This window comes from Ornithodoros turicata, chromosome 2, assembly GCF_037126465.1.
Source record: "Ornithodoros turicata isolate Travis chromosome 2, ASM3712646v1, whole genome shotgun sequence".
Classification (NCBI taxonomy): Eukaryota; Metazoa; Arthropoda; class Arachnida; order Ixodida; family Argasidae; genus Ornithodoros; species Ornithodoros turicata.
This window is the reverse complement of record NC_088202.1, coordinates 110,306,308-110,409,868: the sequence shown is the minus strand read 5'-3', so window position 1 is coordinate 110,409,868 and position 103,561 is coordinate 110,306,308. Positions and strand designations below refer to the sequence as shown.

The window sequence follows — 103,561 nt, the reverse complement described above, 5'->3', positions numbered from 1 at the left end:
CGATGGAAAGACTAGAAGGGTACCTGACCGGTAATCAAGAGGTACGGGTTGCACTTCCGCTGTCTGGCTTTTTGGACTAATGCCATATTTCGATCTTTCATGTCATTAGTTAAATGGAGACTCCGGGACAATTGAAAATTCTTATATTGACTGTGTAGTAAGTTCGGTATATTCTTCAGAAATGAGAAAACAAAGTTGGTCTGGCGATCGGGGACTCGTTAGTTGCCAAAGGAGCTGGGAATAATAAGCTTATATCGAAACCGAAACTCCTGAAGGCTCCTTCTTCAGCCTCCTGCACAATGAGTGACGTCACAGGTATAGTCTCGTGCCGTCGGCTGTTTACTTAGTTTCGGGCACGCGCTCGGTAACTTCTTCCTGCGATGTGGATGACAAGTCATCTGTTTAATCGATATCGTTGTTTTTTACTGGTCACTGGTAACACAGAACTATAGACGAACCTACAGAAAGGCGCACGCAAAGAATCCTTGTTTTGCATCTAAACTCCAACATATGGTATACATCTAAATTCCAACATTGCGAACGTACCTAGCTAGGTTGTTGCTTGTTTTCGATTTTGAGATTTCTGAACTGCAATGTTGATTCTCGGTGCATTGAAGGCGAACGAGTGTTAAACGCTGCTCATATACTTCTGGCAGGCATAACCGAGTTGTCCGAAGAGAAGACTATAGTTGTCACGTATTGCTTGCGAAGTTCCGGCGTGTTTGACCAACCACACTTCGTGGAGGTAAATTTCACGTTTACCGGTTGCGAGGCGGAAATAGCAAGCACCGATTGTCCTGCGCTGCAAGAATGTCAGAGACATGTAAGCACACGACAGCTGTGCTGCTGCTCTCTTACATCCTGCACTGTACTTACTGTAAGATGCTCTAAGTGTGTAGCGCGTGTGTAGCGTTTAGAATTTACAGGGTAATGTTGCCACACCGGTGCGTCACTGGTGCGCATGTTTTGGGGGAACCTTATCACGTCGCATTCTTTCCCAAGTGATTCGACGCGCTGATTCAAATGCATAGTTACAAAACTGACTTGGTATACATTTTCGCGCTATCCCTTGCGCTTTCTTACGCATAATGGCTGGACAAGGTTTTGCTTCCCTTCCTGACGTGAGCTGCACAGATCTTGAGTGTGCTTGAGAAAAAAAAGTTCGTGAGATATGTAGGCAGTACCGCTCCAAGAGTTCTGACACACGCGCGCACACACACACACACACAAGCATTGCTGATGTAACAGGTTTGCCGATTTTGAGTCGCTCAATCCATCTCTTCCGAAATTGCTTGGTCTTTAGCCAAATCCAGCCCAACAACGCTCTGCCCTCAAAGCTCTTTTGACCTTTTTGGACGCCATAGGACATCAGTCCTTATTGTGAAGGGGCTCATCATTTAATTCCCCACATCACCACCAGTAATGCTGTAGAGTATCGCCCCTGGCCATGAAGCTCCCCATTCATCATTTCACAATAAGGGTATCGGACGATGCGTCAAAGTAGGCGGCCTTCCATGTGTGGAAAGATAAAAACGATGGAAAGACAAACTGCTGTCACTACGGCGCGCAGACTCGCATTATGGCACAGAACAAAAGTCGTTTGGTTTAGTTTGCTAGTCGTTATCTGCACTGTTTCCTTCATCCATGATTTGAACAGCAAAATACAGGTGCAGCTCAGCGACCCATGCGAAAAGCAGCAACTTCTCCGCGGGGTCGGCCATGTGAAACTGGATCGGCTAGTTCAGTGTTACCGCTGTGTGACGTCGATTTGGCGGAAAACGCGCAAAAGCCCAGTGTTGCAGGACCGCTCTTCCATGGAGGAGCGCCGAACCACTCAGAGGAAAATATCCGTTTTCCAACTATCTGGGCCACCTGGGGATGAGAAATTGTGTGCACCGATGAAATATCATGCGATGTGGATTCATGTTGCACTGTTACTTGAACACGTGCTTGGTGCGGAGTCTCTCTTTTCAGCCTTGTGTCCTGTTCGTCAATTTGTGTGTTCCAGATTCTGAATAGGCACTCACCATCGTATTCACCACATGCCACTGTATATGAAACACAGCATGAAGCTTCCCTGTGCCTTGTGCCCTACTACCCCTACGTAAAATCACACGTCTGTGCTTTTGTGAGATAAGAAGTGTCTTCGGAATCATGGCCCCCTTTTGCAAGACTGTCTAAGACCCGACTCACATAAATGATTTTCTCGTCCATGTGATATCCGTTCTTTTAACGGCCAGCATACGGACTCGTTAAAATCTACGGGAGAATGTTCACATATCCGTTTTCTAATGCGACAGCATTATTGTGGTGCCACCCAGGATTTTCTGTGTGATGTAACCGAAAACTCACTACTAGCCATGAGCGGCGATAGATAGTGCCACGTGTACAGCCGCACTGAAGCAGCCTACGCACGGCACAGCAGACGTGCAACAGAGACACGCAAGCAGTGAGAACGATGTTTCACTTGGATGTGGATCTGTCGAGAAATAGAAGGGAATACACGTCGCGCAAGGCATGTTGCTCCACAACAGATGGGGAAAGTAACTAGAGACAATTCCGTGTCTCATGTGGGAGCGGATCTTCAGTTTGTGGTTCGTTAAAGGGACGGTCTCGTGCAGCCGGGGCGATTTCGAAACTTAGCCAAAACTAGTTTCACGAGTACTGTACACATACAACCGTCAAAGTTGCATTCGGAATAACCAAGTCGTTTTCGAGGAAGTTGTCGAAACGTGCCGTAAGAGCAGACGACGAAAGCTGCGCTTCTCTCATGCATACGTCACGTATGACGTCGGCCTGCGGGTGCGTCGTCGTTGTCATGGTAATTGTAACTAGCAGAAGCACCTTGGGTTGAGTAATCCCCTTTGCTCTCGAAATGCGGACACTCAGGCATATACAACCGCGAGCGGAGAATGTAGTCCGAGCATTGACTGTGGGGTCTCCCATAATGTGGCGCACAATCGGATACGTGGAAGCTAAGTCACGTGTTTTCTTTCCGCGCGTATTTAATGTGGTTTTTAAATAAACACGTACTCCTTCTCCATGTACGTCTTCAGCGACACTTCATTTCGAAGCATGATCAGTGTACAACGGGGAGTGCAATGGAAGCGCGCGTAATATATTTTTGGTCGGAGCTGTAATGCGACTGCGCGCGCCGATGGCCAGCGACTTCAGAAGTTCAGAGTGATTGCGGATGGGGTTGTTCTGCGACTTTTAACTTGCTGAGGATTAACATAGTTGTTCTGAACCACCATGCTTGCCACTACCTAGAATGCGCGTTTTTCACCTGAGAACTGAAAGAAAATGTACGAGAGTTGCCGCGATGCCCAGTAACTTCTGAAAGTCGTCTGCTCACGCCGATGCACTAGCGCGCGCAAAAGCAGACGATTTCTGTATCCTATCACGGACTTTCCCGCAGGGCGACGTGGCCGTTCTTATTGTTGCCAACACAGATCGCGGCATGCTCTGCAATCTTTATCAATTTAATACGGTTATTTAATAACTGTGGCGTGTTTTGTCAGGTAAATTAGCAGTTTCCATTTTCAACAAAGGGCAATCGAATGGTACACTTTATGAAAGGGGAAGGGTGTACGAGACCGTCCCTTTAATAACTGTTATGAAGGTGCGAGTTGTGCGGACGTCTGTGATCAGTTCAAGCATAATGTCTTGGCAGTTCATCGGATCAGAAGCTATATGCTATCGCAATACGGCTCGCTGCATCAGCAGAGAGATCGCAAGACATTTCTACGGACCATATGTTCGTCCCGAGAAACTCAGCGCATGGCCTGTTTCTGAGGTATAATGACATGCTGATATGCGGGCGCAAGCGGAATGTAAACGGGCGCTTGTTTGCACGAATGTGACGGTTTTCATACCCGTTTTTCATGGCCGTAAAGGGTGTCACGTTCGTGTGAGTACGGCCTAAGGTGTATGACGGAGGGTAGAAAATACAATATATAGCCCGATGAACGTTGATTGAAGCAGAAGTCTCAGGTCGAGAACTGCAGATCTCTCGACCAGAATTGCCATCAAAACCAACAAAAAGATTGTAAAAAAAAAATAAAAAAAAATAAACGCTAGGAAAATCCATTGGTGGTTCGTTTGCTTCCTCCTTTCTGTTTTGCTTCTTTTCTTTGTTCCTTCTTTTCTTTCATCCCCTTCTCTTTTTTTTTGCATATTTTTCTTTTGTTCCTTCTTTTGCTTCCTCTTTTCTCGGTGGAGACACCGCGATATACTGTAACAGAAATGAGCATCCATGTCAGACTTCATTTTGGTTTCGGTTTCTGCACTGGTGGCACACCTAGCGGTATGGGTGCAACTATGAGGCACCGCCATGCCCGATACGAAATGTACGAAAAGCAAAGTTTGTGGCGATTATTTTTATTTTCTACGCAGAGGTTGGTAACCACGATTTTTATGTTGACTTTGATCGCATAAGTGCGTCGTCGTGCGCCACCGGGGGTTCGACAGGAAGCAGACAACGCGAATTACGTGCTCAACTGTGGGTATACTTTATCTGCACACACCCTGTAGGTAAACCACTGATCCTGTCCAACACATCCCATTGCAACTCCCAGCTTCTAGTATTGCGCTATAATTTCGGAAGTACGTATTTTACCCAAACGTTTTATGCAGGCCAGGTATGAACCGGGTGATATCACGCCGAATCAGTGACCTCTCCGATTTTTTAAAACGTATATCACATATAATATGCCCAAGGGCTAGGCTGTGATATATGATTGAAAGAAAAAATCGGAAAGGTTGACCGGACCACCCTACCTGATTTACCGTGAAATTACCCAATAGTAATATTGCGACATGAACTGCAAAGCCCCTTAGAGCATAGGTCGGCATTTTGCGAAAAGTTCATTCAACATCACATCACGCCCTGCCGTGCCCACAGGCCATAACATCACATCAGCATCACAGCCCATCACATCATAACCCATCATTCAACATCACGGCTCATCACATCATAACCCATCATTTAACATCACAGCCCATCACATCATTACCCATCATTCGACATCACAGCCCATAACATCATTACCCATCATCTGACATCATAGCCCATCACATCATAGGCCAGAATTTAACTTCAGACCCGTTCTGAATCAAACTTCATTTTGAATGATGGGTTTAGGAGCTAAATTCCAGAGACCGATTTTGAGACTGAGGGCGTGGGACGCCGTTTGGTAACATTGGACGGTGCACACGCTTTTAGGAATTTCACTGAAATTCTCCCAGAAGCACAGCAGAACAATGTAATCTGGATTGCTTTGGTGTGAGTGGTGCCGCCACCGGTATATTGCAGTTTACAGGGGCGGTGCACATGCTTTTAGGAATTTTATTTAATACAAGAAGCACAGCGCACCAATGTAATTCGGATTACTGTTTACCACTTTGGTGCCAGTGGTGCAACCACTGCATGTTGCATGCTGCAGTGGAAATGGGCGGTGTACAAGCTTTTAGTAACTTTATTTAACTTCTTCCAGAGGCGCAGCGGAGCAATATAATTTGAATTGCTGTTTACCGCTTTGGTGCCAGTGCTACAACCACCGGCATAATGCAGTTTAAATGAGCGGTGCACACGTTTTTGGGAATTTGATTTTTTCCACCAGAAGCACAGGTGAGCAATGTGATTTGAATTACTATTTACACTTTAATACTAATGGTACGACCACTGCGTGTTGCATATTGCCGTCTAAATGGACGGGACGGCGCACACGCTCTTAGGAGTTTTATTTAACTTCTACCAGTGGATCAATGTAATTTGAGTTACAGTTTACCACATTGGAGCCGATGGTGCCACCACTACACGTTGCTATTGCGGTTTGAAGGGGCGTCACACCCATCATGGTAATGTGATAGGTAAGCTTATGTGGCGTCGGGTACGGGCCAGGCTGAGTTTTCAGTAGCCAGGTCGGGTCAGGCAAGACTTCATGGCTTCGGGCATGGGCCGCGTCGGGCCAGTAAATTCAGGCCCGTGCATGGTATACGGCCTCTCCCAATCCTTATCACTGGAAGGGGACTTTCCATCTTCACATGAAGCAAACAGATGTCTCCCGTTTCCCAACGCCGGAAATGCGCATCTATTTCCGCCGCCCACTCACGACGTCGCCAAGTGAGAGCTGGTCCCTATCCCCTTATTTGGGAGAGGGAGCAATGACGTCGCTACGCTTACAATAGGGGAGAGAGGGACACTGGAAAGCTGCACATAAAGCTGACCTTCTCCCCCGACATACAACTTGTCCCGCCGGCCCTGCCTCCAGAGTACAGACCATAAACGCATTCTGTGACTATGCACAAAAAGTAGTTACCTTCAAGGGAATATTGGTGTACCGTAGGGGCGGTGTGACGCCCGTATCTGCTGCTTGCGTCACGTTTTCACCCTTTCTGGCCGGTGCATTGGAGAGTATTGCAAGACCTTCTTTTTCTTTGTTTTTTGCAGGGGGCTTTAGGGGGTCCTGTGGGAGACGCGGAAAAAGACTTTTGGCCTACGTTGTGTGGAGCTGCAGCGTTCGAGGCGGCCTTTCCGGAAACTATTCAAAGCAGACAGCCAACTCAGTTCTTGTCAATGCCCACTCATTCCTACATCTAATTTTTATACAGTTTGCAGTTCTACATGTTTGCTTTGCAAATGCTGCGACATGTGAGTAGAGGTCAGTGGGTTCGAGTACCACTACTAGTGATCTTCACAAAACAAAGTTTTGCCACACTTCAAAGGTCAGTCGAAATTTTTGCACTGTGTTACGGTTGTTAGTCCACAGTTTTTGCACTTCACTATTGTGGACCTCACTATGAGGAATTTTCCGAGATAAAACGTGCATATTGCCTCTCCGCAGCCTTAGCCTCTCCTCAATCTTTGACTGACATGCTTACAAGGGCCACCATGGGCTCGCAAGTTCGCGACAAGCCTCAAGTATCATACGTATAACAATAGTCTATAATGTGATACTGTAGGCATGCGCCTCCGGCTATTATAGCAGTAGCCGTAAACATTTAATATATCTATCCAGATTTACTGATGCTCCATTTAATGGAACGGCACCCCATGCTAGCAGTATCCAAACACATATCTCCTATGTCAAGAAACCTTGGCTTCCTGGTGAGCTGACGACGACATTTAGATTTAATCCTGCAGCAAGTGGCTCTTTTCTGTTTATAGAGTTATCTCTTGAAAACCACCTTGGAAATTCAGAAGCAAAGCAGTATGATAGCCTTCGGTTCAGTCCCTCTCATATCCATGTCCAGTATCATAGCTTCCACAGCTTTTCCTTGGTCACAGGTGACAATAACTTCTGTGTCTTTCGCAAGCCCTCCTGCCTTGTGAACACCATACCCACACGACTTGTAAGAAAATACTCTATTTAATTACGGGTCAAACCCTACATGCTTAGAGACATTACGAGCAGCTGACATGTGGCTGTATTCAGAAGCTCCTGGCTCCTCTGAAACATAAATGCTGCTATGCAAGCCCTGTTGTTTTGACGTCTCTACAGATTCACTGGCCGAGAAGATGATGTGAGCAATGTGAACCACACAAATCTCAGTTTAAAAAACAAAGCAGAACAGAGACGTTGAATGTTTTGGCATTCCTGATGACTTGCTCTGTCTTCAAGGAACTTCAATCAGATGGCAGATCAAGGATGAACCAAAAACCTATAGCTCTTCCTTGGTTGACTTGTTTGCCTGGGATGCCTAGAACAAATGCAAATACTGGTTTCAAATTTCATGTCACTGATGTTTGTGGGAGGGGGAGAAGGGAAGGAGGGGGGGGGGGGGGGTGATGTTTAGTGAATGCAGTTCCACCACTCTGAATGTGTAGTCAGCCTGCTCTGTTGTTGTGGCTTGCTGCACCAAGGGAAGGGTACAGGTCCCGACAAAAGTTTACGGAACACCTGAGCGACGTATTTCTTGATCTCAACGAAACCCTAGCGGCGAACGTACCCGGTCACCTGTTTGTAAGTCTATCTGCTCCTGTTTGCAGCAACCGTGTCGCTCAAATGGCTATATACACCACTCCAGTGTTCCGTAAACTTTTGTCGGGACCTGTACAACAAGAGAAGGATGATGGAATCACTGGAGGGGGCAGGGCGTGCAATCCCTTTTGCCCCGGGATTTGGGTAGTCCCACGGGACTACCCATGACAGAAAACATGCGCGCATCCTACAGCAGACTTCATTGGGGCCTACCTGGACTGTCGTAACCCCCAGGATGATTGGCAAAATGACCCCATGTTTATGAGATCTGAGAAACCACATGTACTCATCAGAGGCCATAGCCATTGGGGCAGGCCTACAGGCAGGAGATACAGCGTGCAAAAAACGTGAGCTAAGAGCTCTGTAGGGCACTTTTTTATTCCTCGAGAGCAGGGAGGGCGAGGCTTTGCACTTATTCTGACCCCAAGCAGATATGCGCCCTGGGAAACCACTGTTCAATTTCACTACAAGCGAGCTTCAAGCAATACCTTTGTGCTGAACTTTCCGTAGTAGGGCTTGCTCTCAATTACGATCTCTTCAAGCTGTTCTTGCTCAATAAGATAATCTTTGGCATCCCATGCTTGTGACCCATCTTTGAAGGAAAATATTGCTCGATTGCTGTCAACAATGAATCTGGAAAATGTGAAAACTAGTCGGTTAGAGTTCCGCTTAATGATGCAGCAATTATGGTCATGCATACCTATCAACACCAATGTGGTTGTTTATAAGACTAGACTGCCAGATAGAGGTGACTTGTTCCAGTTCTTCCTTCGTTGGATTTCCTGCATAGTCATTATGAATGCTCCTCATTGCGTTCCGAGAAATATTACAGTTACCTTTAACTGTAACGAATGTCATCAACATCTTCCCCTTTTTTGTCATCTTCAAGATATTTTCGGGATTTGAAGTGTCAAGTTTACTCATATCAATCTTTGGCGACGGCCTCAGGTGTTCAGGAAGCTCATCGGGTTCCAAGGGCTCTTCGTCTTCCTGGAGGGAATTATGTGAACAGCTGTAGAAAAATCTACATGGGCAGTAGCATACTCACCTCCCATTGGTCATAGAGCCTTTCTAGGTCTGCATCATTGTAATCACGCACATCTTTTTTCGCCCATGCAGGTTTGTCGGCACCTTTCGACTTTTTTGCACCTACAACAGATGCAAGCGCAATGAGCGCTAGCACCACGAAGAATGTTCTCCGAGTCATTATCGCCGTTAATTGGGGGACACAAATAACGGCAGCACTTTGATGACTTGTTCTGTTCTTGAGTGAAATCACGGCATCCGCACCACGAAAGGCAAAACCAAGAAACGCAATAAAATTACGCGCAAGAAATCAAGCAATCACACGTTGACAAATGGATTTGTAATGCCGGCTGCGAACGCGGACCATTATTGGCTGCATATTGGCTCGGACTGGCCGACAGCGCAAAGGGATGTTCATGCCCTCACTCTACTGCTTTGCAAAGGTCCACAAAATTTACTCACTTTTCGTAACTGATGCCTTCTGCACTTCAAATGGCTCAACTATTCGTATTTTCAAATTGAGCAGGCGTTACTTGCGCTGTCAGCGCTGGTCAACAGCCTTGTCCGCCTCACATTACACCGGAAGTACAAACAGTGTACCTCACCAACAACGACAACAACAACTCTTACCTCGCGCGTGTGTTTGTATTTATGGCACCGTATTTTGATTCATAATGCTGGGATCACCTAAGATATGCTGTTGCAGGCACCGTTAACAACAATAACAGCGCTGTAAGCAGCGTAAGCAACTGTACTACAGTTGCATTTTGGTTCTGTTTACAATCGCCTCTGACATTGACATGCCTCTTGAGTGACTCAGTGACTCTTGGGACCACTTCTTGACACGTAACCAAACCATGTGCCTTATATATTTCTTGCTTGGTCCCTCCCAAATAATCTTGTGCCAGTGCATGGCATTGCTGATGGATACTGCAAGACTTATGAACATGTTTTTTTCTTCTTCTGGTGTCATAGGAAATCCATAGCCGCACGTTTGCCAAATGTTGGTCTTCAGCATACGCAGGAATGCTGTTGTGTCTCCTGTCTGTCCTACAGTTTTTTGCCCTTACGGGGTATGCGGTGTCAGCTGATTTCTTAGTTCCACTTCGGCTAGCTCTTGACAGGAAAATTTTGAAGTCCGTGGAAGGAAACCTCCTTTCTGCGGAAGTAGTCGAAGGCTTTTATGTTACTGTCGACTTGGGGACACCTTCACAAAGGGTAAGTCGAAGAGTAATTTTTGTGTGGATATCGTGTTATCACCATTGCTTACTGTTGCAGTTCTGTGGCGGAATAAGTATAATTTTGTGTGATACTCTGTACAGGCGTCGCCACCCTTAACCGTAACGCGGGAGCGCGTGGCCTGCTTGCATGCCAGTGTCACCTTGCGTCGACGCCGGGGGGAGCTGGGGTCGAGGCCCTGGGGCCCTCAGAGCCATTTATAGGGAGAGTTTGGCCATTCTTTGATCTTTTGCCGCCTGATGGGTGGAGCCTGTTTTGACGTCAGAGTCATCGTTGCGCCGCCCAAAAAGCCTGAATCCGAGCGGAATCCACTTATCAGCCGTCTAGTCCGCGCCATATTGATGCTGTCCTCCAGCTAGCCCACAGCTTCGTGGTCGCGCTGAATGTAATCTACAGGAATAACCGGCTTATGACCCACTCGTGCCAGTGATAAGGGGGGCTTTGTTGCCGAACTGAAAGAGTTCAAGGACGAAAGGCTTTCGAAGCAAGAAGTTCGCACGTGCCTTCTCTCCGTGGATTGTAAACAACGATCAGCATCAATATGGCGTCGGCGACCAGCCGACGACGGGATAACAATAGAGCACGACGAGGGAGGTCGTTCAGCCGTGACGTCGCATGACGTGCTTTAAGTTAGGCTTCTCCTAATGGCCAAACTCTCCCTATAAACGGCTCTGGGGGCCCTGGTACATGAGCGCCCCCTCTCGACAGGGACTCCGCAGACACTTCAGCGACAAGAAAATCCGTACACCAGTAAAAATATCGGTGTGCCTTTGAGTATTTGAATCCACACAAACATGTTGCCAAATCTTTCCTCAGCAACGTGAAACATAATAAACATTTCTGTGATAACACGTAATAGCGTAGTGAACTGAACGCTTAGAGCAAACATGGGTGAATTTACAGTGCTTGCGTATGCCTCAAAATTATTTCATAATTTTGTGCCCCTCAAGCTCGCCTTTCCGCAAACCGGCATATAGATAAGACCGTGGTAGATAACGCACACACACGCTTGGTGTGCCTGTTGGGTGAGAGCGTTAGGTGACACTACAGAGCGGGTGATCTACTGTACTACGCCGATTTCCCCAAGCTCATTCCTTCGAGAAGAGGTGCTCGTGTACCATGGCCCTAGAGTCTCCACCTCAGCATTGATGCAAGGCGGTGCTGGCATGCAAGCGGGCCACACATTACGGTTAAGCGTGGCAACACCTGTACAAAGGAGCATCATGGTCATCATCACTAAACATCCGAATATTTTTTTCAGCTGAATTTATTTGTTGACACTGGTAGTAGTGACCTAGCAGTTGCATCGTACCCCAACTCCAACCTTTCTACGTATTTTAAATGGAAAGAGTAAGCTGCCTTAAATGTCTATGCGGCGTGTGTCACTGAAATGTTGCATGATTTATATCTTGGAATTTTACAGATCTACAAGCTATAATTCTGAACAAAAAACTGTTTCCACGCATTATGTTGAGGGCTTTTACAAGGGCACCGTCGGCACTGACATACTCACATTGTCTGCAGCGAGTGTGACACTCAGGACTACAGTAATTACAATGTCATATGCGAAAGGAATTTTTCCCTTTGGAGCTCAGTGGCATGGAATTCTGGGCCTTTCGTACCCATCTCTTACAGAGGTGATGGAAGTTTGCTACGTGTTTGGGCTGATGCAACTTTTCAGAATTTTTGCTTGAGCCTCGAAAACTTGCGTCACTTCTTCTTAATATTGCAGCACACAACATTTATGCAAGCACTTGACCTCCAGAGGGACGCTGGTCATTTCACTGTGGCACCGTGTCGAACAAGTTTGATTCCTTCGAGTGAAACATGTGGAAAATTGGTAAGCATATTTGATCTAGTACATGTTCTTAATGTGTTGTGATGCAAACGCTTCTACTTCTCTGCCTGCAAATCTTCATGGACGATAACTTCTAGCATGTGTAAGAAAAGTGCAGCGAAGCTCCTTCAGATGTAACAGCATTTTGACTGGTTGCCAAAGCTGTCCAGGGACATACGACCTAGCAGTTTAGGAGATGCAAAGTGTTAAAATGTTGTTCTATGCATTGTCATCTCTGCAGGACTTTGGGGGTCCCGTGCCAACCAACGTGTTCTTCACCCCTGTGATACAAGCAAAATACTACAGCATATCTTTAGTCGGCATGGCTGTCGGGAGTGTGGTGTGGCCTGGTCCATGCGAAGAAGTAAGCATAGCACACATACACGGTAATATTGCCTCCAGTAAGACTGTTTTGTTTAACCATTATTAAATGCTGTATAGGGCATGTCAGTGCTGATGTTGGAACGTGTGGAAGCAAAAATTAAAAATAAGTAAAAAGATACTAATGACTAAAAGATGATATATTAGTGGGCTCCATTTTGTAATGTTATGCTCTTGCCCATGAAGCCTGAGGGGTCTTGTTTGTAGCCACTTCAGGTGTCGCGTTACAGTAATTTTCAGCAAGTTTTCTTATTTTCTAGCTCAATGCAGAACAAACCATAGTTGACACGGGCACCAGTGACTTGAAATTCCCACCGGCTGTATACAAGTGGCTGATAGGTGCACTAAGTGAGGTAAAATCAGTTTTTATATACAGTGAACTCTCGTTAGTATGACTCCTGTTAATCTGACATGCTCGTTTTATGACCGTTTTCCCTGGGAAATGTTTCGCCGCCACGTAAATCCACCTCGTTACTACGACAACTTGCTTATCTGATGGTGACCATGATTTGTGTCACGAGTAGGGTCAGGCACATGTAACATTGGAGCGGATCCAGATCCTTGGTTTGGTGGTGGTGGTGGTGGGGGGGTTCTTTGCCGGAGCACGTAGTGGGGGAAGGGAGAGAGTGAAATCCAATGTATAAACTGATGTATTTGGTGGGCGATCACCCGACCGTCCCTCCTCCCCTTGGATCTGCCACTGTGTACTATCCTCTTGTTATTATGACTGCGGCACTTGATGCTCAGAGTAGCCCCAAGGAAAGGCTATCATGTACCTCAGGCAGAGGGCGACAGGTTGTGTTAGGCCGACAAGGTTTGGGATAGCTCCTGATGTTGTTGACCTCGGGATTACGCTGCGGATGGAGTGCCTGGTGGTGAGCTGAGTGGGCCCCACACATCACCGCAAAGGAGGCAAGCGAAGCACTAGTGGTTTCATTGTTATTCTTTGAGAATAGAAAGGCACTTATAACATGTGCACAATTGATGGTGCTATTGTCCATTTAGAAAACTTGATTACTGATAACTACCGCAGGTAGACACTGGTAACAGACTTTTTCAGAAAATAAATCGTCATTTCTACGTAGGCTTTTGTTCTGCGTAGCGCTCGGTCCGGACGGTGTGCTTCTCGTCAGCATGACAAATCGCTTTGTGACCAAAATCCATGGGAACAGCGGTGGTCAAAGTAACGAGGGTTGAATTGTCCGAGCTCCCGCGTAATTACCAAACACGAGCCTCTCAGGCTGCTGCTGTCCGGCGCCCTCTGGGGAAGGCACCTCGGGCAGCTGCCCCTCTCACACTCTCAAATTGCTCCCTTCGGCTCAGCTGCTATCTATATGTCAAATGCATTCACAAATATTGTGTGCAACAGCTCTACACTAATGGCGGTCCTTAAACGTCCTGACCCTAGTGGGGGGTCATGATTCAAGTGGCAGTCTTTTCCTTTTGTTGCTTTCAGGTTGGATATAACCTCACCAGTGATACATCAACTGCCTACTGCCTTGAAGACGGGTTTACAACGTCTGCCTTCCCAAATCTTTACCTCCACATTCCTGGCACAAATCATCGAGTATTTATCCTTGAAATTCCTCCAGAGGTAAAATCACAGTGAAAGCGATAATGGAGAAAATCAGTTACCTTGGCACAGAGCTTCAGTGAATTGTTGGATGCCAAGTGCTTTCAAATCTGGCAATTTCTTCTTCCACTTTTGAATTACAACCTTTTTCTGTGTTTCTTTCCCATAGGTCTATTTTCAAAGTGTACTCATACATTCCGTTGATCATCGGTGTCATAGACTGGGAATCAGCCCATCAGAAACAGGTACATGTGTACAATGAAGTGTCCTATACCACGAACAGACCACATCCAAGTTCGGAGTTCCTGAGCTGTGTTTCTGGGAGTAGTTGGTTCTTCAGGTTGAAATTTTCAAATGGTTATCAAGCAAGCTTTACTCATGGATTCGTTATTCTCCAGAGAATTTTGGGGCCTCACTATGCACATGTTTATTTACCCGATTTTTACCCCCCGAATTTAGACAAAAATATTTCCGGAAAACCTCAGGCTCTATGAATAAACCTACGTGCTTAGGAAACACTCAACAGAGGAAGTATGGACATGACCTTTTAAATTTTAGTTAACTTAATTGCTTCATCACTGATGTACACACGTGCACAAGAAAATCCACCCATGGTACACTTATATTGCAAACTAAGTTTGTTATGACTCGACGGTTAGATTTTACTGAATCCTATAGGAAGTACTTACAATGCTGTTGCAGGTGCGGTCATAGGATTCACTGTTCTACGAAGTCTTGTTACAGCATTTAATACAAAAGACAATTGTGTTGGCTTTGGTGAAGTTCCTTTCAATGGAACGCCCAGAATAACCATCACTGCTGCAAACTACACACGTTCAGGCAAGAAAGAAAAAGCATGTCTAGTCTGTTTTGATACACGTATCTTCTTTTTCACGGAAAGAAAATATAATGTCCTTTCAGGTCAGAATTGCCTTCAAAGAATGCCTCCACCTGATGGTCATATTTGGAGGGTATTCCATTATGTGCTGGCCTTCATTTGTGCCATGTGTGCCATTCCAACTATTGTAGTTGCATTCCTGTGCATAAGGAGACGAATTGGGATCTACAGAGCACGGAACAAGACAGACGCTGTGAGCCTTGTGGAATTTTAGGCAACATCTATGCAGAGCTTTTATGATTATGGGTGCCATTTTTTATCATTTCGTTGCTGCTCTGTATGCTGTTTTTAGTGATCACCTTTTAAGATCATAAATACCCTGTGAAAGACTGAATAAAATATGCTTGTTTGCTCAACACAGCATGCTTTTCAAGGTATGGTTTACGCTTTCTGGTGATGACAGTGCAGAGACACTGACTCAAAAATGGAAAATGCAAAAAGCAAAAACAGAATAGATAGAAATCTAGCATGGATCTTCCACTAGGAGAAAAGTACAGCCCTATGCAGGTAGTATGACAGTGCTAACTTTCCTGCTGATCTATCCTTGGGAATGCTGAGGTTGACAGCTCTTGGTTCTCCTCTTCCAATGAAAGAATTGCTAAAAAGAAAGCGAGGTAGTTATTAGAATTCATATTACTGGTACGTAATTGTACTATATATTATGGGAGACACAATATACACTGAGCGACACTGTCAATCTGTTCCTGTGGGAACTGTGTTCAGTATATCCAGAACCGCAAGCACGGGGGTGTTGCAAAAAAAAAAAAGAAATAATAATAACACATGATCACATTCATTATTACATTGTAAGAGTAGTACACAGGAAAAAAGTTTGGGCGTGCTGCCAAACACTTGCACGGGGGGGGGGGGGGGGGGGGGGTCTGGATATGCCCTCCTGAATTACTTTGCTGGCTACGTACTGCTGACAACTGACGTTAGCCACTTCACAGGAACCAGGCGATTGGTTTATCATGTTTTCGGAAACGTTCCTCTAATGTAAACAGAAAATGAAACGACACAATTTTCTTGGGATATTTCCTAGCGTTGACTTCGAATCCGAAACTACAGTCGGCTTAGGACTAGCTATGCCACCGCGCAGGCGTCACTATGAGCATTTACTACTATTTATTATTTTTTCCCCTTTGTCGACTGGAGTAGATGTTTGTAGTGAATAGAAGATGTAATCAAAATACTGTGGGCGCGTAGACATTGAAACATAGGTAGGTATGACGTTTTTGTGCATTGATTATGGTTTCAGTAGATGTACTCGTGATTTTCGCCTGTTACAGGGAGTTCTTACTACCATTAGCTTTCGGAAACGCTGAGGTACAATACTAGCTTACCTGTATTTGAGGGCAGACTATCGATCTCGTAATAAATGTTCAGCAGCTTTAGGATTTTTGGTGTCGTTCTGTTTTGAATCGCAGCTTTCTTTAGAACACATCCTTAGATTGATGTACGCCAAGGTAAGCATTGATTTAGAGCAATTCTGACCTTCAACACTTTGATAACAAAAGACTGAACGGTATTGACAAAAATAAGCTCAAGAGCGTTGAGCTTGCGAGAGGAGCAAAAATATAGCATAATCAATTTCTTCGGAACATTTGGGAACAGGTATATCATGCTCCTTGTGGACGATAGCGTTTTGTGGACAATTTACGTTTGTGTCACCGCGTACCTATGCAAATCGCACGACAGCGTTACTTGAGATCATCGATTGTAATTATAAAAGTTCAGCAATGTATTGAAGAGCAGCTCGTCTCCGTGGTGGTATGTATTGATGACGACTACTGCACTCGGGAAGCTGTGAAGGAAACAGAAAATGTCGAGGCGAAAGTGGGACAGTTATTACAGGATGGGCAAATCTTGGTCTCCGTTGTGTAGATGCATGAAAGTGCAACATGTTCTCCGTGGATGTGTAGTTTACCTACCAGAACACTGCATGATTACATTTGATCTGATACACGAAATAATTAATTCACCATTGTAATGTTTCTCGTTGTGCTGTAAGGGCCCCTGATTGGTAATGCTCAAGCCTAGGATAAATCAGTCACATACAGGGCAACCCACTTTGAAGCTCTGTGGGAGCTCTATCCTTAACACACACTACAGTAGCACAATAATACCACTGCATCCTATATTGGGGTGATGCTGATCATGCAAGAATTATTTGCATAAGCATCGTGGGCTGCACTGTTCATACCCACAGGCTGAATGCGGCACTTGCTATACGTTTTCATTAAATCACAAAAATCGAATGCGGTATCTGACGTGTCCCAGATTCGTAATCTAGTTGTAACGCTTTATTAGAATTTCCGCTAATGCAATTGCACTGAATATGGAAGAGGCATGGGGAAACTTTTTGCAAGAGAAGGCTGTTCAGATGCACTACCAACGTCTCAGACAACTTTTTGTTGCTGCTTGTGCACAGTGATAGCATCCCATAAAGCTTCAGGGAACCTGCTGTTAAGTTGCAGTGTCGAAGGTTGGTCGCATGCTGTCTTATATTTCTGCAACACAATGGAAATGTGTAATTCATGCAGAATTCATTTTGTGCTTCTGAAAATGAACTTTCTGTGTGAGGACATGTGCTTGGTAACATGGTGCAGGTACCACCAAATGTACTGCAAACATTTTTTGTTACATGCTTCAGCAAAATTGCATATTGTAAAACAGTTTTATATTACACCCTGTACATACTCGCAACCCCTAAATCGAGCGAGTTCTGGATGCTAAAATTGGTGGATTAATTGGCATACTTTGTGAGAAGCGTGAGATTACCCTACCAGATTTGATAAAAGCAGTATTTCACCTGCCCGTGCTGCCGAGTAGTTCAAATGCTTCCTGGTAACCTGTGCGACAGAGTGTAGAAATAAAATTTAAGATATTGCTGTATAATTTTTTAATGTGTTAACTTATGCTCAAAATTTTTCATTTGCCTTTAAAATTAGGGGTAGTAGCTTTGAAAGCACAGGGAAGTGCGTGCTTGGAGTTCTGCTAGGAGTTCCGCAGGTTTCAGTTTACGACGTGCATGATGGAAGAAAGTTGGCTGAAGGTTTCTTGTATTATTGGTGGGGCAGTGTTGTCAGATGGTAGTGGGCATGGAATACAAATCTTCTGCTACTGTCCTGCTTTTGTCTCCTTAGTAGCACAGTGTGGGTGGCAAGATGTTTCTTCAAGGTCTATCGAGATCATGAGTTAGCCAGAACGCCGCTAACTATAGTATACGTGGTTTATGCTTTTTCCCTAACAGTACACTTAAGTTGTGGTCACAATACAAGGGAACAACTCTCAATTGCAGGTGTGCATCAGGCAAGAGAAGCACAAAGTATAACAGCATGGAACAGGCTAAGGTGGAAGAAGCCACGTGTGGCACCTGTGTTTCGAGTAGAGGAGAGCAAAACAGGGCAATTAATCTGCTGGACCTTCCTTCTGAAATTCTAGAAAACATCCTCAAGTACACTAGCTTCTGCAATATGTGCCAGCTGAGAAGGGTACGTAAAAATGTATTTTGATGCATGTACAAGCAATTGGTGTGCTGCAAAAAACTGAATTGTGAAACGCCGTATGCAATCACAGGGTGTGGGTTTGAATCCTGCTGCAGGTGTCTTTTCTTCAACTGCCATCAATCCTGTGAAATCAGTTCCACTTTTCAATAAAAAAGGGCTCTATGGTCTCAGTCGCTTTTGCGCCAAAAACCTCCAATTATCATCATCATCAATAAAAAAGGGTCATTCCATGCCAGGCGGCCCAGACATTGCCCTCGACCATCCACGATTTCTTTCAAATAAATTGTGGTTGATTGTTCCCAAGCAGCCAATGCTAAAATTTTTCTTCGCCGTGGCCACCTCTTGAAGATTGCGATTTGATGTGCAGAAAGAAAAAAAGGGGGGAACTGGTGTACCGAAAAGGGGAGCAAAGAAATGGGGGGGGGGGGGGCGTGACATTTTGAGCGAAGGCTTTTCTTCAGACTAGATGAACGGAATGTGATATGCTACCTACCTGGCGAAAAAAAATTCAAACGAAATAGCTTTTGCACAAATTCCAACCAAATCTCTTCTGAGTGAAGGCAAAGCATAATACTTTCATGCCAAAATGTGTTGAACATTGATTGACACTTTTTATTGAGAGTTTATGCCGCGAGAAAACTGTAAAAGTTTGGGAACTTTTGAAATTTTTTACGGAACTCTGCAATTTTTTCGTAGCTACTTAAACTGTTTAGCGCTGTTGTGGAGGAGGCACAGAACGTGTCAAAAATATTTTGAGGTGCGCAGACTTGAAAGAGTACGCAGAAAAAAAATCATGAATTTCGGAAATATTGCTTTTTACCACATATTCAGTCATCAATTGCACACTGAGGTGGTCCTGATAAAAATATGAGACAAATTTTATTTGACAGTACGCCCCTTGAACATTTATTTTACAAAGTTTCATCGAAACACTTTTTGTTTTAGCAACGAAAAAAATTTTTGAACTTGACCACCCCCGCACTCATCCGGCATTGCACCGCAAGTCCGCTTCACCCCAAAACGCATCGCCGCTGCTGCTGCCCAAACCAATCTGAGTTGCCTGCAAAAACAGGTTGTATGTACAAATTAACTTTCGAAGCTTCAGGTTCTCATGAGAACGGCCTTCCGTGGTGCCGCAGTACACAAGGAGCACTGGAGCCAGGGATGTACTTCGACGACGACGGGTCTGCATCTATTACGACTAGCTCTCTGTGATCGGAGGTGACACTGTCCTCCTGAGCATGCTTATATTCAATGACGTCACTTGGACAGTTTTAAGTGTTCCCTTCTGTTATTGCGTTCCTTGGTGGTAGTTATTCTCGAGTAGTGAAGTATTTGTTGTTTTTTTTTTTTTTATTTGGCGTTCTGTGTCTCAGTTTCTTCTTCGTCCTTTTTGTTTGTTTCCCTTTGCTTTTGGGAATAGGAAACCGTCCTCGGTAGAAATGTGGGGGAGGTAAACATTGCTTCCAGCACTGTGTGTCGGATGTTGGGATACCTGGCAATGAACGAGCTGATCATGCTGCTACGGCTGCGCTAACAAGTGACATAACCCCTTTTGAAATTCCATATCAAGGCCTCAAACTATGTCTAAAAAGATGCATCAATAACGACTGGCAGACATTTTGGGACCAGCAAACCAACAATAAATTACATAGTATCAAGCCCTATGTAGGCTCCTACTCATCAGGTATGTCCAATCGACTATATGAAGTGCTCTTCACCCGCCTTTGTTTGGGACACACATACTTGATGCATGGGTATCTTCTACGAGGAGAAAACCCACCGGAATGCAACCACTGTGCGGAACAGCTTTCGATCATTGACATCCTCATCACGTGTCCGGCGTACCAACATCTTCGTCAACATCATTTTGCTCCCTTTTATAGAACCTTTTTGCCCCTCCACCCAATGCTTCTGCTGGGTGATGACAGATTTGTTCCTTTCGAGAACGTGTATAGGTTTTTTAAAGATACTGGGTTTTTAAAAGATCTGTGATTTTAAATACTAATAACAGTTACTCAAATTTTAGTCCTGCACATGTACTTTTTAACTAACTGTAGTCTTCAATGATATTTGGCGCATTATGGCCTTTGTAGCTGATGCGCCGATAAAACTCGAATCAAATCAAATAAAAAACTGTGTGTCGGATATTTCCGGCGCCCCGAGTGGTCGAAATTATCCACAGTCTTACCCTGTGGCACATGCAACATGTCGCCGCACTGGGCAGACAAACCTTACGTGTAACGTCACGGCACCATTATTAAGCCTCCATGAAGAGTAACCTTTCCTTTTTCTTTTTTTGGTCATTATTAAGCATATCTCCCCACACCCTTTATTCCCTGGCACCGTAGGGTCGGCGTTAGCAAGCGTTGTGTGCGTCATCACTCAACCACAACAGCTTTATTTTTAAGGTGAGGAATGGGAAGTTTCATCACCAAGGGCTATGTATACTCTACCTCATTGCTGGTGGTGAATGGTGTCATCGCTCGAACAGATTATGGTTATTCAATAGTCCAGCAGTGCCGGTTGTCACCGAAGTACATCCCTAGGCCCAGTGCTCCTACTGAACTGGGTCGCCACAGTAGGCCGTTCTCGTGAGGAACTGAAGGTTGGGAGATTAATAGGTTTTTTTCCCTTCCGCTGAAGGACACAAATCTGTTTGGGCAGCTCTCGTGTGCGTTTGGTGCTAGCGATGCCCCCTGGGGTGAAGTAGCGTTGCGGGGCAATGCCGGATGAGTGCGGGGATGAGTTTTTTTCGCTGCTAAAACAAAAGTTGTTTCGATGAAACTTTGTAGCATAAATGTTGAAGGGGCGTACTATCAAATACAATTTGTGTCATATTTTTATCAGGATCACTTCAGTGTGCAATAGACGGCTGAATATGTGGTAAAAAGCAATATTTCCGAAATTCATGATTTTTTTTTCTGCGTGCTCTTCCGAGTCTGCACGCCTCAGAATATTTTAACGTGTTCTATGCCTCCTAGAAAACAGTGCTATACAGTTTAAATAGCTATGAAAAATTGCAGAGTTCTGTAAAAATTCCAAAAGTTCCAAAAATTTTACGGTTTTCACAGGGCATAAACTCTCCATAAAAATTGCTGATCAACCTTGAACGGGTCTTGGCACGAAAGTATTATGCTTTGTCTTCACTCAGAAGAGATTTGGTTAGAATTTGCACAAAAAAAATTTTTGCAACAAAAATAAGCCGGGAGGGCATGGGAACAACCAACCACAATTTATTTGAAAGAAATCGGGGATGGTCGCGAACAGTGTCTGGGACGTTTGGCATGGAATGAGCCAAAAATGAATATTGATATTTTCCAGGGCTGTGTGAATATTCTGATTTTTAAAATCTTGAAGCAAATAATGTCAAAATAAAAATAAGACCATTAAGAGCATCATTTAATATACAAAACAAGACTCTTGTGCAGTAGCTACACTTCTTCAGATTTGAAGCAATGGTCCAAACAACAAGAAATAAATATTAGACATGTCACATGGCAGAGAGAGAGAAAAATAAAAGAAATGGAAACTGGTTGGGCAGGTCGCCCGTTTCTCTTATTTCCATTTCTTTTATTTTTCTCTCTCCCTGCCATGAGACATGTCTGTAGTATATTTTCGTGTTGTTTGGGCCATTGCTTCATACGTAACACAAAAGTCTTGTTTTGTATATTAAACAGATGCTCTCAACAGTCTTATTTTTATTTTGCGTCTTTCCTCGGTAACTCTGCATTGACTTTCATACCTTCTGCCATGTAATTGTGTCTTGATTTGGATTCCAAATCAAATATGACAATCTATACTCAAATTTATAATCTCATCGGACGTCTCTTTGAAACTGAATACATTAGAATAGTTTCAAATCTGCACACATAAGGTGAAATACCACAAGGCAAGATGCCTCAAGAAGGTGCAAAAGAAGGTGCCTCAAGGATTCTATATGCAAAATTTCAGTTTAATAACACTGTGCATTTCTGTCCATTTTTGAAGATCTGCTGAGCCTATATTTTATGCAGTGTGACAGACACAAAGTCATGTACCACATGCATAGCAACAGCATCTTGAGCTCGACGGTGGATGTGAGAAGGTGGCAGGTCAGACACCAAAACCTAGGGCTTGCTCGCGATGCCTGCATATCACCCATGACGCATTCACGCTGGTCACGTCAGCTTAACTTGCCCTCATATGACAACTTGCACGACATCTCTCGAAAATGATGTCCTTGATTGCAAATTGTAATCCAGGCACCCCTACTCTCATTGAAGCTCCACCTTCCACGATTAGGGCTGCCACTTGCCCGGATTTTACCCAAACAGTTAGGAAATTCAAGGCTTGTGTTCGTTGTCTGGGTGAAGTCTGAGTAAAAATGTTACGAAGTGAGTTTTTCGTTTGTGTCATTGCTGTCAAAGACGCAATCGAAGCTACGTTGATCCACATGAAGATGCTGTATACAACCTCCCATATATTATTAGAACCCTCCACACGCAGCACTCGGCTTTCAAGCCCGAAGGATTTGACACGATCCCTCACAATCCACTTCATCCAATCCAAGACACGGCAAAAATGGAGGGAGCAGTGGTTGGGGCCAACAGTAACAGCTCCCCATAGATCCCATAGTTTGAGATAGTTCACACAGCACTGGGCACAATGCAGGTGAAATTGACCGGACCAATAAACATGCGGCGTTACGCGTTCCAGCTGGCCAATCAGTGGTCTTCCTGCTTCTCTCTCCTTTCGGCTTGACCTGGCTCCCATCGACTTCTACTGGACTTCCGCCTGATGCCCAGTTATTTGTGGCCTGAAATAACAAAAGCATCTTTCGTTCAAAACATTTTATAATCTATTTATATATTTATATTTCGTCAACTTTTGCTCGAGTTGAGGAGATTATTTTTTTATCACTAGCAGCGATAATCACCTCTGGCCCCCCCCCAGAGAAAGCCAGGAACGCTACACAGACAGTACCAGACGACACAACAGCTATTATGTACATGTTTTGCTAGTTGAGACTCGTTACTAAGAGCAAATCCGGATAACATGTATCCTGGCGAACCGGCAAGAAGCGGTTGAGAAAACGTTTGCAGATGCTCTTGCTTTCGAATGACGCTGACATCACGAGCAACGCACTGCTACAGTGTGTTCCCATTGGGAAAATGCTGCATCAGTTTAACGAAGGCTCGTGCATTCGGAAATCTAGAATATTCTAAGAGGTTCGACTTATTCGAAAGCCACAAACATAGAATCGTTTAATTGAATCGAATACAAATCCTGAAAATACTCAATTTATATTCAAAATGTCGAATATTTGCGCAGGTTTAGTATGTACAACTTGCTTCATTCTGTCTGGTTTCAAAGCGACTATTCGCACAGCTCTAGTATATGTTCAGCTCTCTAACAGCATTGCCTGTTCACTTTCCTTTTCGTCAGGTGTGTCGGTACCTAAACCAAATTGCTGCCTCACTACTCAATTCTGAGTTCGTGAAGCTTCGCATGGCAATGCAGCAGCGTTTCCAGCACATTAAAGCTCAGATGCCTCGCCGAGAGTCAGCACGGCGCAAGCACCCACTGGCCAGGGAGTGCGATATTGTTGAGACCCTTCACATGCGTCTCACTCTTCTACAGATGACATTTGGAAAGCACATTGAACGCAAACACTGTTGTTTCTTCCCTGGAGAGGTCTGTATTTGACAAACTTTTCTATCTCTTGTGTCTGTACACAGTGGAGTCACTAGGGGGGGTGAGAGGAAGTGACGTGACGGAAGGGGTGATGCAATATCGCAACTTCCACTCTTTCTCTGTGGCGCGATGACACGGAAAACAACATGAGGAACCCTCTGAGGGTGCAGATGTTTTTTTTTCTGTGTGTGTGTTATGATATTGTACGTGTATTTATTGTGTAGCACCTGGTGTGAACAGGGATCCATTATTGGGAGGGGGGGGGAGGTGGTGATGCATACCCTAGTGATGCCACATGTGTACGCCATATTTGCTCGCATAATTAACACACACACACATTCAACTTCTGCTTCCAAAACTGTACTTCTCCCCACCCTTAACGCACCACGACATTTAGCAGCATGGTTAGCCTGCATCAAATGGGGTCAGTCAGCAGGGACAGAGCTAAGGAGGCTGTATGTCATGACCCCCCCCCCCATTTCCCCTCCATTTCTGTTACATAGTTTACCTTTGGCAGTGTATGCATAGGACCTTGTCTTTCTGGGTGAAACCCAAAAATGAACTTGCAAAAGTGCAACATCAGCCACCAATAGAGGCACTGGATAACGCTGAGCACAGCACAGCCACTAGGCATCTTGCCGTTTGTCTGAGATGCGAAACGCACACTGTATTTAATTTCTACCCAATATACGTATACCCATATGGCCCGATTCGGCCCCGTTTTACAGCTCCTGAAATGAAACCTGATGTAAATAAATAAATAAAATAAATGTAATGAAATAAATGTAGCATGCTATCCCAGACCTTTTTGAGTGGAAGTGTGTAGGTAATGCAGTAATGTAGTAAATAAGGTAAACTTCGATAAATGCTTGTGGTGTGTGAGATCGCAACCAGCAATTCTCTGGATAATTGCCAGACTTGCCTTACATGTATAGTATTTTTCGTGCTTCAGATACTTGACGAGGTATATCGCATTCTGCGATACGTAGAGGTAACTCCAACATTAAGCCGGGCCTACAAGGTGACTGATGAGCTGTTTGATCTGACCACCATGGCTATGGAGTATTTTAAGGAGCATATCGAGCCCACACTTCCAGAAATCACCTACTTTGCAACAGACTTCCTCGACTACACACCCTCCTTTCCATGTGAGAGACACTCCTCTGCTTTCCCTTCTTTTTTGCACTTTTTTTGCAAGCAGGTGACAAGTATGTATCCTTGTTGACAGCATCACTTAAGAGCCAGCTGTCCCTTATGGATGCCTCCCCTTCAACAAGCGTCCAAGGCTCATCTCCTAGTGGTCCACTCTCTCCTCAGCCTCCACAGGTTAATCCAACTGTCAAGAAACGTCTTCGGAAGCTAAGGGAGAGCATGAAAAAGTAAGTCGCTACTGCACCATTATGAAGTCCCTCAGTTTTCCGCGATTCCGCGAAAATTTCGCGGAAATCTGAATTAGTCGCGGAATCCTTCGTTTGGCACAGAATTTCACGGGATCCTTTATATTTAGTGGTGTGCAGATATTTGAGTTCTCGAATTCTAATCGAGTATCAATCACTCGAAGTATTCGATTTGCGAATCGAATACCCAATATTCGGATTTCCGGATATTCGACTACAGTCAAATTCCTTTATAGCGAACACCTTTTTAACGAAAATACCACTACAGCAAATTTTTTTTGCGGTCCCGCCGGAGCCTATAGGTCCAATAATAGACATCCTTTTTAACGAAAAAACCTTTACTGCGAATTTTTTTTGCTGTCCCCTGAGTTTCGTTGTAAAGGAGTTTGACTGTATTCGACGAATAAGAATGGCACCTCCCAACAGTGAGCTTCACCTGAAGCTCCCCTGCATGACGTGAAGCTTGCTTTACGAAACTGCCCATGCTGCAGGACAAACACCACAGACTGATTGTAGTTTAGCTTAAGATAGCGTTATTCTTAGCCTGAGGAAGGGGCAGCGTCCCTCTTGTATTTAACAATTTAACGGTGGCAGTGGGGGATTTTGATTTGATACCTGGGAGGTTGCCTTCAAAAAGTCAAGACTTTTAAGTAATGCCTACAGCCCAGGAACAAAAAGGGGTGTCCTGAAGATGTAACTTCCCCTGGGCATGTATTGTAATCTCCTTCCTATAACGTTCCTATAAAGTTCGTAGAAGAGCTCCTGCTGAAAGATCTTTCAGCAGGTATAAAATTATCTCTGGCGACAGACCGCATCAGATGAGAACACAAGATATCGTGTATGTATGGCTGAGCCACAACAGTGCTTTGAATCTGTAATTTATAACATATTTTTTGTTCCGACATTATCCAAGAAAATAAAATGCTTCCCATTTCATGCAGCCGTTGACTGCTCGCCGCGGGAAATCGCGGAATTTCGAATTTGCCGCAACAGAAAACCGAGGGCCTTAGCCATTACGATTCGCACTGTGTAGCAATTAGCAACCCTGTCATTTTATGACAATGAATAATATATGCTTAGTAAGAATGTTAAAAGTTGCAATGTTGCTGTGAGGCAAAATTCAACTCTGCATATCTGTTTTACACTTTTATAATGCTATAAATTTAGTTAACTTTCCTTAGTGGGAAACTGCAGGTGATACTTTGCACTTCCTATTTTTTTTTCTGACAAAACTATTGGCGCTATAAAACGGCTCACACTGCCAATGCATTTCAGCTTCCAATACTTGGGACCACTTCTCAAAAGAACAGCTCCGGTTTTCGTATGCATTTTGGCTCGAGCATGCTTCTTTTTATGTATCCTGCTATCTCCTGAAAACTGGAGGCACCGTAGAACTCAGCCTGACCCTTCGTACTGTTTTGTTTGTGGTCGTGCCTCCACAGCACACGTACGGAAGCGCCGCATTCACATGGACGTTGGCTGAGCCCACGTTGACTGCACCCCAAATTTGGAAACCGCAGATTTGTAAGTCCCACTTCGCGGAAAAGTAAAATTGTCACCATAGAAACCTAGGGGCTTTAAATTAGAGCACTGCACGGGCTCGGAGTTACCCGAAAACCTGGGCCGGGCCGGGTAAAGCGTTTTTTTTTTTTTTTGCGGGCCTGGGCTGGGCCCTAGCTTGTGTTGCCCCTCTGTTAGTTAGCCACGGTCAAATTTGACAGCCTGATACACTGGGCTGGGCAGGGCTGGGCTAGGCAGCCTATAAATTTGTCGGGCTCGGGCCGAGAAACTGGGCTGGGCCCGGGATGCAGCCGTCGAGCCGGGCCCGGGCGGGTAAATCAGAAGAAGACCGGGCTCGGCCTAAAAATGTGGCCCGTGCAGTACTTTAAATTCATGCTCATGATGTAAAGCCACAAATTATCGTTAGTAAAAAAAAAGAAAAACAGCCCTGATCTACTGTGGAAACCAGCCTGGAAAAGCCATTCCAGGCTAGAGCTGGGCTGGGCAAGGCTGTTTCCATGCTGGGTCTAGTGCAGTTTGAATATCCATTGTAAAACCATCCAACTTTTGTTCAAAGACCAGTATAGTTCCCTGCTGGAGCCGTGCTGGAAATGGGATGGGCCAGCTGGATGTGCGAGATTCCTGGCTGTGAAGATAATCTGGGCTTATATAAAGCAAAGAGACGTGTGTAAATAATTTGTGCTCAAATATAATAAAAATAAATAAATAAAATAATTAAATACCCCAAAGTGTGCAAAGTTGTGCACACAACTCCACGTACCTGAGTAGGCTGCAAAAAATGGACTGTGCAGTACGATGGCTCCTGGCTTTACGCTGCGAGACGTAAGCTTTCCCGGTCTTTCAAACCGAAACCACAGCCATAATGCTCTTATCGTGATATGCGACTAAGCGGCATCGGCATCAACTCGGAGTCTGTTTTGAACGTGGAAGCGTCTGTTGGAGTGTTGGCGTCTAAGACGCAGCCTGGTAAATTAAAGCGTTTCCTCCTGTCTTGTGACTCCTCTGACCGTATAAAAAACGTGAACGTCTTTACATTTGTGTAGTGAGGTGCTCCGTTATGCGTTTTGTTGTGTTTTGTTGTGTTGTTCCTGAAGTTGTGCACGAGCTTTATTGTGACAAAGGGTAAGTGGTGAGTGTAGAACAGTTGATCCTGAAGTCCCAAGTTCAAACCAAGAGGCGTAGTAGTGACCCTATATTTAAGATTAATTACCTGAACTGCCTTCATGATGTATCATCATCCCGCTTGCACTGAACGGACTTACTTTATCGGATGATTAAATGAGCGACTGATAAGTGACTTTGTGATTTCGCACATGCAATGTATCAAGGCTTTGCATCAAATTGTGTGATATCACATTATTTTCTCACAGTGTTGTCACTGTTGCTGCATGTACACGGAATATTTGTAGCATATCTGTTATCGTACCTGTTATGGGGTGTTAGTGTGGCTCAGAAATTAATGGAGCAGAGGAGAGGTGCTTTCATTGTTTTAGCTACCTTCTTTATACGTCTTCCTTACTTGCTGTTAGACGAGTTTGCATAGACAGTGTCTTTCATTTGCAGCCAGACTGTCTTACATTCTTACAATAAATTGTTCAATTTATTGCTCATTGTCACTTGTTAATTTGCTGGCATATTTAAACTTTTTGTGCTTTCTCGGGCAGCAATTTATCTTGCTTCAACAAGGATCTGATGTAGCCTTCGGTCTTCCGGCAGGAGGCAACATTGGCTTCTGTAGAAGTCACCACGAAACAGCGGGACGCGAAATTCGAGATGGAAACAGGCCGCATAGCCAGCCTTTTTCCAGCCTGCGTCCATTGTGGAACCATTGCGTTTCCACCCACGGTCGAACCTGTTTCCTGGCTGGATCCACTTGAAGTCAAGACTGGATCCAGTCCAATGATCCAGCCTGCAAATTCTAACTGGATCCAGCCTGTGTTTTTTAGTAGGGACGTCTGTAGCCCTTAAAACTCCAAAACTAATTTCGAAGTGAATGCATAGGTCCTAATATGATCATGTAGTTTCTTGGCGCTATTAAGTGGAGACAACAAAAACAAATATGAACATCCATTCCCTAAAACTACTTTAGCCCTTGCCTCATCTTTGGTTCACCAAAGTGTATTATGGTTCTGCTATACATGTATAGAGCTTAATATGAACTGAGAAATGCTGTGGGTTGATCCTTCGGTGGTCGTGTGCAAAATGCCATGGATACCCCATATGGACAAGCACCACTGTTTCGAGGCACTGTGTCTCGAGGCATACACAATGCTGTAAACATATTTTTATTCATGATGTATTGATTTTTGCGAATTTCGTGACCACTAAAAATCGCGAAAAATTGTACTCGCAACACAGCTAGACGTATTTATCCTGCGAAAGGAAACAGTACTGGAATCGCGAAATTAAATATGTACTCGCGAACAACTTCACAAATGACTGAATGCGCAATTTGCGAAAATTAATACATCGCGAATAAAAATATGTTCACAGTATCTCGTACAGACGCCGAATGAGTGCTCATTGGCTTCTAAGTCATCGCAAGACCCCCATTATTTAGGCACGAAAAAAGTTAATTTTAGGCGCCTGTAATAGGCAACAAAAATCTCTATTTAGGCACTAAAAGCGATGTTAGAGGCACAATAAACTAATGCGTGTGTTGGGTGTGCATTCGGCCCTGCTTAAAGTACAGGAGAATAAAATGAGATGAACTAAATAATGTGAAAAGTCTGAGTTTGGGCACAACTAGAGAACACCAGCTGGCCTGCATCTGTGACATATTCTCACTTACAAAATGCGATAAGTTCGTAAAAGATGAGACAAAATTGAGGGTGAGTGTTATTTTCCTTGAAGTAGTGCATGAACTAGAGCAGTTATCTCTTCCGTTCTCCATGCATCTCTGTCTGCATCCGTTACCCGATATTTTGTCGAGAGGACAGAAGAATATTCCTCTCGCAACCTAGTTAGCCCAATGGACAGCAGAACTTATATTCGAATTGGGTGGGCGGAAGAATACTTCATTCAAGTCGAGTTTATTGACTTCGGGGTGACTAGAAGTGGGAGTCGGAGTTGGCTGCTGCAAACTTCGCAAGGCTACTGCTCAGCAAAGGGGCGAATCGAGCCTCATGCAAGATTATGGTAGCAATGGCACACTAGCGCTATTTAGTGCAACTGAAAGAATGGCAAGGAAGCAAGCTAGCTGGTGACTAGAATAATGTCTGTGTGTCCATTTTTCCGTCACCTCCCTAGTCTCAGGGCTTTTTAGCATGTATTTAGTGCTAGTCATCCGCTCGACCTATGTGTCAGGATGTTGTCAGCCAAGCCGGAGCCAAGCCAAGCCGGGTCAGAAGTCCCCGAATTTATGGCATTCTACTGAGGCTCCTTTCAAGTGCGTACAGTTTGAACCGAATCGTGTCTTAGATGCAAATACATTTACAGATGTAAGCGCGTGGACACATAATGCTAGAAAAATATGGCCCACAGGTAGATTCTTGTATGATGTACGAAGCACCACCTGCATTGCTAGGAAAGAGGGAAGTGGGGAAGGGGATGAGCTGATGATGTCCGATTCCCATATTATTACCAAGTACATTCCTCGAGCGCACCTTTTCCAAGCAAAACTTTTACTCAATCTGTGACACACCCAGGACGGTTGCACGTTTAAAATGGCGCTCTCTGTAAGCTTAGCCTGCTAAAATGAGGCAATATTTTAGGCATTTCCACTGAAATAGGCACTAAAGCCGAAATGGGCATTTATAGGCACAATAAAATCAATGCTGCTGCGTTCCCAACACCCAATTTGTACCCCTGTACTGAGGAGGCACTATTAGGACTACAGGAAAAAAAACGGGCATTTGCCTGGAAATCTGGGGTCCAGACATTACAGGTGTTCACATGGGACTTACCACATGGCAGGTCTTCACTTGATAAAGTCAGTCTGTTGCATAGCCTGCATCAGGTCAATTCGTAAGTTGACTAGGTTGGGGTTGGGGTTGAGGTTTTTGGGTTGTAAGTTTTTCGAATGGGCACGAGTCAGATATGTGAACCGACTTATACAGACTTTACGGTATACAGACTTTTTGCGATATGAGCCCCTGCTGCATGTATGTGCTTGTGTGTATCCCCGATACTGGTCAGTGAGGTACCGTCCATAAGGTATCAGTGGAAGGATAAAATGCTCACAGTGTCGCCGTTTTTCTTATACTGCTCGCCAGTCAACTGCGCCCTAAATGTCGCCTTTCCTCTACTCCATGCAGAAATAGTGGCCAAGTGCTAGCCCTGCGACGCGAACTCAAGCTGACTCGCAAACGCGTGACCACGCAGCAGCGCCATCTGCTGGAATTGAAAGCACGCTACGACGACTACGACCAGCGCTTGCAGACAACATCTCGCAAGCTGAACGCCGTACTGCAGGAATTGAGCCGCTGCAAGACAGAGCTGCAGTACTGGCGCTCAAAATCACCCGCTGCAGTACCTTGCTCCTGCGGTAAAACCACACCTACTCCGGTCATGCCTCCACTGGAGTTTATGGGAAATGACGATTTCATGCCAATTGAGATACAGGAGGGTTCGTCGGCAGAAAATGAGCTCAAACTTGTTCCCGCTTGCTATGGACTGCCCCCGGATGACACATCAGACGACGGACATCCAGCAACTTCGCAAGAAGTGCTCAGAGGTTTCAAAAGAAAACTGGACTTGGACTCCCCTCAAACGGGCCATCTGATTTTGAAGATGCCAAAAGCCCAGCGGCTTTCTTTGCCCGATACGGAATAAAGGACAGGGTCCAGCTGTCAGTCCTGCAAAGATGAAGGAATTTTGAATTTGGTGCACGGGGAAGCCGAGGTTGCCGAGCGCGAAATGTAGTTAAAAGTGGTAAAGGTAAAGATTGTTCGGTAATAGAATCAGATTGCAAGCAAGTGTACAGACGTTTGAGCTGCTAAAAGGAGTACGACCAGAGGGCTGTTGGTACATAATTTGGTTAAATTATCTGATTTGCAAGAACATCATAAACAAAGAACACCTCGAAGGCAGACGTGTGGATCAGGGCTACTTGACATATCTGGGGATGCCATGATTCTCAGCTGCATAGTAATCTTTTTGGTGTGTACATTCAGTTGTAGGTACTTAACTTTCAATGAAAGAAAGAAAAATGGACTGTACCAGATAGAAGCCTTAGGCAAGGTATTTCAAGAAGCATGGTTTGCTTTTAGCAAGGATCATTCTCAGTATTTTTGTTTTCTGACAGGTTTGTCAACATATTAATCAAATGAATATGATTTAATGTGCAAGGTACATCTGTGGAATGACTAACAGTGAAACCAGTACTGTAGGATGGTGCTGGCTCTTTTATGGGATGCAAGTTATGTATCAAAACCAGATGCAAATAGCTGTTTTAGGTGTTTTTACATGTATTTTTCTCATTGTAGGTTGATATGTTGCCTTATTTAAAGAAACAAAGCTGTTGCATCACAATTCAGCCCGAGCTCTCTCTAGGAAAGATCATTAACTTGTTTTTACTCTCAACATAAGACCTGTTTTGTGAGCATCCAATGCTTTTCATTAAGCCAAAGCATTTATTGATAAGTGTGTGGTACTTAGAAAGGTGATGCAATGACGTTTGGGTATGGAAGGGCATTGCTTGCCTCTTTCCTTTTGATCTCCTTTGTGTATGGCAGGTATTTGTAACACTGCAATGTTGCTTTTTTTTCTTTTTTGCATAGAGTTCCCACTGCCACACAAAATATATTGCTTGTACATTTAGTAATATAGTTAACTTGTCATCGAATGGTTTTTCAACATATTAAACCACAATTAGGAGTAACAAATTTTTGTATTTCCACTTGTTCTGGTGTTCCTTGACAGGTGTCCTGTTTGTGTACACTGTTGTATTGCGAGTATCACCAGTCAAACTTTCTTGTTCTGTTCCAACAATTAAGCTGTTTCGTTTGAAACAACTTGTTCACTCATGATTAGAGTGTCAGTAAGGCTGTCATATAAAATTTTTCCTGCAAAGTCAAAGTAGAGCATTAAACAGTGAGAGGTAGCAAAAGCAATCAGTGTCCACAAACACTTTTTGTATGCACCACACAGAAAAGTGTTGCAAGCAGCTACATTCTGGGTAACTGCCAAATGTCCACAAGTACCAAGTAAGCTGCAGACTTGTGAAGCTGTGTGGTAGGGGGTATCCTATGTCCCTCATATCGCCTGGTACCTGCTGCACTCATTGCTGCACAAGTGTTTGCCTGCCATGGTAGAAGAAAGAACTAGGAAGATAAATGTGACTTTTTGTGTCTTTTTAACCTCGCATAACACAGTGTGTGTGTAAACAGAAGTAGTAGACAGTGCACACTAGCATTGTGACTGTTGTGCTTAGAAAACATGCTGTGTGGTTCTACACATAAGTTTGTCACATGAGCAGATGTATTTTCTGTAGCCTGAAAGAATACATAACAGCAAGCACAAAGCTTCATCCTCTGCACCAGCTTGTGGTGATAGGTTGTCAGCACCATTGTATGTTTGCAGCATGCAGACACTCTCTTGTCATTGCACGTGCAGTTCAGGTTTGCACACAGGATATTAGCGGGCAAGGGACAGAGTCTTGGAATCTAGTGACACGACGGTATCACTCGGTTGTGCCAAAGGGTGACAAAAGTGTATTTAAATGTGTTCCGAATAATTTACCTGTGCTTTTGTATGCAATAGAGATTATCATGCATTATGTGCAATTCTGTAAGGGGTACCCAGCAGGGATTATGGGACAATAAATATAACGGGGGAACAAAAAGTCACGTTCCCTCCCCTGCTCACCTTGTGGATACTGCGTTTTCACTTTGAAATGTGTAAATAATGGCATCAAATTCATTACGTGCATCTCATTGAGGATGACCTTTTTTGAATTATTTGATGTGTGCTATCTCTTGTATCTGATTCGGTGAGAAAGTTTTGACACTGAATGTTTCCGGATGTAGTGATCTGCAAAGTATGTCATTTCTACAGAAATAAGGAGCCTGATTTTGTCATCTGTATGCACTTTTTGTAACTTTGTCGAGACACGTTTATACACTGTATTAACTTCCGATGTTTAGAGAAGTCCTACGACTTTATGCAGAAAACATGTGGTAGCAATTCACATCATTTCAACTGCGCATTTATGTGCGGCTTTTCACAGAAATGTGTGAGCAAGTTTCCATCTAATGGCTCTTATATTGTACCACTCTTTGCCAAAATTTTCTGTATGCCTCTTCTTGACAGTGGAATGCGATTTTTAGTATTTGATACATATGAAAATTTATCTGGATGCACAGCTTTAGTAAATAACTTTTCTACTGCAGATCCTATTTCCAGTTCCAGAGTACAACTAGCAAGATGTGTCTGCACATATAGAGACAACTGTTTGCTTCAATATCATTCCTCTATTTCCTGGTTCCAATTGACATAATGCGGAACAGCATGTGATTCTTATAATTTCTTTTCTCCACTATGCTTCGGAGTGTTACCTCTGATGTTGTAATTTCAGCACCCATGTTACATCTGATGAACACAACACTTTTGATGTGGAAACTGGAAATAGTGTTGTGGTTCTGCAAACTGGAAAAGCTTGTGCTACTCTTGTTTTGAGATTTTGGTTCATTCATTTCATCTTTGCACTTATGCAATGCCTTTTATTTCCACATTTTCCACTCGATCACTGTGTATGCCCTGTGCGGAAAAAAAAAGAAAAAAGAAATGGAAATGCATACTTTGGTTTTATTTACTGAAATTTGAAAGTGATGTTTGCTGCACGTATGTCGGCAATGGGAAGTACTAACACTTGTCACCCGATCTCAGTCTTTTTTTGTGTCGGGAACTAGTAATGTAATGCGAGACCTTGAATGGCCTGTGTGACCTACGTGATTGTATTGACACGTTTTGGATGACCAGCTTGTTGAAGCAGGTCTTGATGATACCCAGTATTTATTGCTTCTTGTAATAAAATGTGTAACACAATATTCAGCTCATGTGCACACTTCTTAAATGAACAATTAAGGGGTCCGCCATATTTGATTCCGTTTTTGGATGCGGCATGCTGGGGTGTATAAAAAAATGGTCCCTCGGCGGAAAAAAAAATTTCCCGCAGGCTGCTTTGCTCCGAAAAATACAGGGACATGGTTGCGGATAAACGGTGAAGCACATCACAGCCAACCGAGTATTACCATTCGCCCTTCCGATTTATTGAAATTGGGAGACATTGGCTGGTATTTTATCTTTTTTTTTTTTCATATACAAAAGGAACATAAAAGCGGTATCGTTCGCTGCGCCGGTCCTGGATGCTATTATTTGTCTATTGTTGGTTAGACCACGGGTTCTACTATAGACCTCTACCCGAGAAACGTCATAATGACGTTGGTAGACAGACTGAAGCCGAAACAAATCGGAACGGGAGGGCTGGGTTCCACGAATGGACACTTGTTCGCTGCCTCCTATTGAGAGAAAAGTAGGACCGAAGGTCGCGTCCCTTTCAGGGACCATCGTAATCCCCTCAAGACCGTGGCTTTCGGGCGCGACCTTGTTCGCCTCTAGCTTCGAGTGCAGTTCAAGTCTACCAAATTGGTGGCGCTGTCGAGCACTATATGACGTCATTTCCGCAACAACACCGAATATCCTCTGGATGTACGAATAATGTCCTAACGAATTCGTACGTCCGATGGATATCCCTCAGATATCCACCGAACGTACGAATCCGTTAGGACATTATTCGTACATCCAGAGCATATTCGGTGTTGTTGGGGTTGCAAACAGGGAGAGGTCGATTGTCCCCTGCATCTTTTCTGTGTAGATGTTTATGGACAACATAGAAAAGGTGTACGCCCCCTCATTCATTGTTTCAAAACGTCTTGTAGTTAGCTAATTTAACTTCATTCTGATATCTGATATCTAATGTCTCGCGTATGATGGGGCAGTGTACTGCACTCCAGCGGTGAGTCATCTCATGTCATAGTCGCGATTCATTTCTTTTCGTTGTTTCATTGCTCTTACAACTCCGCCTCGGCTGAGGACATCGAAGATTATAGAAGGCAGCTGTAAAACCTGTGTCTGGCGAACAATAGGAAAATGCTAGCATCCCGGCCCGGCTATCTCGGTCGGTAGAGCACGAGACTCTTAATCTCGGGGTCGTGGGTTCGGGCCCCACGTTGGGCGCCACTTGTGGGATCAATGCTCGCCATCCCATCACTCGGGTTCGTAGTCCCTCTGTCCAGTGTACGAGGGAGACACTCAACAAAGCCCAGCTTACCAGAAGACAGTAAGGTTTATTACATCTTACCGACTGCCAGACCAACCGCTCAGCCTGAGCCCCCACGGCAAAACAGCCCCGGCCAAATGGATCCCTCCGCTTTTATTAAGTTCACCGGAGGCCACACCTCCAATAGGAACCGGTGGCGCACCTTACCACCACAGGTAAACAAGATAAGCGAGATAAGTCCCACAGCGGGTGTCACATCCACGTGCCGGCAAAAGGTCGACTTGGGGACTACGTCCGACGGAGCCCACGTACAGCAAACGTGAAGTCGGAGCCTCGGGCAAGTGAACTCGGCTTCAAGCGTTATATTTAGGGTCGTCCGGTAAAATTTTAAGCAATTCGGATTAATCCGAAAAACTCCGCTTGTCAGATATTCTCCCTGATAACCGTGTTATTGTTCTTTTCCTCGTTTTGTGTTCCGGGTTTCTTCTGACCTCAGATACTGACCCCACCGCAACATAATAATGGTTTCCGTGACCGACCGTTTTCTTCGACAGTCATCTCGACTACTTGAGGATTCACCGCCCACGTTTTCCCCCAGTCTGTTTCCCCATTTCCTTGTCCTACATGTGACCTAAGCACTTGTAGCAGACCGTGGACAACGACGAAGATGGACACGCGCCTGGAGCACCCGCTCCTCAGTTCCACCGGCGCGGCTATGGAGATAGGCCACCGTCATCGCCTCTCCGTGGCATACCGTCATCGCCGGTCGGGACTCATGTAGAGGGACATCATCTCCTCTACATTTGGTGACCCGAAAGATGAATATCAAGTTCTGCGCAATTACATGCGCAGCCTCTACACTGCCTCTACACACTAAAATAAGTATCGAAACATGGTCATACTGAGTGGTCTTTTTGAAAGTGCAACTACGTAGTTGCAGTCAGTGGCGGATCCAGGGGGGGGGCGATCGCCCCCCTAAACGTCAGTTTATACATTGGATTTCCCTCTCCCCCCTCCCCTACTACGCGCTCCGACAAAGAAACCGCCCCCCCCTCCCAAACCCAGTGTCTGGATCCGCCCCTGGTTGCAGTGCTGACGACAAGATGGGACGCAAGCGAAAGCTGCCCTGCGACTACGTCAAGTACCGTATTTTCCGGTGTATAACGCGCACCCCTAAAAACGGGCAAAATTTGAAAAATGTTCCATGTATAATGCGCACCGGTGCATAACGAGCACCGCAATGGTGCTACAAGCTTCTGTACTGCCACCAGTGTACACAACAAACCAAAGCGGTATATCATATATGCATATTCTATATATTTGAAACACATTTAGTTAAACCCCCTATGCAACAGCCGTCGCTGTCATAGTATACTTCAGTCTCCTCTCTGCTTTCTGTTTCACGTCCCTTCTCAATCACGCTGTTCTTCTGAAATGAATTCAAGATTACTGACTGCTGAATAGCATCCTTATGCAGCATCATTAACATTTTATGAACTCCAGTGCCCTTTCGCCGGTTTTGTCAACTCACCCTAAGAGATATGGGAGAAGGCCACAGCACACTCTGGAAGAGGCTAGAATTTGTACGTCACCGACCTGAAAAGGAACTCTGCTGGAAAATAGTTCCGTGTACAACGCGCACCGTTAGATAACGCGCAGGACCTCTTCAGAACACTTTTTTACTGTATAACGCGCACGTTATACACCGGAGAATACGGTAGTACCCAGATTTCGAGGAGTTCACATTATCTCTCGATTGCGATGCAGAGGTTGCCCTATGTAAGTATTGCCGCATAACAGTGAGCACAGCACACGGAAAGAGTGCTTTTGGAATTGCGGAACACTTCAGTGTGCGTCGCACGAAATGTATTGTTACGCTTGTGTCCCTTTAGTGTTGAAGGAATAAATGTGACAACTGCGTTTTCGCTGCACAAATGTGCGTGCGTCGTCAAGTTTTCTCCGAATTTCGGATATTAACTGAGCTGTAAATCATACTCTCCGAAAAAATCAGTTTTTTAGAAAAAAGAATAAAATCCCAAAAAACATCCTCCGGTAACACCCAGAAATAAACTCGAAATTCCGGAACCCTAGAACTTATATTTTACATTCTAGCAAGTAATGTGCCATATTGCTTACAACCCTGTAATACTTCCTTTTATAACACAAACATGCCCACACGTCTGGGACAGTTTGCGTCCGAGTCCTCCACTCCCTATCTGTAGACGCCGTACGCACTCTTCGTAGCCGCCACATAGCTTGTGATACACTGAAGGTGCTTGTACCCTTGTACCTGTACCCCGCATGGCTGCCGTTTTTTTTTTTTTTTTTGGTAAGGACGCAATTTTTGTCAACGACGCAGCGTGCCTCCTGACGCCATCTGCTCTCCGATTCGCTGCTGCACCAACCAATGTGCCGATGTGGAAGTCAGTACCCCCCCCCCCCCCTAAGCCGGCCTTGACAAGTAAGTAAGTTCCCTCATTCAGCGTTCAGCCACACTGCGCAGACAAACCTTACGTGTAACATCACAGTACCATTATTAAAACTGTATCTCGCCATAACGTCCTAAACCATAAGTCGTCGATAATAATCAAGGTTTCCCTTGTCCCATCCTCCAGTTAGCAATACGATAATAATGGATAATAATCTAATCAGTCAACAATACAACAATAATCGCTTGCGGTATGGTATGCTCTGGTCTCCCTTCAACTCCGCGTAATGGTGGAGGGAGAGCCGGTCCCTCGTATACTTGCCCCTTGATAACGCGGTCCGCCCACGGGTGGCATGTGTCTTTGAAGTTTGAACGCGCTGCCTACCAAACGGTCGTCGGGGCAGCATCGCTTACGGTGCTGTTTCCGGGAAGAATTTTTCCTAAAATCGCTTGCGGTGCGGTTCCCGGGAAGATTTTTTCCCCTAAAGTGGAGGAGGAGGAGGAGGAGGAGTGCCGTTGGGAGGAACCCGAGAGGTCTGCCTGCCTGATTAGGCGGCATGTTTCTCGGGAAGGGAAAGGTGGTGGAGAGGAGGAGAGGAAAGGGTGAAGTGGAAGACCGAGCGGAATCCGCTCGGGGGGAGGATAGCTGCGTCCATAGGCCGACTTGAGGGGAACTGTGCCGGCATACGCGTATTACACATCTGAGGGAAACCCAGGAAAAACCCCAGACGGCACAGCCGGCTCGCGGATTCGAACCGCGGACCTCCCAGTCTCCAAGCGCACGCGTTACCGCTGCGCCACCGGAGCTGGTTTCCCCTAAAGTAACCCGGGTTTCTCCAGCATTTTAAAGGTTCCCAGGGGAGAGAATAGACGACTTTACAAAGATTCGCGCGGCGCAAAGCAGCATGGGAACTGTGAGCGACACTGCTCTGTCGTCTGCTCCGGTTATGGTTTACCCGGGCTGTCGCTGCTGCTGCGCACACCGGGAATGTTGTTGTTCTTCTTCTACCTCCGCCTCTGTCCGTCTCGTAATACCGTAAGGCGCTGTAAGTTCCCATGAGTCCTTGCGTGCCACAGGGGGCGCATGCCCCCTCGAAGAAACGCATGGAAGGTACGTTGTTCATTACTAAGCGTTACTTTCTTTCGTGCCGTTATCCCGTACGCAACTCTCCGCAGTCTTGGTCTGTTGCATGGCGACGACAAGCACGAACAGCAATCCTTAACGTGACGTGATTTCACAAGCAGGAGTTGGCATTGCACTAGTTCTAGTTTTAGTCCTAGCTTGTTGAGATAGTTATATGGGAGCCAGTCCTTGTGACTGGTCTTCCGCCTCGATGCCAATACACACAGGGGGCGCATGCTTTTGTAAAAAGTTGGCGTAACAATGGGGTAACAAGCGGGATAAATGGTTAGGGAAAGCTTAGGAAGATGAGTACACAATCTTCTGTGGCTCATCTCATAGAGTCAACAATACAAGTTGGCGATACAAGGTCCATTGGTATACTATTGGTAAGGTATGCGGGGTGGTTTAAATGTGAAGCACAGCGGTATTGGCACTCCTCGAGAGTATACGATGGGATGCCGCACTTCAGTGCGATAGTAATGTGGCAATGTTTTAGAACTTATCTCAGTTGTTGACTCAAGAATAGAAATAGGCAAGATACGGTTAACAAGCGGGCTAAATGGCTAGGGAAAGTTTAGGAAGATGAGTACACAATCTTCTGTGGCTCATATCATAGAGTTAACAATACAAACGATTAATTTTTCCCTAAAATTACCCATAGACAGGTTCCATCCACAGTTGGCAATACAAGGTTTCTTACTTGATGACAACACACACACACACACACACACACACACACACACACACACACACACACACACACACACACACACACACACACACACACACACACACACACACACACACACACACAAATTGGCACCCTACAGTTGGCAATGCAAATACCTCATCTACAAAATGGCTCATCTCATAGAGTCAACAATACAACAAACCAAAATACGGTCGTAGTGGCAGAGCCTTCGTGGTGCTGTGTCCGGGAACTTTTTTACTCTTAACAATAACCCAAATTCGCGTACGCGGTACAGGGAGGCAAATGGGAGCCGGTCCTTCATGTTGGAGAAGGGCCCCCTTGATAACGCGGTCCGCCCACGTGTGAGACGTGTCTTTGAACGCGCGGACTATAAAACGGTCGTCGGGGCCAGTATCCTTCGCGGTGCATACGCATAAATGTACTTCGCTCGATGCGAGTGAAAGGGAAGGCAAAGCGTTATGGTGGTACAGAAGAGCGAGTGGTGTGAAGCCATGCACTGCCACCTGGAGGGTGGGAATTTGGGTAGTCCCAGAGAACTACTTATAAAAGGAAAACATTCGAGCTGCCCTCAGTGTGTATTGTCATCAAGCAGGAGAGCTACCTATGGAGCTACCTGCCCTCAGTGTGTATTGTCACCAAGCAAGGCAAAAAAAAAAAATTCTTTCACGGAAACAGTACCGCAAGCGATACTGCCCCGACGACCGTTTTAAAGGACGCATATTCAGAGACACGACCCACCCAGGGGCGGACCGCGTTATAAAGGGGCTCCCCTCTCCGGTATATGAGGGACCGGCTCCCATTTGCCTCCCTCCACCGCAAGTGGCCGTTCCCTCGAACGCGGTAAATGCCGAAATAAATAATTAAAGAAATTGGGTTGTCAGAAGGTCACATATGCCACACGATGTCCTCCCGTAAGGATGAAATCCTCACCAACTGAGAACTTAATGCAAAACTAATGATTAAATAACCAAGACGATACAACAACTGAATAGCTGAACTGCGGTACACGTGTTTATAAGTCGAAAATCTCCGCACGAGAAGCAGGGCGTTGTCACTCGCAACTTGATTAAAATTTGGACATGGATGGAGAAAACTAGTTACACTGTGGGAGTTACCTGGCAAATGCAGAGAACAGGAGGGAGTATCTCACTGAGAGGGGAGTGAAAATGGAGTAAGAGTGGGAAGTTACTCCCTCGTTACTCCCCTTTTTGTCGGAGTGAATTGAAGCCAATGGGACACCCTCACTTGCCCTTCCTCAACTGCTTGGGCTTCCGGCCAACCCAGCGCATCGACTACTAGCTCTAGAAGCCCTCATCACTTTTCTTAGCAGCAACAGGGTTCCTGCGTGAACTCTGAACATTCATCATCATTCACCATCTTCTCCCCCTGAAGCAATGGGATAGGGTACCGCCTCAGCGGCGAAACATCCCACTACATCATCATTACTTATTTGTTGTTGTTGTTGCGCAGGGAAGGAATTAAAAAAATCCAGGCTCAGAGATAATTGACCACTTTTGTAAAAGAAAAGAAGGGGAGCGTCCAAGACGGAGGGCATTCACGACTTATGATGCGGAGGCAGCATTTCCCAGAACGTGCGACGTTTTCCCGTGTCCGAGAAGTTGAGCATCTCGTGTGTCGGAGGGTTTTGGCGGGTTTCTCCGGAACAAGAGGGGGAAAACAACAAGAACAGAAAACTGTGAAAGGGTGCGAGAAGCTGAAAGCGCTGCGAAGACAACTGACAAAGTAATAAAGTACTGAGTAGAAAATAACGAAAAAAGTATGTTAGATAGACTAGAAAACACTGCTTCGAAAAAGTAACTAGTAAGATACTAAATACCGAAAAAGTATTTAAAATACAGCATTATAAATACAATATTTTAAATACGTGCAAGTCTGGGGAATGGTAACACTCGGTCGGCTGTGATGTGTTTCATCGGCTATCCGCGACAACGTCCCTGTCTTTTTGGCCGCGCAGGAGCCTGCGAGACCATTTATTTCCGGAACCAAATATTCGGGACCATTTGTTCCTACACCCGGGGTGCACACGGAAGGTGTTTACGTCCGTCTCCCGTGTGCATTCTTAGTAAGTTGTATGTTGAACTACAGTATGAACTTTAGTACAGGCTAGCCCTCATGTGAATACAGCAATGGTACGTCTTTCAAGTAACGCTCTATAACATGCACGTCAACCCGGTGTGGATCCAGAATTTTTCTTATGAAGGGGTCCTGCATTGGACAGAGTCCTATACGTACACTAACTACGGTCAATTGAAGCACTATGTGACGACATACATTGAGGGGTTGGGGTTAGGACATCCGGGCTCCCCTCTAGATCGGCGCCTGACTTCAACACTTACATTCGAACTCACTTAACTCGGAGTAATACCTTCGGGGAGGTGTTCCATGAGCAGAGAAAAAATGAGCTACGAAATGAAGCCCATTAGCTAGGCACCTAGGCAACTTCCCCCCCCCCCCCCCTCACTCACTCAATAGATTTCACGTGTTTACGAAATGTTCACAACATGACCAGACCTGACCGAACACGAACCATATCCATGGGCCCGTGACAGCCTGCGACGCCGCTGAAAAATCTCGGACCCGTATACCATACGGCCGCCGTCCCTTCGAAACAAAATGTGAGATTCTTACCACTCGTGTAACAATTAAATTAACGCTGTCAGAGTTGCGTGCTGCAGATCCTTAGAAAATGATCATTAGAAAAATGCCTCAGGACACGCACTTGAAAAGGGTTAATAAGGAATATGTATTAATGTATTGGCTTAACACAAGGCATATATGCTTATTTGCACATGTACAGTCAAATTATTTTTACAATGAAACAATGTGTCGTTCTCATGAGGCAAATGAAAACAGTAAAAACAACTTCCACTTTGAAAGTCCTTCACGGACAGTCTCGAAAGCTCCGCGCGTCGTTTTGTAGCTCTTACAAGATTCATGTCACTGTAGCGTACAAATTCGAGCGCGCAACCCGCAAAGGCTTGGTAGTAAGCTGGGATGATCTTCTAAAAAAAGTTCGAATATCAATTTTGGAATACTTCTCACATCTGTAAAAATGAGCTTTCATGCATTTCTTGTTTAACTGGAGTGTCCCTTTCTCAGCCGACCCTCGTATCACATATTACAGAAGCCCATGCAACAGAAATTGAGAGAGATATAGAAGAAAACGAGAAATTGAAGAAAGGAGCAAAAAAGAAAAAAGAGAAAGATGAAAAAAAAAATAAGGAAAGAAAGGATGGTCTCCTATACTTAGTTCCTACAAAGTAATATACGTTAGTGCGCCCGAACGCATGCCCGATAATAACTGTCATGTCAAAGTACATGCATGCAAGAGCAAAAGTTCGACCACTTTATGTTAAACGATCGTTCTCAGTAACGTCTACCGAAAAATCGAACGACGTATTGGAACAAATCACGGTCGCTCAGCCTAGTGGCTTGTACGAAAAGCTCAATTACAAAGTTTAGTAATGACCATGCAAGAAACCAGGCTTGTATAGCGTTCATTTTTATGCTAGGCTTTACGTTTAAGCGTGTCGGCAACTGCCAGGTTCTTGTAGAGCGGGTACCAAGCCTTACTCATAGGGGCCATGTAATTATCCCATCGACATGCAATTCAATCCTGCGTTAGAGTTGATACATGACTTAGCCTGGCTGATACGAGAAAGTACAAAAATGGCAGGAATTGTCTTTGTCCACTCTGTTTCTTGGAAGCTCATGTCAATCCAATGTCAACGCGAAACTATCGTACGATGAGAACCCATTGAGCCAGCGCATTCTGAAACGAAAGGTACTGCTGTCATCCTCCAAGGTATTTCTAGTTATCTTCATATTACACCTAAATTTACACCTTTTGCTACGAGAACGCGAACGTCGCTTTCGGAAATCGGCAGTTCCGTTTCGTCGTGCTTATATGGTGATTGTTCCCTTTTCGTATGGAACGCATATGGCGAGGAGATGAGGCGAAGCACTAATGTGAATAATCGTTACGTTATGCTTCACGTTACTACTCGTCTAGCTAAGCTTTGTTGTATTGGTTCTGTAGCAGCCCTTGTATTTCCTGTATCGTCTTATCTATATCCATTATCGTGCACGGTGCTGCTGGTTTCTTTAGTGGGGGAAAGCTAACAGCGTCATATCATATCGGCCGTGGTGCTAACCTTGCCTCGGTTCCGTCCACTACGTTATCCTATATACCCTTACCCGACATGTCGTCCGCAGAAAAGTTTTATTAATCTTTATACCTCTCCGTGTCAGCAGTGAGCACCTTATTATATATTTCCTTTGTAACAATTCAGATGAAACTTCGCACGAGGAGGCTAGTGAGGTCGGTTATTTGGATGGTGTCTCTGGGAGGTTTCTTCTATCAAGCTGGAACAATGTTGACCATGTACCGCACATACCCTTTCTCCGTCACTGTCGTCGAGAAACTTCAGAAGGGGATCATGTTCCCTGCGGTCACTGTATGCCTGGAGAATTGGTAAGAATTGCGACTGTTGCTACCTTGCATGTCGGTGAATATCAATCTAATGTCTAGTGAGGAGGCGTACCTGAACAGAAGGCTGAGGAAAACCAGGTGTTCCTTTTGTGCATATGTATCACGAGCGATACCCATAGACTGTCTTATTCCTTCAGAGTACATGGTTGTTGTTGGTTCTTGATGAATTTGGACTGTTTGCTTGGCTGCTAGGACGACAGGAAACAGAAGGCGATGAAGCAAACTTCGAAGTGAGGCACAAGTCACTGGCACTAACATTCATGTCTCAGCTGACGTTTCCTTTTGTCGGCTAGCCATACTTATTCTGCACCAGATGAGAAACCTGCGATATCACGGAGAGGGTGCAGGCGATAAGAGGGACCTTTTCGCAACTGTTCTCTATCAGCTGTAAAGCGAACTAACGCGTGTCTAAGCTTGTGCGCGTGGATCTCAAAGAACGCGTCAACACCGACGCTGAGACCTCCCGTAACGTTTGGTGGGAAATAAAACGTTGGCTACTACATTATGAACAGGCACCCTTTGTCTGTATCACTAACGGTCGAGTCTCCCGAGTGAGGCATAAAGGCGTACCGTATGGTATACCAAGCACAGAGGCGGATCCGGGATCTCTCTGCAGGTGGCCCAGGACAACATGCTACAAACACTGCCTGAGACAGATTGCAGCACTACGCGACGACAGGAATTGAGGTGGTGGTGTTGGCGGATGGGGTACGGCTTCGTGCACACGCTACTGTCCTCAACGCTGTTCAACGGTAAAGCACTGGCAAAGATACTGAAAACAGCACTGAGGAGTTTCCTCAACTTTCGTGCAAGCGGGCCCAGGTCTTTCAATGCCGTTCCTTTCCGATCTGTAGGGACTTCATTTAACCGTGTTACACGTTGATACGTTACGTCTGCCCTCAACACTGGGCGCGCAAGATGTAGCACGCGTATATATGCGGTAGGTACGTCTCTCTGGTATACAGGGAGGCAAGCCATGAGTGCGTACTCTACTCTAGGGGGGTGTCCTTGAGGCTAACTGTGGGCTGACTCTGGTGGGGCACCCAAGAGATTGCACAGACCTCAGTAGACTATGTAGCAGACAGCACCAGCGACAAATGCACGACTGCAACAGGATAAATATTCCACGTTGTAGGGCACCCGTAGCTTTCTTTCGTCCACCTCGTCCCCCTTCTCTGTACATACTCACTGATCTCATTTTCAGTCCTTGCGAAACAAGCCAAGGTACTCCTGGTTTTTTACTCGTTTGCATGTCATTAATGATTGCCTTATCCAAGTAGTCGAGCGCTACCAGGGTGGTGAATCGCATTTTGCTTGAGTTTTAAATGTCCCTTGTATGTTTCACCGGAACGGTACAACATGGGTACAAATATTTTGATTTTGCTACATTCAACAAAAATAAACTTTTACGCAACTTTTTAACGCAATAAACTCTTGAGGAATCGATTATGTGGAACAGGCGTAGATGAGACGAGAAACGGGGCACATGTTTTTCCCGGAAATGTTAACTGTGTGCTTCCTTTTGATTCATTCCCCTACCCCGCACGTAGCTGCCGCCCTCTCGCGCCGCTCTCCCTCCACACCTGCGCGCGCAGCTTTGACACTCCGTTTTCCACCTCTCTGGTGCGGAGAGGCGAGGGCGTTTTTGTTCCACAGACACGGCGTTCTCATGAAATCTTCCAGTTAACATGTACAGCTGTAAAACAGACATATGCGAGGAAGACAGTCCGTTATGTTTATCTAAGGAACCAATCAACCACATATTGAACATAGTCCTCGTCAGCCTTCCAGTGTCCATACCATTCGCAAAACACGCACACGCACATACACACACACACACATAGAGAGACGATGATGAGATGGGGCTGTGGGGCAGAAGCGTGCTAAGTAGCAGGTATGGTATTTGACTTACTATAGTCCTGCTATGGCATCACTATTCGGGCATCTTCAGCCACGCATTACTGAAGTGACTTAAATTAAACTTTCACTGACCTCTATCCTTTGTGTTTACTATGACTCTATAAAGGAGCAGCTAGGTTTTTGCTCTCACAGGTCCAGGACTGATCCAATGTCTTTCTAAACCGGAATGAAAGAAATGTTCTGTTGTTGTTGTAATACTCATTTTATTATCCACAATCAACAATCAAAACAGAACAGACCCGCCTAGTGAGGTGGGATGTGAGTAATAATATTAGTTTCCTTACTCGCGAGTATTAATATTAAATAATAATAATATTATTAATAATACATTTTGGTGGTCCCCCTGCGGGTCTCCGGTGGAACAGTGGTCCCGGTGCCACTTGCCTTCCAGAAGATGGTTCGCTGCTGGTTTGCTGAAAAATTTAGGATGGTGAATGGCCGAATTACGCCCAACATGGTGTTCGTTGTTCGGGTCACCAAATGTAGAGGAGGTGATGTCCCTCTACATGAGTCCTGACCGGCGATGATGGAATGTCCGAGCGGGCAGATGTGCGTGGCCTGACGCTAGGACGGTGCCGTGGCTGCCAGGCGCAGTAGCGCGCGGCAGCAGAGGCGCGTCGTCGTCGTCCACGGGCCGCCACAGGGCTGATGCCGGCCTCTGGCAGAGTCCGGCAGACCCAGCGTCTAGCAGACTAGACGCTGCCCCTGTATCAATTTTAGAGAATGAAAGATGATGATGGAGATGGCAGTTCTGGTGATCAAAGCATGGTAGAGAAGACGGTTGATGACAGAAACTCCCAAAAGTGATGGAGACCTTGACGCATATTAGCGGGATCGGGCCAGTTGCAGTCACCTGGGTAAAAGGGGCCGACTGCATGTATCCTGCGCTGCCAGGGGGATCGGACTCGCTCAAGGAAGCGTGGCCACAAGGGAGCTGCCGTACGCAGGTCATGGAAGGCATTGCCTTTCGTTGGCTACTTCATTCCGCTAAACTTGGCGCGCTCGTTTTCCTAAATTCATCACTTGCTATCGAAATTCGGCATACTATGTGCCTCTTTCATATGTATTTGTTAAATAAATAAGTGGACCAGGGCCACGATCTTGAACTCTGGCATAACAATGTTATCGTTATATTTAAACTTCGAGAGCTCCAAAGCTGTCTTGGTAGGCTCGCGCAACAGCTCGTTTAGAATTAGGAGCTGATGTGATGCATTTAACGCGCGTTATGGAATAACGACAAGTTGAAGATTGGGCAAGTTGAAGCACGGATGGTTCCGGTTTTACCATTTCCGGTTCCCGTTGGTTCGCAGAGCAGCATGAAGATGACGGTTAACTGTGTGTATTCAACCTTTGGATTACTGTTGTGCTCGGAAATACAGGCCTATAATCGTTACGATTTATTGATTTCGCTCGCAAAGCATACATACGCGGCTTCAACACGTCATAGGCGGCAAGCATATTGTGCTGCTTGGGGCATGTTCACCCGTGTCGCTGGAAAGCAAAGGGTTGGCTGTGTCGCAGGCAATCTCTCAGATAAGATATGATTCACGTTTGATACGATAACGTTTACCTTGTGATGCCAATAGAGAGTTTTAGCAGACGGTTGATAACGTGGCTTGCGTCGAACCGTATCAACCGGAACCAATTAGTGGATAAGATTCTGAGTCACGCACCATTGCAATTGGTTCCGATAGGCACGATAACTTTATCAACGGTATACTAAAACTCACTAATAGCACGACTCAATTCTGTGCGCTCCCACAAGGTTCGTACGTACTGAACACAATTACACGGCTTGCCTCGCTTCCTTCACTGGACGTTTGGGCGTCGTTTCCAGTGGCGCGTTCCCCCTTTGTTATCCTACGTGACTGCACAGGGTTGGCAACAAACGGTGCAGCTCTACTGTAGTCAGGGGGCAGGAATTGGTCCACTGACCAACGGATGGCTGAGCCCGGGAGGTCACGCTCGGGGACAAGAGTATCGCATTGACGGCGCGCCAAGTCCGTTCTCTAGAGTGTTCCTATATTAACTCTATGCGTGCTGCAAGATCTCGCGTTCCCGCTGGTAGGCGGGGCAGTCCACAAGTAGGTGGTGTAGGTCAGCGCGCACATTGCACGCGGCACAAAGGTCCGGCGGTCAAGGCGCTGCCTCATAACTGTGATAAACGCAATGTTCATTCGAAAACTTTTGGTCTTGACTCAAGTTTTGGAACTTTTCGATAACTAACCGTTTTTTCTTGAAAACAAAGTTATCATGTGAACGGGACACTATCTTATTAGCTCACTCAAGATTGTATGCCACTGCGTTAGCAGGTAGGATGAAAAGTGTTAATACAATAACCTTATCTCGTGAACAGGATAAATCGCACTGCTTTCTGCGAAATGGAAAGTCAGAGGTGCCAGTACCTCGATCAGGTGAGTTGTTTGCTTTGATGGCATTTCACAACGCGGAAGGGGGCTAATCGCAAAGAACATTAAGTAGGGAAAGGGCACACAGAAATGCGTCGTTGGACTACTCCCTGCTTGAAATTATCCTCGTTGAAATTGAAATTATGCTTAGGGTGCTAAGTAGCAGGTATGGTATTTAACTTACTAGTCCTGCTATGGCATCACTATTTGGGAATCTCCAGCCACTCATACTGAAGTGAGTTAAATTACCCTTTCACTGACCTCTACCCTTTGTGTTTACAATGACTTTGTAAAGGAGCAGCTAGGTGTTTGCTCTCACAGGTCCAGGACTGATCCAATGCCTTTCTAAACCGGAATGAAAGAAATGTTCTGTTGTTGTTGTAATACTAATAATTTTATTATCCACAATCAACAATCAAAACAGAACAGACCCGCCTAGTGAGGAGGGTTGTGAGTAATAATATTAGTTTACTTACCGACGAGTATTAATATTAAATAATAATATTAATAATAAATTTTGTTTTACCAAGTGCCTCGAAGGAGGTTAAGGCGAAAAGCTACAAGGAAGTAGCTTGACGCGGCCTCGCCCCCTCGGTTGACATACATCAAAATATATAACTAGACTAGTTGTGCATTCGTTGGACAGCAATAATAACGATGAATAGTGTTATGTGGTGATATCAAAGTGAAAAATAATGATACTAACTATTACAAAGACGTGAATATAATGCAAAGTGTTGTTATAAGTTTAGCTACGAACGGTGTACTAAACATGGTGTCCTAAATAATATAAAGCGATCTAAGCGAGGCGAAGTGCTTCAGTGCTAATGTCCTTTGCAGATGTGTGTTGATAAGATGAGGCAACCTGTGCGATAAGAGATGTAGGCCCAATGTTCTTGGGCGCCCCATGTTATAAGGTTCCTTGCTGCATAATGCAAAAAGGTGTTGATAGTTGTGGACCTTGCTAAGTAACGAAAGTATTATGTTGCTTGTGTGACATGTTATAAGTGCTTGCTAAGCGATAGGTGTAGAGATTTGTTATCTTTATTACGTTAGTCACTTAGTAGGGTGTAACTAAGGAGTAAAAGTAACATTTTCGTTCCCAGCAGAAGTAACGGAGGAATTATGTATTCTGACTGCAACGTCACTCAAATTTGCGTCAATCAAACCAGGCTGGACTCGACTCATATTTATATATGTATATATATGGCATATAATCATCAAAATACACATATGAATACATATCATATCATAAAAAAGACATTTCCTTAGTTTAAAAAAATAAATCTCATCACAGTTAGGGGGGACAGCCTATTTTCACATGTGTTGACCATAGTGTGGTAGCATTCTCACTGTATTTGTTGTTACATTCCAGGAGCCAAATGGAAGCAACATAGAGTTAGATGGATACTTCACAATAGTTTCAAAAGCTTCAGCTTCGCCTAAATCGTTATTCGAATGCACGATGCTTTCACCTGATATTACGTGCCCTGGCTTTCATTGCTACGCAAAGTAAGACTGAATAGTGTATACATAATTCCCACACGTGGTGTCACATTACCATACATACAGCATCTAAGATGGGAAATAGAAATCATAGTAGCCGAATCGTAAGTTAACTGGCATTAAAATTCACCGAAAATAAGCCGAAATGTGCGAATTAAACCCCTAAAAGGCACCATGTCAAATCCAGCTCTTTCACGATGCAGCAACCACACTGCACATAAAACGCAGCGCTAGCTGAGAAAAATCAACATCGACATTCATGCAATTCAAGAAGTTCAGTGCAAATGGATGAAAGTACTCACATCCCTGTTTTGAGATTTACGTCAGCTCACGAATTCCGAACAAGCCGCGATCTCCATAGCTGCTCAGGCTATACCCGAGACAAAGAGAGTAGGATACGAGAGGGATACAAGAAGTTCCCAGAAAAAATAACCAAGATATTGACTGGATTGATAATTACGAATACTGAACACTCATTTGAACTTGAGTCCTCCTGATACTATCATGAGGATCGCCAATATGTCTTGCGTTACAAAAATCTTGATTGTCATGCACTTTCGCAGCATACGCAGGACGTACTTTAGGCACCCACATCACATGTGCTACACCTTTGACCCAGTTCAACATGTGCATCCGGAGAGCAACTTCAACAAGTGCAAAGCACCGTGGTCATGGGGTAGGATGCCGGTCATGTTGCGTTGACCATCGCACTGATGAACCGTTGCTTCCCGCAGAACTCATTCTAACTGCGTCTTGGAACCCCACCGACATTCTGGCATTATCCAAGTCCGAGAAATTTCCCGTAATCATACACAGAACGGAGACCTGCCCTCCGGACAAGCTGTCTTCTGTAACAGCGGAGACTGGAAGAAGCTACGACCTCTCTGTCACTCAGGTAGAAGTCAGACAGGACGGGACAGTTATCCCTTTATTCACGCGAGCGATGTTCCACATAATACTCCAGCGGAAGATCCGAAAATGTCATAGCTTTGTAGTGCTACGCAAGCGCTGAACGTCATGTCTCTTTCGTGCACAGCTAACCTTCTCCAGCGCAGACACAGAATATCCCGTAGCAGACGAGAGACAACATTCCTTTACCGTGTGAATGCCCAACATAACACATAGCGGAACGTCTGCTCCGTGAACAGTTGTTTGTTTTTTCTTCCACAAAAATATTCCATGAGGATGTCGCTTCGTGTGTATGCAGAATGTGTGAGAACTTCCCACCCCAACTTTTCAGTTGCGTACCTGTTGCCGTGCTGCTTTGTTATCCGGTCCTGTCTGCTTACTAAATAGGGCATAGTTTCTTAATATCAATGTCACATGGACTAATTTAGTGTCATTTTCGTGAAGTGCACTCCTCCCAAGCGAATGTCACTTTCACTACGTGCTTGCTACACGGCTTAAGCAAGTGTCTCTAAGCAATGATGGCATTTACGATATGCTCTGGTCTCCCTTCAAATCCGCGTATTGATCTTTCGATCTATCGCGGTGGAGGGAGGCGAAAGGGAGCCGGTCCTTCATATTTCGAGAAGGGCCCCTTGATAACGCGGTCCGCCCCCGGGTGGGCCGTGTCTTGGAATGCGCGGCCCGTAAAACGGTCGTCGGGGCAACATCGCTTGCGGTGTTGTTTCCGGGAAGATTTTTTTCTAAAGATTTACGATAGATAAGAATGAACGGCGGCAAAGTTTTTCGGCGTACGCCACAATGCCTTTGTGAGACCGTTTTTCTTTGATTTAGAAACACTTCCTGCAAATCTTCTTCCAACATTGGCCTCACACATGTGCCACAACAAAAATGGCAGCCGCCAGACAGCCGAGACGGGGAAGTTTACACAGGATGTTAACGAGAGTAATGACAGGCTTTTTTTGTTACACTGTACTAAAATCATGTAAATTGTACATCGTAAACGCGCTGTTGAAAATACTTGTTCAAAAACATTGTGCTTGTCGGGGCCCGTCGCTTTTTCAGAACATTTTTACTTGCATCTGGAAGCCTGCTGTCGAGGCTACGCACCCAGTTCGCCGAAGAGAGGCGAATTGAGTTTTGGGAACTCACTAAAGCGTTGGTGCACTTTCTGAATAGTGTCACTAAAAGATGCCGTGTGACAGCACACGAATGACACAAAGTGCAAGTGTCACTCGGAGAAAGTGCCACTAAATTAATCCGTCTGACAGGGGTATCCTTCTAGGTCATAGGAGAGAAACAGAATAATCGCGAAAACGTCAACAATATGATAACAGCAACAATATTACAAAGACCATAAATCGCCTAGTAAAATGAGCTACGCGGCAGTTAATATATGACAGCATGACCGATCTGTTTCCATCTGTTTTCTAGCAAATTATCAATCGTCTGCCGCCACCTTACGCCTCGAAATGTACAGATTATATGAAGCGTGGGAAATATGCGGTCTTCGGCGGTTACCTCACTCAAGATGTAAGCATTCTACCAGAGTCCTACAAACGATGTTTTAATTCGTCTGTACCTTTCACAGACATGCCTTCAAAAGTGCCAGATGACGCTGGAAGTTCGTAAGTGCGGCTGTGTTGACGCACAGCACGAGTTCGCTGAATTCTTCGGCGCTTCAGGCTGCTCCGCCAAGCAGCGATGTACGTTTGTTACATTTCGATGCAACGAGTGAAATATGCCCATGCCTATGCTATGGCTTCATAGAAAGCACTGCACTGATTGCAGTTACACTTCATACTACCAACACGCTGTCATTTACGTTGTCATTTACGTTGTCATTTACGACGCTGTCGTTTCAGAGAATTGCGTTTTAGAGAACAGGTCACGTTTTAGTGAGTTACGTTTTAGGGAAAAAGAGTCTCGTTTTAGCGAATACCGTTTTAGAGACTCCGGGGCACGTTTTAGGGAACGCCGTTTTAGAGAAAACAGATTTCGGTTTTGGTATGCTAGCTCCGAAGAACATAAAAGATGAAAAGAGGAGGGAAGCACAGCAGAGATGAATATAGTTCTGGCTACTTGTTCGAGCGAAGACGAATTATTTTGCAACCGTCACTCCAGCTCATACATTTCTTACATAGTTTTATTACACTTAAGACATCGTAATAACCCCTGTGCTCCCTAAGCGTATCAAGACGGGGTAGTTTGTACAGGTTGAGCTTATGTTGTGTGCTTGTGTTTGTCTTGCTTGCTCTCCCCATCATGATATCCTCACGTGAGAATACAGGGTGTGTTATTTATTTTTGGAAACGCATCACATCACAGCGCGTTCAGTTAAGAAAGAAAGAAAATCAATAATAATAATAATAATAATAATAATAATAATAATAATAATAATAATAAATAATAGTAATAATCAAATAACAACACACGCTGTATATTGCTCGCAGTGTAGAAAAACTAGCAAATAATATTTCATAAATTTAATTAACTTAAAAATTATTATTACTTAAAAATTAGTTAGGATGCAGCCATACATAAACCTCACCAACTAGCCAGACCTAAACACCATACATGAACACCGGCTTCTAAACTGAGCATACAAGAAAAGGGGAAAAAAATGCGTTGATGATTAGTGGGAAGCGAAACCTAAACCAAAATCGTGGTGGGTTTCGCTAAAGCGTTATTCTCTAAAACGGTTTTCGCTGAAACGTAACCTACCGCCATCTTCTCTAAAACGCTATTATCTAAAACGAGGCTCTCTAAAACGGGATCTCTAAAACGAGGTTCGCTAAAACGAGGCTCTCTAAAATGAACGGCTCCCCTCGTTAATACGACATCCCCGATTTATGACGCTTTTTCTCGGGAACTGTTCCCACCCAATGGACCTTTTCACCATGGCTTACCCGCCTGACCTTCAGGCGCCGGAGAGCATTATCTCCGCCTTCATTAGATGGCGCAGTGTGGGGACGACAGAAGTGGGGACCAGTGGGGAGACCGCACGAATGGCGCGAGCTCGTCAGTCCCACTCCGGACCGGTTTTGGCCCTTTTGTGCTACCCACGTGGATCTGTTTTGACGCGCTCAGAGTGTGGTTCGCTGGAGAGACGTTATAGGATATGACGCGTATGTGAAAAAGGTCCATTGGCTATGCATGTAACTCTTGTTCGTTTATGTGACATATTTATATGACAATGACCGGTATTTTCAGCTCAACTAGGGGCGAACACGTGTGCTTTACCCTCGTTACAATTGACCGTTGGTCACTGAACCGTTATCCTGATCTATAATGGCCAAACCGCGCGCCCGCTCTTTCGGGTGACCCAAGATTGTCTGACGTGCTTAAAAGAGCAATATCACATGGCCATAGTGACCTGCTGCAGTCATATGACCTTCATCCACGACGTCTGCGAAGAAGCGAAAACGAACAGAGTTGTCTCGGACGAACAGAAAACCAACTTAAAGGGCATGGTAACACTCGTAACACGTGGTGTTCCGCTCGTTAATTCGAGAACTCGTTTTATGACCAAAATCCATGGGAACGGTCGTGGTCATATTAACGAGTTTATACTGTACAGCATTTCGCCTTTCGTTGTCATTCGTCTCTACATTGCAACTCGCTTCGTTTTGAGGTCCAGTAGGGATAGGGAGTCGTCGGACTTCGGCACGTAGCGACGACATCGCGTCGCCGAGGACTTTGAAAATTTTCCAGCGTCCGCAGTTTGCCGTTCCCGTGTCCCTACCGCCCGTGCGGATTCTGTCGTTCCTGCGCCACGAAGGACTCTGAAAATTTTCAGGCGTTCGGACATTGTCGTTCCCCCGTCCCTACCGCTCGAGGGGACGTGGTTAGGGACGTACTGTGACGATTTCGCCTCCTCGGGACTCTGTCGTTCCTGCGTTCCGTGGGGGACTGAAAATTTTCAGCCGTTCGGACTTTGCCGTTACCCGTCCCTACCGCACGTGGGGACATAGTTAGGGTGCGTGCTCTGCTAATTTCGCCCGGTTTGATCGTCGCCGAATACTCCTTCCTCAGCCCGGGGCGAACCACCGGTGCTTCGGATCGGACACGTACGATGTACAGGTAGCCTAGGTACCTGTGAAATGCTCCACGATGTGGGGATCGTCGCGCACTGGAGAACGGCCGCGTCGGCCTCACGCCAGGGACAGCAGGTACATTTCTGCGGACGCTAGGCCCTCAGGTGTACAAGCACTTGAGCGTCATCGTACAGGATCTTACCGTACAATCGCTTTTGTATACCCAGAACTCGCGCTGGATGAGCCATTGGCGATTTGCCGTTGACCAAATTTCCGCTCTCTTACTCCTCAGAATCGACAGCAAATCGTTTTTCCCATCCAGAACGAGTGCTGCATGAGCCGTCGGCCGTTCGCCGGTAACAGGACTTCGTCATTTCTTTCCGCCGCTGTACTCCTGAAAATCGACTTCAAATCGTTTCTTTCCATCCACAGCCAGTGCTGGATGAGCCCTCGACCACTCGCCGGTATCGTGACTATACCAATTCGTTTTTCCGCATTCGTTTTTCCGAGCACTGGATGCATCGCCGCCTAGGCGTCGGCGACGTCCGCTGTCCGTACTTCTCTCGGCCGACGGCAAACCGTTTTTCCACATCCAGCGAGGGAGCGGTGAGCTACGCTGGTACGGTGGATCTTGCGTGCTCGAGAGGTACTATACTGCACAGTCACTGCGAGCAAGAGAGTCTGCAGGAAGTCATCGTCTTCAAAGCAGCATTCTACACACAGACAGAAAAAAACACGAGCGACACAGCCAACTGCTTAAGCTTCAATTACCAACGTAGTTGGCAACTTCATTTATCAACTATGCCCCAAATGATGACATTAGTTCTGCAGGAAGCCCTTGTCTAACGGAGTGGCAAGTACTGGGCACTAATGGCAAGTATCGATAATCGGTATCGGTAACGCTACGGAGATCGCGTTACCATAAATTTGTAACGAAAATACTTTCCCGATACCGATTTTAAAAAGTATCGCAGTCCGCACTCCGATACCGAAAAACGTATCGATTTCTGTAACGGCGTTACTTGTAACAGCGATACGTACAACACTGGGTGCGTGCGCTTCTGCGCACGCTTCTTTCATGTGCTTCTTCCTTTTGTGCGACGTATAGCGTTGCGCAACCAGACGACGGGAGTTCGAGTTGGACTTGCACATAACTTCATTTTCATATTTCACATCTCATGCTTCTCGTGTAATGGGGTAGGGTACTGCTCTCAAGCGGTGAATCACCCCAGGCCATAGTCATGATTTAGTTGTTGTTGTTGTTGTTGGGTGCGTGCGTCATTGTTGACGGCGGAGCGGGAAGCTGGTCGGGTGCGGTCGACGCATTTTACCAAAACACTATTAGAAAGTACACCGACTTGCTCAATCTCTTACGCGTCCGTACTGCAGTCGCTCGAAATATGACGTAAAACGTCGCTGACAAGGGCGGAACAAACGCTCACAATGTTATGGTGCAATAGCGCCTGTGTGTCCTTCTTTGTCCATGTGGCTTTTCGTATCATCATGCCTCAAGTCACAAACCAACACGCATTTGCACCTTTTTTGCCCCCTGCGCTGATGTCGTACATGAAACCACGCACAAAGACACATCTAATCATCAGGCATAGACCAGGGGCCCTATCCTCGTCAAAACTAATCGACCTCGATTACTTTACGTCACAAGCTGTAGGGCGGGACTGCCACGAAATACTTCGCCCTTAAATCACACCCGCTTCAGTTGAAATTTATACGTAGTTTTTCTTCGCAGCCTCTCGACCCTAATCTCGGACCGTGAGCTTACATCATTTTGACGTAACAATGACGTAAAAGATTAGTTTCAAAGCTGAAAAGTATTGTAGCGAAAGATGGTCGATTACTTGGAGCGGCGACGGGTTTCGTGATGGGTCCGCATGTGCACTTCCGTTTATTGTGTTGTATAAAGTCTGTAAGTGCTCGTTACAACAAAAGATTATATCTTTCTGCATTTTTGTTTAATAATGACAGAAAAGCACCGCTGCACAACGCGCTTTATCGCGTAACACCGTTTCTCTGCGCCGATCGCGGCCTCGTATGCGTGAAAGTGGCGAGCTTTTCGAGGCGTCGTCAGAGCCGCCGTACAATCAATGTTATGGCAACATAGCGGTGTGCCCACAAAAAACTCATCCATCAAAATTCACTGTTTGTTGAGTAAAACTATCAACGCTCATTTGCGGTACCATTATCACCCCCACAGCTCACGAGCAAAAGAAGCATATTGAAATGCGACTTATCATTTCGCATATCGAGCACACGAACAGATAGAAAAATGTAAATAAATGCTCATAAATAAAGCTCAAGATTTAAAGCACGAACCGATTTCTCATAAACGCGTTTACGGCTCGTGCCACATTGTCCGCTCGACCCTTTGCATGGTCCTTTGCGGTTTTATCGTTGTGTTGCCTGCCATCAGCGCCATCTCACGGGCACATACCGCATTATAAATGTCATGTACAATCACGGTGCCACACAAACACTGCCGTCTTGCACACCTGTAGGTCATGAAAAATGACAAACAGCAAAAAAGGGAATTACGAGCGTGCTTTTCCGCGCATTTTCCACGGAATTCAGTTTTACGCCGGTAGAGTTTTCCGTGTAGAGGACGATGGTCTTCCTCTACATGAGTCCCGACCGGCGATGATGGTATGCCACGGAGAGGCGATGACGGTGGCCTATCTCCATGGCCGCGCCGGTGGAACTGAGGGAGGTGCTCCAGGCGCGTGGCCATCTTTGTCGTTGTCAACCGGCCGCTACATCACTCCCCCCCTCAGACGCGGAGCGGCGATAAAGCAGATGATGTCCGCGACTTCACTGGAGGAGGGCAGCGAGGGCGACCGTGGTTAGCATGCACGGTTGAACAGGATGACGGCACGGCAGACGGTGGCGAAGCATCACAGCTGATGAGTAATCATATCCGGTAGCCCGAGAAGAGCGAGGAAAAGAGTGAGGCGCTGGGGAAGTGGAGGTCCTGGGGTGCCGCTACTGGCACGGGAGCCGAAGCTCTGAGAGTCCCAGAGGAGGAGAGGGTGAGGCTGTGGGAGCCGTTGAGAGACGCCGAGACGCCGGCTGAAGCGTGCCGTGGCGTCGGCTGCCGCGACTGCCGCGACCGGCAGGTGAGCGCGAAGCTCGGGTGTCGCGGCCGACAGTGAAGGAGCGCCGGGGTGCGGTGAACAACGGGCTGAAGCGAAGGGTAATGAAGCTGTGATGCGCGTGTGTACCGGTTGGTAGTGCTTTGTAGGAGAGGGGTCGCTATGAAGCAGTCCGCTTGTCGAGCTCAGGAAGTCATTCGGGAATGAGCAGATGATGCTGAATGCAAGGCCCGGATGAGAGTCGTGGCAGCGGGTGTGGACAGTTGAGGTTGAGGGTACCGCCGTGCCACGGAGCTACCGTACCGGTCGGATAGGTAGTAGTAGAACGGCTTCAAAGCTGCGCGGCAGCGTGCCATCAGTGCTGGACATGCGGGAAGGTTGCCAAATTTGGGATGGGAAAAGGGCCGAATTACATCGAACTTGATGTTCATAGTTCGGGTCACCAAATGTAGAGGACGGTGGTCTTCCTCTACATGAGTCCCGACTGGCGACGATGGTATACCACGGAGAGGCGATGACGGTGTCCTCTCTCCATGGCCGCGCCGGTGGAACTGAGGCAGGTGCTCCAGGCGCATGGCCATCTTCGTCGTTGTCCATCGGCCGCTACATCCGTTTCCGACACCAAAGAACCGAAGTAGAGTGTACTAGAAGAGGGAGAGTGAGCCGACCCGCTGGCTCACCCGGCTCACCCCATGTATTTCGGTGAAGCGCGTAGTGTGAAAGCGTGTGGGGGCGCTGCGATAGATGTGGCTTGGGGAGTTGCCCAGCGTTCCGCATAAGGAGCACGTGTTTTTCGTCGTGGCTGATACCAAGGAAGTTGCTTACATGCGTGTTTGTGCGGTTGCTGTAGCCTGATGAAGGGCCTGATTTTTTCATTTAGCTTTCATCATGCCGAGGGAATCGTCATTGTCATGCTCCAGGTTATCGCTCTGTATAGTCTGGTTCGAGTGATTCTAGGTCACTCTACTCAGGTGTAAGCGCCGAAAGGAAGGTCTGGCTATTCAGCGCGCGTAAAGATGAAGAACGTAAAAAGCTCTGGGAAAGGAATCTTCACCGTGACAAGCCGCTTGAACAGCGCCGTGTGCGAGCTCCACTTCGAGGACCATTAGGGTACATTTATGCTGCAGCATCGCTGCTGGCACATGGCACATCGCTGTTTGGCGATGACGAAACAAACACATGTATCTCTGTGGGCGCGTTCATGCTGCAGCATCGCTGCTTGCCAAAGATGCACGCCATGATCATCGCCACAACAATGCTGCCAAACATGTTTGAACATGCCCGGGGACTACCTGACTTCTGGCGATGACAGGTCAAACACAGAGCTTTCTGTTGGTGCATTTACCCTGCAGCCTGGCTGCTCGCTTATCCTCGCCGCTGCTTGCCGCTCTGCTCGCTGCACCTAGGAATGTAAACATGTTTGTCTTCCTGGTATCATTGATGACTGGCGTCTTGAAATCCGACCTGCGATTGGTTGTGATGAAGTCGGTTTCCTCCTTCCCACTTTTCCTCGTTTCCATCCTTCCACAGTGAACGCTGCTAGGCGACTGATATAGCGAAAGCGAGCAGCATCTTGAGCAATCTGCAGGGTAAACGCACCCTAGCGGTTATGCGAGCAGCGATGTGCTTGAAGCTGCAGCGAGCAGCGATGCTGCAGCATAAATGTACCCTTACATTGTCCGCGATTATGTGCGCCTAATAAATGGCAATGAAGTGAGAATACCACTCGGAGTGCCGTGTGCAAAAGAAAAAAATTATTAAACGTTGTTAATCAAGTAAATTAATTAACCTATTAAACTGATTAACTAAAACTAATTAATCTCTTAGTTTAATCAAATAATAAAATAAAATAATGTAATTAGATTGATTTAGTTAATTATTAATTAAAGCTTAATTAATTATTAACGTAAACTAAGTGTGTAAATATGTATATAAATTAACGTTTTTAGTCCCATCGCTTGCTTTGTAGTGGCAGTGATAGTGGTAGCATGTTGTAGATGTGGTGTAAAATACACTACAAAGAAACTAGCTGATGTAAACGGAATATTAAGCAGATATCGTTGTGATACAAACAAGTTGTGATACAACTATTACCGGAAATATAAATGAAATGCAAGTTGTACAAAAGAGAACCTTGAGAGAGGTTGCTGGCATCGGTTCTTTATGTAATAATAACGCAAGCTTCCTAAAATCGTGTAATTTCAATAAACGAGTGTCTGCTTATTCATTTCGTAGTGAGCAGTGGTGTACACCTTTATGTAGGACTAACTACGACAAACAATTAGTACAATACACGTCCGCTTCAATCTCTAATCAACATGTTAGAATTACACCGGATCCTTCATTAATGACCAAAAAGAACCTCACTAGGTTCATCCTACATATGGACTAATCACTTTCTTCTCACTGCGCATTTAAGTTTGTTACTTTGTTATTTTGCAATTTGTTACTTTGTCATTTTGTAGTGCCGCTGCACGCTGTACATTGGGAGAGGAGCCTTCGTCAAGCCTCCTAGGCTTTTTGCTTCCCCTCCAAACCGAAAGGAAAATAAATATTGAATTGAATTGAGTGTTTCTCACGGCAACTCCCAGCTCAAAAACCGAAATCCGCGGGGTTTCACACGCGCGCAACCGCCCGACCGCGCGGCTGGCCCAAGCCAGCAGGGTGTCGAACCGAGACGTTTTTCGTTCCAGTTCTATCATAAACGGTCCGGTACCGGTTCTGCTCCGGAGCAAAAAAATAACGGTTCATACCGGTTTTAACCGGTTCCGCTTCTGGTGGGCATATTCATTCCCAGAAAAAAAAAATTAATTTTAATAGGCAGCTGTTAAATTGGTAGCTCCTGGTTCCTGTAAGTGACTGCCTGTTCAAATAGGCTTTCTCCTTTCTTGAACCGCATGATACAGACGGACTTGTTTGTCGTGATGTCATACGTAAAGTACTTTCTTGCTGGATTGGTGCGATCGCGTCCCATCCGAGTGTCTGTTGCTGCTTCTTAGCCAGCAAGCACCACCGCACGAGTACGACGCTAATCGAGAAACACCTTCACCCACAAACGCGTTTGACGGCTCCGTTTTCTTTTCTTCGTGTCTTGTCCACATACGTATCTGCCCTCGCGGATACGTAAATGTATTCAACTTCGCTGCTCTCAAACAAGGGACGCGTAGCGCGGCATTACTGAAAGAGAAGCTGTTACGTAGCCCCCTTGGGTCGCTGTTTAGTTGAGGAGTGTTTGGGCGGATGAAATTAAAACGAACACTACGGGCACGTTGGTAGAAAATCGGAACCGGTCGCATGTACCTCTTAGTTTATGTGCGTGAATGATAAAACGCTGCAAAGGGAGCCCAAGGGTCTTAGTATACCGACATACATTCCACCGTAGCCGTAACCCTCGTGAAGTAACCATGACATGACATGACATCAGAACACTCGACGTCAGTTTCGTTCGCCTATTCGTAGTCCAAACTGGCGAAGTTTCTTCTTGGACCGAAAACCGTTAGATAAATTTTTCGGTTTCCCTCCTGAGCGAAAAAAAAACCTATACGGTTTCGATCCCGTTCCGGTTCGCACCAAAATAGCGTTTCTTTTTCGGTTTTTGGTTCTGGTTTTCGGTTCGCTCCAACACCCTGAGCCAGTTCGCTCGCAGCGCCCTCGAGGCTTTCCACACGCGGCGCTTCAAGGAGAACGCTTCGGTCGGCTCACTCTCCCTCTTCTAGTACACTCTAACCGAAGCAACAAGGCAGGGCAGGCAGATCACAGGTGTGGCCTTCGGGTTCTCAGGAGGAAACACCGATAGGGCGGGTCGCTCTCCAAGATAACACGTTGGGCCATTGGTTGATAAAAGGTGTCAACCACTTTTAATATTCACGCCTTTTTCGATTGTGCACCGATGACTGAAGAGATTTGAAGTAATCGAGGTCTATTACTTGGACCAGGATAGGGCCCCAGGGAGTACTCTCAGTTAACTCGTCAACGTTCATCGCGTTGCGGGTAGCGGGTCGGGTGAGCTTTTCGAAAAAAATATGCGGGCTGCGGGCGGATGCGGGTCTCAATTTGTAACGGGACGCGGGTTGCGTGTGGAGTTGTGGATTTGAGCCTGCGGGTACGGGCGGATGGGGGTTAGATAATTCAGACCCGTGCAGGACTATACTTGGAAGCACCATCTGAACTCGTCACAATCCCGAAATCCCGTCCCAGGATCCCGGGATTGATAGCAAAAAATCTCGAAATCCCGGGACCGCAAAAATGGCTCGGAATTAACAACCCCAGTTGCCATCCATATAGGACCACGAAAGAGCTGTTTCACCTTTTCTAGCTGAATGTCTGTACTGGAAAAACTACTTCCTCAACCTACCTCATGTGTGGCGCCCTGCAGAAGGTCGAGCACATCCTAGTTATTTGAGAGTGTTACTGTGAAGCTCCTCTACAGAGTCGCTCTTTGTAGAGTCGGAAATAGCTGCAGTGGACGACCGGACTTTTGATGTCGCCAACCAACTCTGGCAGTGGCACCCATACAGTCCGCAAGAGGCGTTCCGCGAGCAGATGTTCAGACGGAGAGCAAATTTCAAAACCCAGAGGAGACAACAACAACAATAAATGGTGACGATGAGATGGGGTGTTTCACCGCGGTGGTGCGGTGCCCTACCCCATTGCACGTGGAATATTATGTGAAGATGATGAAGGAAGGATGAAAATACAAGAAAGAACTAAAGCATCTGGACCAATCCAGTGGACGACAGGAAGTCCATCAACAGGTGAAGAACTCGACGATGGAGCACAGGATCTTCATAGGGGCCAATGAGTGCAGTTAAGGTGAGCGGCCTCTTGCTGATACAGGCAAGCTCATCACACAGTATCCGCCTTTGCGGGCAGTAGAGTGCACATTCCATAAGAATGTGCTGGGCGGTCGCCACGATACCGCAGGTGGAACAAAGGCTTGTGTCACAGCATCTGATCATGCACTTTAATTTGCGAGGTGAAAGCCACATTGAGACGGAGTCTACGCATGAGGGAGGTAAAATGGCGTAATAGACGGGCAGGGAAAGAAAACGACAAATATGTGTCTACCGAATACATGAGAGATTGAGCCGTGATGTCCCGGCGCCATTGCTGCAGAGCCAGGGGTTGAAACCACGCAGCTAGTAGGGTTCTTCTGTCACCTCTCGACAGCACAATGGGCACGGCTGTCGGGGACTCGTGGGCAGCCGTTGCTACTCGGTCAGCCTCCTCATTGCCTCAGTGACCTGGTCCACTGCAGGGAAATATGATGACCTTCATCATGTAGGCGCTGAACTTGGTGGAGAATGTCTACCACGATGGAGGCTAGCGACCCACGAAGCCCCATGGTGGCCACACATTGCAGAGCAGCCCGTGAATCGATGTAGACGACCCAGGCACGTGGAGCAAGTTGGGATATCTGCTGCAGAAAGAGTAGAATGGCATACAGCTCCGCCGATGTTGATGACGTACGATGTGAGAGACGATATCCACGTGCGACTGCATGAGATGGGACGACAAAAGCACACGACGAACCCTCCCGTGTGGAGTATCCATCAGTGAAGACGGCAGTGCGGTCAGGATATTTAAGGTGCATCATGTCCGCTGCCAACTGTTGAAGAACTTAAGGTGGCACTTGATGCTTTGGAACCTTGAGGTCAGGGACAGATAGAGAGAGTGATGGGAACAGAAGCGACCACGGAGGGGTTGTGGGAACTGTTGAGTGGATTGTGAACGGAGGAAGCTTAAGCCTCACTTTCATTAGACACTTGAAGACAGCACTTTGGCTTCGCCGATAGATTTGTGCTAGAAAGGGATGACGACGATGGTGCGTTCTGAGGCGAATGTAATGGCGACACAGCGGACACAGTCGAGCCAAGTGGAACCTGAATTTCGTGGCTTAACGGTTTCGAAAGCTTGTTTGCCCCCCAACTGTTTCTTCCACTTCGTTCCTTTTTCCCATCAGTTTCGTCGTCCCAAAGCATCTCAAAGAGGTTAGCTGTAAATGCACTAGAGAAGCTAACTCTAGCTTGGTAGCATTACAATTTCAATTTTCTTTTTCATTACTTCACCTTCTTTCATATGTTGAAGATGCAGAAGGGTGAAAAGCACACAAACGAATCTTCTGGAGCACTTCGTCGCCCGCGATACTGCGAGTTATGCATGTCACCGAAATTGTAACATGTTGATTCTAGTAGATCTTCGATGTTTGTAACGTTGTTGGTGTGTGTCACATTTGAGCATACTTTTCGCATGCAAATGAAACCACCATAGCACGCTGCATGGAGGATCTCGCGAGCAATAAAACGTTCCAGATCTGCGAAAAGAAGTGCCGGGCACCATGCAAGTAAGTACCACCACTTTTTGGCATGTAATTTGCAATTAGCTTAACTTGTGTCAGGTTCATCCGCCTAGAATATCAAGCTTTGCTCTTTTTTTTTTCTCAGAGAAGCGTCGTATGATGTTCGGTTAACAGGCATCGGAACTGCGCCGGTAAGTTTGAGCTCGTCATGATCCATTTCTTGCAAATATGCTATTGCCCACGCCGTAAGCGGGTCTGCAGTGCAATTGTACATCAACCGACGTAAGTCTCCAAGCGGGTGGACTGCGAAAGGTGCCGGCCGTGTTTCTTTATTCCGTTGCTGTCCCGAGAGTTCAGGACCGTGGGCCTAAAATGCTAACAGCGTAAAATGGATACAGAAATGGGTGTGAAAATTTGGAACCACATTCAGGACACATTCTACACGAAGCTCGATTGCCGCATCACACACGCAACAACTCAGAACATTCATGTTGCACCCCCGTAAGCGGTAGAGGAGGGTCGTAGCCAACTGTATGGGGAGCGTCTCTCACAAGCACACGCGTCCACATTTCTTATATTACTTTTATTACTAAAAGCAACGGTATTCTCTTGTATCAGCCGCGCGTATAATGGCATTTCACCCAAGAGCAAATATAAGTGGCACTGTAAATTAGCAGCGAACCGTATTGGCTTTGTTTTACAGGTATACTTTGCAAGCGGCCACCACCTCTCGTTCTTTATTGGGCGATTACTTGCTTTATCTCTCAGAATTTGAGCTGTATACTGTGTCGAGCGTTGTGCACGTGTCTGCATGCAACATGGTGTTAACGTAGGCGCACCCTCTCTTTCTGCAGGTGCCCTCGTACTCCAAAAAGGCACAGTAAGAAAAGAGGATGAGATGCAGATGAAATCAGAGAAACCTAAACGCAACCTCTATTGCAGAAAAAAACGAATGGTTCTGAGATTAAAGTTCTCTTCCGACACCCAGAAGATTTTACATTACCAACCCAAACTTAGGGTAAGCAGCTTCCCACTTGAGTAATACTGTGTTGGGTAGTTCACACTGCAATGAATAATAACGATGAAACTACTGTGACAGCACAACGAGAGAGAGAGAGAGAAATACATGATGACGATGATATGGGGATGACTTCCGCTCATTGAGCAGAATGCTACCCCATTGCTATTGGGTAAAAATGAGAGGATGGTGATGAGGATGATGCTGAGGACGCTGACAGGGTTTTAGAGAGAGTCGATCAGGCCGGTAGCACAACGAGATTCCAACACACGTTCTGACAATCAAGGCTGAAAATGAGTGCTTTGCAGGGGGTGACCCTTTTTGAAGTTGCTTGATGCACCAAACACTGTCAAACGAATCAAGAGATGGACTCACTTAAAGCGTGTTCAGTACCCTGTGTGGTGGCAGCGGTAAATAACTTATGTACACATATCCTGTAATATGTCCATATATCAGCTAAAATACTTTAACCTTCACGGCTTCAGCCACGTCTGTTTGGCATTTTTGCCATAAATGTCTAAAAAGATTGGCACTACATTGAAGCAAAACCTTTCTCGTGAAATGGCGCTGAGAGATTTGGTTGTGTTTTCGATAGCTCTTTTGTGTTCCTGTTCCACACGACACAATATATCATTTTGTTTCCGTGTGGCGAACCATAAGGTTGCAAAACCCAAACTTAAATATGTCAACAACACGTACACAGTGGCTTTGCAGTTCCCTGCCTTGTTCCGTCCTGTCCACTTCTTTGCGTATCTGTTACTCCCTCCTCGCAAACTCGAGGAAATGTCGCCATTTACAAATTAGCCCCGATATTCGTATTACTCAGCATCAGATACAGCTCCGTACTTCCCAGGACACTGGCGGATGCACGGCAGAAAATACAATATGGTAAAATCTGATATAGTAGAAGAGAATGGCATGACTTTTCATTATATTCAGTGGGGCTTAACTTATGAGAGTCTGGGTTTGTTAGGACAAATCCGCCTATAACGAACATCCGGATATAACGTACCACATCTTTTGCTTCGTCGAGAAGTGAAAAATCCAGCTACCTAGTGGAGTAAATTGAAGCAGCAGCTTCAACGTCGGGAGCCGCCCATATTTCGAAAGGACACCGTCTCTCTATTCGGAATATCGGATGCCCCGACCTGATGACTCCTGCTTCAATATATCTCGTTTTGTTTGGTCTACCTACATTATGAATATGCAGAGCTTCACTCTCAACAGACCTGGTTATAACACGCTATCGGGTACAGCTAACCAAATTTAAAGCAAAAAATGTTGTTTTATTAGAACGGTACCAACTGACTTTTGTGGCGCCGAAGTCGGATAGTTGAGTTCCACCTGGCATAGAGCAGAAATAATCGTGTCTGGCCCCTCTCGTGAAAGCTTTCTCTTGGAATTCCTCCGCCGCTACCGCGCCTTTTTACTGCAATCTTCCACCGCATGAGGCTGAACGTTGCCTCTGCACCTGCCTTTAAACACCGTCTCGGTTTCCACCTCGTCTTCCTTTAGCCCTACTTGTGCAGTGCACGGCGACCTCTCCGAGTCTGCAGGGCGGGTTTCTTTGGTTTCGAAATTGAAGGTTATCGGCACTGTTGAGGGGGGCGAAAGGCAAACAGACATTGCGAAGGCCATAGATCCGTCCAAGCAGACTGTGAACGCGACAGTGAAAAACAGTGGAGGCTCTTCTTCATTCTTTATTTTGGATATACCGTAGTCTGGATGCAACATACTTTTTCTGCTAGATTATGAAGCTCTGTTGTATCGAGCTTGGACTGTAATTGAAGTCAAAGAGGATAGCAGGGCATGTCTGCACGAATGGAAAGTAAGTAAAAGAAATAAGAAGGAAAAGCTCTGTTCTCTCTGTTGCTCTCTGAGTTCCTGTACCTGAGTTCTTTATTTTCCATTTAAAGGAACTGTAGAGTGAAATGGAAACACCCTATTTTTATGTTCGGCACCAGGAAGGACTTGACTTGGTGACGATGACGCACGCAAGCATGCTTTTCATATTGGTGAATTTCAAAGATTGATATTTCCGCGATCGCGGCCCCAACAGACGTCTGCCACGCGAAACTAGTGGAAGCCACCCCAGATTGGTGGACATGTATCACCACGTGACACTGAAATACTGTGTTTTTTTGCTTCCGTGTTAGCGTCGCGAAGCAACTGTGGCTATGAGCGGCGTACAGATGTGGACAGATGGAGAGAAGACAGCAGGAAGGAGTGGGGGACAGGCGGGTTAGTATGCGTCTTTGGCCGACTTCAGGGGGAACTGTGCGACATTAGTCTGGAAAATCTTCAGAAAACCCAGGAAAACCTCAGGCAGCCCAGCCGGTAGCAGGAGGAATACTATGTAACGCATTTGCGATAGATTACTAATTACTATTAAACATGTTTTGAAAAAAGCGCGGCACCTCCTGATTAGTTAGGTTCAAATCCCTGTACGAACGTCATGCGTCTGGAGTGGTCTCCAACGACGTCTGTTGCGCCACCTGTTGGCCTCTCGAAGCGTCGTCTGGTCAGACTGCTCTTCCGCCATTATCCATGCCCCGTCTGAACTGGCAACTCCAGCAAGGCGGACGCCACCTAGCGCTCAAGTTTAGAACTGCTGAAAACAGGTCCAGACGTAGTAGACAAGCCCCCTTCGATGGTACGGAAGGCATTACGCGTGTTTTGCGAGCGGCATGTGTCCACATAACAGAAAACGTGTGTCGAAGGAATTCGGTAGCGTACCGCAGTGCTATCTACCAGACGGAAAGATAGATCAGTATCTTTCCATCAATTCCCACACGGTAACGAAAATCACCCCGACCAGCTACAGCGTCCAACAAATCGCCGCAAAGCATGGATAGATTGCCTTCGCATCGGGAAAACCGTCCCAGAACGATGCTTGTCTCCTCTAAACATTTGCGTGATGAAGATTACATCTTGCCACGTAAGAAGGGAGTTGCCTCAGGACAGAAGCCGCCGATATTTCGAACAGAGACTGTTCTTCTTCTGGGCCCAGAAGAAGAACAGTCTCTGTTCGAAATATCGGCGGCTTCTGTCCTGAGGCAACTCCCTTCCTACATTCTACCGGTTCGCTGGATTTCTACCCATCTATCTTGCCACGTAAGTTTCACTTACAGTAAACACAGCTCGTTCAGTGTGCAAATATCGTGGGTCCCCACGCGCACTCCCATCAGTGTAGCTACGTTGATTCAACCATGCTATCCCAACACTATTGAAACACAAGAACTGATTAACTGCAGTGAAAGCTAGTGCGATGCTATTAACACAGGAACCACAAGTGATACTGCATTCGCCCACTTGCGTGTAATCGCTTCGAAAAGAAAGTGAAAATCTAAAGGAGCTGAGATCTATGTGGCTCTGGTCTCCAGGCGGCAGTGCGCGAAAACGAGTGTCATCATTCATGATGAGAATCTGCACAAATATGCAACCTGCAATATGCAAGGCGGCCAATTAATATTTGTAGCCATGATTTGTAGCACGTACATTTCACAAATAGACGCTAAGTTTTCAACATGCTGGCGCTAATTACATTGACGAAAATAAACTTTACTTACTGGTAAGCAGTAATGCGGCGACGTGTTTACACTTTTCTGACTGACCAGCTGTGCAAGAACAGAAACACTTAATGACCTATGTGGAGTTTCACTGTCACGTGATTGAAACGAGAACACAGCTTCCACGGTGTGCGGCTGCTTGTATATGCCGGAAGTTTGCAGGCAAAGTCCGACGCCTTTTACTTCATGAACTTCGTTTCGCGTAATGCCACCAAGGATAATGTGTTTTACTGCCAGCACACGTTCACCCTCAACGAAACAACGCGACTCGACCGTGCAACCGAGGAATTTCATTATCGCAGGGAGCGTATGGGTGCCGACGGACCTGTTTTCGGACGCCATTTTGAAATGTAGCAGCGCCCTCTGTGGTTGTTGAAGTTGCCATGAGTGAAAGCCGTGAAAATCGCTTTTCTATCGCTGCTGCGCGTAACCTCGCACCCAACTAATTTCTGCAAATGCCTGGTTTACGTTGTAGTGTCCCGTGATGCACTAACCGTGCATCTTCGACGCTAGGCGACCGCTGCCGGCCGTAGTTTGTTCTGACAAGGGGGAGACCCGAGACAGGGGAAAAATTAACAGACAATAATGTTGTCTGTTAATTTTTGGCGTGTCTCCGGTCTCCCCCTTGTCATTATGAACCAGCTAGTCTGCGCCCTTTCACTGTTATCGTAATTCGTTCTATTGGCTAATGTAGTTGCTTCAGTTCTCAATGAACGGCGCGGGAGTCGCATCAGGGTTGTCGCATATTGGGAGTCCCCAAATTTTGCTTGGGGCGGCAATCTTTAAAATTCAATTGCTAAAAAGATACTCAATGAACAGCACACCTTTTTTGTGGATGCGGCATACAAGACCAAGTTACAAGGTTTCAGAAAAAATATACTTTTTGTATGGGTTTACCATTCACTTCACAGTTCCTTTTATGGAAAGCAGTGGCACCGGTAGCAGAGAAAAAAATTGCCGCTATCCATAGAGGAAATACTTTTTCGCTACAAACTTGAAATGTAGCGTGATTTCTACAGTCCGCCACTGCAAAAGGTGGTGGTGGTGGTGCTAATGAAAGAGCCTTATGGCTAGATGTGAGTGCGGGTAAGCAAACTTGGACCCGCACCCGCACAGTACCCGCGCGTGTGTGACCCGCACCCGCACTCGCAGTGCTGTCTGTATACCCGCATTGGGACCCGCAGGGGGAAGTGAGCGGTATACACGCGCTCGGCCGCCAGCTCGAACCCCCGTTTTCTTGTTCACTCTCTGGGTGATGAAGATGACGATGCGGACACGATACACCAGCCTTACCCCAAATCGATGGATGCGTTCCTTCTGTTCGTTATTGAACGTCCACTCGTCCCCTCGTCCACTTTAAACAATGGAAATTCTGAGTGTTGGCTACGTGTCTCGGACGGCTTCAATCGTATGCCAATAAAACTGCAATTCAACAGAGAGCCATATATGTCTGCATTAATAATCGAACTCACCCACCAGCACTTGCTTACTGCAGTCTGGCACATGGATTTATGCGGCCAACGACATAGGGCTCTGCTGAGCTCGCGTGTGACAGAGAGGGATCACTTAGTTGGCGATGGAGTGCGGGTAATGCGGGTATACCTGCATTACTCGCTGTCGCATTGCGGGTACACCCGCATTTTACCCGCTACCCGCGGCGATCCCGTATTCCTACCCGCAAATCGTGACGATGTGCGGGTAACTGCGGATACCCGCGGGTATACCCGCACCCGCGCTCAGCTCTACTTATGGCTAAGATCAAAGTGTAGTCCGCCTTGCAAAAAGTAACGAACATGGCGGCGGAGCCACTAGTAGTAACGCTGCTCTGCTGAAATTGCACAGCGAACTTTGACTTTGACTTTGAACGTATAGACGCAGACATTTCCAGCAGTTAGCGTCAATGCAGGTAATTTTCAAGAGACACTGTGCATTCGCAATTCCATGCATCGTAACTAGTATGTTAACACACATGTTAAATATCGAAGAACACAAACTTTACATGTGACTAACATCTCGTACACATTGATGTCCACCATTCATTACAGTTCCTCGTACGAACATTTACCTGCCAATTCTGATGCTTATGTCAATTAAAGTAGAATATATATAAAAAAGCCGTTGGCCATCAGCATTATCGTGTATGGGCTATTCCGCCATATCCTGGGCACAGAAGGCGCAGCAGCGTTGTAATAAGTTAGCCGGCGCTGGGCGCCCTCTTGTTGAAGTTACATGCATTGGATCGAGAGATCCTCGTTATTGGCATTGGTTCCTGATCCTCTTGCGGAGCATAACACCGACTTGCATTGTAAATTACTCAGCCAGCAAACCTTACTTTGATACATGCAGATTATTGAGGTTTTCGGTTACCTTGGTGGTTACCTCGGAATGTGGCTGGGATTCTCACTTTTCTCCTTCCTCAAAATCATCCAAGAAAAACTGGAAGATGTACTCTTCGGAGCGACACCAATTAAAGAAGTCACCTCATTGTAAGTGCAAAGTTTAAATTTGTCCTGAGTAGACCAAAGGGCCACGTACACTCATCTCCCTCACCCCAGGTGACGAGAGATTGGTAGCGGCAGTAAACATCCTGAATTCGGATGTCATGTTTCATTGTGTCTGAGCGTTACGACTCCTTGAATTTATTCCGGGCATATTTCAATCTCTTATTGAAGCTCATGTCTATCTGTCATAAACAATTTCAGGATTCCAGTGATGAGAAATCCAGCAGGTGTCACAAAGCCAATTGTGCGGCGAAGAATGATATCATGACGTGGAAGAATATCGTCGAACTTCAGTCTGACAACAGACGTATGGCACCTGTAAAATAAATGCAGACATGCTTTATGTTGTCACACACCTTATAGTTGACTGAGAAATCGTGCCTACCCTTCACTGGCTAAAGGGGACACAACAAGAGAATCGGCTTTCCCCTACTATTTTTTAAATATAATAAACATATCCCCCCCCCCCCCCCCCACACACACATCTTGTGCTGACACCACTGTGTGCTCATTGCATCCTTCAGAAGCCTATATTGACCCGATCAGTGTGTACTGCATACTGCAGGTCACTTGCAGCGTAAACTTAAAAAGCCATTTAGTGTAGCGCCCAACGAACACAATGACGTAATCTGAGTCTATAGTTACCGTTTGCAGCGCATGCATTATCAGCGTGACCATTCGATTTGCAGCACACGTTCCGTTTAAGCACTTGCAGTAAATTGTTGCTGCTTAAATCTTCCGTGTTTGCCCTATGCTTTCATACCATTTGCGGCATTCAGTTGTACATTATAGTGCATGCTATGATCCGAGAGATTAGACTAAGTAATCGCACAATGAGTACCATTCCCCTCCGCCTACCATCTCTGACGGTCTTGTAGAGCGAGAAATGAGGCGACCAGGCTCTACTGAGGTTGATGGGTTTAATGACGGTTAATGGCGATGAACCGAAAACGAAAGCTCGGGCCACGCGCAGTGCTGCGCGTAACCGATGGCGGTGCTGGTGATGATTATGACGCTGCTGCTACAGGGCTCCCCCCCGTGGCGGATGACAAAGCTGGCGAGGAGGGCCGAGGTTGGCGGAAAGGTCGGGCGCCGAGGCGAAGGAGTGCAGGAGCCGGACCCGAGGCGGCGGGCGGCTCGTAGTGTGTGAGCTGCGGCGCCCAATGCACTCGACGGGGAGGGGGAGGAATGCTGGAGACAGGAGGTGAGGACGGACGTAGGGAGGGCGGGTCGGGCGATACCAGAGGTGCCGACTCCAGGAATGCGGGCTTGAGCCTGTCGATGGCCACAGTGTCAGGTCCCCGCGGAAGATCGAGGCGAAAAAACTTCGCGGCTCGCGAGATGACCTTGTAGGGGCCGTCATAGGGAGGCTGCAAGCTGGAGCGCACAGAGTCCCGGCGGACGAAGACGTGGGTGGCTTGATTAAGGTCGGGGCTCACGAACACGCGTGTTGCGGGAGCGGAGCGGGTAGGCGTGGGCTTGAGGTCCCGGAAGAGCTGGCGGAGACGGTCGATGTAGGAGGAAGGGTCGTGCACGAGCGGGGCCGAGGGGGTGAAGAATGATCCGGGAAGGCGGAGCGGGCAGCCGTAGACCATGTGGGCCGCGCTGCAGTCATCCTGGCGGATCGCGGCGCGAAGGCCAAGCAGGACGAAGGGTAGACGCTCGGGCCAGGTTGTGTCGCCGTGGTCAGTGGCGCGGAGGGACGCCTTGAGCTGCCGATGAAGGCGCTCGACCAGGCCGTTGGCAGCCGGATGGTAGGCCGTGGTTCGGATGTGATGGGTTCCGAGGGCGCTGCACAGGTGACGGAAGAGGGCCGATTCAAACTGGCGTCCTCTGTCCGTGGTTACAGTGGACGGGACGCCGAATCGGGAAACCCAGGAGAAGAGGAATGCGTGGGCCACCGTCTCTGCCGTGATGTCAGGGATCGGCGTTACCTCCGGCCAGCGGGTAAAGCGGTCGATGCACGAGAGCAGGTAGCGGTAGCCTTTGGCCGGAGGAAGCGGGCCGACCAAGTCGATGTGGACCTGGTCGAAACGTGCATCTGGCGGAAGGAACCGCGATGGAGGCGAGATGGTGTGGCGGTAGATTTTGGACCGCTGGCAGGCCAGGCAGGCCCGCGCCCAGTCACGGACGTCGGCATTCATGCGAGGCCATATGTAGCGCTCTGCGACGATCTTTTGCGTGCCGCGCACGCCAGGGTGGGACAGCGAGTGGAGGGCGTTGAAAACATGCCGGCGGAAGGCCAGGGGAACGAAAGGGCGCGGGGTACCAGTAGAGGTGTCGCACCATAGACTTGCCGTCGAACCGGGGAGCGAGATCTCCCGAAAAGTGGTGGATGAGGCGGGGGATGAACGAAGGGCGGCGAGCTCTTGATCAGCCTGTTGCGCCTGGGCGATGCCGTCCAAATCGACCGCGGGGGGCGGATGGAGAGCATTGACGTCCGGCCGCGAGAGTGCGTCGGCAGCGGCATTGTCTTCGCCTGCGACGTGTCGCACATCGGTCGTGAACTCCAAGAGGTAGCACATGTGGCGGGTTTCACGAGGCGAGTGGTTGAGGGAGGCCGATCGCAGGGCGAACATGAGAGGCTTGTGGTCGGTGTACAGCACAAACGGGCGGCCCTCGAGAAAATGGCGGTAGTGTCTGCATGCCAGGTAGGCGGCGAGGAGCTCACGCCCGAAGGTGCTGTAGCGTGTTTCTGCTGGCGAGAGGCGCTGGGAAAAGAAACCGAGAGGTTTCCAGTGGCCATCCTGACGCTGCTGCAAGACTGCGCCGACAGCAGCAGTGGAGGCGTCGACGAACAACGCTGTCTCGGCGTCAGGACGAGGATGGTGGAGCAGCACAGCATCTGCCAGGGCCTGCTTGACCTCTTCGAACGCGCGTTCTGCTGCCGGTGTCCACTCCAGAGGGGCAGCACGGGCCTCTTTCGGATGGTCAGCGCCGAGAGCTGCGTAGAGAGGCTGGAGCAAGGCAGCACAGCGAGGCACAAAACGTCGGTAGAAAGTCACGAGGCCGAGGAATGAACGAAGTCCTTTGCGAGAAGTGGGGGCAGGAAAGTCTCGGATGGCCTGGACCTTGGATGCGAGTGGCCGGATGCCTTGCGGGGTGATGGTGTGTCCCAGGAAGGTAAGGGTGGTAACGCCAAACTCGCACTTCGCGGCATTGATGGAGACTCCGTAGTCCTCCAGGCGCGAGAACAGGGCGCGCAGATGGGCGCGATGAGCCTCCGGAGATGGACTTGCGACGAGGATGTCATCCATGTATGCGAATGCGAAGTCCAGGCCGCGGAGCACTTCGTTGATGAATCGTTGGAATGTCTGCGCAGCATTACGCAGGCCAAAGGGCATCCGCACGTATTCAAAGAGGCCAAAAGGGGTGGTTATGGCAGTCTTCGGGATGTCAGGGGGATGGACGGGAATTTGGTGATAGGCTTTGATGAGGTCTATCTTGGAGAAGATGGTCGCTCCGTCAAGATTCGCGGTGAAGTCCTGAATATGGGGAAGCGGGTATCTGTCCGGTACCGTGACGATGTTGAGTGCACGGTAGTCCCCACATGGGCGCCAATCACCAGGTGTTGCTTTGGGCACCATGTGGAGAGCGGAAGACCACGGGCTGGAGGAAGGCCGAATGATCCCCAGTTCGAGCATGTGCTCAAATTCCCTCTTGGCAATGACGAGGCGCTCCGGAGCCAGCCGTCTGGGGCGAGCGAAGACAGGGGGGCCCCGTGTCACGATGTGGTGAGTGACGCTGTGGCGAGGTGGGCAAGAGGCGTGCGATTGGCGCAGGACAGCGGGGAACTCCGTGACAATGTCGGCGAAAGCAGTGGGCAACGGTAGCCGAATGGTGGGACTAATGGCGGCTATATGCGCTGGGGCTCCATAAACGTGCAAAGAAGTAGTGTTGTCGACGAGGCGCTGGCGTCTAATATCCACAAGAAGGTCGAAATGGTGGAGGAAGTCGGCGCCAAGGATTGCGAAGGGGAGGTCGGCGATGGTAAAAACCCAACGAAATACTCTGCGCAGGCCGAGGTCAAGGGTGACGGAGCGTTGACCGTAAGTTGAGATGGTGGACTTGTTGACGGCCTGCAAAGCCAAGTCTGGTTGTCGGTGTCGTTTTTCTGCGGGGGTTGGTGGAACGACGCTCACGTCAGCCCCGGTGTCCACCAGGAAGCGACAGCCGGACACGCGGTCCGTGATCCGGAAGAGCCGGCTGTTGTCGCCCCCAGCCATGCCAGCCGTTAATGGTTGGGGGGAGCGTTTCCCGGCCACGAGCAAGGGGCCTGGCAGTTCCTTGCGGCATCGCCGAATTTTCGATGATACCAGCAGAAGTGGTGCTGAGAGGGCGAAGGAGACCGTTGACGGGATGGCGAGCAGCGACGGCAAAACGGGCGCCGAGGGGAACGTGGTCGCGGCGGGGGAATGGCGTCCACCCGGTTCACCAGGGCCGCCACCGTAGTCTGGAGTTGCTGGAGCGACGTGCTGATGGCATTGATTGCAACGTCCACCGGTGGAGGGGAGGTGCGGGGGGCCAGGGCGGCAACGGCTCCTGGAGATGGAAGGCCAGCAAAATCCAGAAGCTGCTGCAATCGCCGCTCCTCCGAAGCAGATGTGCGGCGAATTAACTCGTCCCTTAAGGTGTCGTAGGGTAACTCGGGGTGGGGGTGGATGATTAGGTCGCGGACTTCCGCCGCAGCTTCGGGAGGAAGGTTTGCGATGGCGTGGCCAAACCTTGAGGCTTGAGAAGTGACGCGGCGTCCGTCGAAGAGAACCTCCGCCTGCGCAAACCACAGCTGAGGGTCGGAGATGGAGAAAGGCGGCAGGCGGAGCGGTGCCACAGAAGCCTCAAGCGGTGGAAGTGGCGGTGGCCGGCTGGGAGGCGAAGAGCTGCTGGAGTGCTGGTCGCCGTTCATGATGGTGGAACGTTGGATCACGTTCGGGTCACCAGTTGTAGAGCGAGAAATGAGGCGACCAGGCTCTACTGAGGTTGATGGGTTTAATGACGGTTAATGGCGATGAACCGAAAACGAAAGCTCGGGCCACGCGCAGTGCTGCGCGTAACCGATGGCGGTGCTGGTGATGATTATGACGCTGCTGCTACAGTCTGTAACATTTTTTTTTTTTACGTAAAACAATGAACTCTCCCATGGATCCCGCATTAACGCTGGATTAGTTAAATATTACTTTTGCAATTGCCTATATTACATATTACGCCTGGAAGCAACTGAGCTCGTCTGCATGAGGATGCCTGCAACGTGTCAGTGACCTCGGGAACTGCTCATATCATGCTTGTTTTGTTTATTAAGTATAGAAGGCAACATTTCCCTGACTCTGGGACAAACAACACGACAAACAACTGCGAACGAGACTCGTCCGCGGTCTGTCGTCCCGTCCCTCGTACTCTTGCTACTGGCTTATACCAGCTCGCCTGCATTCTGTCATTATGTTATTGGCCATATAGAGATAAGTTATGCCATCCAATTTCTTTATGATAATTTGTTCTACTTGTATTTCGTTGTACTCGTTCACCCTTTCTCGTTTTTTTGGGGGTGGGGGGCCCTATTGGCAGGAAAAGTCAGCCAGAAAAGGGCAGCTTGCTATTCCTCAGCAAGAAAAAAAGACAGAAAAAGAACGAGACTTTGCTATCGACTTTACATCCCACGAAATATTTCTACAGTTCCGATGGTCATTCGTGTATTCCTACGAGAGTCCTGCTCGCGTGTATGCTAAATGTTCACGCAGCATGTCGCGCATGTTACTCGCTAATATTTTCCCAACATACATTTGGCGAGACTCAAAGGAGTGCACGGTCCATTAAGCTGAAGTTAGTTGCAGAACGTTTATTGAAAATGTTCTCTCCTGGGTGAACATTGTCTGAGTCATGTTCACGACTGGCGCGCAATTGGCGACTTCATCGACCAACGCACTGTTCCCGATAGAGTTCCAAAGACAGCGTTCGCATAGATCACGCGACGATGTTCAAGTTCTGTCGCTTTCTTCTCTGACCGTCTACTTACTTGCAGAACGTAAGTTGTGATATTTCCAATCTCACACGTATCACATAGTGCTAGCCGCAAAGTAAGTGGCGAATTTCCCATTCATCGTCACTTCATTTGTCTGTAGTTGTTACAAGAAGTGCCTGAATTGTAAACGATACGGAGCACATTTTTAGACATGAGACGATAAGTGGGCGCAGCCGCAGCGCACGGTCGTTACTACTACAAAGCAGGAAAAAGACAAAAAATTCACGTACAACTCGTTAACCAGTACGAAAGAGTACACATCTTCAAGAGAACCGATAATGAGCAAATTTCTCGTGAAGTATTGGTGACAATATATTCAACGACAACAAATACACTGACGGTGATGCATAGGGAAATTCGTCGCGTGGTACAAAAGGTCAAAGGGTACATTCTCATATCTCACATCTAATGTTTCGCGTGTAACGGGGTAGGGTACTGCCAGTACCAGCGGTTACTTTGTGCCTCCAGGGGGACAAGTGGGAAATCTGTGTCCTCCCCGGCATTCTTGCTCCCCAAAAGGTGTCTTTTTTGCGCCCCTTTAGGCGGGCTTAGGGGGGCATTTGCCCCAATGCTACCTCACTCCTCCCGGTAGATGTCGACCGTGGGAGCTGTTCTCCCGGAGAATCACCCCATGTCATATTCACGATTTATCTGTTGTTGTTGGCGTGTGTCTCTCGTTCGCTTGGCACAACGTAGAATGGTGAGGCGCAGTCGCTGGACGATGGTCTAATGATGCCGCGTTCGAGCTAATCCCTGAAATCTGTCTACCGTAGTTCTGTACAGTACAGGGGCACAGCCAATGCCGCTGCGACAAGTTCAATCTGATAGGGGGTTACTCTATAAGATAACCGCTACCTCCCCTAATACCCCAGGAGCAGAGCCTTATCTGGAGCAAAAGCCCGAGGTCGAGAGCAGCCGATGTTTCGAGCAGAGTAGAGATCATAGTTCCGTGTATTTCGGATGCGCACTAGAAGAGACGGGGGTTTATTATTCGCAGCGCGTTAAAGGAGGGAATTCTTCACTACAGCAGCTGACAGTGATGACAACGACAATCGTACATAGATAATCATCGACAAGGCGTGTGTAAACTTCCCGGAGTCGATTTCGATGATGGATTTGTGACATATTCTTTCATCAATCCACACCGCACCTTGTACTCAAGACGGAACACCGAAGAGTGGCATGCCTTTGGGGATGTCTTTAAGCTCCACGAGAAGCTGAACACTTTTACGTAAGTATTGTTCTTCGGAGCGCGCTTCATAACGAATATGACTAACTGTAATCTATCCATGCACGCATGTAACGCAGAACACTTTGATACGACGTGTAATACATCAACAATGCGGATCCACAACTCAGTTGTAGTGCGTGTCCTGGTGTGGCTGGCATGCATGTGTGGGTTTTTGTACCAGGCGTCTGAAATCATAGAAATGTTTCGTCGCTATCCTTTCACTGTCACCATCATCGAGGAGGTTCGACAGAACATCATTTTCCCAGGAATCACAATCTGCGTGGACAGCTGGTAAGCGAATAAGTGACTCCCTTGCGCTTCTGGTCAGAGAGAGTCGGGGTAAGAGAGAAATTTAGTTTGAAACTCATTCATTTATGTGTGCCGGACAAAAGAGCTCACATGCAAAACGGCGAGGAAGCAGGGAAGTTGATGGTGACCAGCATCCATATTTGCAACCCTGAGATTGAAGAACAAAGAGACGTGACACAGGCAAAGAATCTCAAGTCGTGTATGACACGTCGTATCGAGATTCTGGGAGTGCACGTCCCATCTTTGTTCCTGAATCTCAGCATTGTAAATATGGATGGAGTTCAGTCCCATGGAGAACACAGCCTGAGTTCGACAAAAATTCAGTGACAATTTATCGGTAAATGCAAGAGAAATGCGTTAGCATTAAGCGCCTTTCTCTTCTAAACTCGACTTCCGGTTCTGTACTTCCGGTCTAACCTGTCTTCTGGTTGTCCACATCCGGTCTAAACTTAACTTCCGATCCGACACTTTCAATTACCATATGTAAGTCAATTTAATTAACCGCGTCACTTGAATTAACTCAATTTAATTACGTTTACTTCCTTTAATTACTCTCAATTTCCTTTTAATTGACGTTGGTTACCTTTAATTACATTTAATTACCTCCGGTGACCTCGGGTTACCTTCGGTAATCTTTAATTTCATTTAACCTTTCTCTTAATTACATATATCTTACATTCATTACCTTTAAACTGAACTTTCTTGCTTTAATTACCTCTAATTGCTCTTACCTCTTATTATTAGTTACCTTTAACTACTTCAATTTCATATCATTTACCTTCATTTACATTTACCCTCTTATCTCTCCTCTGCATGTCCACTTGTACCTCTGCCTTTGGGAGGCTTCACCATCTCATACACAGACACACACATACAGCTTTTTCATTTTGACGCTCCTCATGCTAACGCGTTAAAACCTGTGCTGTCTTACCGTTGCAAGACAAGCGCAGAGCCATCTCATTTAAACACAGAGCTAAAGCCGAAACGCATGCGCAGTAGAGACGACCGCACCTGGCAAGCGGCCAGGAGCAGCCCATCAGCCCATGCAGCCCAGCAAACAGCCCATACACGCCTGCACACCCGTAAGTTCAGACTCGCCCGCGTGTCTGGCGCGCCGCCAAGACCGCTTCGGCAGACCTGCTCCTCTCCGTGACGTCACCCGCCGCGGCGCGCGTACATTGGCTTCCGCTCCGTGACATACTTTCCTTTACTCTCAACTCTCCACTGCCCTCCTCTCTCACGCGGCGTACTTCCCTCTCCACATTTTGACCAAGGTCGACCCGGCTACTTTTCCTTGAAATGACGCCTCTAATGCTGACCAGGGATCGGAACCGAAACTGAACCCGAACCGAAAACCGGAAAAAAACGTTATTTTCTGACGAACCCGAACCGAACCGAACCCGAACGATTTTTTTGCTTGTCCTGAGCCGAACCGGAACTGAACCGAGAAAAATTGATACGGTTACCGGTTCGGGAATCGGTTCAGAGGTGAATTAATTGTACTACTGACCGACCTTTTTTTTGCTCACCTGAACGGTTATCTCACACCTTTCTCTTACAATCGTGTACGGTGAGCGTAAGCTTGCTTGCATGTAGCAAAATTACTGCCAGTGGACCGGTTAAACCGATGCCGAAAAAAGTAACTGTTCTAATCCCTGTAAATGCCCCGACCGCTGACATATTTTTTTTTGTCTGTGTATGTGCGGGGGGGTGGGGGGGGGTTCTCCCTGAGCCGAACCCGAACCGAACCGAACCGATATACCTGAACCGGTTCACGCTGATAATTTCGGTTCAGCGGAGCTAAACCCGAACCGAACCAATATGCCTGAACCCGAACCCGAACCGGACCGAAAAAAATACCGGTTCCGATCCCTGATGCTGACGCATTAATAAAGGGATAAGGACGATATTCAATGGACCTTTTTCACACTCGCATCGTATTCTAGCGGCTGTCCAGCGAAACACGAGCGGCGCGCGCCAAAGCATTGCCGGCTATAGACCTGTTTCGCTGAAGTTTCACTCGGCGACCGCAGCGCTGATCAGGCCCCTGTTGTACAGCTGCCGTAATAGTGGATCGTGTGTGTCGTATTTCGCGCCGTTCCGCTGTACTGCGATGGCATCTCTACCAAAGAAAAGAAAGCCGGGTACACAATACTGTTGTATTGTAAACTGTTCTAACAGCTTGGAAAACACGAAGGGTCGGGTTCATGCAGTAAAGTCGTACCGTTTCTCCGGCAAATCATACGAAAAAGGCAGGCGAGAAGCGTTGGTGAAAGCAGCATATCCCGCTTGTGATTTCCCAGTTGGTTTTTCCCATTGCTGCGGTTTGCTGGTGCACGAACTGTCGCACTTTTGTTCACGTCGCAGCAAACAGCTGCAGCATTCTTGCATTTTTCAGTTGTGCTAGCTTTACAGGCGCAACTGGCGGAACGCAGTCTACGAGGGGCTTGTGAAACCTATAACAAATGTCAAGTCGTTACGTGCTAAGGAGCAGACACGTAGTCCAACACGTCATTTGTGTTGCTACACAGGTAACGATTCAGGAATTATGGGTATGACTCTAGAAATCGGAACGCTACGTTGTTGTGTGATTCATTCACTCACGCTGCCACTTATCTGTATGCTGTCGCAGGAACTTGCTAAATTTACCTCGTGCTGGGACGCTATGGGCCATGGGCGTACCAAGAGGGGACAAGGGGGCGTGTGTCCCTCCCCCAGAGCTCCAAGGTCACTTGTGAAAATTGTGGCTCTTTAGACATAGGTCGTCATGATTATTCTGTGATTTCATAATATGAAGCTCTGAACAGCCACACAGTCCGTAGCGCCCATTTCCAGGAAAAGAGGGGGCGCACGCTTTGCACCCCCCTTGGACAAAATCCTGGGAACGCCCATGCTGTGGACTGAGTCGAAAGTCACAAGCGCCGGAGGCTTTTGCATGTGCGCATGAATGCACGTGCAGTATGTAGAGAGGTGCGCTACACTCTAACGGAATACGAGTTTATGACTTACTAAATGTTTTTTACCGATCACGCCCACTTTTATGTAAATGATTTGAGGAAATGGTACTTAAGTTCAAAGACACGTTGTAGCTGACGCTGTCTTTCACTTGCGGGATGCATTTCTCCTTGATTAGCTTCACGTCGCCGTCAATTTCTTCTAATCCGTAGACGTGCATAATTAGCGCCTCTCCTTTCCGCAAGTTCGAGTCCCAAGATAATTCACTCAGGGATTTTATTTCCAGAAATCCGCAGTACAGACGCAACATGATTCCGAAACTGATCGATTTGCGCGGGTAGTGGTACGGGACCGAGTTGCGCGCTTTCGGCCATATGTGTTGCTGAAGGACATGGTTCGGAGCGCTCCCAAACGTCGTGCAACAGGCCTATAGGGGGATTCGATACTTGCGCCATCTTCGCAAAGAGGGCGCAAGTAGCACAAGTATCGAGGCATCCTACAGTCGGCGCCATGTTGTCGCCATCTATTGAATATGTAGGGAACTTTCTTCGGCGCCGTCAGGGTCACAGAGCATGCGCAGAAGCATTGTGAAAAAGGTCCTTTGTATTGAGTGCTCGCTTCCATCCCAGCAAGTACAGGGTATAGCTACGTATAAAAGTATACCCATGCCGGGGCGCAGCACTCACCAATTACTCAATATAAGTGGAAAATTCCTGTGTCTGTGTGGAACTCTAATTGGTACGTTTCAACGTGTTAAATTTCAAACCGATTCCTCGTACACTGCAATCCAAAGTTACAGCTAAAATCATCCACATCCTTATGGGAAAGCAATTAAATGGAAGCCATGTTGGGTAAACTTTTATAGGTAGCTCCATGTATATCTTCTCGGTCTGTTATTCATTCGTCCGATTGCCTGAAACACTCAGTGACACAGTGTATTCCATATTCCACATATATTCCAAAGTTCCGAAGAAAAAAAAAGAGAAAGAAAACAATGGTTCTCGCCATGATGAGTCGTCTTCCGAAGTGTCCTTCTACCATTGCTACATTTCGATTGCTAGTATTCACGCAGAGAAGTTTGGGACTCGCCCCCTGGTGTACACTGAACCAACCGTGTCGTGGGGATATTCTCGGGCAGTATTCGCACATTGCATTGCATATCAAGGCATTGCATGTGTAAGAGGTTGTCCTTCGTTGATCTTTCCGATAATTCATGACGAAAACGACATATGTGTTCCAAGTAAGTCGCATTTTCATTGCAATATGACCGTTTTTACTGTAAGTAACAGAAACGAAACCGAAACGAAAATCCCCACCTATAGGAGTCACAGTGGTGCCCCTAGTGAGGGTCCAGCCGCCATAGCCTAGTGAGGGTCCACTCTAGTCTAGTGATCGTTCTGTTTCTAGGCGGCCGCTTTCCCGCATGGACGTTTCCCATCTATACCCCTCCATCAGTTCAGAATGTTCATGTTTGTGGCACATTTCGTCGTTGATATAATCTATACCAATTGATAGGTAGGGGAGCCAGGAATGTACGTTGTGTAATAATTAGCTGTTGTTTTTCTTCGCTCAGGATCAACGAGACAAAGCTTTGTGAGCTTTACCCAAGTATGTGCACTGTTCAACAACAGGTGAGTGTCGGTGATATAGTGTTGGCATGGTACATGTCCAGAATAATCCCAGTAATGTGATTGCATCAATATCGAACTCAAATACCGGTTCAACACACAGACTATCGCCGATGGGGTTTTCCATCTTCAATTTGATCCAGTGATGCGACACAAAGTTGCTTTGGATCCTAAGGATATATTCCGGTGTACCATGAAATCTACCGTGCCAGTTTGTTCTTCATTTAACTGTCTAGACGTGTAAGTACAACAAGTAGGACGTGTAAGTGCTTGTATGTGCATACAAGTACAGGGTTACTCAAGACAAAGTACAGGGTTTGTAGACAATGTATAAAAAGTGAAAAACACGCTTTTGAAGCTACACTATACGTGGGAGACCGTGATAACCTATACACCAAATTCATGTAGAAATTTTCAGTTTGTCCAGTTCTATGTCGATAGAAGGCGAAAACTAAAAGAAGAACGCGACCGTCTTAAAGTTTACAGTAGCCTACACCATCTGCTATAAGGTTCGGGTTTGCGCAGTTTCATGGTAGCAAGTTTGTTACTATAGGCGGCTATCATATCGAAGTATAATACGTACTTTTGTTATTTCACTTTTAGTGGATTTGCTTCAGTTTTATTTTTCTTTCTTGCCAGATCCCGGGCAGTCATGTTTGCTTGGTCAAAGCGAAGCAATCTTGCATGTTCACGGTACCGAAAATATTTAGCCCAGTTCATGCTGTTTTGACGGTATAACCACTACAGTACTTATCAGACTCAGTCGCGAAGCGATTAATCTTTTTAATTGCTCGGTTATTTGGTTCACTCGATTGATTAGTTGCTTGGTTAATTAGCTCACTTGGTTAATTAGTTGCTTGACTATATGGCTCATTGATTAATGGGTTGCTAGTGGCGTGTTATCGCCGAGCAGTCTGCCTGCCGGTGTGACAGCATGTTGCTCTGGAAGTAATCATGGTTCCTGGGCCGACTTCACGGGGAACCGAGAGTAAATTGCGAATCATTAACGATGCCGCGACAGCTCAAGCAAATGGCGAAGTAGGGCACAGCCAAATGTATAGGAACGAGTGGTTTCTCAGTTTTCATACTTTACTGAAGCAAATCTGGAGGTTGAAAATTTGTGACAAGATTTTCTAGCACTCCATACATAACTGAGGAATGCAGAGTTGTCGCAGGTTGTTGCAAAGTTGCTTTCTTTACAGAGCGGAAGAAATCCCTTTCTTTATCCTGGGTAGCCCTGTATATTAAGCATATTCTGAGGAAACGTGTAGGTTCCTGCACTGTTGCTGTCAGGTAAAGAGCTAAAATGTCTTCACAACTTCACGAGTTTCAGAACAAGGAGGAGTTATTTCCGGCCGCCATCGTCCATGTGCTACACCATGGACGCTAACCATTGGGCAGGCGAGAGTCATCGCTTCAAGAAATGCAACATGCCCTGGACTTGGGGTGAGTTATCTCGGGAAGTAAGCAGCCAATGCGAGAGACGGAAGGTCTTGTCGAACCTGTTATCCGAAAGAGCCTTAGTGTATCATGCAATCTATTGTGACATCACATGGACCGACAAACGAAGTAGTTTAGAAGATGAGAAATTGATGTTTTGAGGCTGGAACACATAGAAAGAACAAATAGATACAAAGCCTCAAGTGCCTGAGAAATTAATGATGAAAGATGGAAGTCACTGAAAAGGTTAGCCAGCTGTAGGACTCGAACCCACATCTTCTGGATTACCGGTCCAGGGCTCTACCAATTGAGATAAGCTAACACACCTCCCCAGCGACTTCCAAGGGCGCGTCATCTGAAGGGACAAACGAACCACTCTCTCACTCATCCCCCTTTCACTTTTACATTTTTCTCACTCATACACACATACATACGACGGGATCGACGCAAGCGGCATCTGTTGAGCATGAGAAATTGATGTTCTGAGGCTGGAACACATAGAAAGGACAAATACATACAAAGCCTCAAGTGCCTAAGAAATTAATGATGAAAGATGGAAGTCACTGTAAAGGTTAGTCAGCTGTAGGACTCGAACCCAGGCAGCGCGAAGGAGTCAAATTGCGCTGGAATTGCGACTCACACTCTTGTATCAAACATACGATAACGAAAAATGCAAACTGTTACCTCTGTTTCAGGAATTATTGCAAGCATTGAATATTCCTCTTGTGTTTTGGCTGGGAAAGAGTTGATGGCGTGGGTCTCGTTAGGGACATGGTGGAGGTCAAGGCGTGTCGTCTGTATGATATAGAATCGCTGACTAGTACTGAGACTCACAACAATAGAAGAGAAAACAACGAACAAAACTGAAATGAACATAGTTCCACAAAAACTCAACGCGCCTTTTTACCACAGTGTTGCGGAATGCTTACCATTCTATAGCTGCGAATTAACTGTGTTCAGGCGAAGCTGTATGTTGTTTCGCAAAATTTACGCAGTAAAACGAATTTTTACACCAACTGTTCCACAGATTTCAGCTTCTTTAGCGGCCTCCTTAACACAATTTAAGAACTTTAACGGAACGTTTTAGATCTCACCATACGAGCAGACTGGAGGCCAGACAAGGTCATGCAACTGCAGAACTCGGAGAAGTTGCCATTGGTCGTGCACAGATCCGAAACATGCCCACCAGACAGACTCTCGTCAATAGCCATAAAACCAGGACTAAGTTACACAGTGTCTGTGGCACAAGTAAGGTCTTCGTGTTTGCGTCCGATACCTTCCACGTGCTCACTTTTGAACAAATTAGCAAAAATTGCAAACTCTATAAACAGCATATCATTTATGTAGAGGGTTCGCCAAGATAAACTTCGGGGTTTGTAACGGAGATAAAACAAATAGAAATAGTTTCGGGAAGCTGAAGTAGACGTTAGAGGACCTATTGTGCTCCAAAATTCTATGTCGATACTGCCACTTAGTTCATTTCTCCGTGAATAAATCGTGAAAAAAAAATAGAAAGACGCCGCTGCCTAACATTTCCAATCGGCTATTCCTGTGTTTCAGCTCCCTCCGTCAGATGGCTAAGCGGTCGTACGCGGCGTTGCAGACGATATCGAAACCAATTGAACAAGTGGAGCTGAATGCAGAGGACTACTGCGCGAAATCGTCTGCAACGCCGCGTTCGACGTGTCGCCATCTGACGGAAGGAGCTGAGACACAGGTATAGCCGATTGGAAATGTTAGGACGCGGTGTTTTTTTTTTTTAATTTTCACAATTTATCCGCAGAAAAACGGACCACGTGGCAATATCGACATATATTTTTGGGCCTAATACGTCCTCTATTAGCTTCCCGACACTGTTTCTATTTGTTTTGTCTTCGTTACAAACCTCGAAGTTTATCTTGGCGAACCCTGTACATCAGACAGACTTGAGCGGTTACGAAGGCTCCTTTTATGTGTGTTGCTACATTGAAATATCTTTCAGCAAACTGTGAGACGACTGCCGCCGCCGTACGCCTCGAAATGTACAGACTACAAGTCAATGGGCATAAAAGAAGAGTTCACTGGTTACCTAACACAAGATGTGCGTCACAAATACGTAACAGAACATCTTCGTGTTTTAATGCAGTTGTTACGCACGAACTAGCGTGGAAAGCCTGCACTTCATCACTTTGTGGTGATCGAGCGCATGGGGAAGGCCGAGAGAGCAGGCAACAGCCAACAGTTCCGTAGAACAAGTGGACGTCAAGTGTTTATGGTAATTCACAGAACTGTGGGATTGCCCAAGAGATGTTGCCGAGACAGAGGCCATTGATAGAGCAAAGTTTATTGACAGGGCGTGCCAGAAGTTCAAGGGTCGCCGTGAAGACGTTGATGCTGACGCTACATTTCCCCCCACTCAGATGCAGAAACAGCGTGATGCACCGCGAACTAAAGGACTCTAGATGGACGGAGCCCAGTGCACACGTTTGCGCTAAGGGCGAAGTCGTGCAACAGGGTCTAAGGAGCGAGTCGAGGAGCGAGTGTCGATGGGATAGAAGACGGGATGTGTTCTACAAAGGCGAGCCTCAATCGGTCCATGCTTATGGTGTCCTCCTTCCGTTTCTGGATAATCGTGAAATGCTTTGCCGACCTCTTGATGACGGGATGAGGGCGTGAGCAGGGACTTTTCAAGGACTTGGTGATGGCATCGGTACGCACGAATACGTGAGAAGCGTTTAGCAAGGCTTGGGGGGCATATACGGGCCGCGCCGAGGGTGTATGGGACGGAAGAGGTAGAAGAGGGGACATGGCGCGGGCCAAGTGCGTGACGTAGTCGTGTGTCGGAAAGTCCGAAATTGTGTGTATGTGTGTGTGTGTGTGTGGTGGTGGGGGGGGGGGGCTAAGAGCTGAGGGTGGCGAAAAGAAGTCTACCGGAAGGCGAAGCGACGTGCCGTATATAAGATCTGCGGAAGAACCGAGATCTGTCTTCAAAGCACAACGTATGCTCAGCCCCATTGGCACGTTGGCAAGCGAGGCATGACCGGGTCCACTGGCGAACGTCCTTGTTGAGTGCAGGCGAGGCGTAACGGGCTGAGATGAGCGCCTTTGTTGAGCGAACTCCGGAATGCGACACTGAACGAAAAGAGTCGACGACTCCTGTGCGTAGTGTCAGGGGAACGACAGTGCGCGGAGTTCGAGAGGACGTGTCGCAGAGAACGGGGTCGGCAGCATTAGGAAAGCTGACCTCCGCAAGAGACGAGAGGGACGTTCTGAGGCGTTGGAGGGATTCATCGGTGGCTTGTAAACGGACAAGGGGGTCGCGTTTCAGGTTGCGCGCACCGCTGATGGAGGACATCCAACCGAATGTGTTAGCGGGGATGTTGTCTGGTCCTTTGACGTGCCGAATGTCTGTCGTGAATTCGGCAAGGATCGAAAGATGACTAATCACGCCTGGAGAGTAGCGCTGACTGCCAGAACCCAAAGCTGAGTTCAGGGGCTTATGGTCCGTATAGATAGTGAAGGAACGGCCTTCCAGGAAGTGATGGAAGTGTCGCACCAGCATATAGGCAGCTGGTAGTTCTTTGCCGAATGGGCTATACTTCGCCCTTGCAGGGGTCAACTTTTTGGAAAAGAATGCCAACGGTTGCAGAACGCCAAGCGACGCCAGGGTGGCGCCAACAGCATTGTTAGACGCGTCAAGCATGAGTTACATCGGCGCGTCAGGTGGTAGGCGAGAAGTGCGGAGGCAGCTATGGAGCGTTTAGCTTGCACGAAGGCTGAAGTGGTGTCATCTGTCTAAGCAAATGGAGAGGTCAGAAAGCGGTGGTTCGCAAGCAGATCTACCAGTGGTCTCAACACCACAGCGCAGTTCGGAATGAAGCTGCGATAAAAATGGATGAATCCGAGTAAACGTACGACGAAGCTGACGGGAAGCTTCGGGATCATATGGAGTGCTCAGGACCAGTCGGAGGATGAGCCAGAGGCCGCGGACGACAGTGTACGGGGTGCCCACGTGTGGTGTTGCACACGGATGTTGCACTGCACAGGCTGGTTGTATGGCAGGGTCCATTCACACGGACTAGTCAATGAAGGGAAATCCTTCTGCTAACTTCGACTGGAGATGGGGAAGGGTTGTGTTTGCAAATGACAAAGGCTGCGTGGTTACAATGCAGGATACGGCTATATGCGTGGTCTGATTGGACGCAGACGGTGCATATCGACACAGAGGGCGTACTTGTGCAGGAAATCAGCTAATAAGATATCCGAATCCTAAGATATCCTAATCCTAAGATTGGGTGGGAGACAGCGGCTACCAGGACGACTCACGGGAAAGAGCAGCGAAAGCCGAAGTTTAGCGTAAGAGAGCGTTCGGCGTAGACCGGAATGGAAGTGTTGTGGACAGCGGTCAAGTGATACAGTGGCAGACGTAAGCGGTCAGCACTAGAAGCCCAAGTCGGCGTTCTCCCTTCTTCTGCAGGGAGAACGCCGACTTGGGCGCCTTTGTCCACCAGTAAGTTGACTTGGAAGAGCAGTCGACAACGAACAATAAACGGCTGGGGGTCAGACCTGGGGGACGCTTGCCGCTAGTGATCCCCGGAGTCGTTTCCCGTCGAGCTGCAGGGTCTTATGCACTTCTCGGAAGCAGCAAAAAATCGGCGGTGATAGCAGCAGATACCTAGACTTGCAAGGTCGAGAGCATGGGTTCTGCCGCTGCGGGAGCGGGACGGGCTTGGCCTTCGGCATCGAAGCCGAGAGCAATTTGAGTTAGGAGCCAAGATAGCTGCAACCAGGTGGGAAAGTCTGTTGAGGTCTTCACGCAGCTCAGCCATATCGTTAGTGGTGGAAAGACTGAGATGTTAGAGGTTAGCCTTCGTGGACGAAGGAACCGCGCAGATGGGCAGCGTCGGCACTTGCATAATTTTCTTACCGTGCGACGCTATAGCTCTGGTAAAGGCAGGTTGAAAGCCGATGCAAGGGTCATCTGGACATTCGAGGGTAGGCGCTGTAGGAAGAGTTCCTTCAGCACAGCCGTATCGAATGCCGCGATCGCCGAGGAGGGCTTGCATTTGCCGCAACAGCTGAGATGGCCTCCTATACGCAATCTCCCTTCTGGTTAGGAGCCGCAGCAGACGGCGTCGCTCAACCTGTGGTGCGCTCTATGATGGCGGTCTCGAGTGCATCGTAAGGCTGCGAGGCTGAAGAGGCTGCCGCCAAGTGGGCCAAGTCCACAATGGCATCTTGCGGAAGGGCGCAGTCGACATGCCGGTATATGGTGATCTGCGATGCCACGATAGCAAGGGCGAGCTGGCACCCCACTTGCGTAAACCATGCCGCGGGGCTGCTGAGGCGGAATGTAAGGAGTGGAACGGAAAAGTGGGAGACGGCTGTGGGCGATGCAGTCGGGATTGACTTGGATGCATTTGAAGGAACGGGATCGCTGACGGACACCGGAATGTCAGATCCGAAGGTTCAAGGCTGGGAAACGGGTTGGCCATGTAAAGTTCGGGTCACCAAACTATAGGATCGTCCAAGAGATGTTGCCGAAACAAAAGGTAGTGCTAAAACAACGTTGGGCATGGGCTGGGCCCATATGGCAACATATCAAAGGCTGTACTGCAGGGTGCAGGTAGTGCAAGCGTCCACGCGTAACGCCTCGGAACGGCAGGAACTGCGCAGCAACACTGCAGTAAGAATTCGGGCAGGTGACATGACATACTGAATCATCACCAGGAGCAGTGCTACCTCAAGGTCGTATTGTTGTGCAGCATCTTGGAATAGAATGAGGAAATTTCCTTTCTCGCGAGACCGGATGGTCGGGTGTTCCATATACACATATCCTGTCGCTTTTACTCTGCTACCTCACAACCTAATAACATGTCGTTCAAACAAATGTAGGATCAACAAGACGCACGAGCAGGCATGTGCAAATAGACACAAGGCAACGGGAGGCCGAGCCGGCATATCCACAACAAGGGGACACTGATTCATTAGCGAGAGGTATAACCCAGCTACCTCATGAAGGTCAGTCAGCGGGACTGTAAACCTGGACAGGGAGGACCTTTAGGAAACCCCAGCGATCTAGAATCTCTAGTAACTGTGAACGAGACTCCGTGTTAAAGATCATGAAACTGTTTAATATGTGCAATTAACTATTCAATAGGTCCTCAATAGGTGTAGTACACTTCTCCAAAGGAGGAGAGGTGTCAGGGAGAAGACGACGTGGCCATTCACGCACGAGGCTTGAGCGCGGCTCGTTCTGCGGTTCGCTTGTTCTACGGGTTGGCTGTCTCTGGTCTGTATCCTCCGGCACAGTCCCTTGTGAAGCCGTCCCAGGACGCACGACCCTCCCGCACCCCTGCCGCTATAATCGTCACGTTGCCCGCCTGAGCGTGGCTGACTACGGCAAGCACCACACGACCACCACCCGTCTGTGCCCTCGGTGTTCCCCCTACGCCCGATCAAGACGTTCTAATACGCCATATTAGTCTGGGATAAAACGACATGCCATATGGAGTTTTAAGTGTCTAAGTGAACATATAGTTAATTAACTTGTCGGGTGGAGGCAAGATTAACTGCGTTATTTGTTTTATTTTTATTTTTTCAGTTGTGTGTCCAGGAATGCTTAATTCACGTAGAAAAGCAGACATGTGGTTGTATCAGGTCAACCCACGAATTTGCGGCCAACTTTCCGGTACCTACTTGCAACCACCAAGCACATGGTGAGTGAGCGAGTCAAAAACGTGGTGCGCACGCCTCAGTGGCGACAACGTTGAACTGGGTACCATGGTAAGAATTAAGAAATCGTAAAAGAAAGTAGATGTGGGGAGGAAAAGACCTTAGTGGAGATTTCCGCTCACGCAACTTGAGTTATTCGGACACTCCAGTTATTCGGCTATTCTAGACACCTGATAGGAATGGAGTGCTTACGTACCAATAACCCAGAGGAATAACGTCAGTGATTGCGACCACCACGCAATCGCAATCTACTCCGCGACTGCGACAAAGCTCGTTAGTGGACGGTTGCCAGTCTTCTTAGAACTTGAGAGAGAACAAAGAGAAGTACTCCCTTCTCAACGGGGTCATCTGGTGTACATCACGACTTGCCACGAAACGCACCACGCAATTCGGCATTATGTGCTCCGCGTCCTCTAGCGCACGTACAACGGTTCCCTTCAAGCATATCTAAAAATAACAATTTCTATTATTCACCTAAAAAAATGTGGAAGTTCTTCACACGCTTTTCCTCCCCGTTAGAATGATGGTTACGCGGTGATCCTTTCTTCTCCTTATACTTGGGCAATTTCAGCTGTGGTTACGTGATGATCGTCCTTATCTTCAGTGGTGTCTTCGTTATAGAAATCAAATTAATTAACGCTAACTAACACTCTGTCAATTTGCAGTGGTATGTGATAAGCAGGTAACCAACGCTACACTTCAAAAGTGTCTGAAAAAGTGCGGACCCCCGTGCGAGTAAGTACCATTTTCATGTGTTCTGGTTCACGCCATGTAATGACAACTCTGCTGCAAAATGATTGAGATAAGAAGTATGGCAACTACCGAGTGTGTGGTAGGGTACACCGAGCAGAGCCTTGATACGCATGACTACTTTGCTTTCTTTCTTTTACAAAAAAATGCTATGGTTTTACTTACTTGACTTTACTTACTTTGAAATGTATTTTTGATTAAATAAATTCAATTCAATTCAATTTTGAATGTAAAAGGCGAAATCTCGATGACAGTCACATAATTGTATGCTCACCTGGATGGTAACATGCTTGAACTCATGTGTTCTAAAAGTTATACGGAAAGTTATCTCACTCTTAATTACAAAAAAAAAAGGAAATAAACAACTATTAAATTACGCTTATGTTGAACTTTCATCAGCATGCTAGAGGGGGAATCTGAAACATGCGTTTGTGACGTATGTTAATGCGTACCAAAAAGAGAAAGTGAACCCTGCAACCCAACTGGCGTCAGTAAGGTCTGAAGTCACTATTGAGAGAAGCTCTGCGGGAGAGTCGGGTGATTTTGTGATGTGGGAACGAGGGTTCAAACAAGCAAAGAACAGACATATGGATACAACAGATCTGCGGAGCACGATAGATTTGATACGCAAATAATTAATGTGTGCGACACTGCTAAACACTCGTCTAAACTCACTTAAGAGAATGCTCACTCATGCTCAATGTGGCGAATGAGCTACGCATGAGTGAGCAAATGGATAGCTGAGCAGGGAGTGAGTGGGCATGAGTGAGTAGACAGGGAGCTGAGCTGGAGATGAGTGAGCATGATTGAGCAAACGACAATATGAGCATGAGCAAAATTTACTCGTGAGCATGAATGGGCAAACAAAGAGATGAGCATGAGCGAGCAAACGAGGAGATATGAGCATGAGCAAGACCCACTCATGAGACTGCTCATTCACGCCCCGTGGCGAATGAGCTGAGCATGAGTGAGCTGAAATAATACTCAAATTGGGTGAACTGAGCATGACCGAGATTTAGCAACGCTCACGCACCGTGAGCTGGAGCAGTGCCCCTCTCCGTGTTTGCGATTTCAAATAAACCACTGCGCTATTATACCTTATACCTCATTTCACTCTCACTTAATCCCCATCATATCAGCTCAACTCCCTTCATATCATGCGCTTCACGCTCTTGACAACCTTGAGATTTGTGAGATGCGACAGCAAAACAGGATCGGAGGAAACCCGTGCGCGGGCGTGAGCACTGAGAGAGATCAGCCAGAGACGGGAAGCAGAGCCGAGGATGAGTGAGCTAACGCAGTGAGTGAGCATGAGTGACCAAGCTGAGAGCTGTGCTTGGAGTGAGTCAGCATGAGTGAGCGGCAGTCACGAGCGCCGACCTCTGATAAAAACCCCAAGGAGCTTACATTGTTTTTTCTTTTCTTTTTTTCTACTTCAGGGAGACGTCGTATGACGTTCGTTTGACCAGCCTTGGAGAGGAACGGGTAAGGAGACTGTGTACAACAGAACTAGAATTGACTGGTACATTATTTCCCATTTCGTTTTCAGAAACATAAAGACAGGTATGCAAAATGTCCATTTTGCTCATCCATTCGTCAACTATGACTACCTAAACCAATAATGTACCTACTAGGATAGCCTTTGGAGTGTCCGTGAAGTTTTCATCAGATTCTCAGAAGATATTCGAGTATCAACCAAAGCTAACGGTATTCAGCTTCTATTTCACCCTAATTGTTACAATGGCCATCTTTCCATAATAACCCTGGAAATCTTTTCAGGTAATCGAGGCTTTCGGTTACATGGGCGGCTACATCGGTATGTGGTTGGGCCTGTCCCTCTATTCCCTAATAACGGATGGTGAAAAATGGATGAGGAATTTTTTCCTCAGACGCGCTGCGAAAGCCAAAGAAGGAAAGTAAGCAACTGTCTAAATTTATATACGGAGTCTTTGATATTTAGTCGCTTTCAAGGCAGCGCAGGGAGGAAAATGTCACTGTAATCCTGCAATAACTTTATGTGTGAAGCGGCTCCGAGGAATTGAACTAACATGCCTATGAGCGACACCACCTGTTAAAAGTATCGTACACCAGCAGACATGCAGGCGTAGATTAGCAGCTTGCTGCTTGTAAACCGTGTGCAACGAGTAATACAGGGTGTCCCAGAAAACCTGTCACCTAGAGTCATGCGGTCAACGGCAAAAGGGACCATGAAAAGATATTTGACAAACCCACGATCATTGTTAATTAGTTCCCCTGTACTAAAGTATTCACTCTGTGAAATGTGAAGTTGAAAATCGTACAAATAGCGAAAATATTGTATATTTACCACAGGCGTGAACGGCAGCTGCTACGGCCCGCCTTCGAGGCGAACTGGCCGTGACATCATACACAGAACATGTTGCCGATTCGCGGACGGGCTTTTGCGAGCAAAGTCTAAAATTTTCAAACAAGCTTGCATACTTTGTCATGAAATATGATTTAATTTGACTTGGAGACAAGATTGTAACTAACCGTTGACACAAAATCCTACGAGAAATGTAATATAGCCGTTGACTGTCAGCATGGTTACCGGAGCACGTTTTCCTCTTTGAACTTCTTCTTCCTCAGAACATACCTTCGCCGGTGACATTCTACGAGCTGCTGCGTACCGAACGATCCATAGACGCTGTAGGTGTCACATAACCTCTTCCTCCATTGCTGATAATCTGCCTTTCGCCATATTTCAAGTGATTTCGACGGGAGATGTACAATGTCGTTGTCGTCCAAACCGAAACCATGCACCCACGTGGTCCGGCGGGGTGCGTCCTCCTTGTCGTTCACAGTTGGCTGAGAGGATTGGATGGCGATGACGTAAGCCCACTTCGAAGGCATATATCCAGCGGTCACGCCCTGCTATTTTTGTCTGATAACTGCGCCCCCGTTGTACTGAATACGGTTAAAAGTCGATGTGTGTACGATAGTGATGGATCATGAGAACGGTTTCCTGCAGAGTACTCGGAATTCTCGAAAATCATTTCATGGTCCCTTTAATGGGTTTTTGCGACCTCCTGATGTGAATGTCGTGTACCGTAAGTTTAATTATGTAAATTTTTGCAAGCTTAAGTCGGAAATTTGCCAAGTAAAGGTCACTTTTTTACCCCACCATTGTGAAGAGCGTCTCTAATTTACTCAAATTAATGATAACTGGAAACTGGTTGGAAACCCAGCCCACCCCGGCATCGCAGAACGAGATAACACAGGCATGGCTTATCGCGTCTGACTTTCGCTGGGATAATGCTTTCCCTCTCCCAATTTTAGGAACAACTACTTTTTCTACTATGAGTCTGTGGGCTGGCTTTGGAACCTCCTTTCGTGAGACTGTGAGCGATTGCGCTCAAAAAGTCATGGGGCGTTATGGTCCGGTGCTCCGAAAAGCATGATGTTCGGCTATTTTTTTCGATGGGATAGCTCATGAATATCACTGTCAATTATCATGAACTTGAGTGAATTCGGCACGCTGTTCACACTGGTGGGGTAAAAAAGTGACCTTCACTTGGCAAATTTCCGAGCTCAGTTAACAAATATTTACATACTTAAACTTACGATAGATGACACTCACATCAGGAGGTGGCAAAATCCTAATAAGAACAAATGCCGTTAACCGCGTGATTCTAGGTGGCGTAGTCTTTTTATTATAATTCAATGACACGTTTTCTGGGACACCCTGTATATGTGAGAGACAACACTTAGTGTTTCTAATTTCCGAGCAAAATTGCGGTAAAACGACTCGCGGCGTCGTCTGGTGGGAAATAATGCTCAATTCATCAAGCAACAATGATCGATGTTCCCGAGTCCCGATTGATCTCCTGCCGGACAAAAGGGAGAGTGCACGGACTAGCTGGTACATGACGATAACAAGAAAACCAGACATGGAGACAAAGAAGGACTAACACAGGCAGTTTCTCATAGGTGGAATTGCTGCTCTTGATGGCTACGTAGCTGACACGCAGCCAACTTTGTTTTACACCCAATGTTGTGAGCATGCGACGTACTTTCGCCACCGTACTTGAGGAGTGGTGCGCAAATGACGACACAGTGGTGCCCGTAATTTCCAATTTTAAATTTCTGCAAAACTATGAGCGCAATTGGGGCGAAAGCTGTGACGTGAGAGTACTGAAGGCTCAGGGAACACCACCTAGATAGAGAAAGTCTGCTTACTCGTCGACGTGACGTAACAACTAAGAGTCAGCCAATCAGGATCGAGTTTTCAACGGTTGTAGCCAATCACGAAGGTGCGGTCGTGGCCATGGAGACGAACTACAGTCTGCAAGTGGTGATTGAACGTCCCCGCGTACTAAATGGGAAAACTTTAAAATAAAGCATATAGGAGCATGGAATTGACCCCAAAAATTTTTAAATTTTTTTTTCTGCAACGTCTTCTACAACAAATAAAATGAGCTGCTGTTAAAGAACGATGAGCGCAAGTAACCCAGAGAGCACGCAAGGCTCCGTTCCACACAGCGCTCTCCACATCCGAAGAGCGCCGAAGCGAAGCCGAAGACGGTGTGACGTATCACGGGCTACGGCACGTGACCAGTGACGTCCAACGGCACAGCTGAAACATGTATAAGCGGCGTGCGAGCCGAGATGAAAAAACAAAGAAAAAAGGCGCCCAGCAGCTTCTACGTCACGCGGGGCTCGTGTCTCACTCCCGCGGCTGCCGTTCTCCGACTGTCTTTTATAATGCCACGAATCATCATCGCGAAACTTCCAGGGCAGGCACGAAACGGTACATCTCATCCCGGCGCATGCTGAAGAAGAAGCAAGAAGCTTCCAGACACATCGCCTGCTCTCTGGCAAACGCACGTGCTGTTCCTAGACTTTTCGGCGCGACGCTTAAATGCTTGTGCGCTCCAAGATGGAGCATTCATACTTTGGACTCAGTTGTGTTCAGAGAGCTATCACTCTTGTGTTTTGCTACCAAGTAGTCTAATAAACCGTTCGCTGTTTATTCGACGACTCGCCGACCCATTTCGCTTCGTGACAATAAAGTGTATTGCGCAGTGACATTACGCCGCAGATCGGAAATATTTTGCATGGTGACTCCTTGTGAACAGCTTCACAAATGAAGCAGGATTTCGAGTCATGTTAAGGGTCACTTCCATGCTGCTTTAAAACGGTCCTATATCTTCCTCAAGACTGATTTTCTGGAAAGCGTGTTGCACTTTTTGTCTACAGATTCAAAGCTACAGGTTCTAAGTTAGCTGCAATCATTTGCGAGTTCTTGAATTCGCAGAACGGCGAATCGTAGTAGCAGACGAATTGTGACTCTAGTTGGCGTTGTCTCAGGCTATCGAATATATATAAAGTTTCTGAGATTGATCCTCTACTGCTTTACGAACGGTACCTCTAATTAAGTATTGCTTGCAATTAAATTGCAGAAAGATGGCCGTGAAGGAAAGCTTGATGAAGACTGTATTTCCATCAAGGTGATACGGGCTCTCCTCCCTACAAGTTGATATAATATCATCCTCCTTCTTACCTCAGGATCATCCCCGTCACTTCGGTGGATAAACGAACAACGGGTGCGAGTGAACCGGCTGCAGTTCATCGCCGCTTTTGAAGTTTATGCCGACAACAGAATTATAGAAGTTATATTATGTTGTTTTCAGAAGTCGTCGGATTTTCACGTGGTTAGAGTCGATAAACGGTATATGATGCCGAAGAATAAAGGTATAATAAAAGGCATCCACGTTCCTTATTGCACATGCGGGTTATGTAGAATTATAGGCCATTCACGAGACTGATGCTCAGTAAAGCACTGCAGGTTCTGGGAGGGGACCCTGTGAACAGAGAGGATTAGTATACGCTACCTATCACATCTATCGGGATAACTCTCTCCCCTTGTGGCGTACACTCGGTTTCATTGAAGTACACCGCTGCCGCTGACCATACCGGTGACTGCATCCTCTGAAGCCCCCGTGCCAACTCATGCAACAACGGACTAATAGTGGAATAAAAAGCACGCAATGTCACAAACAGAACCAAAATGTGTTATTTTGCTGGCGTGTCGAACAACACGTCAGAGACCGTCACTCAAAACAACTATCGCAGAGTGCAACTTTGCTTTGCGCATGCTATTGCAATAAGCCAGTGCGTTTTCAACAACTGAATGCCAAGCGAGATTCTCGCATGGAGAATATTTCCACGCGCACCAAAATTCTCGTTTGGTCTCTATCGGCAATTCTGCAGTCATCGAAGTCGCCATCTTGCTTGGCGGAGTTGAACCGTAGCGGCGTTAGAGTCTCCTTTGCGCATTGTAGTGGTGACGTCTGCACCAGCTGGAGCCCACGACCAGTGTACCAACACACTCTAATCAGTCACTTTAGTTAGCTTAATGTTATGGTTCGAGTCCTAGTATGCCGAGCTTGCGTTACCTTGTTTTACTGAGCTGTACACTAGCACGGTATACGTACTCCATGCAATTGCACACGGAATACTGTATGCGAGTAGGCCAACCGTCTGTGCAGCCTTCCACTTTCCCTCTCTCCTATATAGTTCGAGGAACGACCTCGTTGGTCCGTCTCCCAAATAAGGGGGCAAAAGGTCAACATGAGGCGCACGTTGTTTCATGTGGAGTACCATGCAAAGTCTACGTCACACCAAGTCTTGTTGCTGCTTTGTGATTGAACAGATACTTCGTCACGTGGTTTTCCTAAACTTCACTCTCTCTCTCTCATGCGCAGAGTCAAACTGTCGTGTCACATTTTAAAACGCGCCGACAGGAAGAAACCACATGCACCTCACCAGAAAATGTTGTTCGTTGATTTGAGAAACCAATGAAGGGGCTGCAATAGGGGAAAGAGGAAAATTGGGGAGCTGCGCTGCCTTCTTGCATAGCGTATTACAACAGTTTCCTGCGAACAACTGCATGTAGTTCGTTTTCAAAAAACAGGATGTGATACCTAATATCGGTAGCAAGTTAATACGGTTTACCTTATAAGACTATCGCCATGCATGAACGATCACGTATGGTGTAAGTCTGTGGCACTGTGGGCATGGGTGTCTATATAGCACATGTGAACCTGTCCCGGCTTCATCTTCTGACTTTGAATGTCTTACAATCTACCATCACGTGAAAGCAAAAGCAACTCGAACCATCATCATCATCAAAGGTAACCGTGAATGTGTGTTTATTCGCAGAAGAGATAAAAAAAGTCGGTGTAGATAGTAGCCCGACTACAACTACGGAAAAACTTATAGTTTTTGCCGTGAATACGTCTCGCATGGGACACTGAAACGACAGACACCGAAAGGACAGACACCGACTTACAAGGTGAGGGTCTTCTCGAAATACGTGTCCGCGGCTTGCAACGATCGTCGTTAGGCACGGAGCGGACAGCGGAGCTTATTGCCGGAGCCTCTACCTTGCATGGCAACTGCGGGTTCACTCCTCAGTGGATGCGTCGACCCCGAAGAGGACTGAGTCTGCAGCCCTGTTGCTTGTTGGGTTTCCCGTTCGGCTTTCTTTCTCACACGATCAAGCTGGCAACGTTCCGCATTGTCCATAGACGGAACCATTCTATTTATCGAGGCACGACGCTTTTTATTAGCCAAAAACTTGCCCTTCATAACCCCACAGATGGGTCCACTACTTTACCACAGATTACCTCAAATGGTACCCTGTGCTGATGTGCACACGAATCGACCCACGCTTCTTGGCGACAGAAACGAGACAGGTGCGCTCAAGACGACAGTGTAATGCTTGGTTCACACTGCAACTCCTCTCCGTTGCGGGTACGGTACAGATCGAGTGCGGATGCCGTTGTCGTACGACACGCCGTTCAGACACATGCGTTCTTGGTACAGGAACGCCCGTGTTTGTCCTTCATGTCTCCACTCTTATCTACATCTATCTGTCTATCTCTACTCTCCAGTACACCTTCGATCATAGGTCAGCTGCGTAGCCGGATGTAATCCGTACCGGGGTACAGTCGAGCCGAACTGTTGCGGTGCGTGTACTATTCGGTTCGCCATACTCTGTTGGCATGACACCCATGCCGTATGCGTAACGCGTGAAAATGCAACAGTGTGAACCAGGCACGAATGACCCTTTTGACAGCCAAATATAAATGCGTGCCGCACGCGCGGAGCGTAGGTCGAGGCCGGTTTAGTTATTGCTTTCAACCTTCCAGGGATCAGAGACCACGAGGCCAAATGGTGAGGCACGGTTGGGTGCCCCACCCCTTGGCCTCGTAGTCTCTGATTGACAATTTGAGTGACGAAAGTGACAGTTTTCGTGTCGCACGGCTTTCCAGGATGCCACACTACCTCGGTGCCGATTTACGTCAATAACACTCTGTTAATAACATCGTGAGTGCAGTATGCGCACAACGACCTCGGTCACGCGCTATTACTTGACACGCGAACTCATTGCCGGTGAACATGGAAAATGAGATTGCTTCGTGTTCCTACTTGGTGTATAATGCTTTGCACATCTGACCTGAACGCAGTGCGGCGGATGTGACCCGTACGAAACAAAGCGATGGGCAGGCTCCAATACAACTTAGGATTTCGGATCACTGTTAGCTTCTATTGGTCTCAAAAACTGAAGCACGTTTAAATTTTAAAATAGCGTCGTGGGCAGAATTTCCAGGTGCGCTCAACCGAAGCAATACGAAGCGTATACACATGTAGTACACACACCGCTATGAACATACAGATAATCATGTATACGCGATGTGTACACGTGTTTGAAGTGGCACCCACATTGTTTATGCCCATCTTGTGCCGTTTTCAGCCTGAAGCGCGCAGCTTCGAGTGTTTGGAATATGATGAAAAGTAACTGTTCTGACAGTGGGCGACAGACGAATACGTATTCTAATATATTCGAAGAGAAAAAGAAAAAGTGAAGACAAAAATGATTCGAAATTCGAAGAGCGAATTCGATATTTGATTGGCAATCCCAATCGAATACACAATTATTCGCTTCCGTATTTGAAAAATTCAAATATTCGCAGAGCACTCTTAATTTTGTCCAATCGTCCACTTTGTGGTTTTGTTCAATCGAATACACAAGTATTGGCTTCCGTAGTCGAAAAATTCAAATATTCGCAGAGCACTCCTAATTTTGTTACTGCGTAGGCAAGTTGCGGAACTTCAACGTTTTAGTAAAGCATTTGTACAGCGTTTTCCATAGCTTTCGACTCGGATGACGTTGAGGATTGTCGTGTGTTCGCGCAAATGTCAATACTCACCCTGTCGATAATGCTGAGATTGGAAAGTGCGTTTGGTCCATTATGAGAGCACTTGCCATAGCCACTTGGTTAAATACCACGTTAAATGTTCCATGAAATGGCCATTTAGGATGGACCGAGACCTTGTTTGATTCGTCGTGTAATCTATCCTTAGCGGCAATGCATATGTTCTTCTGTTTATATGTTCGCATGTGTCCAACTCTCCATGTAACAGCACAACAAACGCTAATCGGAAGCACTCTACAAAAAAACGGTACGATAACGGACGCTGTCAAATCCAAGGTCACTAATAGCGAGTCTTATAGTATATCGGCTACGAAGACGATACGATAAGGGAAGCTGTCGAATCAAAGATCACCAACGTGACGTGAGCCTTTTGAAGGAACTAACGAAACTGGCTTATCATACTTTTTGAACCGTTATCGTACACATGATATGCCCATAGCCATATTTCTCTGAAGCGGCTGACATCAAATTGCTGGTAATGGATTTGACAGCGTCCTTTATCGTGGTCGTTTCTATCATGGACGACAGCCCAAAAATGTTCGGGTAGAGCGGTTCTCTTACTGCTGCGGAATGGACATCTCACTGTTTACGAACATATGACGTCAGATGCTACAACAGCGCCGCCAACTTGGTAGACTGGGACTTAGCGTGAAAAATTTACAAATAGCAAGAAGGCCACATTAAAGAGGGCATCTCATGTGTGTATAATTTTGTGCAGTTTCTTGCATATTATTAGTTTACGGCCGTGTTCTTGCTCCAGCCTACTGGTAGCCCTTTTTCTTGGATAGACGTCCAGCTTTCGAAACCCCTCTGGAAAATCAGGAAAGCGGGGGGTGGAGCGGCCTTCGACGAGAAGGGGGGGGGGGGAGGTTGAAGAATATTGCATCAGCCACCTCAGTGGTGGCGGCCTTGGTCACCAAGATGAAGGGAATACGATGGTGGTACAACAGAGGGAGAGGTGTGCAGTCACTCTT

General features: G+C 46.8%; 5 protein-coding genes across 9 annotated transcripts; 4 read left to right on the top strand and 1 right to left on the bottom strand.

Moving 5' to 3' along the window:
- Positions 1 to 7,351: 7,351 nt before the first annotated feature.
- Positions 7,352 to 9,389, bottom strand: LOC135385948 (LDLR chaperone boca-like). Its single transcript, XM_064615598.1, has 5 exons — positions 9,031 to 9,389; positions 8,819 to 8,972; positions 8,683 to 8,764; positions 8,471 to 8,615; positions 7,352 to 7,701 (listed from the first exon to the last, which is right to left on the bottom strand). The coding sequence occupies exons 1-5, from the start codon at positions 9,187 to 9,189 to the stop codon at positions 7,663 to 7,665; spliced, it is 579 nt and encodes a 192-aa protein (XP_064471668.1). The 5' UTR covers positions 9,190 to 9,389; the 3' UTR covers positions 7,352 to 7,662.
- Positions 9,390 to 9,415: 26 nt separating this feature from the next.
- On the top strand, positions 9,416 to 15,294 carry LOC135385945 (beta-secretase 2-like). 4 transcript variants are annotated; one of them, XM_064615593.1, is made up of 11 exons: positions 9,416 to 9,451; positions 9,984 to 10,226; positions 11,509 to 11,597; positions 11,671 to 11,884; positions 11,980 to 12,087; positions 12,326 to 12,448; positions 12,726 to 12,818; positions 13,922 to 14,032; positions 14,208 to 14,283; positions 14,741 to 14,878; positions 14,960 to 15,294. In XM_064615593.1, exons 1-11 carry the CDS (start codon positions 9,419 to 9,421, stop codon positions 15,148 to 15,150), a joined length of 1,419 nt encoding a protein of 472 aa, XP_064471663.1. In that variant the 5' UTR covers positions 9,416 to 9,418; the 3' UTR covers positions 15,151 to 15,294. The 4 variants fall into 4 exon arrangements, with proteins under 4 accessions (XP_064471663.1, XP_064471662.1, XP_064471664.1 ...); XM_064615592.1 differs by having other exon boundaries at positions 13,922 to 14,059; XM_064615594.1 differs by lacking the exon at positions 9,416 to 9,451 and adding an exon at positions 9,596 to 9,740 and having other exon boundaries at positions 13,922 to 14,059.
- A 733-nt stretch (positions 15,295 to 16,027) lies between these two features.
- Positions 16,028 to 35,027, top strand: LOC135385947 (F-box only protein 28-like). 2 transcript variants are annotated; one of them, XM_064615596.1, is made up of 6 exons: positions 16,028 to 16,156; positions 18,238 to 18,430; positions 23,873 to 24,121; positions 25,074 to 25,269; positions 25,350 to 25,500; positions 31,296 to 35,027. In XM_064615596.1, exons 2-6 carry the CDS (start codon positions 18,275 to 18,277, stop codon positions 31,810 to 31,812), a joined length of 1,269 nt encoding a protein of 422 aa, XP_064471666.1. In that variant the 5' UTR covers positions 16,028 to 16,156; positions 18,238 to 18,274; the 3' UTR covers positions 31,813 to 35,027. The 2 variants fall into 2 exon arrangements, with proteins under 2 accessions (XP_064471666.1, XP_064471667.1); XM_064615597.1 differs by lacking the exon at positions 16,028 to 16,156 and adding an exon at positions 16,295 to 16,402.
- A 14,298-nt stretch (positions 35,028 to 49,325) lies between these two features.
- On the top strand, positions 49,326 to 72,662 carry LOC135383947 (degenerin-like protein unc-105). Its single transcript, XM_064613225.1, has 12 exons — positions 49,326 to 49,369; positions 50,739 to 50,875; positions 51,433 to 51,545; positions 51,604 to 51,764; positions 53,210 to 53,308; positions 53,367 to 53,481; positions 65,187 to 65,259; positions 65,360 to 65,405; positions 66,069 to 66,094; positions 66,157 to 66,232; positions 72,148 to 72,287; positions 72,504 to 72,662. The coding sequence occupies exons 1-12, from the start codon at positions 49,337 to 49,339 to the stop codon at positions 72,568 to 72,570; spliced, it is 1,086 nt and encodes a 361-aa protein (XP_064469295.1). The 5' UTR covers positions 49,326 to 49,336; the 3' UTR covers positions 72,571 to 72,662.
- Positions 72,663 to 84,177: 11,515 nt separating this feature from the next.
- On the top strand, positions 84,178 to 99,063 carry LOC135383946 (amiloride-sensitive sodium channel subunit alpha-like). The gene is made up of 14 exons (XM_064613224.1): positions 84,178 to 84,282; positions 84,387 to 84,444; positions 84,545 to 84,681; positions 85,775 to 85,887; positions 86,969 to 87,129; positions 87,863 to 87,961; positions 92,465 to 92,579; positions 93,261 to 93,330; positions 94,785 to 94,830; positions 94,895 to 94,908; positions 94,980 to 95,052; positions 95,125 to 95,261; positions 98,766 to 98,813; positions 98,872 to 99,063. Exons 1-14 carry the CDS (start codon positions 84,275 to 84,277, stop codon positions 98,945 to 98,947), a joined length of 1,155 nt encoding a protein of 384 aa, XP_064469294.1. The 5' UTR covers positions 84,178 to 84,274; the 3' UTR covers positions 98,948 to 99,063.
- Positions 99,064 to 103,561: the final 4,498 nt, after the last annotated feature.

What these genes read in the sequence shown, in the direction of transcription:
- LOC135385948 (XM_064615598.1), bottom strand. Translation starts at nt 9,189, where the DNA reads ATGACTCGGAGAACATTCTTCGTGGTGCTAGCGCTCATTGCGCTTGCA. An exon ending in GGCTCTATGACCAATGGGAG is followed by an intron (nt 8,973 to 9,030) that starts GTGAGTATGCTA and finishes AATTCCCTCCAG; the next exon opens with GAAGACGAAGAGCCCTTGGA. An exon ending in GACATTCGTTACAGTTAAAG is followed by an intron (nt 8,765 to 8,818) that starts GTAACTGTAATA and finishes ATGACTATGCAG; the next exon opens with GAAATCCAACGAAGGAAGAA.
- LOC135385945 (XM_064615592.1), top strand. Translation starts at nt 9,419, where the DNA reads ATGTTCATGCCCTCACTCTACTGCTTTGCAAAG. An exon ending in ACGTATTTTAAATGGAAAGA is followed by an intron (nt 11,598 to 11,670) that starts GTAAGCTGCCTT and finishes GGAATTTTACAG; the next exon opens with ATCTACAAGCTATAATTCTG. An exon ending in AATCAGCCCATCAGAAACAG is followed by an intron (nt 14,284 to 14,740) that starts GTACATGTGTAC and finishes ATGCTGTTGCAG; the next exon opens with GTGCGGTCATAGGATTCACT.
- LOC135385947 (XM_064615596.1), top strand. Translation starts at nt 18,275, where the DNA reads ATGGAACAGGCTAAGGTGGAAGAAGCCACGTGTGGCACCTGTGTTTCG. An exon ending in CTACACACCCTCCTTTCCAT is followed by an intron (nt 25,270 to 25,349) that starts GTGAGAGACACT and finishes CCTTGTTGACAG; the next exon opens with CATCACTTAAGAGCCAGCTG. An exon ending in CTAAGGGAGAGCATGAAAAA is followed by an intron (nt 25,501 to 31,295) that starts GTAAGTCGCTAC and finishes TACTCCATGCAG; the next exon opens with AAATAGTGGCCAAGTGCTAG.
- LOC135383947 (XM_064613225.1), top strand. Translation starts at nt 49,337, where the DNA reads ATGGAAAGTCAGAGGTGCCAGTACCTCGATCAG. An exon ending in CAAAGCACCGTGGTCATGGG is followed by an intron (nt 51,546 to 51,603) that starts GTAGGATGCCGG and finishes TGCTTCCCGCAG; the next exon opens with AACTCATTCTAACTGCGTCT. An exon ending in CTGCTCCGCCAAGCAGCGAT is followed by an intron (nt 53,482 to 65,186) that starts GTACGTTTGTTA and finishes AAACCACCATAG; the next exon opens with CACGCTGCATGGAGGATCTC.
- LOC135383946 (XM_064613224.1), top strand. An exon ending in CTGGTTACCTAACACAAGAT is followed by an intron (nt 87,962 to 92,464) that starts GTGCGTCACAAA and finishes TTATTTTTTCAG; the next exon opens with TTGTGTGTCCAGGAATGCTT. An exon ending in TTGCAACCACCAAGCACATG is followed by an intron (nt 92,580 to 93,260) that starts GTGAGTGAGCGA and finishes GTCAATTTGCAG; the next exon opens with TGGTATGTGATAAGCAGGTA.